Source organism: Bos indicus x Bos taurus, chromosome 14 (genome assembly GCF_003369695.1).
Source record: "Bos indicus x Bos taurus breed Angus x Brahman F1 hybrid chromosome 14, Bos_hybrid_MaternalHap_v2.0, whole genome shotgun sequence".
In the NCBI taxonomy this organism is placed as follows: Eukaryota; Metazoa; Chordata; class Mammalia; order Artiodactyla; family Bovidae; genus Bos; species Bos indicus x Bos taurus.
The window spans coordinates 30275762-30397657 of NC_040089.1; the positions used below are offsets into that span (position 1 = coordinate 30275762).

Below are 121896 nucleotides of genomic sequence, written 5' to 3' on the forward strand. Positions count from 1 at the left end.
TCCTGCATTGCAGGCAGATTCTTTATCTTCTGAGTTACCAGGAAAGCCCCCTTCCTGGTAAAGAGCTCCTAAAACTCTTGGAATTTCCTGAGTGATCAGTGTGACTTTTGTTACATTAATGAGATGACTTTGGGGCTGCACCTAAGGATGGGGGCTGGTTGCCAAGGGAACCAACCGGGTAAGGGACTGGTGGTTGAATCTGTTGCCAATGGCCAGTGATTTCATCAATGACATATTCAATGACCTATATAGTGAAGCTTCCATAAAAACCCAGAAGGACAGGGTTTGGAGAGCTTCCATGTTGGTAAACACGTGGAGATGCTGGGACAGACACATGAAGGTCGCACCCTCTCCCCACACCTGGAGCTGTGCACCTCTGCCATCTGACTGCTCCTGAGCTGTATATTCTTTTTCACTTATTTATTTATTTGTATTTTTGGCCACACTGGGTCTTTGTTGCTGCACGTGAGCTTTTCTCTGGTTGTAGCCAGTGGAGGCTACTCTAGTTGTGGGTCCTAGGCATCTCACTGCAGTGGCTTGTCTTGTTGTGAAGCAGGGGCTCTAGGGCATGCAGGCTTCAGTAGCTTCGGCTCTGGAACACAGGCTCAGCAACTGTGGTACACAGGCTTAGTTGCCTCACAGCTTGTGGGATCTTCCCAGACCAGGAATCTGTGTCCCCTGCCTTGGCAGGCAGATTCTTAACCACTGGACCACCTGGGAAGCCCCTGTATATTAATTTATATTAATATTAAATATTTGTATTTCTACACTCACTGCCAGAAGAGCACCTTTCAGCAAGTTGGGGCTCTGTGCACAATAACGATAGTAAAAAGAGGGGAAGTAGGATAGTAATATCTGCTCTTAGTTGGGTATCTGTTTACCTTTGGTAGACGGTTGTGTGAGAAGAAAAGGGTGTTGACTGATAGATCATAGCTTCTGAGTCAGGCCCTGGCCTCTGATATGCTATTTCTCCTTTAGGTTCTCTAGAATCTTCTTTTGGGCCTTCAAGATATAAAGTTAGATTGACCAGAAGGAGAGCCTGGGGTTACTAAATTAAGCAGAGAAAAAAAAGACACCCTATTAAATTAAAATTTCAGATTATCAAAACAAGCAATTGGGGATGAAGTAAGTCAGACAAAGAAGGAGAAATATATGACATCCCTTATATGTGGAATCTAAAAAGCAGTGATACAAATGAACTTACTTACAAAACAGAAAGAGATTCACAAACTTAGAAAATGAACTCATGGTTGCCAGGGGGAAGAGGTAGTTAAGGACTCTGGGAAAGTCATGTACACACTGCTGTATTCAAAATGGAGAACCAAGGCCCTATTGCACAACACATGGAACTCTACCCAGTGTTATGTGCCAGCCCAGATGGGAGGGGGCTTTGGGGGAGAATAGACACAGGTGTGTGTATGGCTGAGTCCCTTCGCTGTTCACCTGAAACTACCACAACATTGTTAACTGACTATATTCCAATACAAAATAAAAAGTTGGAAGTTGGAAGAAAAAAAAAAAAAAAACAAGCAATTGGGACATACCAGTATTACAAATATATCCATTGTTTATCTGAAATTCAAATTTCTAATGGGCATCAGGAATTGTATACAGCAACCCTAATCTTTCCCTTCCCCAAGGCGAAAAAAAATTGACATCTCCACTAGAGAGAAAGGAAACTGGTAATTCCTTTTCAACATAAAGCTAATATTTCTAAATTATTAATATAAAATAGCATAGGAAATACACTGAGTAACAAGCTTTCCAAATATTATGGGGAGAAAAAGTAAGGCAAATTACATTACGGTTGTAATTACAGAGAAAATTGAACGTCAGGGAGAATGATTCAGTTCAGTAGTCTGGATACTTAGTAAGCACCACTGCATACAGGCACCACGCCTGCCACCAGGAAGACAGAGAACAGGCTCATCGTCTAGGCCTGGGGCCTCCAACCTCCAAAACCTAACGCCTGATTATCTGAGGTGGAGCTGGTGGAATAATAATAACATGCACAATAAATGTAGTGCATTTGAATCATCCTGAAATCATCTCCCTGCAAAGGTCCATGAAAAATTGTCTTCCACGAAGCCAAAAAGATTGGGGACCACTGGTGTAGAGGGAGGAGGTGGTACACAGGTGGTGTAGGCAGGAATCCAGAGGACGCACAGACCTCATGCCTCTCTTCTGCCTCCCACAGAACCTGGTCTCATCCCTCAGCAGGTGTGTGTATCAGGTGAAGAGATTTATTTTAAACAAACAGACCAGAACTGTCTGCACTAGCTCTTGGTTAACTTTAAAACCTACACAATATCTGTTAAATGTGTTAGTTGCTCAGTCATGTCTGACTCTTTGCAACCCCTCGGACTGTAGCCCGCCAGGCTCCTCTGTCCATGGGATTCTCCAGGCAAGAATACTGGAGTGGATTGCCACACCCTCCTCCAGGGGATCTTCCCGACCCAGGAATTGAACCTGAGACTCTTGTGTCTTCTGCATTGGCAGGCAGGTTATTTACCGCTAGAGCCACCTGGGAAGCCACAGATAGAGGGTAGAAATTGACATAAATTACTGAAGCTAGTTATTTACTGCCAAGAATCCTTCTTTCCTTTACTTGTTACTTTAAAAGAATAAGCAGGGAGAGGGAGAGAGAATCAAGCAGAGATTCAGTCTCTGGGAGAAAAGGGTAAAATTACATCAAAGTAATGGAGTACTTGTTCATGTTCCTCTCACTTCCCTTTCTTCAGATCCTCCTTTACTTAGGACATCCTCCTCTCAAGACGTCCTTGATGTCACGTTGGGAAAATCCTGCCTTGTCTCCCCAGTAACCATCCATGTTCCTCTATATACGTAAGTATGGGCTGATCCCATCTAGAAATAGGAAAACTGGACAATTTATGGATTAGGACAGTAGATTAGGACAATTCCACTAAAATGTAAATGATTAATAGTTTTTAATCTTCTGAACCCACCCAGCAACATTTTTCTGTTTTAACAAAATTGATGACATTTTAGGCATCAATACAGAGATATTTTTTGTCATTAAGAACTTCTTTCTCTGCTCCCCGCCATCAGCTCTAATAACAAATTCTTTATTTTATTTTTTTGACCACAGCATGAGGGATCTTAGACCCCCAACCAGGGATCGCACCCATGCCCCCTGCACTGGGAGCAGGAAGTCTTAACTACTGGACCAGGAGGTAAGTTCCAGGATGGACAATTTTTATAATACATACAGGCCAGTCCCTAATTCATTACTCTTTGTTTTTATAAAATACTCATCTGCCTTTTGCCCCTTCGTATTCAAAACTTCCCAACTTTTCTAAACTATATGATTGCAGAAAATATTTATGTTTTATGCCTAAGACTCCTCATCTTTGGCTTAACCTATTTTGTTCTGTTGAGCTGAATCATATAAGCTCCCATATCAAAATAATCTACATCTAAAGTAAGCCTATCACTGAACTTTCTAGTTTTGTGAGCAGTATGTTATTAATACCTCTATCCTTATTCAGTTTAAATCTATCATTTTCAATAAAAGAACGTGATACAATTAGTATACTTAGGAATATCTGAGACAATAACTGAGGCATGATGCTCTGAAAAGGGGACAGAGAACCAGAAGGATTCTTAAAACTCAAAACTATGATTTAAATAAAAATTTTACAGAGACCTAGAAGAGAAAGTTGAAAAAAATTGCAGTGTAAACCAAAAAGGTGAAGCAGTGGAAAATATGAGAAAAAAGTTGGAGAATGCAAACTAAACTAAGTCCGATGGTAGCCAAAGAGGAATTCAGGGAGCAAGGGAGAAAGAGCCAACTAAAGTAAGAAAAATTTTAGAGTTAAAAAGACATAAGTCATGGGAATTCCCTGGGAGTCCAGTGGTTAGGACACTGCATGGCGCCCAGGTTCAATTCCCAGTCAGGGAACTAAGACCCCACACATAGCCAAAAAAAAAAAAAAGAGAGAGAGAGAGACATAAGTCTTCAGGCTGAAAGCCATGCTATGATAAATAAAAAGAAATTTATACCAGGATATATCCTTATCGAGTTGCAAAATTCTAAGGAAAAAGTGAAGATCCTAAAGATTCTAGTGGGTAAAAACAGGTTCCCTACAAAAGAATAGAATTCAAAGTAATACTAGATTTCTCAACAGGGTACCTGAATAAGGTAAGACAATATCTTAAAAATTGAAAGGAAAAAAATGGTATGGATCTGTATTATTCAGTACTGGGCATCCAGACCAAGGCAGTAAGATTTTTTAAAGATAAGAAGTAGAAGGAAAAAGATAAGGCTGATTATTCACAGGTGATTTAATCTTCAAATCAGTCAACTCTTAAAAATAATAAGAGAATTGAGCACAGCTCTTAGATAAAAGATAAATTTATCAATAGTGTTATTCTACACTCACCGGGTGACTCAGCGGTAAAGAATCCATCTGCAATACAGGGAAGTCGGGCGAGAGACCCAGGTTTGATCCCTGGGTCAGGAAAATTCCCTGGAGAAAGGAAATAGCAACCAATTCCAGTATTCTTGCCTAGAAAATCCCAATCCATGGGATCAAAAAAGAGTCAGACACGACTGAGGGACTCCAGAACAACAACAACACTCACCAATTAGAAAATATAATTGAAAGTAAGATACCATTCAGAGCAGCAGAATCAAGCATAAGAAAAAATTTAAAGTTTTATATAGAGATGCAATGACTCCTTTGACACACACCCTTATGAAAAAAACAAAAACCAAACCATAGAATCTGAAAACAATGAGACTAGCCCAGAGTACAGTGAAAAGAAATTTCAAACAGGGAGGGAGCTCAGCTCAGTGCTCTGGGACCTAGGGAGGTGGGGTGAGAGGGAGGAGATATAGGTATACTTACTGCTGATTCACACTGTTGTACAGCAAAAGCTAACACAACACTGTACAGCAATTATCTTCCAATTAAAATGTTTAGAAATAGCAGCCATGTGGCTAGACCAAGACATTAAAATGGGTTAAGAAGTTGATCACAAAGAGTCAGACACGAGCGATTGAGCACACCCGCAGATGCAACAGAGAAGCAGAAGCCAAAGCAACAAGACAGAAGCTTTCCCAAGATCAGAGTTGTCTGAAGACCAAAAGGGCAACCTAGGAAGAGCTACACTGATGAACACAGAAGCAACTGGGTGACAGAAGGAACTATATTAAAAGAAAAAAAAACAACCTTCAACTCTGAGACTGTAATCAATGTAATGTTTCTCTTTTTTTAGTATCTATTTATTTGGCTGTGCCGGGTCTTTAGTTGCAGCACATGGGATCTGAACTCTTGCAGCATGTGGGATCTAGTTCCCTGACCTGGGATGGAACTTGGACCCCCTTCATTGGGAGCTCAGTCTTAGGCAGTTGACCACCAAGGAAGTCCCTCAATGAGATGTTACACATTGAGAGGATGTTGCCTCCAAAGTTTATGCTGGGAAAGCAGACACTCAGGGGATGTTTTTGATCCAATATTTGACCCACTGTGGACAGTGGATATGATCCAAGCTGCCACATAGTGTCAGACAAAACAGAAGAGGACTGAGTTAGCCTAGTGAGTCTTTCAGGGCCCTCAGATCAACCTGGTGCCAAGGCCCAAATAGAGTTAACTATCTAGAGAATGATGTTTTTACTCCAGCTTCTTTATGGATTGTAAGCCTGTCACATTTCACTTGTTTCATGAGCACCATCTACAAGCCACACTAAAAATTAATTAGTGAAACAGGACGGTCACTGTGATTACAGGACACAGAATCTAGAATCAGGAATGTAATGTTCACCACAGAACTGTCTGGTGAGGCCACAGAGACAGGAGGAGTGCCTGACCATGAGAGGATGATGAATCAGTTTCCTGAGCCACTCTTCCGTGGTGAGCCCACAGGAAGAGAGGACTGTGATGCAAGGCCCCATCACAGTCAGCACAGCTCTAGTCCACGTGATCAAACTGTAGAATCAGGGGTGGAGGCCAAGCTGATACATCAATCAGAAATGAAGCAGCTGCAGCTTCCCTGGCAGTCCAGTGATTAGGACTGTCAATGCCAGGGCCCAGGGTTCAATCCCTGCTCGGGGAACTAAGGGATCATCATTATTAGGTTCTGCTCTAAACTGAATCCCACCACAATAAACTGTACTATATGATGATAACACAAAAGAAAGCTGGTCTCAAATTTAAGGGAAAATTCTCAAGAGAAATTTAGAATACACTCCAACATATTAGACAGAAAAGACACCTTCATCAATTGAAAAACAAATATCTTCTTACTAGAAGTATAAAACTACTTTCTGACTCAACAGAGTACTCACAGTTATTTCAGTGCTCAAATCACTTTACTGTATTGTACAGCAGGGCTACCACCACCAAAAACATCTTCTTGGCGTAGTTTTAGGTTTCACCTTAAGGATCTAGATCTTTATATATATATAAAATCTTGCCTGGCCCCATCTCTTTGAGAAAGATAAGCTTCATCTAAATTATTTCATCTGATTGATGATTATCATTTATAACTTTAATGCTACTTCTACCTCGGGTATTCCTTTGGAAAAGGTGTATGGATTCATTACATATTCTAATGTATTATCTATAGATTATAAGATCAAGTCAAGCATTTTATCTGCTGATACTTTTTAAGTTGACCTGTCTTTATACTTAGAAATGTCTCTTAATAGTAGGCTTCCCTGGTGGTTCAGATGGTAAAGAATCTGCCTGTAATGCAGGAGACTCAGGTTCAATCCCTGGACTGGGACGATCCCCCTGGAGAAGGAAAATGGCAACCCACTCCAATATTCTTGCCTGAAGAATTCCATGAACAAAGGAGCCTACCAGGCTATATTCCATGGGGTTGCAGAGTCGAACACGACTGAGGGATTATCACTCCCTCACATGTACAATTTTATTTATTTTTGGCTGTGCAGGCTTTCTTAGCTGTGGCGAGCGAGGGCTCCTCTCTAGTTGCCGTGCACAGGCTTCTCATTGCAGTGGCGTCTCTTGTTCTCCATTCTCTAGGTGCACAGGCTTCAGCAGTTGTGGTGCATGGGCTTAGTTGCTTCACAGCACGTGGGAGCTTCCCACACCAGGGATCCAACCTGTGTCCCCCAAGCAGATTGTTAACCACTGGACCACCAGGGAGGTCCCAGGAGTCTAGATCTTTAGAGCTGTGATTCTCAAACTTCAGTGTGCATGTGTCAGACCTCTTGGAGAACTGGTTAAAACCCTCATTGCTGGACCTCAGCCTTAGCTTCTAACTCAGTAGCTATGACTGAGGGAGGAGGGGGTCTAAGAATTTGCACTGCTAACAGTTTGCACTGATGTCAGGGCTGCTGATATGGGAATCACATATGAGAAACACTGCCTTGGGCATCATTTTCTAGCTCAGAGAATCCAGTGCACCCAATCTAGCCTGTCATTTCTTTGTAAAAATAGTCTTATGGTGACGCAGCCTCATTCATTTTCTTGTGGTCTGTAGCTGCTTTCTTGGTACAACTGCAGGATCAAGTAGTTGCAACAGACTTTAAGGCCTTCAAAGCCTTTTTTGGTCTCTTACAAAAAATTTACTATTCGGTGCTTTATAGAAAAAAAAAAAAAAAAAAAGCTCTGGTGTAATGTATCGTCGTCTAACCCTAGTCAACCACCACATCATGTACTGGACCGGACAAAGGACAATCCTATCAAGATGTTGCCATGACTGGGACTGATTTCACTAAAGATGCAATTTGATAAAATTGTATAATAATCTCAACTTTGTGTGGGTCATTTACAACTCCATATAAACCAAAGAAAGGGCTTTCCCAGGTGGCTCAGTGGTAAAGAATCCACCTGCCAGTACAAAAGACACAGGGGACCCAGGTTTGAACCCTGGGTTGGGTATATCCCTTAGAGGAGGAAATGGCAACTCACCCCAGTATTCTTGCCTGGGAAATCCCATGGACAGAGGAGCCTGGCAGGCTACAGTCCGTGGGGTTGCAAAAGAGTCGAACACAACTGAGCATGCGTGCACACATAAACTAAAGATATTTGCTCAAAACCCTGCTTTATATTCAGGTCATTATTTTAATTCCTTGAATGAAAAGACTTTTTAAAAAGGTCTCCATATACGTTGGAAGATAAAGAACTGTTGCAAATATGTTATCCAGTAACAGGAAAATTGGAAAGATAACAGCATTTATGATGGAGTTGTATCTCGTGCACAGATATATACACAAGAAAAAAAACTTCATGGAGTCAGAATTTTGCTTGGAAATCAAAGTCACCTTTAAAAGATACAGTACACAACATTTACAGACCGTGTTGGAGGCAGACTCAATGTGTCCAACACAGCCAATTTTCCCTTCAGTGTTCAAACAGATGGCTCATTCTTTGGGTGAGCACCAGATGAAGTAGTTGGCTTGCATATGAGGCCATCTTGTGTAAAAAATACTTATCTTTAAACACTAGAATCACACTCTGCACCATGAGAAGCTCACACTACAAGACACAAAGAATCTATGACCAATTTAGGGAGTTGTGGATTACTGTCTCCCGTTGAACCCTTAGTCTCGGGAGTATGAAGAGAAATGGTAGGCACAAGCGACTGCATGACTTCAGTTCTCAACCTGTCTCTCTCTCTGGCCCAGTACATACAGTTGGATGTATAAAACTTGAATGTGCCTCTGATGGGACTCCCCTGTGTTCGTGAAGACACTGATGCTATAATAAAGGGCTCACAGTGGTGCTTCATATCCCATTCTTGGGACCAGATTCTGGTATTGCTCTGCTCAGATTACAAGTAAGAAATATGCCCAGGTAAACCTAAAGGAAAATGGATTATTTTTAAGCTCTATCAGCATTACTAATGGTACTAGTATGCTGACACATTGTCACCTGTTATGTCAGGGCTTTTTAGCTTTGAATAACCCAAGCTGAAAGCTGACTGGGTCATTTCATCACCATCAACCACCTCTGATCCCTGAAGTTATTGTTGTTGTTCAGTCACTAAGTCGTGTCTGACTCTTCACGACCCCATGGACTGCAACACGCCAGGCTTCCCTTCCTTTACCATCTTCTGGCGTTTGCTCCAACTCACGTCCATTGAGTTGGTGATACTATCTAACCATCTCATCTTCTGTCACCCTCTCCTCTTCTTGCCCTCAATCTTTCCCAGCATCAGGGTCTTTTCCAATGAGTTGGCTCTTCGCATCAGGTGGCCAAAGTTTTGGAGCTTCAGCTTCAGCATCAGTCCTTCCAGTGAATACTCAGGGTTGCATTGATGGTTCTCACCTCGGGACTTTGCTGAGCAGTAGAAGATGTTTAGCATCCCTGGCTCCAGCACACTAAGTGCCAGCGTGTGCATGCTTAGTCGTGTCTGACTCTGCAAACCCATGGACTGTAGCCCACCAGTCTCCTCTGTCCATAGGATTCTCCAGGCAAGAATACTGGAGTGGGTTGCCAGGTTCTCCTCCAGGGGATCGTCCCAACCCATGGATCAAACGCCCGTCTCCTATGTCTCCTTGCATCGGCAAGCAGATTCTTTACCACTGAGCCACCTGGGAAGCCCCTAAGTGGCAACAGTTCATTCCATTACTAAGACCACAACAAAGTGTGGGCATTAATCACGAACATGCCCCCAAGTATTCTGAAAACCCTAAACCACTCTGCTCTTTCCCTCCCAAGAACCACTATGATGGATGTTACAGCAGCCCTGGACCAAGCTGGCAAAGTAGCCAGTTCTTTGGAAGAGGTTTTTAGAAGACTAGATGTATTCAAGGTAAGATATAGCTAAGAAATTTTTCTATAACTCATAATTTGACTTGCTGACTTCTTCACTATTGAGCTGGCTTAATTTTGGAGTAATACATCCCTGTGATACTGAATAGGCATAACGAGTATTTTTTATTCCTGTAGATAATTGTGTTCATTTAAGTTAAAGAAGGGTTCTGAGTCAGAACTCAAAATTCAGGAATTATACCTTTCTCTCTTCCTGTGCCCCCCATACCACCCCCAATCACCACACAAGACTTGGACTTCTTCTTAACTTGAAAGAATAAAAATATAATGGAAAATCAGGGTACCTCTATTTATAAACTTCATGTATCATATGAAATTTTTTAAAAAAAAGAAAATCAGATTTACTAAACCGTTAAATTAATTCCTCATAGCTCAGGTGGTAAAGAAACTGCCTGCAATACAGGAAACCCAGGTTCAATTCCTGGGTTGGGAAGATCCCCTAGAGAAGGAAATGGCAACCCACTCCAGTATTCTTGCCTGGAGAGCCTCATGGACAGAGGAGCCTGGCAGGCTACATTCCATGGGGTCACAAGAGTCGGACACGGCTTAGCGACTAAACCACCACCATTGATTTTAGAGAGCACATTTATATGTTAGTTTTAGATGCCCTTTTGGAAAATTGTTATGCATGCACATCTCACAAATATATTACACTGCAGAGCCCTGGTACAATAATTAAGAACTACAAACCAGAAAATCTTAACTGAATAAGACTGCATGGAGGCAACTATTAAAACACAGGTGAATCTGAAACCTAAAAAGTAGGTGGAGAATCAATCTGCTTTCATCCTTTCTCTTGAATAGTTCATCTGCCAAAAAAGAGGGAGGTAAAAGTTTATAAGAAAACTTTCAAATCTTCAGTTGAAACTGAAACCACCCCTTAGCACACAGGCATAGAATCTTTGTTTTATACAAAACTGTATTGAAAATAATCCAGAATATCCATTACATTTGTGTACTTGATAGTTACAAGTTATAATGTACATTATAGACCCCTGAATCTACAATATGCACATAAACTGGCAATATTTACTTTAATAATGAGATTGCTTCTGTAGAGCAAATGACACAATAAATGTTCAACTATTTCGAATGGGGGCTATTTCTATTTTATAGTCTTCATATGTCTTCATTGTTTTGAAAATGTAGACAACTGAAATTAAACAGTCAATACCATTCCTCTGCAGTAAGTACTAATAGATGTTACACATGAACCCACTTATAAAAACACACTATGCTTTCCTTAGAAACAGGTAAAGAAAAATAACAGCCATAGCTTGCTAAAAAGTCATGTAAAATAGCTGCCTTTATATTGATGACATTTTTGCTTCTAGAGCTGTGAATTAATATTTTTAATTTGCAGAATTTATAAACATACAGGAAGTGTGTGACACCCATTAACCAAGACTCACAAACCAACATAATAGAAGTTTATATAATTATAGAAGCTGTGATTTATAACATGTACCAAATAACAATTCAAGCTTATTACAACTATCAAAAGCTTTTTTCATCCTAAAACATTTATGCTTTTGAATAGGTGCTAGCTCTAAAATGTTTATGTCCATTTTAAATATTCAACTGATTAATTATAAACCTTCTCCCCAGCAGAACCTTGAGAAAATTTTGAATTATATTCTTACCCTTTTAATATCTTTTTACTTGGATCATGCCCTAGATTCTAGCTATCTGGAGAATCCAAACATTTGAGGGTATATGTGTTGTCGAAATACTTCAAAAGAGGTAATGTTATTGGGGGCTCAAATAAAAAAGAATTTTAAGGTTAAAAAACTTGAAGTCTATAAAGAATATTAAAAAAAAAAACATTAAAAATAAGCCCAAGGGCAAAATGAGTACACTAAAACCATACAAAACTAATTAATAAAACTGCAAAGATACTCAACAATCAAGTTTTGTATTGGACTGGCCAAAAAGTTCATTCAGGCTTTTCCATTGCATCTTCCGGAGAAACCCAAACAAAGTTTTTGGCCAAGCCTATATATAAGCTTTTGCTCAGAACTTCAATTTAAGCAGTTTCTAAACCAGTTGGTTGGAGGAAAGGGGTTTTCCTGAACTGAGAAGTAACAGTTCTCACAAGACCTTTAGATCTTGAAAGTACAAGAATTAAGTCATGGTCTTCAATCTTGGCTGTATATTATTAGCATCAGCCTAAAGTTGTTAAAAAACACCCACGCCCTTACCCCATCCCCAGAGACTGGTTCAAGTGTCTCAGGTGGGGACAGACAGGGTTGAGACTCACTGAACTAGATGCAAGGATCAAATGAAAGGATCAGAGAAAGCAGATGGTAATCTGGGAGTCTGATGATCTTCCACGGAAATAAACTCATCCATGCTAACATAAGAAACATGAGTGACTAGAAGATTGAGACTGAGCACAGTCTCATTCTGGTTAATTTTTTACTATTGTATTTTTTATTGGTATATGTGTGTGTGCATGCGCTCAGTTGTGTCTGACTCTTTGCAACCCCGTGGACTGTAGTCTGCCAGGCTCCTCTGTCCATGGGATAACTGGCGTGTAACTGCCTTCATTCTGGTTAATCTTAAATATCTTAAATATCCTTAAGATAAAACTAATTCAACTTGCCACCTTAGTCCACTAGGAATTTAAGCATAGGAATGTACGAAATTTCCTAACAGGCCAACCTAGCAAGTCTCTGTTCAGCCTTAGAGACTTTAGTTCATCTCTCAGAGGCCAGTCCTTCCACTCCACTCTGGATTACTACTCACTTCTCATTCTACATTAAATGTCTCTTTTCTCTATCTTCTCTCTCAAATCCATCCCACTAACATTTAAACATCTCAGTTTCTCCTATCCTAAAACACATATCCCTAGATCCTTCATCAACATCTTCACCCACAACCCTATTCTTCCAGCATCTCCTTGCTCAGTGTCCGACAAGCCCATCAGTGCAGCTACTAAGGGTGCTGGAAGTCTCCCCTCAAAAGGAATCACCAAGTCCTTCTGTGATAATGCATTAAAGAACCTCTCTGTGTCACCTCTCTCCATGCCCACTGCTACTTACCCGAGTGCAAGCCACCATCTTCCCTCACTGCAACTGTAATAATACCCTTAAAATCTGGTCTCCTTGGAGCCATTCTTCTCCCAGGCCCATTCTCCACATTGTGGCCTAGGTAACCTCACCTTAGGCAAATTATCAAACTTGTGCTTCAGTTCTTTTCACATGTAAAGTCCACTTTTAACAGACCTCATAGAATTGTTAAGATTGAATGAATACCAAACAAAAGCAATTATTAATACCAACGGTGAAGCTTAATAAATGGTAGCTATCTTAAATTTGTGTGTTTAGTCAGTCATGACTCTTTGCGACCCCATGGACTGTAACCCACCAGGCTCCTCTGTCCATGGGATTTTCCAGGCAAGAAGACTGGAGTAGGTTGCCATTTCCGGCTCCAGGGGATCTTCCCGACCCAAGTATCAAACCCGAGACTCTTCTGTCTCCTGCATTGGCAGGTGGATTCTTTACCACTGTACCATGTGGGAAGCCATTTTTAGTTTATTAATGTACAAATACTTAAAAGCAACTAAACTACTTGCATTATGAGAGGAAAGGATACTCAGAAACTAAATCAAAGGGCCTGCAAAGTCTTGTTTTATCTGGCCTCCACCAATAACATTTCAGTCTCAATTTAAGATTCAACATCTCCACTGAGTTTCACCAACCAGAAACACTACACATAAAGAGGAAAGTATCTTTTTGTCCCCCCTAATATTAAGGTTATATTTCTAACATAACTTATGGAGGTGACAAACCATCTGTTTTGCTCTGACAACACTAGGGAATGGTATGTATGCTTAGTCACTCAGTCGTGTCCAACTCTTTGCAACCCCCTGGACTGTAGCCTGCCAGGCTCCTCTGTCCATAGGGATTCTCCAGGCAAGAATACTGGAGTGGGTTGCCATGCCCTCCTCCAGGGGATCTTGCCCAATCCAGGGATCAAAGCCAGGTCTCCTGCATTTCAAGCAGACTCTTTACTGAGTGAGGGAGCAGTATACTGAAGGGAAAAAGCTGGTCTATCTCTTCCTGTATCATAACTTGGTGATCAGGATCTTATTTTGTGAATTAAGGTGAAAACACTACTTTCAAGTACACTTGCTACTTACTACCCAATCACAGAGCAAGAAAAAATTCCTGTGTGTGTGTGTGTGTGTGTGTATACATGCGCGTGCTTAGTTGCTCAGTCATGTCTGACTCTCTGCAACCCCATGGACTGTAGCCCTCCAGGCTCCTATGCCAGTGGGGATTTTCCAGGCAAGAATATTGATTGGAGTGGGTTGCCATGCCCTCCTCCAAGGGATCTTCCCAACCCATGGATCAAACCCAGGTCTCCCACATTGCAGGCAGATTATTTACCATCTGAGCCACCAGGGAAGACCCCTCCTAAGTACATCTTGCTTTAATTCCATGTGTTAAGAGAATCTAATTTGAAAAATAAACAAACCAACCTATGACTAGAGGAACTTGATACATTAAAAAATAGGAAATTTTGTTTTACAAAGCTTTATTTTTACATACAAATTTCCTTAAAGCAGTACACTTTTCCTCTGAGTTTCTGTACTGCTGCTGCTTCTGTAGTGAGAGGTAATAATTCTTTTTCCCATAAAATGTATCTCCTAAAAATGAATCCTGCCTTCTAGATCAACTCTTTCAGTCTGCCGTAGGGGTTTCACTCTATTTTTTATTCATTGGTGATGTCAGGATGACTGAGTTTCCATGTATCGCCTCTTCTTCCATCTTCTTTCATTTCCTACTGTCATTTTAAATTCATTATATGCCACTTTCTTACCTACCAGTCTTCTATTGTCTTTATCTTAAGCTAAAATTTTCCTTTTTCCACCAATTACAAGATTCCTTTTTCTACTGAAAGTATAACTGGAATATTAGTTTGCAGACTACACATTGAGAATTATTTTTAATGTGCCCTAATAAACTATCGTCCCACCTGGAATATTGAAACATGAGAAAATGGGTACTTATACCACTTACATTTTCACATTGGAAGTCCTTGTCAGAAGAGAATCAATTAGAAAAGAACCTCAGGAAACAGGCTGGCACAGAAGCCAGTGGTAATGAGGAGGCACAGAGCTAAGCGTCAGTGTGGGCTTGGTTTAAGAAGGCGGCAGAGCAAGAGGAAGCATGAGCTTTGACAGTGATCTGTGCTAAGAGACACTCAAGTCACTGGGCTTGAGGCTGGAGAAGGGTATGGATTCGAACAGCGGGAGAAGAGAGGGCTCAGCAGGGGCCCCAATATACAGACTGCCCATGAGAGGCGGAGCCCGGGAGCCAGGCCACCCGGTCTAGTCCCGGCTTCACTGATTACAAGTTCTGTGACCCGGGACTAATGAGTTATTAGTTTACAACTAAAACTAAGACTCAGTTTCTGTCTCATTTTCACCCATCTATAACATGGAGACATAACTACCTGCCTCATACATGTTAAGGATTAAATGAGCAAATATCTGTAAAGCACCGAGTGCAATGTCTGGCACAGGACTAGTTTCTGTGAAACTGACTGCATGCCTACCGTGAACTCAGTTCTAAGAGGGATAAAAATTCTCAGACTGTACATTAGATAGAGACAGCAAAGGAGAGGGGAGTCTCAGGTGATGATAAAGGGAGACTGAGAAGGTATCCACACAAAGGGACATGGAGACAAGAGGTGAGTTCTTCAAGGGACAACATTTAGACAAAAACAGCTGAGGATTTAGCCTCAAAAAAAAAAAAAAAAAAAAAGTCACATAAAGTGTGATCAGAAAGGTATAGTGTTGAGAGGAGAATCAAAAGGAAGGGAATATATGTATACTTATAGCTGATTCACTTTGTTGAAACACAACATTGAAAAGCAATTATCCTCCAATTTTTAAAAAGCTAGAAATGTTTAAAAAATTTTTTAAATGTATGATGTTTCACTTGAGAATCAAGGACAAGAAAAGAATCATGTTAACCTGGTGCCTCAGCAATAAAGAATCTGCCTGCAATGCAGGAGACACAGGTTCAATCCCTGGGTTGGGAAGATCCGCTGGGGAAGGAAATAGCTACCCACTCCAGTTTTTTGTCTGAGAAATCCCACAGACAGAGGAGCCTGGTGGGCTATAGTCCATGGGGTAGCAAAGAGTTGGACATGACTTACTGACTAAACAACAAGAATTTCATCTTATACTTGTATCACTATTATATTTAACATTCTTCTAGAATAATTCTGTAAGAATACGAAAATCAAGATACGTTAATTTTAACTTCATTCAACAAAGCATTATACTCCTCTCCCGATTAAAAATTAAAAACCAAATAACTAAAATGAAGAAATGTGCCTAACATTAATCTGTCAGAAGCAACAGCCAGAAAAGAAAAAAAATACAGCCTGACATTTTTCCTGTTTGCCCAATGAGTTAAACAGTACCTTCCATTTAGTTTTACTGATTTGAAAAGTTCTTTGTTCATTCTTAAATGAATATTTGAGCACTAAATACTAGCTAGGTACCGCTATGGACGTTCTTGGTTCTCAAAGGGGAGAGACACTGGTACACACCATTTTAATCTAATGTGACACACGCTACAATGCATATATGACAGGAGCACTGATCCAAATGCAGGAAAAGGCAGGTGTGCTGCTGAAAAGGAGATGAATGGAAGATGCCCGGGAATTAGTCAGGTAACACACCTGCAGAGTGCTAGGAGAAGGTGCCAGGCATTGTGAATACAAACAGGCTTTGGAGTAATCAGTAATGCTTATACCACACGAATGCAACATCCATTCAATTTTAATTGTATCACCTTTTATTATTTTACAATATATTTCCAAAAAATGCCATTACAGTTGCCTTAACTGCTCTATAAGACCTGGAATCAAAGAACACTGGGAATTAGAACACACACATCAAGCTGTAATACCTACTTGTGCTGAACCATTACTACCGAAGGGATGTTATTTCTTAAATAAGCAGATGTGTGGCAATGCAAAATAAAATACAAACTGGTTAGAACAGTAAACTTTGTTTCAATGGCTATAGAAAGGAGGTGGTTTTGTTGTTTTGTTTTGTTTTGAACACATCTGGTCTGGCAGCAAGATGTAATATGCATTTAGAGCAACACATGCCCTGAAAGCTTATATGTTGTGTGCGTCACCTGAACTCAGAACCCAGATGAAAAGAGTAATCACTCTCCACACCCTCAGCACCGCTCCCTCCATAAGGTCACAATATCCCTAAACTCAAGATTCTTGTTGGTGAACTCTTTTACAATTTTTTCTCCAGTGACACTGGATGCTTTTAATTTTTTCTCTGAAAGAGAAGCAATGAAAATGCAAGGACACCCTCCAGGGTCCAATTTTCACATCACATTCTCCAAGTAATAAAATAGCAGCTCTATAACGTGGACGAAAAAAAGTTTCAGTTTCCTCCTATTCCTCCTTCAGTTTTTAATCATTTAGCATTAAAATTTATCTGGAGTCAGTGGGTTTTCCCAAAGAAAATTTTTAGTTGCCAAGTATTTTCAGAAATTTATTAAAGCGTTACATATATGTAATTAGCTCTTATCTACCAAAAATATATATATGTATATATATTTGTATTTATTTATCTTATCTTCACTGAAGTGCTGTTTTTTTTTTTTTTCCTGGCTGAACATAAGAACCTAGTGGACAGACAAATGCTGGCTTTATTTCTTTATAAGCAGTAACTGGAGTCTTCTTTTCATTCAATAGAAACTACGTGTTCATAATAAGCTCACAAAAGGCAATATAAGGACACACCTACTGAACAGGCATCTGCCAAACAAGTTTTAAGTTGGACTCTACCAAGTAGCACTATGGCATTATAGGCATTCCATTTTTCTTTTTTCAAGTCTGTCAGTTCTTCGCTAATTTTTTCCCCCTAGGAGGGGATAGTGTGTAATCACAAAGTAAGGCCTAGAAACCATTCAGTCACTCCCAATATTAGGGTGGACATCATTCTCAAGAGCTGATATAAACCAGACTGAACAGGAAGTACTCAACTAGAACCACATTTGGTCCCAAATAGTCTCCACGAACACTTTGCTGATACACATGTTCCCTTCTTGACTGATTTTGTGTTAACCTTTAAAAACTGCTAACAAGTAAGACTGCAAAGTTTTCAGAGTTGTAGTCTTAGGGGGACTGCTACGTTCCAAAGAATACGTTTTGATTCACAAAATGTCATTGGTAACGTCTTGTCCATAAACATGGTTGGCAAAATTAAAAAAAGGCACAAAAGGGGAGTAACGAGAAATGCTTTCCACTTTCAGTGAAGAGTACCAAAGCAAGTATCTTTCAAGAGAAAAGGCAGAGAAAAGTGTTCAGTACTTCATGCACAACTTGAGCTAAAAAGAAAAAAAAATTCTCTTCTAGGTCCTGAAGCTTGAGAAAACGAGTTTTCCTAATCACGTGCTTCGTGTCAAATAAAATGTAAAGCTGCACAAATACATGTTTGGTTTAACAGTGGACCCTTTTTTTTTTTTTTAAAGAAGTGAGGCAATTAAACAAAAGACAATAAAACCAAAATACCTTCATCAACAAAGCAACTCCACCTGTCGCCTCTGTCCCTTTTACCACTTAGTGGGGTAAAATGTCCGGTAGAATGTAAAATGCAGCATTCTCAATCATGGGATCTAGAAACTTTTCATGATAACTTATTGCAAATTGCACTTGACAGTTCACCACGACAATGGAAAACTGGCCCCTTGTTCGCTTATACAGTCCTTGAGCCCCAAAGGGAAGTCACCAGTAGAATGACCTGGATAAAAAGTTTGCAGCTGTGCTCAGCCAGCTAGCTCCACCCTCCGGGTGGGAGCCCACCCGGGACACCGCCTTGTCCTGCTCTTTCGTGGGACTCTCATCCTCAGGCAGGTAGTCAGGCAGCTCCGTGTTCTGTTCTACCTCCACAGGCGTGTCCTGGAATGGGACCAGCATCTGATACAGAGAACACATGAAGAGTTATTACAAAATTGACCTAACTGATGGAAGTGCATGTCACACACTGTAAGTCAACTTTACTTCTTGCTCTCATCACCATATTCTCAGAGGCTACATTCCTTTAAAAAGTATCTTCTTGTTGTCTGAAGGTAAGTCCAGTTAAAGAGCACTATGTAGGCACAGAAGGAAGAACTGCAAATGATAATTCTCAGGCTTTTCTCCTGAGGCTCCAGGAATAAATATTCAACTTCTGTGGTGTCTCAGATGGTAAAGAATCTGCCTGCAGTGCAGGAGATGCAGGAGACTCGGGTTCGATCCCTGGGTTGGGAAAATCCCCTGGAAAAGGGAATGCCTACCCACCCCAGTATTCCTTCCTGGAGAATCCCATGGACAAAGGAGCCGGGGAAGCTATACAGTTCATGGGGTTGCAAAGAGTCAGACACGACTGAGTGATTAACACTTCTGTCAATTTCAAGATGACAAAAACAAGTATCTGGCTGCAGTGGGCCCCTAAAGGGTCAATGACCCTCCTTTTTTTGGGAACTCAAGTGAACTAAAGAATCTTTTCCCTTATCACAAAGCTAGTGAAAAGTAGCAAGAGGCAAAGATTTTCACTGTATATACTTGCCCAATGATGGGACTGGATCTTAATTGTTTTAGATTGGCAAAATCAATTAAGTTTAGAAAGTATTTAAAAACCAATGCAAAAAAATAAATACAAAATAAAAACCAATGCAAAGAAACCACACATCCTTTCCTTCCACATACAATCATCAAGACACCTCCACTGACATCAAGAATAGTCCGAAATCTACAAAATATTTCTCCATATTTCTAGAAGTATTAACTGTTAACCAAGAAACACCAAGATAATCTGACTCTGCCACATTCCTACATGCTCAGCAGCTATTTGTCTAGAAATACTAGCCATCTGCCAGCCCCAAGGAATAGTCGAGAAAGAGTCAAGCAGAAAGCAAACTAAACAGCGCTTTTACCTCTTCTCCACTTTCACTCTTCACAACTTGCTGAGCCTTCATAACCTTGGTTGATGCTATTGCTGATGCCAAAGCCTAGGCCAGGATAAAAAGACAACACTTTTGAACATGGATGTGTTTACCATAACCTCAAGCGTATTTAGCCATTTGAGATACCAACCTCTGCTTTAAGATCTGAACGGATTCGCACCACACATCTCTGAACAGCCATTTGAAAAGTAAAGCTAATAACGCCTTTAATTTTTAACAAGGCCTCTTCACACAGGTTTCTCCGGGACTGAAAAAGTAAAGGCAAACTGTTATTAAAATGTGCAAAATAATGAATGGCAATAAACCAAACAATGAACTATTAACTCTGGGGGGAAAGGAGGGAACAGGGAAAGTAAACATCCCTATTTCAATTCTACAGTCACATATTTGAAGGCACATATAGGGTGGTATTTTAGTTAAGTTTAGGAAAACTTGAGGGTCTTTGCAGAAGGGGTAGATATGGGCCTTAACAGAAGGAAATTTGAAAAATTCAGAAATATATGGAAATTAAACTCCTAAATAACCAATGGGTCAAACAAGTAATCACCAAATAAATTAGGAAATACTTTCAGATGAATAATATGAAACACCACATACCAAATCTGACGGGATGCAGAGACAGTAGTAGTGCCTAGAGGGAAATTTATAGCTATAATAATGACATTAAAATAAAACAAAATCGCAAACCAATTACTTAATATTCCATTCTAGGAAACAAGAGAAGAGCAAATTAAACCCAAAGCAAACAGAGGAAAGAAATATAAAGATTAGAGTAGGGGAAAAAAGAGAGAATGGGAGGGGAGAGAGAGAAAAATCAATGAAATCACAAGTTGGTTCTTCAGAAAGAGTAACAAAGCTTGATAAAACTTTAGCTAGACTGACCAAGAAAAGAAAGAAGACTCAAATTACTAAAAACAGGAATAAAAGAGGATAAATTATGACCAAGTTTACCAAAAAAAGGATATGTAAACACTATGAACTGTATGCCTAACACATTAGATAACCTCAACAAAACGATAGATTCCTTAAAAATCTAAAAAAAAAACTGTAAAGTGACAAGAAAATATGAATGGACTACAGAACAATTAAAGAGACTGAATTTATAATCAGAACATTTTCCACAAAGAAAAGCCCAGAACCACATGGCTTTACTGGTGAATTCTACCAAATGTTTAAAGATCAACACCAACCCTTCACAACCAGACATTTCCCAACTCATTTTATGAAGCCAGGATAACACTGATACCAAAACCAGACAAAGACAGCACATAGGAAAAAAAAAGACTACAAACCAATATCCTCTATGAATACAGATGCAAAATACCTCAACAAAACACCAGCAAACTGATTCTAGAACCATATTAAAGATTTTGCACCATGACCAATTAGGAACTTCATTCAATTAGGAATGAAGAGTGTTGGTCAATATACAAAAATAAACCTGATATAATAATACATGATATTAACAGAACTCAAAAATAGACAAATTTTTTTTAAAAATTGGGCAGAGAATGAACATTTTTCCAAAAGAGAAAATCTATGATAAAGATGCACACAATAAACACTAAACACTACTTAGTGGTATAGTCAACCACTAAAAACAGCGAATAGGCACACGAAAAGATAGCAGCATTGTTATTAGGGAAATGCAAATCAAAAGCACAATAAAATACCACTTCACACCCTTTGGAATAGCTTTTTTTTAACAATGGAAAATAAATGTTGGCAAGGATGTGGAGAAACTGGATTCCTCATACATTGCTGATGAGAGAGTGTAAAATGGAGCAGCCATCGTGGAAAAGTCTGGCAGTTGCTCAAAAAGCTAAACATAAAGCTCCCATATTATCCAGCAATTCTACCCTTAGGAACATACCCAAGAGAATTGAAAACATTTATTGACACAAAAACTCGTACATGAACGTTCACAGCAGAATTATTCACAAAGACAAAAGGTGGAAATAAGCCAAATTTCCATCAATTGATGAATTAATAAAATGCCATATACCCTTACAATGCAATATTATAAAGAGGAATGATGCACTGACACGATACAACAGGGATGAACCCTGACAACATCACGCTAACAGAAAGCGTGACATGAAAGGCCACATCCTGTATCATTCCACTTACATGAAATGTCCAGGAGAGGAAAATCCATAGACACAGAAGTAGATCAGTGGTTACCAGGGGCCAGGAGGAGTGAGTGCTAACGGCAATAATCAGGCTTCCTAGGTGGCACTAGTGGTAAAGAACCTGCCTGCCAATGCAGGAGACCGAAGAGACATCGGTTCAATCCCTGGGTCGGGAAGATCCCCTGGAGGAGGGCATGGCAACTCACTCCAGTATTCTTGTCTGGAGAATCCCACGGACAGAGGAGCTGGCAGGCTACAGTCCAAAGGGGTGCAAACAGTTGGATACGACTGAGGTGACTGAAGCGATTAACACACACACAAACACACATCAATAATCATATGAATGGTGAATGACCCCAGCACTCCTGATCAAAGGTAGAAATTTTTAGAATTAAAATTTAAAAAGCAAGGTCCAACTACAGAGTGCCTGTCCATGTGAAAAATAGACACAAATAGAAGATACACACTACAATTCAACCTTGAGCACCTAATATTAAAAGCCGACAAGGTAGAAAGAGTTGAGAAAAATCAACAGTGTACAACTACTATACAGTACTTTAAAAAACTGTATAACTAGTATTACTTTTTCCTTAAATGTCTGGTATTAATAGAATTCACCAATGAAACATTGAGACCAGAATGTCTTTATAGGAAGGTTTTTAACTGCAAAGTCAATTTCTTTGATAGACACAGAGCTATTCATTTAGGTTATCCATCTCTTTTTAAGTGAGCTTTGGCAATCCATCTTTCAAGAAATCTTCCTGTTTCATCTGTATTATCAAATTTATTGACAAAGTTATTCAAAATATTCACTTATTTTCCTTTCAATGTCTATATTAAAGGATCTATAGCAATGTTCCTTCACTTCTGACATTGATAAATTTGTGACCTCTCTTATTCATGATAAGAAATGAGGTTTATCAATTTAATTGATCATGTCTAAGATCAGCTTTTGGTTTCACCAATTTTTCTCTATGGTTTTCCATTTCACTGATTTCTGCTTTTTTTGTTTCTTCTGCTTACTTTGGATTTACTTTGCTCTTTTTCTAGCTTCTTAAGGTAGAAGCTTCAGTCACTGAGGCCTTTTCCTTTTTGTATATAATATTCATCTGGTGCTAATGATTTCCTTTCTAAACTCTGCTTTAGCTGCTTCCCTCAAATTCTGACACTGCATTTCCATTTTTATTTAGTTCAAAATACTTCCAAGTTTCTCCTTTCATTTATTCACTGATCCATGGATTATTTTAGAAACATGTTAAATTTCTAAAATATTTGGGGGATTTTCCAGATATCTTCCTGTGATTGATTTCTAACTTGCTTTTCATTGTGAGCAAGGAATATACTTTGCTTGGTTCTAATTCTTTTAAGACTTGTTTTAGGGGACACAATTTGGACTGTTTTCATCATTGTTTCATGTGCACATGAGAAGAAGAAATACTATCTTGCTGCTGAGTAGGGTTTTCTATAAATATCAATTAGGTTAAGTTGGTTGTTAGAGCTGAGTCTTCTATGTTCCTAAATGCATTCATCTCACACACTAGTAAAGTAATGCTCAAAATTCTCCAAGCCAGGCTCCAGCAATACGTGAACTGTGAACTTCCAGATGTTCAAGCTGGTTTTAGAAAAGGCAGAGGAACCAGAGATCAAATTGCCAACATCCACTGGATCATGGAAAAACCAAGAGTTCCAGAAAAACATCTATTTCTGCTTTATTGACTATGCCAAAGACTTTCACTGTGTGGATCACAATAAACTGTAGAAAATTCTGAAAGAGATGGGAATACCAGACCACCTGACCTGCCTCTTGAGAAACCTATATGCAGGTCAGGAAGCAACAGTTAGAACTGGACATGGAACAGACTGGTTCCAAATAGGAAAAGGAGAACATCAAGGTTGTATACTGTCACCCTGCTTATTTAACTTATATGCAGAGTACATCATGAGAAACACTGGGCTGGATGAAGCACAAGCTGGAATCAAGGTTGCCGGGAGAAATATCAATAACCTCAGATATGCAGATGACACCACCCTTATGGCAGAAAGTGAAGAGGAACTCAAAAGCCTCTTGATGAAAGTGAAAGAGGAGACTGAAAAAGTTGGCTTAAAGCTCAACATTCAGAAAACTAAGATCACGGCATCTGGTCCCATCACTTCATGGCAAATAGATGGGGAAACAGGGCAAACAGTGGAAACAGTGTCAGACTTTATTTTTTGGGGCTCCAAAATCACTGCAGATGGTGACTGCAGCCATGAAATTAAAAGACGTTTACTCCTTGGAAGGAAGGTTATGTCCAACCTAGATAGCATATTGAAAAACAGAAACATTACTTTGCCAACAAAGGTCCGTCTAGTCAAGGCTATGGTTTTTCCAGTGGTCATGTATGGATATGAGAGTTGGACTGTGAAGAAAGCTGAGCGCCGAAGAATTGATGCTTTTGAACTGTGGTGTTGGAGAAGACTCTTGAGAGTCCCTTGGACTGCAAGCAGATCCAACCAGTCCATTCTAAAGGAGATCAGCCCTAGGTGTTATTTGGAAGGAAATGATGCTACAGCTGAAACGCCAGCACTTTGGCCACCTCATGCGAAGAGCTGACTCACTGGAAAAGACTCTGATACTGGGAGGGATTGGGGGCAGGAGGAGAAGGGGACGACAGAGGATGAGATGGCTGGATGGCATCACCGACTCGATGGACATGAGTTTGAGTGAACTCTGCGAGTTGGTGATGGACAGGGAGGCCTGGCATGCTGTCACGGGGTCACAAAGAGTCACACACGACTGAGCAACTGAACTGAATGTTCCTAATGATTCTCTGTATACTTGTTTTATTCATTGGGGGAGTAGTATTCAAATCTCCAGCTCTAGTTGGAGCTTGGTTATTTCTCCTTGCATTTTTGTCAGTTTTTGCTTCACGTATTTTGAAGTCATATTCTTAGGGTATACATATTTGATTAATTGACCCCTTAAGCATAAAATGCCCCTCATTTTCAGAATAAAATACTGGTATTGGGACTTATTCTTGAAGATTGTTAGCAGGTGATACTGAGGTAACCAGTTAACATGAGTTCTCTCTCCCATGTTATGAATCATGTGTTTATACAATTCTTACCGTATCATCAAGACCATCTATATGCAAAACCACTGTTTTGGCACGTTTGTTTGTAGTTCCCAGAAAAAACTGAGCTTTCCTTCGACGTGAATTCATTTCATTGAAACTATCCCCATCTGCCATATTGGAAGATTGAAGAATGTCATAGATTTCAGAGGCTAGCAGTTTTGTTTCCCCTGGAGTTGTAGACCTTGAAAAGAAACATGTAAATTGGCAAAGTAGTCTTGTCACTTCTACTGATTCTGTAATTTTATTCCTTAACTTTGCAAAACCTTGTTTTCTTCATTCTGATGCTTTGTTCAATCTGAAAGAAATACTGGTGAATCCCAGAATAATCAGTAATGCAGAAAAAGCATCTAGTCTATAATAGTCTTCTAGTTTCAATTTAAACCCATGGTTCATCAATATTTAAAACTCATCACTACAGTGGTATAAAAGCACATTTAAAGAAATCATTAATTAAATAGGAAATCAACTAAAAAAAATCAGGATATAACATGTCCCTGGATTAACACTAACATTCAACACTCAGTTTAACTTCCAAAAAAATATAACACATAAAAATCCAAAAGGAAAAAGCAAAATAGGAGAGGATCATTTATATTAGTTATTTCAATACAGGGATTGTGAGTAAAAACAAACACCATTTCTCAATTTACGTTTTTATGTACCTTTTACAAAGCAAGTACGTATCGTTAAACCACAACTCAGGCAATAGTTTTCATAAAATTTTCAATCCTACTATGGTTCCTCACATAAATGCCTAGTGCCGTTCTGTCCAACAAAACTTTTGACATTGATAGAAATGTCCACTCACCACTTGTGGTTACTGAGGACTTGAAATGTGGCAAGCAAAACTAAACAATTTTATTTACTTTTAATTAAATAGCCACACATTGCAAGTGGTTACCGTAACTGGAAGCACAGGTTTAATGGTTCTTATTAGTTTAATTGAATAAACAATAAGGACACATAACTAAGAAAATAATCCTCATTTCACCTATACCTGGGCAATTACGGGGTCTTCCCTTGTGGCTCAGCTGGTGAAGAATCCACCTGTAATGCAGGAGACCTGGGTTCGATCCCTGGGTTGGGAAGATCCCCTGGAGAAGGGAAAGGCTACCCACTTCAGTATTATGGCTTGGAGAATTCCATGGACTATATATAGACCATGGGGTCACAAAGACTCGGACACAACTGAGCAACTTTCATTTCACTTGACTTCAAACCCTGTAACATGCATCCCAAGGATTTTACAATCTGTCCCCTTTCAGCTTTACCAACATCAGCCAGAAAAGCTTCACCTTGACTGTATCCTTGAAGGCTCAGCTCAACCACAGTCTTCTTTGTGAAGCCTCTTCACCCCAACACCCATATTCATTCCTCTGCATTCAAAGTACTATGCATGTACTTAACACTACTGATCAAAATTTTCCATTTCTCTTCAAGAATAGGGATATATTCTCTCCATCCCTTCCACAGAGCCTAACAAAATTCTGCGTAATCTATTTGTTTACTGGATGAGCGGGAATACTTCATCCCTGATATTCAGACTGTACACACTCCAGCTACACAGACCATCAACTCCTGGGGTGCTTCTCTGGCAGTTTTCTGGGCCCCCAACTTACCATACCAAGGGTTTTTCTGGGCTACTGTTGACCACAGAGATCAATTACCTTGAATGATTTTGGCTTTGTATTCCAGGAAACTATCAAAAGGACTATTTTTTTAGGACATGTCTCAGGACTATTTTTTTAGGAGATGTCTCAGCACTTTTCTGATAGCTGTTTCACAGGTCACTGCAGTTGTGAGGTATTTTGAATACCAGCCAACCAGAAGTTGTAAAAAGTACAAGGACATGGGTAAGAAGCACCATGAATTAAAAAATTTTTTTAAAAAGTCTTTCCTCTCTACTATGAATACTGTTTTTAACACATTTACATCAAATAAAAGAATCATCATGACATGTAATAGATTATCTAATGATGTTTCTCATAAAACTTTTTAAACACACACTATTCTAGAACTTTTTTATGTGCTTCCTAACCAACCAATAGTGACCAAACCTTTAAAAGACTAATATCAAATTATTATCTTTCTGTTCTGCAGAACAGGAACTAGAACTAGATAGCACTAGTTCTTAAACAAATGGGTCTACTAACCCCTTTGAGAAGCTGATATAAAATAAATACTCCCACCACCACTATTTTTAACTTCCTTTATTTCACAGTTCCAAGTTTCATCATTTTCATACAGTAATAAATTCCTTTCTGGAAGATTTTTCAATTCCTATCTACTTAAAAGCAAAAGATTTTAAAAGAATAATATAGTAAAATCCACATGATGGTCTCACTTTGTTTCAAAGCATGTTAAAAGTATACCTCATAGGACTAATTTTATTGCTGCGCTTCCTATAAAACAGTTATATAGACTGTTTCTTCAGACACAGTCTCAAGAGACACAGTTTAAGAGACACTCTTAAAACAGAGTAAAATTTTGTCTTAGGCAAAATGAACTCTGCAAAAGTATATAAGCAAAAATGAAGTAAAAATTAAAGTTACTTCTTGATCTGGGCAGTATATAAAGTATCACAATAAATTATAAATAATTTCCTTTTTTCCCCTTATTTTTAAAAAATGCTTTTAAAACCAGAAAGAAGTCAAGATCATCTACAGATTTGGAAGTAAGTAATTTAGTCTTTAAAAAAAAAATTACTATTCAAATACTATGATTTAAAACATTCAAGTACAAGAAGTCTAGATTTATGTGGTACATTTGGCCATAAATGTAAGAAAGACTGTATAATTAAACAAGTATTAATTGCCATAATCTTTTAGACAAGTGAAAACTGAAAGAGCTGATTAATGCTCTAAGGTTTAGTTCTTCAGTCTTTAAAATCTGACATCCAAGAAAAAGACCATCTTGAAAAACTCTTCAAATAATTGGAATTCTGCTCTCAGTAATCTACTATTCCATAATGAAATACACTGATCCTTCACCACTTTTTCTAAACAGTTATATATATTGAAAACACTCAAAATGTTACTCATAAAACACTGAAAGGTGAACTCTGATCTTTATTATATATCAAAAATAATGTTCATTTTGGATATATCTCCTTATTGATCATAAACAGCAATTCAGATGATTTGATGCTGCAAATAACATTTTATATTACCTATAAAAGCCAGATAAGACTTTCATACACTTCATGAAAGCAATGAAAATACTATTTCAGTATTAGAAGGCTTGCTATCATCTTTGGAAAAACTTCACAACTTTTCCTTTAGGAGTTGCTTTTACTGTTTTTTTCCTGTGTTGCTCACTAAGAAAAAGTGTTCTTGTAATATTCATGCAACTCAGAAAACCATCCTCTATCTTATTTCGATGCAGAAACAATCCTAAATTAAGGCTTCTAAGAAGAAAGTCAACAGCTCTGTTTATTAACAATGGAGTCCAAAGGCAGGAAAACTACGACCCTAAGGCAACAGCCCATCATTTATGTATCATCTCTGGCTGTTTTGACTCACAAGGGCAGAGGTGAGTACCTCAACACAGACTGTGAGCCCAACGAAGCCTAAAATAACCACTATCTGGTTTGTTTTTCTTTTTTTAGGAAAAATTTGCCAACCTCTGTTCTATACAAGTAACATAAAAATCAAGGCAAAATGCAGTAGCATTTTCAAAAATCACAAGAAAACAAAAAGTGAACCATGAATCTCGTTCAACTGTCCTGTTCAATTTTTTTTAATTGATTTTTTTAATCATATTAAAAAAAGAAAGAAAACAAAAGAAAAAGCATAAAGAAATGAAGCATATATTTTTCATCCAAGATTTTAGCAAGGACAGTCCACCATTACTATGGCACTGTTTCAAAATCTAGAATTTTAGGAAGTTCTCCAGATGAAATGAGATACTATGAAGTTGAAATGCCACATTTTATTAAAGTGACTTACTTATAGCATATTTCATGTGAGATATTCACACATGCTTTTATAAAATGCATCTTCTATCAGAAGAAGTATTACTCCTGAAATACTAATTAACAAATGTTTTAAACGGAATTTAGATGTTCCCCTAAACTGATATTCTGAAAATTTTCTTCACAGAGATTCAGGGTTAAAAATAAAATGTAAAAATGATTTTTTAATTAAAAAAATAAAAATAAAATGTAAACAAGTTCTAACCACTAACAATTGAGCTTTCATTTATGGAGAATTAAAATTAGAACACAATACCAGATTCATTTTGAGTGACAGAGAACTTAAAATTCTCTTCACAACTGAAGAACTGAACACAACAATGACTGAAGTCAATCCAACTGCTGATCTCTAAGCACCAAAGTGACCTAAACACAAGTCAAACCTGCTTTTGAGTAACATGTTAAAATCACAAAATTCTGTAGCAAAATATAATTTGGTGATTAAAGGACAGAAATTATAAGATGCATAATTTTCTCTATTTTATAAAACATTCCTCCCTGATTCTCATGGTAAGAACAACCTCTACTCTCCCCACCTTCTTCTGATTTCTGGTTTTTACTTTGATCACTTAAGAGAGGATTCCTCTTCAGTCAATTATGAAGTAGCAGCTTGCCACAAAAGATCTCTATTCTGCAGGGTCTTACTGGGATATGAGGAGATCCTTCTGCCGCTTCCTGAGTTGCACAGATTCACAGAATCACAGCTCAATCTCCTCCTAACTCAGTATTGCTCAACAGAGAGAAACTGATCTGAATTCCACCCTGACTGCCTGGATGTCACAGAGCAGCCACATCACTGAAAACAATTAGGATATCTATATTATATGTGTTCCTGTGCTATGGCTCACCAAGATGATCTATGTAAGAATGGGAGAGTGAGCTTCCCTGGTGGTCCAGTGGTTAAGAATCCACCTGCCAATGTAAGGGACAGAGTTTCAATCCCTGCTCTGAATAGATTCCACATGCCTCGGAGCAACCAGCCCCACAAGCCCATGACTGCAACTACTGAGGCTCCGATGCCTAGAGCTGGTGCTCCACAGTGAGAAGCCTGCACACACCACAACTAGGGAAAGCCTGGGACAGAAATAATTATGTATATATAAAACTTACCCTGCTCTATATGATAAAACCTTTTCATTTTGATTTCTTAAGAATATTTAACATAAGTACCCAAAAGAAAAAAGTAAATGAGAAAATAAAAAGCCAGAGCAATTCAATTTCTTTAAAAAAAGAGAAAATCATGTCCAAGCCATGAGATAGTTTACAACACAGTGAAACATGCTGAACCAAAACCTGATTCTAATACTTCACAGCCTTACATGCTGACAGGCCAAAACACACAGTTTTATCAGCCTTCTGATAACATTCACTGATAAACTTCTAAAATGATTATTTCAGTAAACAGAGGTGACTTTTAAAAAGCTTTAAAGTGAAGTGAAGTCGCTCAGTCGTGTCCGACTCTTTGCGACTCCATGGACTGTAGCCCACCAGGCTCCTCCATCCATGGAATTTTCTAGGCAAGAGTACTAGAGTGGGTTGCCATTTCCTTCTCCAAAAGGCAACCTTCAAATCTGTGATCTCCACTGGCCAAAGGAGCTGAAAAACATATATAAAAATTATTACATTGTATTTCCACTTTTGAGGGGAAGAGGACCAAATTATAATGGAGTATGCAATGAATGTGCCTTCGTTTTACTACTGAAGGAGCCAGCAAGGATCACCACCCTGTCCAAAAAAGTATACTTTATTTGTATTAAAAATAGAAGCTTTTTGAAAGCTTGTAGCAACCATGAAGACACACCTTGGATCTCCCTTTAAGGAACCTGCCCTTCGGCTGTACGAAGCAGAGTGGTAGAGCCGCCAGTAACAGTGGCCCTGAGATCTGGCACACCACACAATCCAAGGCCTGATCCCTCCTGGGGAGACCCAAGCAATGGGCGCACTAGGGCCTGGCCAGTTCTGCCCAGTGCAAGACTCATCTACAGGGTGACCCTGGCTTTGCACCTCCCTCCAGAGTTTTCTGTCAGATCTGCACTGCAGTCTGACACTCTCCTTGTCCCATTCAGTTTCCTCTTCATTTTCCTTTAACAGAGGTCAGGTCTGTGTTGTAGTCTAAAGAAAACAGTCCGATCCTTCTTCATTCCCTTCTATCTTTACAGACCCTATCTCATAGTAAGCTCTTCCAGTTCTAACTCCATCTCAAGATCTCCCTCCCAGATGATTTGTTGTTGTTTAGTCGCTCAATCATATCTGACTCTGCCACCCCATGGACTGCAGCACACTTCCCTGTCCTTCATCAGCTCCCAAAGTTTGCGCAAACTCACATCCATTCAGTTGATGATGCCATCCAACCATCTCATTCTCTGTCGCCCCCTTCTCCTCCCAGAAGATACTGCAAGGTAACGACCTGAGCTGACACAACTCTTCTCCTATAAAGACACTAGTAGGGACTTCCCTGGTGGTCCAGCGGCTAAGACTCAGCACTCCCAGACACTGATCCCCGGCCAGGGAGCTAGATCCCATTTTTCTGCAAGTAAGAGTTCATTAAAGATCCTGCAGGTCTCGATGAAGCCAAATAAATGTTTATAAAAAATATATACACTAATAGTCTCCCTACTATGTTACAGATGGATCTCTCATTTACATATACACACATACATATATGTATCACAACCTTAGCCAACCAAGCTAAGAAACTGTTATAGGTTAAATCTATGGTACCTCTAAAATTTGCTCTAAAATTCAAATTTGAAGTATATTTTAATAAACAGAAATTTTCATTTCTTACATTTTTAAAATTTGTACCATGTATTTTCAGCTTCAATAAACAAACCTGTTAAAAGAATACACAATCTTAAGTTCATTATGTGAATAAAATAATCGTACAGAAGCATTCATATTACACTTAATCCTTTCACTGTTTCACAAAGAGTATGCCAGTTAAAAATAATTAATTATATGGCATTAAAGCCCACTAGGAACAAGAATAATGCAACCTCGTATTTTATATAACACTTTAGAATTTACAGAGCATTTCTACACAGATATCCCACTGAATCCTCAAGCACTCTGACCTCAAATCAAGGGCAATGATTAATAAAATTAATCCCAGTCAATATTTTCTAATATTTATTCCTAACTGATCACCTGGATTAAAAAAAAAAAAACCCTTCAGGTTCTAACTTGTCATTATCAAAGATCAAGGGGCCTATCAGTGTAGCTCGATTAAAAACAAAACTATTAATAAAATAAAATTTATCTACAAGCCAAGAACACTAAGAAAAAAAATAGTTTCTTGGAAGTCAGTTTGGAAGATTCGCCACAGATATAATTTAATAGTGTTTGGGAATTACAGATATTTTGTGAGCATTACAGAAATTTTGTGAACGCTCAAGCCAAAGAAATTGCAAATTTTCAAAGCCAGTAAATTAAATGGTTACCTACTATATCTTAAAGACAATCATGTCTTAGGTAAGATCAAGATACAAACTAAACTAAGATAAAGCCTCAGAAAACATAGTTTTTTTGCTTTCAGACACAGTAGAAGTATCAAAACACTTCAATTTCTATCCTTTTACAAGGAAATCGGTGAGGCCTGAGAACCGGACATCCCCAGAGGCAACACAGCTGAAGGCCTACAGATAGAAAACTTGACCTCTCTGTAATTTTCTTACCCATAAAATTTATCTAACACACTTCAAATAGCAAAATAAGATGATGAATATGAAAATCTTTTTAAGATGAAAGGTATACTTAAAAAAACACCCATTTGCTAAAATTCAAATTAAATGGCTCTGAGAATTCTCTGGAGGTCCAGTGGCTAAGACTCCACACCCCAGTGCAGGGGGCTGGGGTTCAATCCCTAGTCAGGAAACTAGATCTCATATGCTGCAAACAAGAGCGTTCACATTATCACAACTCAAGAGTTTACATGCTACAACTAAGACCTGGTACAGCTAATTAAGTTAAAAAAAAGATTTAATGGTTCTCAATCTCTAAGAGACCTCTCAATGATGCTAAGGAAAATCTCACCTAAAGCCCCTTCAGTCATGATACAGATCAAGGTTCTTTTGAGTAAGACTTAAATGGAGTAACAGAAGAATTATGTACTATAACACTGCGTATTTTCAAATGTCACTGTGTTGCTCTACTAGCAAATCAATAAATACTTCACAAAACCTCATACAAGGTATGATTTTCTCTTCTTAGAAGAAATAACATTCATAAGCACAATGTGTTATCAACATTTTAAATAAAATCTAAGCATTTTCATAAGGACTACTGTTAATATCCATGTTTAAGAATAAACAGAACACTGCCCATCAGAACAGTTTTTGACATATAATCCACATAACCTACAAAGCTATGCCTTCATTTTAGAATACCAATTTCAGTAAAATAACACGATCCACTTCTCTACCCCCCTAGGAGACACTACCTACTGTACTTACTTCTGTATAACATTTTGCAAGCTTAACATCATTCCCAGCTCTCCTTTCATCTTTTCTCGGTTGGCACGGCACTCTGCCAAGTATCGAAGAGCCTACAGCAAAAACAGGAATAAGTTAATTCACATGTCCGGACAATTTAAAGTGAAACCCTGTGCTCACTGACTGCAAAAGGAAAGAAAGTGAAAAATAGGTTTCTGTTTTTAGAAGCAATTGGTTTTGAAGTGTTTGGAAACTCTTCTTTAAATGTGATCATCAGAGCAGTCCTCTAGGGGAAAAAAAATAATTCTGAGCTGACGGAGCTGAATCTGCTCTTAGAAACAAAAGTTCCCAACTTATCTTTAAGGTCAAAATCAGGATGTTCCGGTTTTATTTTCACTTCATCCTAACAAAGATACAAGGAACTAAATTCCATTAATTAATTTCAGAAAGCAGTCCCAGTAGCCATCATTTCTCTAGGTGCTTTTTACATATTAATTAAAAGAAACTACCAAGAGGGACAAAACATACAACCCCCTTTATGGAATGGGTGGTTTCTAGCTTTATAATTCACTTTTAAAATGTCTTTTTTTTTTTCCTGCTTTTAACTGAAAAGCCAAACATGAACTCACTCTCACAGATTTCTATTTTGTGAATTTCACTTTTCTAGGATGCTTCTCTCTTAAGATTTGAAGTACATTTTTGCACATTTCCTTCAAGTGCTGATTCTTGGGGGACTGGGCTGTTCTACAGACCTCCTCCTCTCTCATCATGTGCTGCAGAGTTCAGTACCTGAGTCGCAGGGGAATACCTCTGTGGACTACACCATCCAAAAGGGCCCTGTCACTCCACTGACCTTCACATTTCCTACCGGTCCTCTCCACAACATCTCCAAAGTGCCTGGTCATCACCAGGAATGGTACCATCCGTGAAATCACAAGCCCAGCAACCTGGCTCTGACTGCAATCTCCTACCTTTCCTATAACTCCTTTTACCTGGATTTTTACTTGCACTAGGGGAGGGGAGCCCAGTGAAAGCCGGTGGTCTTGCCCAGTTAGGCAGGCAGAGAGCAGAGTTGGGGAGGTTAGGGTAGAACAATATAATTTAAAAATATACCTTTGGTCTTTATCTAGTTCCTGGCACAGAGCTCCTAAAAGCCTTGGAATTTTCCAACAGGAGTTTGAGGAGATCCTTAGACCACACTTGGTTGAGTTTATGTGGAAGAAGTAAGGGAAGCTGGGGCCCCTTGATGGCCTCAGGCTGGGACTAGTCACTAGAAAGACCAAATGACTAGAGGGTGGCAGCTTTCAGCCCCACCCACCAACCTGGGCTTCCCAGGTGGTACTAGTGGTAAAGAACCTGCCTGCCAATGCAGGAGGCATAAGAGACACGGGATTGATCCCTAGATCAGGAAGATCTCCTGGAGAAGGGCATGGCAACCCATTCCAGTATTCTTGCCTGGAGAATCCCATGGACAGAGGAGCCTGGTGGGCTATAGTCTATAGTTGTGTCACACAACTGAGGCGACTTAGCACACACACAATGATCTGGGAGGTAGGGGGAGGATGGAAATTGAGCTCTATAAAAAGTCCTGAAAAAGGAGATTCAGAGTTTCTGATTTGGTAAATACATCCACCTGGCAAGGTGGTGTGCCCGACTCTACAGGGACAGCAGTTCTGGCACTCCCCTCCAGACCCTGCTACTGGAGAGGAGCCCCCACCTGCTGCAACTAGAGAAAGTCCATGCTCAGCAAAGAAAGACCAGTGCAGCCAAAAGCTGATTTTAAAAAATGGGAAAACTTGAAAAAAAAAAAAAAAGAATGAAGTATTGACACATAGTACAATGTGGATGAACCCTGAAAACATTATGCTCAGTGAAAGAAACAAGTCACAAAGACCACATATTATATGATTCTATTTATATAGAAAATATATACACACTTTTGCCAGAGACATCTGCAAATAGAAAACAACAGAAAGTCGTGGCTGTTTAGGGAAAGGGCGTAGGGGCTGAGGAACAATAGAGAAAGAGTAGAGCTTCTTTCCAACAAGATGAAAACATTCTAGAATTAATTGTGGGGATGGCTGCAACTATGAATACACTAAAACTCACCACACTGTACACTCTAAGTAGGTAAATTGCAAGGTCTGTGATTTAATCTTAAAGTTGTTACAAAACAAAAACAAAACATAAGTGCCTCTTTGAGTGTCTTTCTGTATTGATACAATCCTTAAGATTTCTTCCTCTTCCTTGAAAAAAGGAAGTTGCAGAACATTCCATGCAGGTACTATGCTACCATTTGTGCCCAGAGTAAAACCAATATTGTATCTTACCATTTGTATAAGAGGACTATACACATTCATGTTTGCACATACAGAAATATAGTCACACTAGTATCTGCTCTACACTTTTAACTTCTTACCATGTCATCTGCTATTTTTCCAAATTTTCTTTAACTGCAAAATTATATACTGAGAGTAAAATTACTGTAGGCAACTTACGAGCAAAGCTGAATGGACAACAGGGGGGTTGGGATGGTCCATAAATAAAATAAGGCCGGGCAGACATCCCTGATCCTGGACAATGGCTCGTCGGTTTAAAGGATCTGCGGCTAGGTCTCGGAGCTGGTTAACTACAGAGAGAGCATCAGGTTCCTCATTCATGGTGGAGGACGACGAATTCATCTTCTATGCCATACACGTGGACAAAAATCTTCTGAAGTTCTGTAGAAATGGTTGGAAAAATCATTTCCAGGCTACTGAGCTGTTTTACAGCATTTATTAAACCATCAGAATCACAACACCTTCAGAAAGAAATAGATGTATCTAAACCATACAAAAAACTTACGAACTAGAAATTCCACAGTCTGGGAACAGTCAAATGAACATAAGACAGGCTAACTTTAAAAAAGTTATTTATATGTGCACAATGTTTGAAGAACATATATCATCTTCATGATTCCAATAAATTCTTTTTTAGCAATATATATTTTAACATCAAAGTCACAATAAAATCTTTACAGTTCAAGTTTATAACCCTTGCTAACTTCTCAAGGAGCACCGAAGAACTGATGCTTTCAAACTCTGGTGCTGGAGAAGACTCTTGAGAGTCCCTTGGCCTGCAAGGAGATCAAACCAGTCAACCCTAAAGAAAATCAACCTGAATATTCACTGCAAGGACAGCTGCTGATGCTAAAGCTCCAATACTTTGGCCACCTGATGTGAAGAGCCGATTCATTGGAAAAGACCCTGATGCTGGCAAAGACTGAGAGCAAGAGGAGAAGGGGACAGCAGATGACCCAGTTGGATGGCATCACCAACTCAATGGACATGAATTTCAGCAAACTCAGAGAGATGGTTGCAGACAGAGGAACCTGCTGCTGCTGCTGCTAAGTCACTTCAGTCGTGTCCGACTCTGTGCAACCTCATAGACGGCAGCCCACCAGGCTCCCCCGTCCCTGGGATTCTCCAGGCAAGAACACTGGAGTGGGTTGCCATTTCCTTCTCCAATGCATGAAAGTGAAAAGTGAAAGTCAAGTCGCTAAGTCATGTCCAACTATTCGGGACCCCACGGACTGCAGCCTACAAGGCTCCTCCGCCCATGGGATTTTCCACGCCCTGGCATGCTGCAGTCCATGGGGTCACAAAGAGTCAGACAAAACAGCAACTGAAAACACTTCGCAAAGTGTAACACTGCCAGTGTTTTCTTCCTCTAGGATACTACTGGAGCCTAAGTGTCTCAGGGAAAAGCTGCTAGCTGACAGCTTGTTTTCTAATTCATCTGTGAACAAAACCAAGCTTACTAAGATTACAGCAGATAAAATCCTCTAAGGAAAGAAGAGAGTCAAAGAAGGTCATAAACACAGAAACCAAGAAGGGTACCTTGCCCTGTGCCTCACAACAGTGCCATTTGGGAGATCAGAGTCAAAGTGAAAGTCGCTCAGTCGTGTCCAACTCTTTTCGACCCCATAGACTGTAGCCTGCCAGGCTCCTCCATCCATGGGATTCTCCAGGCAAGAATACTGGAATGGGTTGCCATTTCCTTCTCCAGGGGATCTTCCCAGCCCAAGTTTTGAACCCTGGGCTCCTGCATTGCAGGCAGATTCTTTACCAGCTGAGCCCCAAGGGAAGCCCTGGGAGATTAGGGTGAATCTGAACCAAATCCAAGCACAACTGTCCATCCCTGGGTGGACCATACTAAGAAAAATGAAACAGAATCTGAGGTGAGGTCATTCATTTGATAGATAAGGAAATAGTCTCCGAGAATTTAAATAATTTGCCCCAGGTGACAAAAGCTACTTACAGAACTGAGCTAAAATCTTATCTCGGCTTGATGAAAACCAAGCTGGAATCAGGACTGCCTGGAGAAATATCAATAACCTCAGATATGCAGATGGTACCATATTAATGGCAGACAGCAAAGAGGAACTAAAAGAGCTTCTTGATGAAGGTGAAAGAAGAGAGTGAAAAAGCTGGCTTAAAACATTCAAAAACTAAGATCATGCCATCCAGTCCCAACATTTCATGGCAAACAGATAGGGAAACAATGGAAACAGAGACACACTTTATTTTCTTGGGCTCCAAATTCACTGTGGACAGTGACTGCAGCCATGAAATTAAGACTCTTGCTCCTTGGGAGAAAATCTATAACAAATCAAGACAGTGTATTAAAAAACAGAGACATCACTTGGTCAACAAAGGCACATCTAGTCAAAGCTATCGTTTTTCCAGTAGTCATGTACGGATGTGAAAACTGAACCATAAAGTAGGCTAAGCGCCAAAGAATTGATGCTTTCGAACTATGGCACTAGAGAAGACTCTCAAGAGTCCCTTGGACAACATGGAGATCAAACCAGTCAATCCTAAAGAAAATCAATCCTGAATGTTCAATGGAAGCACTGTTGCTGAAGCTGAAACTCCTATAGTTTGGCCACCAAGAGCCAAATCACTGCAAAAGTCCCTGATGCTGGGAAAGACTGAAGAGAGGAAGAGAAGGGGGTGACAGAGGATGAGATGGTTGGATAGTATCACTGACTCAAAGGACACGAGTTTGAGCAAACTCTGGGAGATAGTGAAGGACAGGCAAGCCTGGTGTGCTGCAGTCCATGGGGTCAGAGTCGGACATGACTGAGCAACTGAACAATAACTATCTCCTAAACTGGTCAGGTCTTTCCACTTCCCATACCTTCCTTTGAAACCCAGCATACCTTTTTTTCCCACAAAAGTAAACAAGATTTCTAGGTAACGTAACACGATAAACATACAAGCCAAAATACAATATATCAAGGAATAATCTTCACAGATCCAGAAAGTTAAAAATAGGAACTTCCATTAACCAAATTACACAGTATATTTCTTATTAGGAGGAATATAAAGGTGTAAATACTTACCACAAATTAATGAGTTAGTTTAATGCTAATTCCAAAAACAATGCCAGTGGAGGAGGTGGGCTGGGAACAAAATTATTCTATAACTCCAGAAAGCCTACTAAAGTTATTTGGGGACCGCCGAGGGTGGGAAGAGGGAAAGTAATAAACAGCCATAGCCTTCGAAAGTATTGAAATACACAAAGATATAGAGTAAAGCCATAGCAGGGGCTGGAGGGGCGGTGGTCAAGAGATATTGCTCCCAAGAAAGCTGTTTATACACCCAATTGAAGGTTCTATGTGAGTCAATACCCAGGCTCCACCCATTGTTAAATGTGATTTTAGGCTGATCACTTAAACTCTTTGTCTCAGTTTCTTCATATGTAAAATGAAAATTAATCACAACAGCTCTTAAATGCTATATTGTCCAAGTGAAATAACAGTACACACTAAAAGGCTCAGAGTACTCAAGCACACTCTAAATGCTCAACAAAAATAATGGTTTTAAGTTACAATGAGTCAAAAATCAATTTTAAAAAATACAGTTATTCAAAAAACAGTACTGGCATAACTTCTAAGCAACTTTAAACCAGTGCTAAGGATCTTTAACTCTTAACATATTTTAAAATATCATACCCCAGAAAAAAATTTGAGAAGGTAAATTTCTGAAGCTTGCAAGCAGATGCAAAATATAAGACTCGGAGAAAACAAGGCCTTAAAGGGATAGTACTTGGCAGATAGTTTTCTCAAAATGAAAATACAGTTGCTTCAACAATTTAAAAAATGATTTCTTTTTTTTTTTTAAAGCTATAGACTGAATACACATAAGATTAAAGAGTTTGCCTCTTAGGTGCTTCTATTATCAACAGCATGAACATCCCTGTTTACAAATCAGCTTAGGAATGAGCTTTATGTGCTGTCACCAGCACAAACCGCATCCAAAAACCAAAACTGCAGAACCAACCATTGGACCAAAGGTCCAGGAACCACATTTAAGAACCAAATATGCTGGGTGATGGCCTTTGGTGTACAACACTGGCCTTGGAACCTGAACCCTCCATTCTCATCTAAAGAGTACTTAGAGAACCACTCGGTGGGAATGATTCAGTTTCAGTGAGCCTCCCCTGTTCCTTTGAGATGAACAAAAAAATCAGAAGAGTTAAGACTTTCAACCATATCAGTCCACTGATAAAGAGATGGCAAAAATTAGGATCTGCCCAGGAAAAGGTAGGAAATGGCACAAGGCATACCTTTTCCTTTCTCTCATTTTGTTCAATTAGGACAAACAAATCATCATAAGACAATGAATGCACCCCAAACTTTAACAAGCACTCTGATCCCCATGTTTAAAAAAGCCAATTCAGTAGGTGGGGTGAGGCCTGAGATCCGTATTTCTCCCAGGTCAGTTCTATCCTTCTAGTCAGGGAACCACAAAAAAAAAAAAAAAAAAAACAGGAATTAGGTGATAATGTGAAGCACCTGTAGCTAGGCAGCTGCCTGAAAGATTGTCTTTTCTTTCAGCCAAGGTGTACCACTCAACTCGACGATGTATTTGACTCTCATATGCAAAGTTAAATATAAATACACAGAACTGTGGAAGAAACACACCCACACCCTAAATCCACATTCAGCTAAGTTGTTTGTTTTTTAATAACCTAGACATTGACATCAGATCTGGCTTTGCCTGTTACCACCTAACTAACTATTCGAGAGGCTGGGTTACTACCTTTGAGCCTCAGCTTCCTCTCATAATAATCCTGAGTGGTCGTCAGGTTCAAAGAGAATAAGAACTTCGCATGGTGATGAGTACCAGCAATTACCAAACAAGAATAATATTTGATTCTGTGGGGATTCTATAAGGTCAAGTGTTAGGGTACACACACGAAAGGAGCTGCTTGTATGCACAAGTGCCCCCAAGAACAGCTTTTAAAATACAGAGAAATGAACACTGGGCTTGCCTGAATGAAGCCGAACACAACCACTTCCTTCTTTCTGCCCCTAATAGACGAGCGTGGGCACAAAACTAATGCAAAGTTCCCAAAGAATTACCTGGAGAGATGAAGTGACGAAGACACCCATTAATGCTGCTACGGTCAAATAGTCATAATAATTAAACTAGGGTTTGTAAAAATTGGCATGCAAACGGAGAGGAACTGAACAAAGCTATCATTTTCACTGGGAAAGTGTCGTGGGAGCACGACACTTTACAGAACCTGAAGGGACGCACTGCTGGGTCCTGACTGACGTGAAGGTGGGCAGAGCACCCCCGCCCCGGAAGATTCGCCGCCTGGGTGCAGGGGCCCGCATTCTGCGGCCTTCCCGGCCCCACCGCTTTGTCTGCCTTCCCCAGACACTACATACCACTCCAGCGCTCTAGGAATCCACGGCCTGCCGCACCATTAGGGCCACATCGACGATGAGGTAGGGGAACCCAGAGGCGCGTGACAGGGTCAGCGACGACAAACGACCAAGCTGACTTCTGAAGCCTAAAAGCGAGGACGCTGGCGGGGAAAGGCTCTACGGGCTCTCCCTCATGACCCAACCACCTCCGCCAGCTCTGCCTTCCCATTGGCTGAGGCCATTCCAAAGCGAGGATAAAATATCCAATCAGAAACTGTCTTCTTAGACTAAAGCGTTCATTGGTGACCAAGGGAAATACCCAAAGTGTTAAACCGGAGGATCCAATGAGAACCCGGAAAGAGTGAATTGGCCCAAACGACTCTCCGTCTATTAAGCGCTAAGCCAAGAAACATTCCCCAGGAGAAACCCTCGCCGTTTCCTGACTACAATCCCCAGAGTTCCGGCGCTTGAGGAACCTCTCCGCCCCTTCCTTCAGCAATTCAAATTGAGCTTTACTTCTCAAACTATTCATTCATTTCCAATAAAGCAGTTTTGTAATACTTCATTCGCTTCTGTGGGTCTTAATTCGAATCTTTTCAAATGTTTTTGTTTTTGCCTAAGAACATTTGCACTATCTTCTTAGCGCGAGGGTTGCAAAGGACAGGGTTTTTTTGTTTTAAATGGAAGCTTCTTTTTGGAACGATTTTTTTTGGGGGGGAGGGGGGTGGGCGGTGGCGGTGGTAAGGAAAAAGAGACAAATGATGAGATAATTTTCTCCAATTCTTGAGGAAGTATTTTTCTAAACTTTTTCCTATTTAGTTTATCAAAGTAACGATTTAAATACTTGTTTAATTCATGGAGATCACTGACATTTTTGTCTAGATATAGATTTTATATTTTTAAATATTTCTCTAAGCATAATTTAAATTCCACAGGCCAGTCTGAATATAATGATTGCATTGCACTCAATAACTTCATTGAATAAATTCTGAATTCTCATTCACAGTTTCATTCTGCCACGTACTAAATATATTAAAGTTCAAAGGAATTTGACAGGCTGCTAATGGAGAAAGGATGAGTGAAAATAAATATCCCAAGCTGTAGTCTCTGCTAACGCCTCCAAAATTTAATTCGTGTATACGTAAATTTAAAAGCAAAATAGATACTTCTGCTCAAATTTTTTTGCCTTCTCTTATCTTTGGTTAGGGCCTCCCAGATGGCACTAGTGGTAAAGAACCTGCCTGCCAATGCAGGAGACATAAAAGATGCAAGTTCGATCCCTGGGTGGGAAAGATCTCCTGGAGGAGGGCATGGCAATCCACCCCAGTAGTCCTGCCTGGAGAATCCAATAGACAAAGGAGCCCGGTGGGCTACAGTCCATAGGATTCCAAAGAGTCAGATACAACTGAAGCAACTAACACACATGCACGTGTCCTTGGTTATTCTTTTCTTCCTCCTAATTAATTTGAGCAAAAGGAGCAAGGTTGAGTAGAAAAGGTCTCTTTCACACCATTTTACCTATATCAAAAATACAAAAACATGTTTGGCTGGTTTCTGCTTCCCAAAGTCACAAGAGGGAGTGGTTGCTGCTGCTGCTGCTGCTGCTAAGTCGCTTCAGTCGTGTCCGACTCTGTGCGACCCCATAGACAGCAGCCCACCAAGCTCCCCCGTCCCTGGGATTCTCCAGGCAAGAACACTGGAGTGGCTTGCCATTTCCTTCTGCAATGCATGAAAGTGAAAAGTGAAAGTGAAGTCGCTCAGTCGTGTCCGACTCTTAGCGACCCCATGGACTGCAGCCTACCAGGCTCCTCCGTCCGTGGGATTTTCCAGGCAAGAGTACTGGAGTGGGATGGTAGTAAGTAAATGTTATGTTGTTGTGCTCAGTGGTGTCTGACTCTTTGCGGCCCCATGGATCGTAATCTGCCAGGCATCTCTACCCACAGAATTTTCCAGGCAAGAATATTGGAATGGGTTGCCATTTCCTAGTCCAGGGGATCTTCCCAACCAGGGATTGAACCCAAGTCTCTTATGTCTCCTGCACTGGCAGCAGGCTCTTTACCACTAGCGCCACCTGGGAAGCCCCAGTAAGTGAATACTGAGTCTAAAATTAAAAGGAAACAAAAAATGATGTATAATGTCAGGTGGTGGAAGCACCAGCCTCATTTGTAACAATCAGCCAGACCAATTAACAGCTAGAACGGAAAAAGAAATAGGGGGGAAAGGAATTGTAAATGTAGAAAGATGTGAGAAACATATGTCCAAACAGCAGTCAGATTAAACATAGCCCACTGATTGAGTAGATGAAATTTCATTCGGTATTGTTATTAAAAACAATAACCCATGAAACTAAACTTGCTATTTTTGCTAGATTAATTTGCATATTTGAAAGGGAAAAGACATCTGGGGTATTCCCAATTAGTAATTGATAACAGGTGTTTAGCACCATCCAGAATAAAATGTTTAATAGAGTCTTTAACTGAATTTAAATCATACTTCTGATTTCATAGTATCGAAAAGACCAATTCTTCCTAGCAAACTGCCATTACGGAGAGTAGGTGACTGACGTTAAAAGGCAGGGAATGTATTCACAAAAAACGATTACTAGTTTCATAAGCACCTATAATCCTATAAGCCACAGGAATGTCTTTTGAGATTTTAAGAATTTATGTCCCCATGCTAAAAACGAACTCAACACCAGTGAAGTTATAATACCTGCCATTGTGAGTCATAGCTTGTGTTTAACTTCAGATGTCTTGCCACAGGACACAGCCGGAATGTCAGGTTTCTCAATGGCTGTGTTGCCTAAGACATGAATCACACAATGGCAGTTTTATTCATTCGATTCATTAACAACCATTTTGGAACACATACAACATGCCGGAGACAATCTAAGCAATGGATTCAAAGATGAGGACAATCACTCCTCTCAAAGAGCTCAAGGTCGAATGCAGTGGTTTCCAAAACGTTTTGATCAAGCACTATTTTTTTTTTTTTAAGCACATAGCTCTGATATATGTATATGACTTATTTATAAATTCTATATACACACTATCAAACTACTATATAAGACTTAAAAACATGTCAAAATAGAAAAGTTTAAAGGATGATAAATAAATAGAAGCACTGAAATATAAATTGTATGAACATAAAAGAGTTAGCCATATATTATTTACCAAAGAATTAAATTCCAGATGGATTTAAAACTCAAATGTAAAAAATGAAATATTAAAAATCCTTTAGGAAAATCTTGGAGACTACAATGAACAAGTAGGGGGAGACCTTAAACAAGAATGGAAATCAAGAAGTTTACAAGAAGAATAAAAAATGGACATATTTGACTTGTTTTTAAAAACTTTTTTGTATGGAAAAAAGATATATAAGCAAGGTCAATAGGTAAGAGATTTGGGAGTAACTTGGTGAGCAAATAGAGAGTAATATTCAAAAACTGATTACCAATTGTCAAGAAGGGCATTAACAACCCTACTGAAATTGGGTGTCAGGGAAGGATAAATTGGAAGATTGGGACTGACACATAAACACTACTATATATAAAATAGATAACTAATAATGACATAACGTACAGCACAGGAAACCACTCAATACTCTGTAACGACCTACATGGGCAAAGAATCTGAAAAAGAAGGGATTATGTATAACTGATTCGTTCTGCTGCACACCTAAAACCAACACAACATTGTAAATCAACTATCCTCCAATAAAAAAATGTTTTAAATAAACTGGGTAAAGAATGTAAATTAGTATTTAATCAGAAAATCCATGTGGCCAATAAACATAAAAAGTCATTGAAATCCACTTTTAATAAGGGAAAGGAAATTAATTTAACAATGATAATAATCACTTGATGCTGATCAGACTAGCAAAAATCAAAATGACACAAAGTTGCTGATGGAGATAATGGATAAGAAGAGGACTCTCCGATATTGTTGTGAAAATGTAAGTTATCACAGCCTTTTAGAACTCAATCTAGAAAAATCTGTTATAAAAAATAATACATATTTTCAGAATTCCCTGGCAGTCCAGGGGTAAGGACTCTGCACTTACACTGCAGCGGGGCCTGGTCAGGAAACTTGCGTCCCACAAACCGCATGGTACAGCCAAAAATAATAATATAGTTGGCTTAAAGCTCAACATTCAGAAAACGAAGATCATGGCATCCGGTCCCATCACTTCATGGGAAATAGATGGGGAAACAGTGGAAACAGTGTCAGACTTTATTTTTGGGGGCTCCAAAATCACTGCAGATGGTGACTGCAGCCATGAAATTAAAAGACACCTACTCCTTGGAAGGAAAGTTATGACCAACCTAGATAGCATATTCAAAAGCAGAGACATTACTTTGCCAACAAAGGTCCATCTAGTCAAGGCTATGGTTTTTCCTGTGGTCATGTATGGATGTGAGAGTTGGACTGTGAAGAAGGCTGAGCGCCGAAGAATTGATGCTTTTGAACTGTGGTGTTGGAGAAGACTTTTGAGAGTCCCTTGGACTGCAAGGAGATCCAACCAGTCCATTCTGAAGGAGATCAGCCCTGGGATTTCTTTGGAGGGAATGATGCTGAAGCTGAAACTCCAGTACTTTGGCCACCTCATGGGAAGAGTTGACTCATTGGAAAAGACTCTGATACTGGGAGGGATTGGGGGCAGGAGGAGAAGGGGATGACAGAGGATGAGATGGTTGGATGGCATCACTGACTCGATGGACATGGATTTGGGTGAACTCCGGGAGTTGGTGATGGACAGGAAGGCCTGGCGTGCTGCGATTCATGGGGTCGCAAAGAGTCGGACACGACTGAGCGACTGAACTGAACTGAAATGAACTTTACTGGGGGCAGGTGTTAAGTATAGTTTTATATATAACGTGACAAATTTGCAGTAAGTAAAATCATATTGTAATAAAGTGGAGGAGAAGGGAGCAAAAGAGCATGAGATGGTTGAATGGCATCACCAACTCAATGGACATGAGTTTGAGCAAACTTCAGGAGATGGTGAAGGACAGGGAAGCCTGGCATGCTGCAGTCCTTGGGGTCGTAAAGAGTCAGACACGACCGAGCAACTGAACAACCACAAAGAAAAATCTATGTGTTGGACTGCACATGTGAACATAATACAACATTGTAAATCAACTATACTCCAATAAAAATTTTTAAAAACTAAAAATCAGTTTAAGTTCCTAGAAAAAAAATGTATATGTTTTAGGTTAAAAGGCACAGGGGTATTTAGCAGTTCCAAGGAACTACTTTCTTAAGTATGAGAGCAACAAACTGGAGGTCACCAAACTCTCTGAGGACATATAAGAGGCTGGAGGCTGGTGGGGCAACCAGTGAGCCCCACTGAGTGGCTCAGTGTCTGTACAACCTCATTCAAAAAAGCTACAGGATGCTAAGTGGTTCAGACAAATCTGAGTTTGACCACTTGCTGGCTGTATGATTTTGTACTCCTCACCTTGCTGCTGAGAGCCTCAGTCTCTTCTAAAAAACAGAGGTCATGGCACCTGCTTTCCAAAATTGCTATTGTAATCAGATAAAATAGTGTAAGTGAATGCATCAGTGCATCTAGACCAGTATCTAGAAGACATTCCATAAACGTACATTTAGTCCCATGTCTCTCTTAAAAAATATACTATATAGAAAAGATCTAATAAAAGCTAATTTATGGTCAAAAAATTCAGGAGTGCTTGTTTTGAGGGGGAGGTTGGTTTGTTGTTTTTGTTTTGTTTTGGCTATGGCCTGTGGCATGCAGATTCCCCATTGGATCAAGGATCAAATCCACGTCCCCAGCACTGGAAGCACAGAGTAAGCCACTGTACCACCTGAGAAGTCCCAGGAGTACTCGAATACTGGGGGGAAAAAACAAAAAGAAACATCATCAGTCACTTTTGGAGAATTTGAAAAAACCAAATCATTTTTCTGAAAACTACATTATATAGAGAATTAAAACAAGCATTAAATCAAGCCAAGCATTAAACCTGCCTTTCTGAAACGTGCTACACTTCAGGGTAACAAAATAGCTGAAGCGCGATAATTAGTCTGAAAACTGGTAGATATTAAGAAACAAGCATCAATCTGCCTTTCTTTATAAACATGCCTTAAGGTAACCAATTAGTTAATAAATGAAATGGGATAATAACACATCATCATTGTTGTTTAGTCGCTAAGTTGTGTCCAACTCTTTTACAACCCCGTAGACTCTCACCTCGGAGAAGGCAATGGCACCCCACTCCAGTACTCTTGCCTGGAAAATCCCATGGATGGAGGAGCCTGGTAGGCTGCAGTCCAGGGGGTCCCTAAGAGTCGGACACGACTGAGCGACTTCACTTTCACTTTTCACTTTCATGCATTGCAGAAGGAAATGGCAAGCCACTCCAGTGTTCTTGCCTGGAGAATCCCAGGGACAGGGGAGCCTGGTGGGCTGCCGTCTATGGGGTCGAACAGAGTCGGACACAACTGAAGTGACTTAGCAGTAGCAGTAGCAGCAGACTCTCACCTGTCAGGCTTTTCTGTCCACCGGATTTCCCAGGCAAGAATACTGCAGTGAGTTGACATTTTCTTCTCCAGGTGATCTTCACGACCCGGGAATCAAACCCATGGCTCCTAGGCTCCTATATTACAGGTGGATTCTTTACCACTGAGCCATGTGGGAAGCAGTCATCACCCTTTGGCAAAGAATAATGACATCACGGATCCAGGCAGTGATAATCAATAGCTGTTAATGTTTCAAAAAAGAAGCACATGAACATTATGTAGCTTCTGATGCAAGTGTACATGGCCACAAATGAAGTATTCTGGCCAAAAAAATGAACCTGAATCAAATCAAGCCTTTGTATCTAATCAGCAGTTTACAGAAAATAAAAGGAGATAGATGTGTGTGTTAGTCGCCTAGTCATGTCCAACTCTTTTTGACTGCATGGACTGTAGCTGTCCAGACTCCTCTGCCCACAGGATTTTCCAGGCAAGAATACTAGAGTGGGTTGCCATTTCCTTCTCCAGGGCTTCTTCCTGATCCAGTCATTGAACCCATGTCTTCTCCATTGCAGGCAGATTCTTTACCATTGAGCCACTTGGGAAGCCTCGATAATAGTATAGATATGTTTTTAAAAAGACACTTGCTCAGTGCTTTCAATGCCAGGGGCCTGGCTCTATCCCTTTTCGGGGTACTAAGATTCCATAAGCCACATGGTGTGACCAAAAATATAAATAAATAACAAAAATAAATAAAAATAAAATAAAGACTCCTTATCATTTAGTGATATTCACAGAAATATTTATGGTTAAAATGACATGGCTGAGATTAGCTTCAAAAGAATCAAAGAGTTTGCTTGTATCAGGCCTTGTGATTCATTCTCTGGCATCACCTCCAAAAAAGAAAAAAGAATCAAAGAGGCCAGGAAAGAGTATAAATGAAACCAATAGGAGTGGGAAGCTGTGTGGTAAATATTTGAGGATTCATTGTACTATGCTTTTTACTTTTGTGCACGTTCAACATTTTCCATAATTACAATTTTTAAAACAAAGCATGATTTAAATACATAAAAAAAGAGCTCTGTGGGTCAGTGTCTATCCCAAATCTGGTTTAGAGAAAGGAATATCACAATCACAGTCTCTGGAAGGCAGTGACTTTTTGATCTATTTGGATACACATCTTTTAGAACATACCATATATCAGATGGGTTTGTACACTGATCTGAGAAAAATAAAATAGTTTCAAGGCTCAGAACAACCAAATATATCCAAAAATATATGATTAAATCAGAATAGCTCAGTAATTCTTCCTTGGGCACCATGGTAAAATACATTTGTTTGTACTGAGATTTACATGATGGAAGCTGTTTTAAACATTATTCTCCATTAACAATATCTGCCTTTTATGGTAACCAGAGCCTTGAAGCTAAGAGTACTGAACTATCTGGCATTAATCTGCAACTTTCAACTCCTCCCTCTTGTGAGATAATGCTATCCCATCAATTATCCTTAGGCAGCTGTCCTGTAGCTGCACTTCTCCTAAGCACATCCAGCTGCCCTTTATAAGTGTTCCTATCATGGGTACTTCACTGCCTTACCCAGTGGTCTTTTACCAGCTAGGTTTTCTTCGATTCTAAAGTCAGGAACTCTTGAGGCCCATTTCAATGTGATATATTTTTTATAGACAGGCAATCAGAGCTGTCAAAAAGGAAAACTAGAGAAAGGGTCTTGTTTATTTATGTATGTATTTTTGGCTGCACAGGGTCTTCGTTGCTGCATGAAGGCTTGCTCTAATTGCAGTAAGTGAGGGCTACTCTTTAGCTGCAGCACGTGGGCTTCTCATGTCGGTGGCTTATTTAGTCGCAGAGTGAGGGCTCCAGGCATGCAGGCTCTGTAGTTGTGACACATGGGTTTAGTTGCTCCACGGCAAGTGAGATCTTCCCAGATCAGTGATCCAACTGGTGTTTCTGGCATTGCAAGGTGGATTCTTCATCCCTAGACCACCAGAGAAGCCCTGCCCTTAGTATTTTACAAACGTTACACAATTAGTCCTCAGGACTACCCTTTGAAGGTGACTCTTTTCCCCACTGTCAAGAAATTGAGACCCACTGAGGCTGGCTGGCTTGTCCAACGCTGCATAGCTGGTAGTGGCAGGAGCATATTTGAATATAGGTCTGTCTGACTTAGAAGCCCATAGTCTTTCTATCAATACAACAGAATTCTGCCTTACCATCAACCAATATGAATGCATAGGAACCTAACTTGTTGTTAAATCTCTACATGGAAACTGGCCCACAACTGGCCTTGGTCATCTTTTTATTCCCTAACATACACTTAATAAGGATAAATCTCCTTGCCTTAATAATGGCATTATAATCCTTTAATTTCCTGTTAAGAATCTGGAGGCATGTAAAGGTCAAGGTATTTTTTCAAGGCTGCACATTGGGTAAGAATGAACTCTTTTTTTTTTTCTCCTCTATTCAATAAATATTTCAACTAGCAGATGAAATTTCAGTTATTCTGGATTCTGCCAAGAAAGCAAAGCCATTTGTTTGAGTCAAGAATTCCAGGATTAGATAGACTAAAAAGAGAAGTCTATTTTCTTCTAAAATCCCCAAATGGATTGCCCTGTAACCTTCTACAGTTTTAAACTTAGTTATACAGAGCAATCACATAAGAATCTGGAAAGGAGCTTGGGTATATGCATTTTTAAACAAATTCCTGGGAATTCCCTGGCAGTCCGGTATTATTAACTGTCCAAACTTCCACAGCGGGTGGCATGGGTTTGATCTCTGGTCTGAGAACTAAAATCCCATGCACCAAAAAAAAAAAAGAAAAAAAATTCCACAGTGAAATTTAAGAACCACTGATCTTATGGACTGGAAGAAACACAAGCTGGAATCAAGATTGGCGGGAGAAATATCAATAACCTCAGATATGCAGATGATACCACCCTTATGGCAGAAAGTGAAGAGGAACTCAAAAGCCTCTTGATGAAAGTGAAAGTGGAGAGTGAAAAAGTTGGCTTAAAGCTCAACATTCAGAAAACGAAGATCATGGCATCCGGTCCCATCACTTCATGGGAAATAGATGGGGAAACAGTGGAAACAGTGTCAGACTTTATTTTTCTGGGCTCCAAAATCACTGCAGATGGTGACTGCAGCCATGAAATTAAAAGACGCCTACTCCTTGGAAGGAAAGTTATGACCAACCTAGATAGCATATTGAAAAGCAGAGATATTACTTTGCCAACAAAGGTCCATCTAATCAAGGCTATGGTTTTTCCTGTGGTCATGTATGGATGTGAGAGTTGGACTGTGAAGAAGGCTGAGCACCGAAGAATTGATGCTTTTGAACTGTGGTGTTGGAGATGACTCCTGAGAGTCCCTTGGACTGCAAGGAGATCCAACCAATCCATTCTGAAGGAGACCAGCCCTGGGATTTCTTTGGAGGGAATGATGCTGAAGCTGAAACTCCAGTACTTTGGCCACCTCATGGGAAGAGTTGACTCATTGGAAAAGACTCTGATGCTGGGAGGGATTGGGTACAAGAGGTGAAGGGGCCGACAGAGGATGAGATGGCTGGATGGCAACACCGACTTGATGGATGTGAGTTTAAGTGAACTCCGGGATATGGTGATAGACAGGGAGGCCTGGCGTGCTGCGATTCATGGGGTCGCAAAGAGTCAGACACGACTGAGCGACTGAACTGAACTGAACTGATCTTATGAAGAGTCAGAAATTGTATTAGTTATCTATTGCTTTCTAACAAATTACTCAAAACATAGCAACTTAACACAATAATCATTTATCTTGTAGTTTCTATGCATGAAGAACCCATGTGTGGCTGAGCTGGATATTTCTGGCTCAGGGTTTCTCATGAAGCTGCAATCAAGGTGTCAGTGGGGCTGCAGTCATATCAAGGCTCAAGGTGGAGAGGATCTTTTTCCAAGATCTCTCATGTGGCTGTTAGAGGATTCAGTTTCTTACAGGCTGATGTACAGGTGGTCAGAGGCCTTCCTCAGTTACTTGCCACGTGGACCTCTTCATAGAGCAGCTCACATTATGGCAGCTGGTTTCTCAGAGTGACCAAAGGAGAGATCAAGAGAGAGCAAGCAAGTCACAGTCCTTTTGTAACCTAATCTTGGAAGGGATATCATATCACTCTTGCTATAGTCCATTCATTAGAAGGAAGTCACTAGGTCCAACCCCACACTCAAGGAGAGGAAATGACACAACAGCATGAATACCAGACAGGAATCTATGGGGGCCAACTTAGAGGTTGCCTATCACAGAGAGGTAAACAAAGAATTAAAAAATAAGGCAGTAATATATGTCCACTAAGAGAAGCCAGTATCAGTGATACCTCGGGGCAACAAGTACATCCAGTATCTAGATTTTGGTTCCTAAATACCATTCCAGGACTCCTTGAAGAAAGGGAGAAATGGCAACTCTAATGCTGGGGTGGGAAAAATACAAGATCAGCCTGGAGCTTCTTGTAGTTCAAGAAAGAAGATGATGAAAAAAAAAAAAAAAGAAAAAAGATGATGATCAAAAAACAAAAAGGACATATGAGCCAACCCCAAAGGTTCCAATGGTCAAGATGGAAAAATTTGAACAACAAAATTTGCCGAGGTCCAGCCCTGGCTGATCCAGGGTATTCGAAGCGGGGACGGCGTCAGCGAGGATCAGGATACGATAGCTTCAATTAGATATTAATTAGAGATGTAAAGAGTAATAGAATGAGGATAGCTCAGTAGGAAAATTCAGTGGAGAAAAGAGGCCGAGTAGCCTGGTTTACGCGGGAAACCAATAAAACTTCAAGACAAGAAGCTTGCACCACTTACGTAGGCTGCAGGCGTCCTTCTGTTCTCCCGAAGGAGAGGAGACACTGAGGCCTCCCCGGTCGGATCTTAGAAGCCCAGGCATAATTAGTAAGCATGGCGGGTTCCGCGCTCCAAATGGAGACTCAGCCAGAGTGAGAGAGAGAGCGACACGGGGAGACCAAGTTTCGGTGAACAAGGCCCGCACTTTATTTTCCAAAGTAGTTTTTATACCTTAAGTTGTGCATAGAGGATAATGGGGGAAGGGGTAGAGTCATGCAAGGACAGCAGTTCCTGATCCTAATCGAAGCCAGACTTTCAAACTTATCATATGCAAAAGTTCAGGTGATTTACATCATCTTCTGGCCAGGAGGCCTGTTAACATTTTAAGAAACTTATTTTTCTCTAAAGGTGATTATTCCAAAGTCAGGAGCCACCCTCCAAAAGCATTAGATAAAGTTGCATTCCTATAGGGCAAAGGTGTGGTGGGCTCAATCAAGAAAAGAATTAACTCAAGGGTCCAAGGTTACAAACATTAAAGCTACTACTTACACCAATTATATTAATCAATACACTGCCAGGGACACAGCAGGTAAGGGATATGGAGACTTAGCAGCAAATATTGGCCCAACAAGTGAAAAACCCTTCACCAATACAATTTCTAATCAATCTTTTAACTGCTCAAAGGAATCTGTATTTAGACAGTTTAGAACATCTCATGCCTCTCACAGTTCGGAGGCTCTGAGCAATCACATGTGGCCAGAAGAACCTATTCAGGCAGGCTAGAGGACTTCCAAAGGAGTTTGTAGGTTGAAACACTGTCACACCCAGGAACTTTATTAACTGGAGCTATAAGTTAACTCTTTTTTCAGAGAGAGGTAGTGGGGGACAGGCCCCCCCCCCCCACGTAAAGTCAGAGGTGTAGGTGAGAGCACAAAGCAGAAAGTAGGCAGACTCTGGTTTTGGGGGTAGATGCTTGAGGATTTCCAGGGGGACTCCTGAGGCTCGATCCCGCCTTTGCATATATCAAGCCTCCTTCCTCATGACCTTTGCCACGGGCGGAGTACCTCACTCTGGCCCCCAACAAAAATTAAAATCATAATATAAAATATAAACTGAAGTATAAAATAAATATATATATGCATATTTATAATAAATGATTGGATATAAATAAGTGGGGGAAGGAGGAAGAGATGAATCTTCTTTACAGAAAAATTTCCGATAACATAATTCCCGATAATATTCTACTCCAGGAGGTGGAGCTTAATCTCCTGCTCTCCTTCAGTGTGGGTTGGATTTTGTGACTTACTTCCAGACAATACGGGAAGGTGGCGGGGGTGGGGGGGGGGTGTGGAATGCTACTTTACAGTGTTGACACTAGCAAATACTACTGCGGTCTAGGTGGTCAGGGTTAATTTAACATCAGCATAATTAAGTCATCATGGACCCCTCATATGATATGATGTGAAGAGCATCTAATCCATATGATATTTTTCCCAAAGCTTATAATCCCAGTCTAATCACGAGGTTAAAAAAAAAAAAAGAAACAATCAACAAATTCAAATTGAGGAACATTTTTAAAAATATCTGACCAGATTCCTCAAAACTGTCATGGTCATAGCAAGGTTATGAAAAACAAGGAAAGATTGAGAAACAGACCGGGGAGCCTAAAAAGACATGACGACTAAATGTAATGTGGCACTTTGGATTGAATTCTGGGACAGAAAAAGAGTTAGTAAAATCTGAAATAAGTCTGGAATTTGTACCAGTGTTGGCTCCTCAGTTTTATAAATATTTTATGATAATGTAAGATGTTAGCCTTAGGAAAAACTGGGTGAGGAGCACACAGAAACTTTTTGTACTATCTTTGTAACCTTTCTGTAAATCTAAAGTTATTCCAAAATAAAGTTGATTAAAAACAAAAAATAAAGCACTCTGCTTATAATTTTGAAAATGTGATGACTGCAGCATTTCCCCCTAGAATTAGCTTCTGGCTGAGCACACTTCAAACCCTCTTTGTCTTCCATCAGCTACATACTTCTAATGGCAGGTCCCACTGGACACATCCATTTATGAGACGGAATAAAGAATGGTTAGGAGCTTTCCTGGAAGCCATTCCAACAAAGTGACTCAAATTCATCTTTTCCCCTCACCCAGATTCCCTAAATGCCCAGAGCCACTGCACTGCATCCAGGATGAAGCCAAGTGTGAATGAAAGGAAATTGGAATGGAAAAAAGTCTTAACCAATCCCCGCTGAGGAGGTCTTTAAGACATCTTCCTTTGAAAGAGTTGAAAGTACATATGATCATGTGAACTCAGTGCTAGATGCCCTCCTTGCGCCTTGGAAAGAGCCAAGTCACGGGGTTTTGGCAGAAGCTTCATTTGTCGTCGTTGTTTAGTCGCTAAGTCATGTCCAACTCTTTTGCAACCCCGTGGACTGTATGTAGCCCGTCAGGCTCCTCTGTCTTTAGGATTTTCCAGGTAAGAATACTGGAGTGGGTTCCCATTCCGATCTCCAGGGGAACTTCCCCACTCAGGAATCAAACCCGCATCTCCTGCATTGGCAGGTGGACGCTTTACAACTAGGCCACCAAGGAAACCCTCAAAATTTATTAGCTTAGCACTAAATTCACCCTGGAAAGATCTTAGAGGAAACAGGTGAACGCTGTCTGAAATGGTGCAAAGCTTGCCCCCTGCCCCTTTAGCTCAGGTGCTCCTGCTCTTTCAAGCATTCAGTCCTCTCTGTTGGTCTCCCCGAGAACCCAGGGCAGGTTTAGGTAGGTCTTCCAGGCCCCCTCCATGCCTCCATTATAACATCTGGTTACATAAGTTAAGTGTGTAGTTAGCCTGTAGGTTCACTGAGGGTGTGGTTCAAAGCTTTTAAAAATCTTTGTACTGTCACAGTGGGCCCCCAACAATCCCTTGTTGAGTAAGTGAATTGATGCTCTTGTTGAAGGAGGGAAGCCCTCGCCAGGGAGAGACTCTGGCACCCGTGATAAGAACATCAAAGCTCTGATGACTGACCTCTGGGGTCAATTACAATGGGAGGGTAAGAGAAACAGCTAATCACCAACAGCCTCTTGAAAGCTCACACAGAAATAGACAGCTTTCTCATTCTACAAATGAATCTTTTATCAGTCCTACACAGGTTACCAAGCTTAATATATTGTTAGCTATAAACATAATGCTATTTTCATAACAATGATTTGAAATCCAGTGTCCTAGGATATTCAACTATTGAAAACACACCTGTCCCAATGAATCAGACTAAGATGCTGGAACTGAAGACAGTAAAATCCTCATCCATCAGGCACTTTGTATAACCCCACACCCTCACTTCCCCTAAAGACAAACACACCCAAGATACGAAGGCACAACATAGGCTGGGTGAGGACACGTCCCCACAGCGCGATAAGAAAGAGCTCAACATCTGTTAGCTTAATATGGGCTTAAGATTCACAGCTTCTTTCAAGGTCATCCACATTTGTGGCCACAATCAGAATGTGGGTCTTCCTACACACCTAGAGCTTGAAGTTTACAAAGCACTTCGCAGCGCAAGAAGTGAAGACAAAAAGCCAGGTTCACGAGAAAGCGCACTCGCTGGTCGAGCCCCGCGCGTGCGCACACTGAGAAAGGCCGTCCCAGTCGCGTCCCGCCGTCACCTCGCCTTCCGCTCCGGGCTCTCAGTGCCCGCCTTCGGGTTAGGCGCTGATTGGTCAGGCTGGCCGGTGCTCGGGGCGGAGACTGGGTGATTGTCAGCAACGCCCCGGGACAGCCTAGCTTCAAGCCTGAGTTGCCGGAGCAGGCTCCTGGCTTCCGCGCGGCCGAGGTAAAGTGGGGCTGGCGGCTCTGTAGAGCGGTTGGCTTGGGGATCGAGGAGGTGCCCCCGGGCCCGATGGTGGTGGGGAGCCCTGGTGACAGTCAGCGTGGGAGCTGAAGGAGCGCGGTTCGGAGTTGCCGGGATGAGGGCGGGTTCCGCCGGCCGGTTGGGTGCCTGCGCCGCGGCTGATGGGAGAGGTTCTGGGGCCGCCGGGTGGCTGAGGGCTTGGGTGGGGCTGGGGCTTCGGTGGAGCGGAGGGACTTCGGCCGACTAGCCCCGAGGGCTGGGGCTCCCCCACCCGCCCAGTCACCCCCACGGCTGCCCCCTGCCTTCATCCGTCTTCGGTCCGGTGTCCGGAAGGCCCTTGGCGGCGGTTCCCGTGGGTGTTGCGCGTCCCCCGGGATCGGCGGGCGCACCTCCCCACCAGGCCTCGGGCGTCCGGAGAGGGCAGCACACCTCCCGAGCGGCTCGGTGGCTTAACCAGCTCAGCTGACCGGCTTTTTACTGTTTTCACTTTTCGCCTCCTTGGACTTTCCCACTGTGTGTTCTTGACCAGGACTTACATTAGTCCCAAAGGTAGGGGTGGAAGGGAAAGAATCGACCTTTTAACATTTAAAAGCACGTTATATTATGGAAACCTGGTCGAGAGACTAGCGTAAAGAACTCGGTGTACCCATCACCCAGTTTCAACAAGTATCAATAAATGGCTAGGCTTGTCCCTCTCCACAGATTATTTTGACGTGTATCTGAGACATATCACTGTATCTCTCTTACTTATTTCTTAGGATCAATAGTCATCCTTTTCCAATCATGTGCTTCCCAGAGAGATTGAGTAAAATAAGGCACGCTTTAAGGCGTAGACGGCGCTAATGCATTTTGCGTTAGGAGAATGTGGGCAATTTTCCAACGGTGCTGTCTCATTACCTGGTGCTCAGGCTTTCGAAATCACTGAAAACAAAAGGTGCCAAATAATCTAGTTTTGTCTGTAGCTTTACTGCATTTGAGTGGTAGTAATATTTGATTTTTATTCAATAAATTTTTAGTATTGATAATTTTTACCGAGTCCTTGATGTGTATGAAGCATTGTGAAAGTGTTTTCAGCTGTTAGTTCATTAACTTTTACAACAGCTGTATGAAGTATTGATGGGTATTATCCCATTTTACAGGTGAGCAGGAAAAGAGGTTTAGAGAGGTTAAGCAGTTTGCCTGAGGTCAGGCTGATGTAAGAAGCTTGTCGTTGATGTTTAGTCCCTAAGTTGTGTCCAACTCTTTTGCGACCCTATGGACTGTATGTAGCCCGCCAGACTCCTCTGTAAGTTTTCACAGGTAAGGATACTGGAGTGGGTTGCCATTTCCTTCTCCAGGGATGGAACCCAGGAGGATTCTTGATTGCTGAGCCACTTGGGAAGCTCTATGTATGAAGCAGGGGGCTGTAATTTAGCTTGCTGATCCAGGTCACTGCAAAATTCTTGCTCTTTTAACCATAATTGAATGTCCCAAGAAATTGTGGAGTAAACCTAACTGCTGTGGAAATTTCTGTTGGGCTACAAATCCATAATGGGAAAAAAACCACACCTGGATATTTTGAATACAATAGTAAGATAGGTATTTTTTGTCCCTTTGAAACAATAAAAGGTTAACACAATTGGTTTTGAGAGTCCCTTGGACTGCAAGGAGATCCAACCAGTCCATTCTAAAGGAGATCAGTCCTGGGTGTTCATTGGAAGGACTGATGCTGAAGCTGAAACTCCAATACTTTGGCCACCTCATGCGAAGAGTTTACTCATTGGAAAAGACTCTGATGCTGGGAGGGATTGGGGGCAGGAGGAGAAAGGGACAACAGAGGATGAGATGGCTGGATGGCATCACCGACCCGATGGACATGAGTTTGAGTGAACTCCGGGAGTTGGTGATGTACAGGGAGGCCTGGCGTGCTGCGGTTCATGGGGTCGCAAAGAGTCGGACATGACTGAGCGACTGAACTGAACAGTTGGTTTTAAAGTTATGAGCAAAGTATGCAAGTGTAGTTCAATAAATAAAATTAAAAATTTTTTCTCTAGATATGGCCAGTTAAAGGGGAAATGAAAAGGGAAAAAAATATATCAAGGAATAGTCTCTATCTCTTTTGGCAGTTAACATATACTTGCTATATATACTGGCTACTTTAATATGTATCCCTCATCTTCTCAGTTTTACACTGTTTCTTATCTTCATCCAAGTATTGAGTTGGCTGAAAACTTTGTTCTGGGTTTTTCTGTAACAGCCTTTGGAAAAACCCAAACGAACTTTTTGGCCAACCCGATAGTTTTAGAGTAAGGACTAGAGACAGAGAGAGACAGCTGGGCTTATTCAGAGGACAGTAGAGAAGACCTGCTGAGTTGGAGTTTAGGATTCCTACTGTAGGGGAGTAATTCAAAAGTCTAAAAGTAAGGTTAAATTCACACATGAAGGAACTTGAGTGCCAAATTTAAGAAACTTGAATTTTGAGCAAAGAAGTGACATGATCACAGTCTCCTAGGAATATAATGAGCTGGCTCTGTCAAAAATGGCTTCACCTGAGACGTGGAAACAATTAGTGATTTGACCTGGTGAATATAAAAGAAATGGACTTTCCAGATCTCCCTAGCGGCAAAGAATCCACCTGACAATGAAAGAGATGTGGGTTCAATGTCTGGGTTGGGAGGATCCCCTGGAGTAGGAAGTGGTAACCCGCTTCAGTATTCTTGCCTGGAAAACTGAAGGACAAAGGAGATTGGTGGGCTACAGATCCTGGGGCTGCAAAGAGTTGGACACGACTTAAAGCAACTCAACAACAAGAAATATCCATGAGCCCTGTTCAATTTGAGGAAGAAGGAACTCAAGGCAATACAAAATGGCACAGGGAAGGCTGATACACATTCTGTCTAGTGCTGTGCAGGGAGGGGGAGTTCATGCTCTAAGTGAGTCTGGCAATGAAGCAAGACTCACAGTGTATTAATTTTCCGGGGCTGCCGTAATATGCTGAATGACTAAGCACACACATATAAAGGAAATAGATTTTGGTTTAACTGGTGAATTTATGGACATAAGGAAAGAAATGGAGGAAAAAAATAGTCTGTAAAATAGTAAGAGACAGTGTGGTGCAGTAGGTTCCAAAGTCCAGGTAAACTTCAGTTTCTACTCCTTTGTTTTCTTGGGTAATCTTGGTGATGAGTATTATTAGTGTATGGCTACTTTTTGAATCGTTGACAACTCAACTGTTCATCTTTTCTTTTATATGTTTATTGTATACTGTTGATACAAATTTCACCACTTAGTTTAAGCAACAAAATGTGGCACTATAATCTCACTATGTAATGATACAGAAGAAAGATGGAGAACTCCATCACCTCACCTCAGACACAGACAATATTAAGCTTTGGTATCTTTTCAGATCTTTTCTTCTGTATATGCGTGTGCATAAAATATTTCACCACCATTTCTATGCTTTATTTTTTAAAACAGAATCACATATATGTTAGTCATTTAGATGTTTATCAGATATCCTTTCTTTTGTTTTAATGGCCATAAACTTAGAATGGGTATGTTGAATTTAACTATTTCCTTATTGATGGACATTTAGTTTGCTTCTAGAGTTTCTCTTCTACAACTAGTACTTCAGTAACTAGGCTTCCCTCATAGCGCAGTGGTAAAGAACCTGTCTGCAAGGCAGGAGACTTGGGTTTAATCCCTAGATTGGGAAGATCCCCTGGAGAAGGGAATGGCAACCCACTCCAATATTCTTGCCTAGAGATTTCCATAGACAGAGGAGCCTGGTGAGCTACAGTCTATGGGGTCGCAACTACCCTTACTAGCTTTTAAAAATGCAGCGTCTTTTTTGAAACTGACACAACATTGTAAATTAACTATATTTCAATAAAAAGTAAAAAATACTGTTAATTTAAAAAAAACAACTAAACACCTTTAATTTAAAAAGTATGATTTATTGATTTTTTCCATAAGGCAGTTTTATATATACATAATATGTAGAGGACAGTAATTATTACACAGCTTATCAAAATCACCTTTATAATGAATTCTCATCAATTTGCTTGGCCCAAGGAAGCAATTTTAATTAGTGAAAAATAGTATTGACTTCCAAGTAATGTGAGTGTTTGTTTCTACTGGTGTCCAGGACCACTTAAGATACTTGGGCAGTCTTTCAAAAGATTGTTTTAAAACTGATGCCAGAATACTTAATTCGTTTGCATGGGAATGCTTAAAATAACACTTTAAGGAAATTCCTGTGTCATTCACAATAGGGTTATATCTCAGAGTTACATGAAAATGACACATCTTTAATTCAAATGGAAACATACAATTAACCTCTTTTATAACATAAGGAGAGAAAGTCATCCTCTAAAAATGTAGTGAAAATGTCCCTCAAAAGTTTAGTTTCTTATCTAAAGCTCTTTTAATTTGAAAGAACTTTCATCGAGTTTTAATTAGGTAATGTTCTTAGGCTTCTTATCTAAATAGATTGTTGTTGAGAGATGTAGTACAGGTCATGAGATTTATTGTGGACTGAAAAAAGTTACACTTATGTCAGATTCTGTGTTGGGTACTGGGAATGTAGCAGTATATTTAATGTTGTATGACTAGTATAGAATATTAGTTCTAAAATACTGCCAGTAAATTCCATATGCATAGGTCGAATACTATGTCATTACTTAATAGTGTGGTAAAGTGTTCTGATTTAAAGTCTCAGCCCAGACTGATGTGAAATCTATAGCTGTGGTCACTAGACTTGAATTTCAAGTTTAATTTCTAGAAAGTAGGGTAGGTTGTTGACATATGGTAGACAACTTTTTATTATGGTAAATAAACATTGTTTTTTTTGGGGGGGGTGGGGCTTCCCAGGTGGCTCTAGTGGTAAAGAACCCTCCTGCAAATGCAGGAGACAAAAGATACAGGTTTGATCCCGAGTTGGGAATATCCCCTGGAAGAGGGCATGGTAACCCACTCCAGTGTTCTTGCCTGGAGAATTCGTGGACAGGGGAGCCTGGTGGGCTGCAGTCCATAGGATTGCAAAGAGTCAGATATGACTGAAGTGAATTAACATGCACACACAAGCATTTTATATATTTTTTAATTTAACAATATTTATTTAATTTTGGCTGTGCTGGGTTGCTGGGCGTGCTTTTCTGTCATTGCAGCAAGTGGAAGAGGGCTCCTCTTCATTGTGGTACTCGGGCTTCTCATTGCAGTGGCTTCTGTCCTTGTGGAGCGCAGGCTCTAGGGCACAGAGGCTTCAGTTGTGGCAAGTGGGCTCAGTAGTTGTGGCTCCTGGGCGCCCAAGTGCTGGCTTAGTAGTTGTGGTGCACAGGCTTAGTTGCTCTGCGGTATGTGGGATCTTCCCAAACCAGGGATCGAACCTTTGTCTTCTGCACTGGCAGGTGATTCTTTACCTCTGAGCCACCAGGGAAGCTCAATACGCATTAAAAAAAAAAAAAAAGCAAATAACATTCATCTACTGTCCCCGTGTCCTAAAAGAAAAAACATTTTCACACTAGAAACATAAGGATATGTTCTCAAAGGACAGTAACTTTTTTTGGGGGCGTGGTGCCCTGCATAACTTGCGGGATCCTAGTTCCCCAACCAGGGATTGAACTGAGGGCACGACAGTGAAAACAGAGTTCTAACCTTTGGACTGCAAGGAATTCCCATCAAAATAAAGGACAGTAATTTTAAGTTGATTAAGTTTTTGTTTTTTACTTCATGGCCCTTGTTTTTCTTTTGCATCATTGTTTGTACCCAGAATGTAGATTGCCCTTTGGGGTACACTGATTTGGTTTACCTGACTTCTTAGTAAGTTTTCTGAAAAAAAAGGAAACATTATTCCAGTAATTTGGCCAATCCAGTAACTAAGAATGTTCTGTTAATCTTTTTAGACTCCCAGTATAAAGTGGTCACACTCTTCTGTTACATTGTAAAGATAATTAAGTGGCCATTTCTGTGAATAGTTCACAAAGATCTTATAAAAATAAACTCCATGTACTCTTGTAATTTTTAAAGTTTGTAGCATTTTAAATTTACTGACAACTTTGTTATCCCTGCTAGCAGGTTTCTTGTGAAGCTATTGCTAATAACTTTTTTAAAAGTCATAACTATCTCAAAAACATACACTGCATTAGTTGAAACAATTTTATTTGATTTGATTGTGGGCTTCCCTAATAGCTTAGTTGGTAAAGAATTCCCCTGTATTGCAGGAGACCCTGGTTCCATTCCTGGGTCGGGAAGATCCGCTAGAGAAGAGATAGGTTACCCACTCCAGTATTCTTGGGCTTCCCTTGTGGCTCAGCTGGTAAAGAATCTGCCTGCAATGTGGGAGACCTGGTTTGATCCCTGGGTTGGGAAGATCCCCTGGATAAGGGAAAGGCTACCCACTCCAGTATTCTGGCCTGGAGAATTCCATCACTTCATGGGAAATAGATGGGGAAACAGTGGCTGACTTTATTTTTCCGGGCTCCAAAATCACTGCAGATGGTGATTGCAGCCATGAAATTAAAAGATGCTTACTCCTTGGAAGGAAAGTTATGACCAACCTAGGCAGCATATTAAAAAGAAGAGACATTACTTTGACAACAAAGGTCCGTCTAGTCAAGCCTATGGTTTTTCCAGTGGTCATGTATGGATGTGAGAGTTGGACTATAAAGAAAGCTGAGTGCCGAAGAATTGATGTTTTTAAACTGTGGTGTTGGAGAAGACTTGAGAGTCCCTTGGACTGTGAGGAGATCCAACCCATCCTAAAGGAGATCAGTCCTGGGTGTTCATTGGAAGGACTGATGTTGAAGCTGAAACTCCAATACTTTGGCCACCTGATGTGAAGAGCTGACTCTTTTGAAAAGACCCTGATGCTGGGAAAGATTGAGGGCAGGAGGAGAAGGGGATGACAGAGGATGAGATGGTTGGATGGCATCACCGACTCAATGGACATGGGTTTGGGTGAACTCCAGGAGTTGGTGATGGACAGGGAGGCCAGGCATGCTGCGGTTCATGGGGTCGCAAATAGTTGGACACGACTGAGCAACTAAACTGTACAGTCCATGGGAGTTGCAAAGAGTTGGACAAGACTGAGTGATTTTTCACTTTCACTTCACTTTTAATTGGTCTACCTGTGTGCTACTATATATTTTTGTAGTATTTGTGGAGGGAAAAGAAAGCCTGTTTTCAGTGTTTATCTATTTCTCATTCAGTTTTGATTTTCTCTTCTACTAGCTCTCATCCTCCCCCCAACCCCGCTGTAGTACTGCATTGTATTTCTATGTCTAGTCTAGCCAGAGTAGATTCTAAGCCTATACTATCATCATATAATTCTAGAAGTCAAATTTTACCCACACACACAGAACCAAACGAAACAAACCAATCAAAACAAAGTGCAGCCTGATTCTTAGCCATCTTTTTTAAACCTTTTTTATTGTGAAGTGTAACACACAGTGTAACACAGGAAGATGGATAAACATAAATAATACAGCTCAATATATGATCACAAAGCAAACATCCATGCAGTGACCACCCAGCTTAAGAACTAGAAAGTTGCCCACCCTCTGGAAAACTCCTTTTGCTGCCTTGCTCCTGTTACCCATCCCATGCAAAGGTAACCACCATGGTAACACCCTACACTACGGGTTTGTTTTGCCTTTTATGATTTTCTGCATGCCTTTAAGAGCTATAGTGATGTCCCCTTTTTCATTCCTGTTACTAGTAACATGTGCCTTTTCTCTCCTCAGTAAATCTCATTTAGAGGTCAATTCTTTTTACTACTTTTATCAAAGCACCAACTGTTGGCTTGGTGATATTTCTCTGCCTTGATAGTTCTCTAATGCTTTCAAATAGTTAATTTAAAAAAAAATTTTTTTTTTTTTTTTTTTGTTCCACTAGTTTACTTGTTCTCAGCAGGAGGAGAATTTGTCTGAAATTAGCCTAGTTCACATATAAATAGAAGTAAAATTCCTCTTAAATCTGTTTACAATTGAGACAGTATAGAAGAGGCACCGGCTTGGGGCTTAGATGCCTTTTGTTTAATATTCAAGTATTAACTGAGCAACTGTTGTATTCCATATAGTTTGCTGAGTGCTGGGGTCTTATGATGAGTAAGCTAGTCTTTGCACTTGAGGTGATTAAAGTGCTGTGGAGGAGATAGGCAGTTTAGATACATTGTTTTAATGTGCTGTGTAGGAGAATACACACAGGAGGGCCCTAATACTGGTTGATCAGGAAAACCCTTTTGGAGGAGGTGAGAGCTAAACTGAAACAAAAGATTGGTAGAAGCTAGCAGTAGTCCAGGAAGCATGTTGAATTTCTAAGATTATCTATGAGACTGGATCAAAGATTAGATTATGAAAAATGCAGAGGATAGGGAAACAGCTCAAGTCATAAGTACTTTGTATTGAGAATGGATAGAAAGGGATAGCAGAATCAGGGGAAAGGGTGACGCACGTAATCTTGTTAGATTTTTTACAGTATACAGACTCAGAAGAGCAGGAGGAGCAGCAGAAATGGAATTTGATATATTTAGAAGGGAAATAGAACTGCTTGTAGGAAATGAAACAGAAAGAACAACTGGGGTGCCATTGTCTGAGGCAGGGGACACATTGAGGAGGAAAATTAACATGTTCAGTTTTTGCTTTCTTTGGTTTGAAAGAAAATGGGAGAAACAGGAAGGTAGCATGTGATTGCCGTTAACAGGGAAAAGAATCCACGTAATACAGGGTATAGCTGATGTCATGAGACCTGTGAGTGGAGGGGTGGGTATGATCTTGAGCACTTGGTTGGAAGGAGGGACAGGAGAGAGTGGGCAAACAGGTTTAGGGGGACAGAACAGGTGTGGATACAGAGATGCTGCGCTTGCGGCATGTGGAGTGTGAGGTCATTGAGGGATTTCCTGTCAGATGACTTTTCTTATTTGAATAGTAAGTTTGGTCATCTGAGAAATGACGGAGCTAGAATTAGATTTGGGGAGCATGGAGAATGCTAGAAATAGCTGCCCTGGAGAATGGAGGAGGGGAAGAGCAGGAAAGTAAGACTGCCCTGACTGCGTCCCTGAGTCATGTCCGACTCTTTGTGACCCCGTGAACTGTAGCCCGCCAGGCTCCTCTGTTCATGGAATTCTCCAGGCAAGATTACTGGCATGTGTAGCCATGCCCTCCTCCAGGGGACCTTCCCGACCCAGGGATCGAACCCAGGTCTCCCACATTGCCGGCGAATTCTTTACTGTCTGAGCCACCAGGGAAGCCTGTGAATACTGGAGTGGATAGCCTATCCCTTCTCCAGGGGATCTTCCTCAACCAGGAATTGAACCAGAGTCTCCTGCATTGCAGGCGGATTCTTTACCAGCCAAGCTACCAGGGAAGGCCTAGTTGAAACTAGAGGTAGTACATTTGTAGCAACTTCAAGATGTGAGATTTAGTCATTTTCCTACAGCCCAATTTCGTAAGTGTAGGCTGGTGTACTTACCAAGTTCTGGCTTGCTGAAGAAACAAAACAGTAGAAAAAGGGACTGAAAATACTAGAAAGCAGTGGTTCAGATGTGGGGCTGCATGAGGCGGAAGATAGTGAAGGTGGGAAGGGATTGACTAGGATGACCACAAGTTCAGGGGAGGGAGACTGAAGGTCTCCATATGGTGCAAGGAGTGTCTGAGTGATATTTGGATTTTGTAACTTCTAGATTTTGTTTTTAAATGAAAAGTAAAACATGCTTTGTAGCATTGTTCTAAGCAGCACAAACCATACAAAGAAAAAATTCTCCCTGCTTTAGCCAATTTTAATAGCCTGATGTAAAGCTGGTTGGGTGGTGCTGAATTCTCTTAACATTTGCTTGTGTGTGAAGCTTTTGATTTCTGCGTCAAATCTGAATGAGTCTTGCTGGATAGAGTATTCTTGGTTGTAGTTTCTTCCCTTTCATCATTTTGAATATACTGTGCCATTCCCTTCCGGCTTGTAGAGTTTTTGTTGACAAATCAGCTGATAACCTTAAGGGAGTTCCCTTGTATTAATATGTTATTTGTCATTTTTTCCTTGTTCCTTCTATCTTTGTCTTTAGTTTTTGTCAGTTTAATTACTGTGTCTTGGTGTGTTCCTCCTTGGTGATTATCCTGCCTGGGACTCTCAATAAAACTTGAATCCAATTGTCGGCTGAGAGGCGGGGCTGCACTCCCTCCCTGTTAGTTTGGCCTGAAGCAACCCAGCCCTAGTCTATAGGCTCTGTGATAGGGCTAATGGCGACCACAAGAGGGCTCATGCCAATGGGCACGTCCCAGAACTGCTCCTGCCAGTGCCTCTGTCCCTGCTGTGGGCCGCTGCCACCTCACATTTCTGCAGGAGACCCTTCAGCACAGTAGGTGGGTCTGGTTCGGTCTCCTGTGGGTCACTGCTCCTTTCCCCTGGGTCCTGGTACACACAAGATTTTGTGTGTGCCCTCCAAGAGTGGAGTCTGTTTCCCCCAGTCTTGTAGAAGTCCCACAGTCAAATCCTGCTGGCCTTCAAGGTCAGGTACCCCTGGGATTTCCAATCCCTTTGTCAGATCTCCTGGCAGGGAAGCCTGATGTGAGGCTCAGAACCTTCACGTCAGGGGGAGAACTTCTTTGGTGTTATGGTTCCCTCGTTTTGTGAGTCACTCACCTGGTGGGTATGGGATTTGATTTTATCATGATTGTGCCCCTGCTCCTGTCTTGTTGCAGCTTCTCCTTTGTCTTTGAACGTGGGGTATCCTTTTTTTGGTTGGTTCCAGCTCCTCTGTCGATAGTTGTTCAACAGCTATATCTGTGCTCTTGCAGGAGATGAGGGCACGTCCTTCTACTCTGCCATCTCGAATCAATCTCTCTCAATAGTTTGATGTACATCTTTCTATAAATGAAAAGGTTGAAGATTTTTGTCTTTTACAGAAATTAAATCATAGTATATTACTCTCCTGTATCATACTATCAAGTCATTACATAGACTGTAACTCGCTTTTTATAGATGCATAAAGCTTTGTAATATGCATATACTGTAATTAACAGGTGTTTTATTGATGAACATTTAAAATTGATCCTAGTTTTGTGAATAGAAGAAGCACTGCAGAAAATACCTTTATGTTCTCTATGTGTAATGCTTTTATTTCTGCAAAAAATTCCTGAAAGTTAAGTAATTTAATCAAAAGCTATATGTGTTTTTAAAACTTTTATTTGAGGCGTAACTTACATTATGAAAAGTATGTAAGTGTGCAGCATCTTGATAAGCATTCCCAGAGTAAGCACATCCAACTGTCTGTCTGTCGAGAAACACAGCTTGGCCAGCATCCACTGAAATCCTGCAGTCAGGCCTACTATCAGTCACTACCTCTGTCTCCACAACAGTTAGAAAAAAAACTTTGAAAAAGAATTCACAATGTGTGATTAGCTTTTAGTTTTACCTGTCTTAGATCTTTATGTAAATAGACTCAAACAGTGGTGTATTGGATGCATTATTGTAAATATTATAACCACTCAGCAGTGGCAAGAATATGTGTTTATGATGTACTAGTGCTGATGAGTCCAGAGTGCAGAGTTCCATTTAGGGAAGGGCTTGGAGAAGAGAGGACTCAGGACTCATAGTTGAGTGATGGGGAATGCTCGAGCGCCCTTAAGTCAGTCCTCATGAGGAACAGAGGGTGGTCAAGCAGTGCTTCCTAAGGAGAGCTGCTTTTGCTTGTTTCTTAAATGAAGGCACAATTTGCATACAGCAAAATTCACTCCTTTTGGTAGATTTCTTTGAACACAGTCATGTAACCACCACCACAATCAAGATATAGACTATGTGCATTTTTCCAAAGCTTGCCTTGTGCCCTATTGTAGTTGTTACAGTGGAGTTGTTCCTCCACTGACAGTCCCTGGTGACCCCTGATCTGTTCTGTTGTCTCTTTAGTGCCTTTGAGGGAGAGTTTTGAAAAGAACTTAACAGCAGTAATTCAGAGATGGTTGGATAGCATCACCGACTCAATGGACATAAGTTTGAACAAACTCTGGGAGATGGTGAAGGACAGGGAAGCCTGGCGTGCTGCAGTCCTTGGGGTCGCAAAGAGTTGGACATGACTGAGCAACTAAACCACTACCACCACCACCACAAAGAGCAGTGACTGATTGGAAACAGCCTGGATGTAAAGTGAGCGAGAATAAGCAAGTACTGGACCCTTTGACACAGCATGCTACAGGGAGAGCCGAGTTTCAGTTCGGTGAGGGAGGAAACACTTACCTTCATTCAAACAGGCTTCCAGAGAGCACAGTGGAGGGGTCTGGAGTAAACGGTAGCTGGAGGAGGCCCCCAGCTATGTGACCTCTTTTCCATGTTTTCTGATTAACATCCTTGTTGAACATTCCCCTTATTGAAAATTCCTTTTATTTTTTTGGTGACAATATCTCTTACATTTTTCGTTACCTCTTTTGCATATTTTTTCCCACTGACCTTTGCTTGATCTTCAGGTATTTCCTGAGATTTCTATCCTGGCTTCATTTCTTACTCTGTATGAGTTAGCCCATTCACTCTTAGGTTGCATTTTCTAAGCCATGCTTCTTAATCTTCATCTGTAGTGCAGACTCTCTTCCTCACAAGAATAATTTTTTAAAAACTTTTCACTTAAAAAATGAGCAAAAAAACTTCTCAATGGAAGGTATCAAAATATGCCCCCAAACCTGTGAAGAACCCCCTACTAAAATTAAAAAGACTGACAGTACCAAGTATTGACCATTGACAATACGAGGGATTGTTGAACAGCTAGAGCTCGTTTATTTATCTGCTTTGGAGAGTGTAACTGGTATAACAACCTCAGAAAACTTAGTTTCTATTAAAGATTTAGCTATGTATCTGTATATATTATGAACTAGCAATCTTACTCCTGGGTATAAACTCAAGAGAAATTAGTTCTTATGTGTACCTTGCTATGTTATGTGCATGAATTGTTTCAGCAACTTTATTTGTAACAGCTAAAAATGGAAACAACCCAAATGTTCACAAACAGTAAATCATGTAACACAACATTGTAAATTGACTATATACTTCAAAAAAATAAAACAAACAAAAACCCCTAGTAAATTGGGTAAGTAAATTGTGGTAGAGTATCATAGCAAAATACTGCACATCAGTGAAAAAGAGCTGTGATTCCCAAATCATGGGAATGAATCTCACAGGCAACGTTGAGTGAAAGAAGTCAGACCCAAAAAAGTATGTACAGCCTGCAGATGTGATAGACTGCAAAAGTTAGAGTACTATTTAGATGGATGAAGCGTGGATATTGACTGGGTGGAGGCTCACAGGAGCTCTTGGCATTCTTTAAGTGTTTTATATTTTAGTTTGGATGGAGGTTCTACAGGTTTATACCTGGACACACTGAAAATTTGTGCACTTTTCTGTGTAAGGTATAGCTCAGTTTCTAAAAAAGCGGTAAGGGGAATTCCCTGGCCATCCAGTGGTTAGGACTTGGCGCTTTACTGCTGAGGACTCAAGTTCAATCCCTGGTTAGGGAACTAAGATCCCACAAGCCTTGAGGCATGGCCAAAAAAAAAAAAAACCAGAAAACGGTGATAGGTTTTCAAATCCTACATAAAACCATCCTTTTTCTCTGATCAGTTTTTTTTTTGGCCAGTCATCTCCATTGTTTTTGGCCCTCTGTACTTTTTATTCCCATTACCTCTCAGAGTATTCATTCTTATAAGCAATTATAGATGCTGGTAATATTAAAATATATTAATATCTCACCACTGTTGTAGTTGTGACCGCTCCTTAGTTACCAGTAAATTGTATGTTCCTGTTAGTGCTTTCTCTTTCATTACATACTTTGATCTGTCATCAGAGCTGGTCTCCTTCTAGTTCATGTTTCACCCAGCGTCTGGCATATTTATGGCATCTTTATTCTACCCCACCCCCCTCCATTCTTTATAATTGTTCATCAAGTTCTTCTCAAAGTGTAGGCCACAAACTTTATTTCTGGTCCACAAGAGGATAAACTTCTATCAGAATGTGAATCAAATATATCACAAAGTACAGTTTTTTTGAAGGCTTCCTTGAGAAGAAAGCAGCACATTGCTTTATAGTCTGGTGTACAGTCCTTGTCACTTTGGAGACCAGCCCTTCCAGTAAACTGGTTTATGCCACATAAGTTCATAATTGTGTCAGTTACACAGTATATTGATGAGGAAGGGAGGAGGATGAGTAGCAGGGTCATAGTGCCAGTGAGTGTGGAAGAACTTTGTCTTTTTTTTTTTTTACCTTCTGGCATCTGAAGTCCTGCCTTATATTTATGGAATTCTTTATGATTTTGGTGGAAGGTAGAATCTGCTTCTCACTATAGCCAGGTGCGTGCTCAGTCTCTCAGTCATGTCCGACTCTGTGACCTCATGGATTCTAGCCTGCCAGGCTCCTCTGTCCATGGAATTTCCCAGGCAAGAAAGAATACTGGAGCGGGTTGCCATTTCTGACTCCAGGGGATCTTCCTGACCCAGGGATCAAACCCACGTCTCCTGCCAGGCAGATTCTTTACCACTGCACCACCTGGGAAACCCTGTAGCCAGGTAGATTTGACCAAATGCCACTAGTAGGAGAGCAACTCAGGAGCCAGTGAGACAGAGAAGGGGGACCTGGGAGCTTCTGTTCCGTCAGTAGTCACAGTAGCAACTGCAGAGGTGTCTCCCAAGACACTTTTGCTGTGATTTTGGATGTCTTTGCTGGTTATGTAGCCTCTCAGTTTCTTCTAAGATTGTTATCTACTGGGTGTCTTTCCATAAATATATTTTCTGCTTAAGTCAGCCACAATAGGTTTTCATCACTTTCAACATAGAATCCTGAATGGAAAAGTTAAAAAACAGTTAGAAAAACAATTGTAATACTAGTTTATATAAAGCTGATCTCAAGCAAAAAATTTTTTTAATTACACACACACACACAAAGATTTAAGATGTTGTAGACTAGACTGACTTTGTGAGACATGTTGTAGACAGTAAAGATTCTAAATAATAATAATTTCACTTTAGTATTTTCATTTTCAAATTTCAGCATGCTTTATGGACCATGTGCTGCTATGTATGCCTGAAGTACTTGAAATGCAAATTTGGAGAGATTTTGCCATCTAAATGCTTGGCTGGATTAAACGCCTAATTAGGATGATTTTTCAACAGGTTGGAAGCATGCAATCGGTGAGTGCTCAAAATTCATTTTTAAAATCCGGATGTTGATAATTTTTTTCTGGGAAAAATGAATCTATGTATGGCCAACATATGTACTGTTTAATTTGCTTGCTATATAGATCATGGAAGTGAATCTTTATCCAGCATCCTATGGGATGGGTTACATCGAAAATTTACCCAATATTCATGTAACTGTTAAAAGCAATGAATTTGTTATTAGTGAGGAAAAGGCTTTAATACATATATATATAAAAATCACTGAATAAAATGTTTGACTAATGCTTGACAACTCAGTGTTGTAGAACTGTTAACATTGAAATATTGAATGCTTTTATAACGTGGTTTATATATATATATATGGTTTATATATATATATATATATATATATATATATTGGTGGTTTATATATATATATATATATTGAATGCTTTTATAACGTGTTTACAATAAAAGTCATGTCTGCTAAAATACAACTACAGATACAAAGAAAAAATTAGTGTAATATGGTTATTCTATGCCAAAGATGCTCTAATCTTAACATTTAAAAAATATATTCTACTGATACATAATTTTTTTTCAGACCCAGTGTAAAATTATTAGAACAATAGTTGTACCAAGCATATTTTGTGGAATACATATCATTTTCAAATGCGGTGTTATTGGTGACATGGAATTAAGCTGTTTTCTTAAAAGATATAGGCAAGTTACATAATTTGAGTATACTTATAATTGCATTGCTTTTATGTTTTGGTTTTATTTTGTGTCTCTTTATGTTGAGAAGGTTGAACTTTTATTCCCCCAAGCTCCCAAAGTTAAATGTTTTCTATGGAGATAAAAAGCAAAGAACCAAATAAAATTACCCTTTTTTATAGTTGCATAATTTTGAGATTATCATCTTGAGGATAAGCAATGGGAAAATGGTTTGTAAAGTTAATACTTTCATCTTTTTCAGTTACATCTTCTCACATTTCCTATTTCACTTAGGGCCGCTATACCACCTTTCTTGTTTGCCGCTTACCACTATTTGGCTACCTGGGGCAGATGAACATTTCAGTACTGACAGCAAGAGAATTTCTTTTCCATTCGAAAAGTCAGGAAGCTTTTGTTGCTAATGAGTCCCCCAACATGAAGCTTTACAGTTTGTGATTCCTTTTCCTTTGCAGTTTTAGTAAGAAGTGTAGTTTAGTGGAAAGATCATATAGGTCTTGGACGCACACACACCTCAGTCTGAAATGTATTTCTGCCAGTTACTTTCTTCATCTGCAGAGTACAGATGGGAAGAACTGCTGCTGCACAGTGAGCCTGTGGGTTAAATGGCAGGGTATGTACAATGCCTGCCAGTGGCTTGTATGGAGCGTAGGTATAGTCAGTGATAGTGAACTTCCTACCATTTTGCTCTGTCATCCTCCTGCCCCCGCCCAAAGTCGGGCAATGTGACCAGGGCTGATTGAGGCCAAAGTGCAGAATTTTGTTTCAGGAACAGATAACATGCTTTACTTGGTTTAATTTGCTTATTTAGCTTTATTCATTTTGAACTCTAAAACGGGTGCCTTTCATCAAAGAATGGACCAGGTAAGAGAGCATTCATTTGCTCCCAATATTGTAATAAAAACTGACAGCCCTTTTTACTAATGGCAGATGGAAATACCATTTTTTTTTTAATGTAACATATGATCATCACTTTTAACCAGTTAACTGAGTCTATATAAAAATAAATTTTCTCCTAACATGAAGCAGTGTGAACCTTTGGAGTTATTTTCTATCTTTGTTTCCTGGATCTCTCAGCCTGCTACCTAGGAGTAGTCTGAAAAGCAAAAAAAAAAAAAAAAAAAAATCAACCAGTTTTTAGTTCCATTTTTCAATGATAAAATATGTATTTCTCACTGGTTAGATATACAAATGAACTCAGTACTGTGTTTGAATGTATTCAAGAACAAAAACTGCTTTCATCCTTTACGTATTTTTATCTGCCTAAAAAAAAGTGCAAGTGAGATCAGGATTTTATTTTTGGTGATGATAACCTATTTGTATTTTATCACACAAATCAGCGCCATCATAATAGCTATCATTCATTGGCTTAGTATACCCAGTTCTTTTAGGCATATTATCTGTGTTCACTAGGACAATGATTTGTTTTTTAAACAGATGAGGAACCTGAAATTCAAGAGTGTTTAACTGAGTTGTCTAAAGTTACCTGACTAATAAGTGGCCGAGCTATAAAATGAATCCAATTCTGATTCCAAAATCCTTTTTTTAGTGTACTTTACTACCTCTTATAATAGGGGAAATGACAGTATTTATTAAATAATACAAATTTAAATCTTTTATCTCATTTAATGCTCATAGGCATGAGGTCCCCATTTTATAGATGAGGAAAGGGAAATATAGAGGGATCAATGACTTGCCAGCTTTAAACAGACAATAAGTGGTAGTGCCTACTTTTATTTTTTTATTTATTTTAATCTTGGCTTTTAAAGCCAGTCCTACATGTTGCTGAGGCCTCTCTGTTTTCTCTTCATTGCCTTCCATTTGGCCTCAACATTTGTTTGACTTTAAAACTATATACAGCTGACCCTTGAACAATGTGTATTTAAACTGCTCACATCCATTGATATGCAGATGTTTTTCAGTAGTCAGTACTACAGTACTCCAGGATCCATGGTTGGTTGAATCCGGGGATGTGAAACTGTGGATATGGGGGCAACTGTAAAGTTACTTGTGGATTTTGTCGGGAAAGTGGGGCAGTGCTTGGTGCCCCCAACCTCAGTGTTGTTCAGGGGTCTGCTGTACTCACATTTGTCCACACTTTCTTCTCAGTGTATTATTACTATATTTTTGCCCTTAAGTAAAAGTGTTTTTAAACTAGAGAAAGCAAGCTATGAATCTAATGTGATTCTGGTTAATCTCAGTATTTTACGTTGAAAAGTTATAGCAAATATCTAATTTGAATTAGTAATGTATTTCCAGTAATACTTGAGAATTGTACCCTTGTTTTCCTCTTGTGCTTTGGAGGAAGCGTGTGAATGTGGCTAGGAGTTTAGATAAGGAGGAAGAGAACTGAGGCAAAGGTTATCTTCAGTTGGGGAGTTCAAAATTGTTACCGAATTTCATCTTCATATCTTTACTTCTTTCTCCCCAACACACACTCTGGTTCCTGTGGAATTAAGAATTTATACCTTGTTGGGTCCTAGACTCCCTAAAAATTTGATTAATAGTATGGCCCTTCTTCCCAGAAAAATGTTGTGTATGCACACAATTTTGCATATAATTTCAGAGATATGGGAACCTCAGAATAAGAACCTTGGGTTAGTATTACATAGTTTTTCTAGAGAAAAAAAAATTTATTTAGAATTAGGTTTATACTTTCTCTTGCTAAGTGGTGACTCTCAAATAGAAATACAGATTAAACTAGTCTATAACAAACGAGTTAACATATAAAGCTTGAGAGCAGTCGTCATAATGAGATAGATGACAGCTTCGGATTCCAGCCTCACGCTTCAGCACTGTGACAATAGCATGGCACACTGAAAAAAGAACAGATAGCTTTCCTGTTGTCATCCTCCTGCCTTGCTGTCATCACTTTCAAACTCTGTTGCTACATGTTATGGACTGTCATTACTAGACTCAGATACGCAAGCACCCCCCTCCCGATTCATTATTACATTATTTATCAGTAGTTCTTATGAATAAAGCAAAACATTTTATTTAATAATTCCATTCATTTAATTATTCCTTAATGGAATTGAATTCTTGTTTCTTAATGAAATGGAATTGTCTAGTAATGACAGTTTTCTCCCTGACCTCTCTCTAACATCTGAAAATATTAACGACAGTTTATCTTTAGAGGAAGCCTTTCCTTCTGCAAACAAGTATCCTGACAAGCCAGTTCAGCAACCGGTTAGGACAGGAGATGCGCTTGGGCCGTGCAGCCTCCCATCATGCACAGATGGTGACTTTCCATACCATCTGTTCATTATTTCTTCACAGCCATTTACGACTTTGCCCCCTCCATGAGGACTGAATAGAAAAAAATAGTCAGACCTAGTTTTAGAGTTCCTGGAAGTTAGCTGCTCCTTCTTCTAACTTTTTCTTCAATCCAGTAAAGTTTACGGCTCCTCCTCTTTCTGAATATCCCAGTCACTAGCTCATTTAGACCCTTGCTTCATATTTTTTGGTGCTAAATGCTATGCAGTTCACAAGTAACTGAAGAACCACATTATGTTAGTCCACTATGTATACTTAAAGAAATAATCATGTAAAGCAGTCTGTTCTTTTACTTTCCTTAACTTTGTACAAAAATCCTAAATAGTCTACTCATTCCTTACAAGTAAATACTGAGTCTTTGGCCACCTTCTTTTGTGGAAGGCACCTGCTAAGTCTTTCCTTCTGATATTAAGCAAATGGGAAGATAGTAGTTGAAACGTAGTCCTGAAGCATGCATACCAAGGAAAGCTAAAAGCTGGCAGAAATCTTAGTTCCTGACCTTGGCAAGTCCTTTCTGAACTTTTCTTTGTGAGCTTTTTTGTCCTCTCCATCTGCAGGTAAGATCTTTGCTTACTGGAGGGACGAAAGGTTTCACATTAGGCTGTGTAACTGTCACATTATGATGCATAAATAGTGTTCTACTTGTACATCATAGAGTTTTCACTTGTGGCTAAATAGAAGACATCAGAAATGGTTGACTGGTGTAGTTACTATTGCCCTATGGATTTTTTTTTTCTTTAAAGATCTATGTCTATTAACGTGTATAAGGTAAAGAGTTTGCTTGAATACTGTCCATTTTAGAATTACTTGTCCTTATTTTTTCTTGGCCTCTTATTCTTCCCTTTTTCCTCTGGTCAGGTGATCTTCCTGCTGTTAGTTCTCATGTGTTATTAATACTATTCATGTGATGATCCTCTGTATGATCATTGGTGTGGATAATTTCCTTTCCTCAACTCCACGTAATTCTCTTCTAAGCTTCACATAGCTTCCTCTCTTGTATCCTTTGTTTAATGTTCTTATTTCAGTATTGATGTCTTTCCACTGACCAATTTTCCAATCTATATCATCCTTTTCTATTTCTTAAAAAATATTTGTGTCTCTAAAGCAGGAGTTAATATAATTTTTGTTGGTTGAAGTGTTAGGCTATTAGTACTTTCCAGAACTCTCCCAGGTAAAATCATCAGTGTAACGTTGAACATTGTTTTAATGCATTAAAAAAAACAATTGAAGTATAGTTAATCTGCAGTGTTGTGTGAGCTTCACATGTACAGCAGGGTGTTTCAGTTAAACATATATAGGAAAATATCTGTTCTTTTTCAGATTCTTTTTCATTATAGGTTATTGCAAGATGTTGAATATAGTTCCCTGTGCTGCACACAGGGTCCTTGTTATTTTTCTGAAACTTTGAACATATTGATGATGACAGTTACATGGGCTGGGGCAGAGGTATATATACCCCATGATACTCGCATTGACTCATACTGTTAACCTTAAATTGGATTTGATTGCTAAAATATGAGATCAGACTGCTTCTCTGTTTGTTTTACAAGTTATACATGCTTTTAAAATGGTCTAGAGGTCTGGTTAGGATTATGGGCGGAAGCCATAGCTCTTTACACGAACACTGCTTGATCAAACTAATTCCATTCTTCAGATTAGAATGGGCATGGAGTAACTTTAAAAAGGGGTCAATGTTCATGGCCCAGAATACATTATTTATGCTAGGATATAATTGAATATTTAAGTTGAATGAATTAAGTAAATAGTCACATCATTCTCCCTCTTGTCTTTTAAAATTGCTTTTTAATAGCATACTACCTCTCTTTACCTCTTCTGTCCAGGCTTTCAGGTATAGCACTGAAAACAGATGGATAGTTTTTCTCTTTAAGGAAAGAGCATATACTTGGGGCGAAGTTTCAAGGTACATGTTGTAATGATTTAACATTTAACATGCATTTTTTGTTTGCTTTTTGCTTTGGAGGTTTATGTTTGTTTTTGCTTTAAGCATAGCATAATGTCCTCTGTATTATGATTTCATCTGAAAAGTTCTGCTCATTAGGGTTATCACAACCCATTTAGTACCTTTGTATAAATTAGGAAAAGGTACCTTTCCCCCTAGACAGGGCCTCATGAGAAAATGTAGTACAACTGGATTTTGGCCCCCACTCACCCTTGGCCAGGCCTTCTTGTATAAGCGAACAAAATGAAGCATCGTGCATGGTACAAATTCAGATTCTGAACTTTGTACTGATTTGCATTTGTTTTGAAAGCCTATTGTAACAAAAGCAGCTTGTAGTTTTGAGAGACTTATACATATATAAAATTCTAAAAATAAAGCAGAGGAGATAAAATAGCTTCCTTTGCAGAATAGTATGGAAGCGTAATGAAAATAGATGAGTTTTTATTCCAAATATGATATTTTACAATTACTCGTAGTTCTTTTTTTGGGGTGGGGGCATGCCAGCTTGTGGGATCAGATCTCTGACCAGGGGTTGAACCTCTAAGCAACTCCCACTAATTGTTCTTTACATTTTTATATGATGCCTCACATTAAGCTTTACTGCATTAATAATAGCCTGCTATATATATTATTACATTTTTAATTGAAAAATATCAGCTCATTTCCTGTAACATAGAGCATTCTGATTCCATAATTAATGTGTCAGCTTGTCATGCAATTAATTGTCCAATGCTTTTGTATGAACAGTTCTGTAAGTCTTGTCATTGAACTTTTGGTCTTTCCTTCTTCCTTAGGTTCTTTGGTCTGGGAAGCCATATGGGTCATCTCGGAGTATTGTAAGGAAAATTGGTACCAATTTATCTCTGATCCAGTGTCCAAGAGTTCAGTTTCAGGTACTGTATTTTATATATTTCAGATTTTATATTAATATGTTCATTGGTAATATAAATAGGCAAGGCAGCTTTAAAAGTACTTTTTGAACCTCTCCTCCCATTGATGCCACTATCAATAAAATAAGAGGATAAAAACCACAGTAAAGTCTTTCTAATTTTAGTTCCTCTGTGAAGTGATTATTTAAGCTCTTTAAGACATTTATCCTTAAGAATACATATTTGAAGACTTAGAAGCATATAGTAAGCCAAGCAGTTAATTCCCAGGTGACCTTGAACATTGTCTTCTAGCACCAAATCAGGAACCACTCACCTCTTTGCTTGGATATAAAGGTTATATTTTTTTGATCTGGGCTTTTGTTCCTTACTGTTGTTTTAGTGTTAGACATGTATCACATAGCTTTGTTCTTGTTTTTCAGTAATTCTCTACAACAGTAATAAGACAAAACCTTTCAGTTCAACATTTAAGTATAATATAAAGTTCAGCAGATATTTATACCAATTTTAAATAATAGATTAGCATGTGAAATGTGGAAGATATATATTTAATTCATAATTCAGAAGTGCTCTTGTGAGCTTACTAGATATGATGTCTTACTTAAAAATTACTTCTCCTTGTAGAGACAGTTAACAGTCTGTTCCTCAGTAAGTGGTAGAAATTATCATTTGTTCAGATTGACTAGCAAGGTTGGTCATTATTGTGCCCACTAGCAGATTGACTGGCAAAACCTTTGTGCATCAGTCTAGACATTGACAAGTTGGAACTTCCAGAAGTAATTTTTATCAAATGATACAAAATGATAAATTTTAGCAAGTTAAAAAAAATTAAAATGGAGAAACCTATGGTAGTAATTCTGTCAAGCACAATATCTGAGAATTCAGTTCAGTTAGACACCAATTGTTGATTGCTTTATTTGCCAGTTTCCTTCAAATAACTATTGTGTTAACCAAGACTTACTTTCTTCTGATTGCACTATTCATTTAATTCTATTTATCAATCTGCTTAACCTAGTTGCAGGAGAACTTGATTCAGCATTTGTGTTCGCTGCCATCTATGGGGTCGCACAGAGTCGGACACAACTGAAGCGACTTAGCAGTAGCAGCAGCAGCTAGATGTGAATGAAAGCAATGAAGATAATCTAGCATTTTCTGGTAGCAGCCCAAATCTGCCTTGACAGTCAGTGGACTGAGGTACTAGGGCCAAGTTCATTTTCTTGGAAGGAGCCTCTTTCTCAATGTTATTAGTTACTTAGAAGGGTCTGAGCAGAAAAAGAATTTTAGGTTTAGTACAGGAGCTACATTTGAAAAGAGATTAACATAAGGAGAGAGGAATAAGGTATGAGAAATACTGGTGACCTACTTGAGAGTGTAGTAGAAAACAAGACATTTGTTTAAAGTGAGATTTTTGCTTCTAGGCAGCTTTGTAGCGCTGCTGCTTTTCAGATTCAAAGTCAATCTTAAAGTGTTTTATCTGCTAGTTAGATAATTTGTCTGGTATTTTTCCTCTGTATCCTCTGGTATTTTTGTTTTGTTTTTACTAAGTCTATCAGAAATTTTAAAAAATGGAGAATCTTTGAAAAATATAAGGGATGCAGTTCAGAGTAATAACATTGACAACATTTTTGCTATTCTTCTGGCTAAGTGGGGGTTTGATTGATATGGAATATGTTTGGACTGTCTAGGACTCCAACATGACTATAGGAAGTCTGAAACTGGGAAGCCACCATTAGACCCAAGGAGAGCAGACCCCATTATGGGGCCCTGTTTAGGAGACAAAAGTTGAAATAGATTAAACATGAGAATGAAGCATTCATGGGTCAATTCAGGAGGAGTAGTCAAAGCCAGTTCTTTGTTGTCCTGGGTGATTTCAGTGTCTTTGGAAACACAGTTTCATATTTTCTTTACTTCCTCTGCTCTTGTTGGCTTTCACTTCTATTCCTTCCCTTGTACCCACACTCACAGGCAGCACCTCAACCGTGTCACCCTCACAGCAGTTTTCACCTCTGAACTCTTAGGTCTCAGTATGTTCCTTCTAGATCATACCATCTCTTCACTGTTGTCAGATGACCCATTATCTGGACAAGTAAGACTCTCACATAAACGAGGGGCAAGCCAGGAATGTTACTTTGTGATGTGAGGGTTAGGATATCTAACTCTGAGTATCATAACTGGTACATAATTAGTGCACAGTAAAAGTATGCCAGTGGTGGGATTTTATCGTTATTGCCACCTTACAGCAGAATAGCAAATTAAACTTATTTGGCTCACTAAATGAACTCTGTGATTTTACAAATTTGATTTCTGTATATTTATAGGGTCACAGATCAGAACATAGATCAACATGTTTATTTACACCTGAATCCAGTTAATGGTCACAGGGAATATTGTGCTGGTAATAAAAATGAGATAATGAATGTAAAAAAGCATGTAAAAGCACTCAATATATTTTTGCTATATTGTTTGTTGGAATGGGGTTCAGAGGTTTTGGTTTACAGTGGTTCTCAATACTAGGTGCATATTTAAATCACCAGGAGCTTTAAAAAATAAGCATGCTTGGGCTCCACCCTCAAGGCTCCACCCCCACCCCCAACAAAAACACTTAACAGGGCTTATAAAGAATATAGATGTCATCCAAAGCTTACTAAATCTGAATTTCATATATTTGACTTTCATACATTTGTTTTTTAAAAACCTCTTCAGGAGCTTTTGCAGTGGGGTTGAGGACTTCATTTACAGGTTGTGTTTTCATACTTTGCTGAAGAAAGTTTAAAGCAGTAACATGCCTATCTGTTGGCAAATATGAAAGTAATCACTAAAGCACCTTTAGGGTCATTTTTATAAATTTAAAATTTTCTGAGTTTAACACATGGAATTTAAGTGTGGCTTATTGGGGGTAATAAATAAATACTACACTTAAAAAACCTAAGGCAACAAAAAAGTGATCTTGCATGCTCTCAGATAAAGGGATGGGTGGGAACTTGGCCCTGTGCTATAGGAGTTTGAATCCCTGCTCTGCAACCTGCAGACCTCTGGGTAATTTTACCTGGACTACCTCTTTTTTTTCCTGTGGAAACCCTGCCCCAGGCTAGTTTCTGGGATGGCTAAGAGTGATTGTTGGAATTGGTGGAGAAGGGAATGTTCTGTAACTAAACAAGTGTAAGATTCTCACTACAATTCTCACACTAAGTCTGGAAGGAAAACAACCACCTGCCACATGGCGTTTAGCAGATAAACGTGAGATCCATGTATTATGTTAGGTATTGTTGGTCAGTGATGAACCAAACAGTCATGATCTTCACCCTTACTGGGATATAGTTCAGGGGAGAGATATTAAACAAGGAAGTAAGCTGATAAATGTTCCAAGGAATATAATCAATCTGATTTCAGTATTGACTATCTGGTGATGTCCATGTATAGAGTCATCTCCTGTGTTGTTGGAAGAGGGTGTTCGTTATGACCATTGGATTCTCTTGGCAAAACTCTGTTAGCCTATGCCCTGTTTAATTTTGTATCTAAGGCCAAACTTTCCTGTTACTCCAGGTATCTCTTGATTTCCTACTTTTGCATTCCAATCTCCTGTGATGAAAAGGACATCTTTTTTTGGTGTTTGCTCTAGGAAGCTTTGTAGATCTTCATAGAATCATTCAACTTCAACTTCCTCGTCTTTATTGGTTGGGGCATAGACTTGGATTATTGTGATGTTGAATAGTTTGCCTTGGGAAATGAACCAAGATCATTCTGTCATTTTCAGATTGCACCCAAGTACTACATTTTGGACTCTTGTTGACTTTGAGGGCTATTCCATTGCCTCTAAGGGATTCTTGCCCACAGTAGTACATATAATGGTCATCTGTATTAAATTTGCTGATTTCTGTCCATTTTACCTTGATTCATGAACCTAACAGTCCAGGTTCCTATGCAATGTTGTTCTTTACAGCACTGGACTTTACTTTCAGCACCAGACACATCCACAACTGGGCATCATTCTGCTTTGGCTCAGCCTCTTCATTCTTTCTGGAACTATTTCTCTGTTCTTCCCCAGTAGCATATTGGACACCTGCCGACCTGGGGGGCTCATCTTTCAGTGTCCTATCTTTTGCCTTTTCATACTGTTGATGGGGTTCTCAAGGCAAGAATACTAAAGTGGTTTGCCATTCCCTTCTCCAGTGGACCACTTTTTATCAGGCCATGACTAGCAGGGACCTGCCCTTCAGCATTATCCATTACTTTCTGATAATCCGCAGTATGCTAGCATGAAATGTCATACTGTGTGCGATGTCCATTTCTTGATATTAATATTTTTGCTATAAGATGGCCGTTAAGGATAACCAAATCAAGATTACATGTGTTATGTGTATAAATTTGGTAGCCTGGCATAGTAATTTGGAGCCCAGCTCTGTAAATAACGTTTATGATATTTTATTCTTTCTCAGTAATTGACTTCTTAGAGACTTGTTTCTCCACTGGGGATACTGTTACTTACCTTCTTGGGTTATTTTGAGAGATACACATTTCTCTCGCTCTTGACTCTCAGGTCTTTTTTCCTTCTCCCTATTTTCCCTCACCTTCCTCCCTCCCCCATTCTAGGTGTGTCATGAATAGAAAGTGTTAATAAATGCTCAGTTGTTTTTTTTTTTAAGTGACCACATCATTCAGCAGTATTAGTGCCTACATTTCAGCTAGAGTATTTGTTGTTCTTTACACAGGCATGCCCTGTGACCTATTGGTGTCACTATATTAAAATGTAGAAATTCTGCTTTTAATATTTTAACTATGACAGGAATTGGTAGAAAAAGAGAAATAATTAAATCTACAAATAAAAAAGCTAGATGTTGTTATCAATATTTTACAGTATTGCTTTGAAGAATACATGTTTTGCATTTAGCTATAAACAACTGGTGGTAAAATAGACTGAGTATATTTACTGTTACACCGTTTTTGGCAAGAAACAGAGAATCCTGGTTCCTGGGACCAGTGTGTTTATTTTATGAAAAGTCCCATGAGGACATGCTGAGTTCTTCTAATATTTTAAGCATTTCAATACTTTATATTTTTCTTTTATGTATTTTATTTAATAAATCAGTTTCTTTAGTATAGTTTTACATTATCAGGATGTTTTAAATCACCTAAAGTTACTTTGGTAAAATTCTTGAAATATAATTGAATCTTGGATAATTTAAATTGTATCAAATGTTGATTTGAATTTCTTAAGATTAGTAAAAAATACAGTGCTACTAAATCTTGCTCTGAATGAAATGCTTTTCATACTTCCTGAAAAGACTTTGGATACTGATAACACTAATTTTAAATTGTATAATTCCCTTGATTTTGAAAAAGAACACTTTTCTATCTCTTCACTGTTGTTGTTTTGTTTTTCCCCCTACTAACAATAGCTGTGATAGGACAGGACCTTGCTGGAACCGTCAGTAAGTTGACCTTTACTTTTCAAACTTCCCATCAGTCATCCATGCATGTCAGTAGTGGCGTCTACATCACACTTGCTAGAAGTCCGTGCCCTCAGACCCGGTGCCTATGCAGACCTCACCTGCACTAGCACTTTACTGAGTGAATTGCCCTCGTCATTTCACGCTTATGCTACTGAATGCACATTTCAGCAACAGTGGAAGAGGCCTTTTAAAAAAAGATTAGTATTACTGTTTTTTCAGTTTTATTTTTTAGTATGAGTTTGGTTTCCCCAGGGACTTTGTTAGGCTTTTTTGGTGGCATAAATCACTGTTATAATCTAGATATGTAACTTAAATACTTAAACTGCTTTATTTTGTGGGGCAGGATGTCAACTAGAAATGATACAGATATTAATTCTGGAGTTGGTGCTTGACAGTGTCATTAACATTTTCATTTCATTGAGTACATGTTGTAGACATATTAATTCAGTGATTACATTTAATCAATGTTTAATAAGATTACAAACTAAGTCCATGGAATAATCTTTTTTTAAAAAGTTTGTGCAAAAAGCATCATTTCATGTTTAATATATGAAGTATTACAGATGTAAAATTGAGAAGTATTGTATAATCTTTACATTATAAAATGACAAGCTGTCACAAAACTTATATTTTTGAGTATTCTTAGAAAAGTATCATTTTGCTTCCTTTTATGAACAAAACTATCTGAGACGAAAACAGCAATTTTTTTAACCTTTATGGGGAGGGAAGAAGTCTTCAGGTCAAAACTCAATTTATCATAAATATACCTTTCTTCCTACCAACTAGTAACTGTATTAGAACAAAATTTATTTTCTAAACAAAGAATTACGTAACCAAACTGATCTTCATAAACTAGCACCTAAAGGTATTTAAAATTTTTAACCATATTAGTATTATGTGTGTGTATGGTATATTTTACAGTTGAGGAAGAAGTATTAATTCAGTGTAGCTTCCAAAAGCTTCATCTGCAATGATAGTAAGAAGGTTCAAACTAAGAATGGGTTACAGTAGAGACTTTCTGATAAACATGTAAATATGTAAATCTCTCTCTCTGGCTTTTTAAGCTTTTTACTTCAATTAAGTCTGCATATTCTTTTTTATTTAAACCCTATAGGAAGTATCATATTAATCTGATAACTATTTTTAAATTATTCATTGGCCTTTTGGCTTTGAGGCATTATTCCATAACAAAAATTAAATTTAATTCTTTTTCCAGTTTTTTCAAGGTAAATTAAAAAGTCTGCATTTTCTTTCTTTAAAGCCTATAGGAAATACTATGTTAATTTGATAACTATTCTAAAATTATTATTCATTGGCCTTCTGGCTTTGAGGCTATTCATATTACAAAACTTTAAGTTCTTTTTCCATGTTTTGAAGGTAAATTTCAGAACTTGCATGCTTTTTCTTTGTTATATTTATTTCAGAATATTCTGTTCCTTCATCTCTGTGTTTAAGGTTCGGTAGGGAAGTCTACTGCTATTTGTATTTTCAGTTCTTTAGTTAATACTTTTATTTAAAAATCAAGAGATTTAATGACATTTAAAAATGTATTTTCATTGTTATAACAGCAATATCAATTAAAAAATATTGCCAGATTTAGCACAAAGCAAGGTCGCTTGTTTATTCTTGTTGCTATACTTTTTACTACATCTCTTCAGAAAAGAATTGATTCTAAAAATTTTCTTAGTGTTTGAAGATGAACAGAGGTATTTGTTTTTTTAGTTTCATTTGACCTATAAAATAAAAATTGAATAAGTTAAATTCTAATTCAGAGATTGCATATATTATTAAACAACAGTATGACATAAATAAAGGTCCCTTTTGTGGAGACCTTCAGTGGAAATGTGAGAAACTGCCTGTGTGTTTGTAATGCTAGAGCTGAAGCTTTTCCTTTAGGTAATTAAATGTTTCATGCTACCATTTTGGTGCCAGATGAAGAATTTTCCATATTTGTAACTTACAGCTGACCAGCCCTACGACAGAATGGAGCTCTAGCCCCTCGGGAGAGGATGCAGTGGTGTCTTTTGCTGATGTGGGATGGGTAGCTGAAGAAGAAGGAGAGTGTTCAACAAGACAAAGGTTAGTTTGGGTGGCTAATAAGCCTGAGATGCAGTATTCATTATTTTAAGATGATACGTTTGCAGTATTTCCTTATTTTTAAACTTAAAACTTTTTTAAAACTTGTTTTAGTTGCAGCATACGGATCTTTTATTTGTGGTATTTGAACACTTATTTGCGGCATGTGGAGTCTATTCATAGTTCCCTCTTGTTGTTGTTCAGTCCCTAACTCATGTCCAGCTCTTTGTGACAGAGCACGCCAGGCTCCTCTGTCCTTCACTGTCTCCCAGAGTTTGCTCAGATTCATGTCCGCTGAGTCAGTGATGCTGTCTAACCATCTCATTCTCTGCTGCCCCCTTCTCCTTTTGCCTTTAATCTTTACCAGCATCAGGGTCTTTTCCAGTGAGTCCGCTCTTCGCATCAGGGCAAAGTATTGGAGCTTCAACCTCAGCACCAGTCTTCCCAATGAATATTCAGGGTTGATTTCCTTTAGGATTCACTGGTTTAATCTCCTTGATCTCCAAGGGACTCTGATGAGTCTTCTCCAGCACCACAGTTTGAAAGTATCAGTTCTTCAGTGCTCAGCCATCTTTATGGTCCAATTCTCGCATCCATACATGACTACTGGAAAAACCATAGCTTTGACTAAGACAGACCATTGTCCGCAAAGTGATGTCTCTGCTTTTTAGTGTGCTGTCTAGGTTTGTCATAACTGTCCTCCCAAGGAGCAAAAGTCTTCTAATTTCATGGCTGCAGTCACCATCCATAGTGATTTTGGAGCCCAAGAGGATAAAATCTATGACTTCTTCCACTTTTTCCCCTTTTATTTGCCATGAAGTGATAGAACTGGATCCCATGATCTTAGGTTTTTTAATGTTGAATTTCAAGCCAGCTTTTTCACTCTCCTCTTTCACCCTCAAGAGGTTCTTTAGTTCCTCTTTACTTTCTGCCATTAAGAGTGGTATTATCTGCATTCCTTGCCCAGCGATCAAACCCAGGTCCCCTACAGTGGAAGCACAGAGTCCCAGCCACTGGACCACCGGGGAAGTCCCTGCAGTATTTCCTTTTATTAGCCTAATATGATCTCTAGTAATTCAGTTCTCTTTTTGGTCCTTTTTTTTCGGGGGGTGGAGGGGGCGGTGGGTTGTCATCTTTTCTGTTCAAGGACTCAGCTAGTATTTGTAAAGTTCTTAGAGACATAAAACTGTTCTAGGTCCTTAAGAATTAGAGAATTCCTTGCCCTTCAGAAGTTTACATTCTAAAATGAAACCAGAGAGACCTTATCATAAATGTGTTTAGATAAGTAGAGTAAATATAATGGTCTTATTAGAGCAAAGGCATCACTGTGGATCATATTCGGAGAAGGCAATGGTACCCCGCTCCAGTACTCTTGCCTGGAAAATCCCGTGGGCGGAGGAGCCTGGTAGGCTGCAGTCCATGGGGTCACGAAGAGTCGGACACGACTGAGCGACTTCATTTTCACTTTTCACATTCATGCATTGGAGAAGGAAATGGCAACCCACTCCAGTGTTCTTGCCTGGAGAATCCCAGGGACGGGGGAGCCTGGTGGGCTGCCGTCTATGGGGTCGCACAGAGTCAGACACGCTGAAGTGACTTAGCAGGTAGCAGGTAGATCATATTAGAAGATTTGTATGTATAGTCAGGATGAGTTTTGATTCAAAGGAGATAGTGTAAGAGAAATGCTTTCATTGATTTCATAGAGCCTGAATCAATTATTGACTTCTGTTCAATCTAATAAACACTTATTCAACTCTTCATTCTTATTAGATATCAAGGATACAGAGATAAAGTAAGACACAGTCGTGGCTTTCCAGGAATACTTGGAAATATCTGCTAGAGGAGATTACAAAAAGAAATCAATAATGGCAATACTGGAAAGACTACTAAATAAATACAGTAGGCCACTGGGGATGGGAGGTTCAGGGGGACTTCTCAGGGAGGGGATGCCAGAGCTGAGTGCTGAGGTGCAATAGGAGCCATCCAACTGGGAAGGCTGTATTACAGGGAAAGGAAACATGAATAAAGGTACTCATCAGGAGCCCACGTGGCATGTTCAGGAAACTCCAAATGGCTCTGTGAGGCTAGAGAGTAGCAGAGAAGGGTAAGCTGTAGGAGATGAATATGGAAAGTAGGTTGAAGTTTAAAGGTCATACATATTAGGGTAAGAAATTTATACTTTTTCTTGAAAGCAGTGTGGAGGCTTGGAAGAAGTTGAAGCACCATTGTAATATTACCAAATTTGTATTTTAGTTAAAATTTCCTGTAAACAGTATAAACAGTGGAGGGGAGCCAGGCCAGGAAATAGGCTAAATAAGAGATGATAAGTTTGACTAAATAAGAAACTGACAGAACACATGAGAGAAAGGACCAAAAGGATGCTCAGAAGAATTTAAAAGACTCAAACTTTTTAGGTATTGGGGTTGAGAAAGGAAGAGTCTAGGAAAAGTCCTAGGTTTCTGAGTAGGATATTATGAGAATGGAGTAACAGTTAATAAGAATATAAGAAAACAGATTTCTTTTTGGTGGACAGGAATAGGAGGTAGTCCAGTGTGGACGACACTGTGCTTGAGTGTCCTGTGGGACACTTGCTCTGGAGGTTGTTGATATAGTTAGATATTGATAAGGACATGTGGATGGAATGGCTGATACCCAGAATACTCAAGGAGCATATATAAGACAAGAAATGCTTGGAAGTAAATAAGGGAAAAAGAAAGAGGGGACTTCCCTACCCCCTAGAGGCAGCTCAAAAGGCAGGAGGAAAACCAACAGAGAGTGTTGTCATGGAAGGAGAGGTAGGAGAGCTTCAGAGAAGTGGAGTAAGCTGCCATCAGTGTCAAATACTTAGAGGCGAGTAAACCAGAACACTAGCAGGTTTCCATTTTGTTTTGTAGTTGAAAGATGACTTTAGCAAGAGTAATTTTATTTGAATGATATTTGCTGAGTAAAATAAGGACCAAATAATCCAATAGCAAAGAAGGAATTTGATTTGAATGATAGGTAGGGGAGGGGCCACAACATTACATGAACAGACCAGGTTATTACAGGATTAGCAGGTAAAGAGGCTTTCTTTTTTAAGATGTTTGTTTTTTGACTAAACTTTTAATTTTGAGATAATTATAGATTCTTCTGGAGAAGGAAATGGCAACCGACTCCAGTATTCTTGCCTAGAGAATCCCATGGACAGAGGGGTCTGGTGGGCTGCTGTCCATAGGGTCGTACAGAGTTGGACACGACTGAAGCGACTTCGCATCCGTGCATGCATTGGAGAAGGAAATGGCAACCCACTCCGGTATTCTTGCCTGGAGAATCCCATGGACAGAAGAGCCTGGTGGGATGCTGTCTATGGGGTCGCACAGAGTCGGGCACGACTGAAGCAACTTAGCAGCAGCAGCAGCACAGATTCTTCACATGCAGTTATAAGAAGTACAGAAGCACAGACGTTATAAGGGTACAGAAGCATTCTCCATACCCGTTAATCTCCAGTGGTAACGTCCTACAAAACATGGTGCATTATCATAGCCAGGATACTGACACTGCTATAGTCAAGATGCAGAATATTTCTGTAATACAAGAATCCCTCATGTTGGCTCCCTGTTATAGCCACAGTCACTTCCCTCACATCTCCAACCCCTCCTTAATTAATGGCAACCATGTACCTATTTTCCATTTTCACAGTTTTGTCATGTCAAGATAATTGTATAAATCAAGTCATACAATATGCAGTCTTTTGGGACTGGCTTTTCTCACTAAGCATAATCTCTAGTGATGCATCCAGATTGCTGTGTGTAACAGCAGTTCTTTTTTTTTTTTTTTTTTAAGTGCTTAATAGCATTCCTTGGTATGGAGGGACCACAGTTTGTTTAACCATGCACTGGCTGATGGACATCTGGATTGATTCCAGTTCTTGGCTTCTCTAAGTAAAGTTAATATAAATGTACAGGATTTTGAACCAGCATGATTTTTCCTTTTTCTGGGATAAATGCCCGTGAGTGGAGTTGTTGCTTCATGTGAGTCACAAGGTGGTTGCGTGTTTATTTTTTTAAGAAACTGGCTGAATCATTACATTCTCACCAGCCAGTTTCTGTGCTTTCTCACCATTTGATGTTTTCACTTTTTTCCTTTTTTATTTTTTGCCATTCTAATAGGTGTATATTGTGCATCTCAGGATTTTAATTTATATTTCCTTAATGGCTAATGATAAACATTTTTCATGTGTTTGCTCTCTTCATATTCTTTTGAATAGAATGTCTCTTCATGTCTTTTTCCCAGTTTCTAATTGGGTTTTCTTTTGAGAGTTCTTTGTATATGCTAGATATGAGTCATTTTTCAGGTATGTGGTTTATAAACATTTTCTCCCAAATGTAGGGCAAGTAGCACAAGTAAAGTGGGACAGGTTAAAGCTTGTCTTTTCCTCTGTTAACAGTCTTTAACAGAGCAAAACTTTAAAATTTTAATTTGTTCCTTTTTCCTTTTATGGATCATACTTTTGGTGTCAGTATAAGAAATCTGTACCTAGTGTTAAGATCCTTCAGATTTTCTCCTGTTTTTTGTTTTTTCAAGCTTATAGTTTTATGTTTTACAGTTAAGTCTCTGATCCTTTGGTTTTGGTATCAGGATAATAACAAGCTTCAAAAAATGAAGCTTATCTATTTTCTGAAGAGATTGTGTAGAACTGGCATTAATTCTTTAAGCATTTAGAAGAGTTATTCTGTGAGCCATCTGGATCTGGAGATTTCTTTTTGGTGACATTGATTGATTGATTTTTTTCATGGAAAGGCATTTTAGATTGTGCACATAAGCGATATCTGTGATATATGTCTTTCTCTGACTGACTGAGTCTGATAATCTCCAGGTCCATCTGTGTTGCTGCAGATGGCATTATTTCATTCTTTCTGAGTAATATTCCATTTTATATATTTACCATATCTTCTTTATCCATTCATCTGTGGATGGACATTTAGGTTTTCCATGTCTTGGCTTATTGTAAACAGTGGTGCAGTGAACACTGGGTGGATGTATCCTTTCAAACCATGTTTTTCTCCAGATCAAAAGGGGGACTGCTGGATCATATGGTAGTTCCAGTTTTAGGTTTTAAGGAACCTCCATACTGTTCTCTATAGTGACTGTGCCAGTTTACATTCCCACCAACAGTGTAGGAGGGACCCCTTTTCTCCACACTTTCTCTAGCATTTTATGTTTTGTGTATTTTTTGATGAGGACCATTTTGACTGGTGTGAGGTCTTTATTGTAGTTTGATTTGCATTTCTCTAATAATTAGTGGTGTTGATCATCTTTCATATGCTCCTTGGCTATCTGTATGTCTTCTTTGGAGAAATGTCTTCTGTGCATTTTTAAATTTTTTAATATTGAGCTGTATGAGTTGTATGTAAATTTTGGTGACTAATCCCATGTTGGTTGCATCATTTGCAAATATTTTATACCGTTCTGTGGTTTGTTTTTCTCATTTTGTTTATGGTGTACTTTGTTGTGCAAATGCTTTTGAGTTTAATTTGTTTAGGTCCCATTTGTTTATTTTTGTTTTTATTTCCATTACTCTGGGAGACAAATTGAAAAAGATACTGCTGTGATTTATGTCAAAGGGTCTTCTGCCTATCTGGTCTTAAAGTTAGGTTTTTAATCCATTTTGAGTTTATTTCTGTGTGTATGATGTTAAAGAATGTTTGATTTCATTCTTCTACATGTGGCTGTCCGCTTTCCCAGCAGCATTTACTGAAGAGACTTGTCTTTCCTCCATTTTATAGTCTTGCCTCTTTTGACATCGATTAATTGGCCATAGGTGTAGTTAAGTTTTGGTGAGTTTTAAAATTATGAGTTCAAGTTCCTTAATAAAGTTATGTGACTATTTTATGAATTTCATATTGGAAGAGATATAGTAGATTGTATTTTTACCTCTGAGGTCTCTAGAAATCTGTCCCCTGTTTCATTCCTGATATTAGTAATTTATGTCTTCTCTTTTTAAAATATTTGTCCATGTATTAATCTTTTCAAAGAACAAGACTTCACTTTTATTGATTTTTCTTTTTTTTTCAATTTTACTGATTTCTGCTCCTATCTATTATTTTCTTCCTTCTGCTTGCTTTAAGTTTATTTTGCCTTTTTTCCCTAGGTTTTTTAGGTGAGAGTTGATATTATTGAAACTTTCTTTTTTCTAATTAAGCATTTAGTGCTGTAAACTTCTCAACACTGCTTTTATCTGCATCCCACAAGTTTTGGTATGTTGTAATTATATTGTAATCCAGTTCATTGTATTTTTTGATTTCCCTTGAGACAACCTCTTTTAACTGTTGAAGTTAGAAGTTTGTTGTTCAGTTTCCAACTGTTGGAAATTTTGCTATTTTTCAGTTACTGAGTTCTGGTTTGATTCTGTTGTGATCAGAGGACACAACTGTATTCAGTTGTCCCTTGAATAACACAGGTTTGGACTGTGGGGGGCTATTTGTGTACAGATATTTTCCATTGTAAGTAGTATAGTCCTGTACAATCCAAGGGTGGTTGTCTACAGAATCTGAGGCACTGTGTATGCGACTTTGGTGAGGGTTGGAGCCCCTAAATCCTGTGTTGTTCAAGGGTCATTTGTATTTTCATCCCTTTAAAAATTTGTTGAGATTTTTTTAATGGTCCAAGATATAGGTCATTTTGGTTTATGTTGCATGAGTAATAGAAAAGAATGTGTACTGTTGTTAATGGAATGTGCTATAAATGTCAAATAGATCCTGTTGGTTGATAGTGTTGCTAAATTCTTCTGTATGCTTCTTGATTCCCTGTTTATTCTAACAGTTATTGTGGAGGAGGTGTTGAAGTCTCTAACGGTATTTGTGGATTTCTCCTTTCTGTTCTATCAGCTTTTGGTTTCCATATTTTGGAATTTTATTGTTTGGTGCATACATATTTAGGATTGCTGTGTCTTTTATCTTCTTACTCTTATGTAATGTTACTCTCTGCCCCTGGTAATTTTCTTTGCTCTTAAGTCCATGTAATGAAATATAATTGTCACAACTGGCTTTTTTTGGTTGATGTTTGCATAATCTTTTTCTTTTGACTTTCATCCTGCCTATATAATTACCTTTGAAGTGAGTTTCTTATAGACTATTGTTGGGTCATATTTTTAAATTTATTCTGCCAATCTGTCTTTTAATTTTTGTATATAAACTATTTACATTTATGTAATTATTATTTTGGCGCAGTGGCAAAGAATCCACCTGCAATGCAGGAAACTCAAGAAACACAGGGTCAATCCCTGGGTGAGGAAGATACCATAGAGTGGGAAATGGCAACCTGCTCCAGAATTCTTGCCTGGAAAACTCCATGGACAAAGAAGCCGGGAGGGCTACAGTTCATGGGGTAGCATGACAGAGCGACTGAGCACACATAAAATTATTATGTTAGGTCTTATAATTTCTTAAAAAACTTCTCTGCAGACACATTGAATGACATAGGACAATATAATATAATATTTGAAATTAATAGTTTATTTTCTCAAGAGGAGAATTTAAATTATCATTGTGTTTTTCTTTCTGTCTGATGCAGAGTTCTTTTTTTATTGCTTTGTTTCTGTTTAGAGAATTTCTTTGAGCCATTCTTTTTGGATAGATTCTGCTTGCAATAAATTCTTTGAGTTTTTATTAATTTGAGAATTATTGATTGTCCCAGTCTTGAAGTATATGCTTTTGCTGGATATAAGGTTAGAATTTCATAGAATTTTCTTTTAGTACTTGAAAAATGTGCCATTTTCTTCAAGCCTCCATGGTTTCAGTTGAGAAAACCTCTGTCCTTCAAATAGGACCTCTTTCCTATTAGGGAAAAACTTTCTCTAGTTGCTTTACAATTTTCTTTTATTTATCTTGGTTTAAAAAGTTAACACAAATTAAATTAAAAAAAATTTTGTCTTACACTTTTGAGAATACTTTCTGACAAAGGCCTTAAACAATGTCTGAGGGCATGTTCATGAAACAACCTCCTCTAAAATGGACAGTTTTATTTAACTGATAAACTGATTTTTTTCAAGAGCTCCTAATAGCATTTGGGGAGCTGGCAAACCAAACTGTATCCTAATTTAAATAAAGCATGTAAGTTATCAAGACTGAGAAATAGTTCTAATTTATCTGTGTTTAGTGGTGGGGAAATACTATGTAAAGATATCCTTATTCTTTTTACTAAAGTTGCACAATTCAAATTCACGTATAAAATAGTGAGATGTGCCTTACTATAAGGCATGTCACCTCTCTTCCCCTTCTCCAGAAAAGGAATATTAGGTCATTTACAATTCTTTTGCCATTATTACTTTTAATGGGGCTTCCCTGGTAGCTCAGCTGGTAAAGAATCCGCCTGTAACGCAGGAGACCCTGGTTTTATTCCTGGGTCAGGAAGATCCACTGGAGAAGGGACAGGCTACCCACTCCAGTATTCTTGGGCTTCCCTGGTGTTTCAGTTAGTAAAGAATCCCCCTGCAATGTGGGAAACCTGGATTCGATCCCTGGGTTAGGAAGATCCCTTGAAAAAGGGAATGGTTACCCATTATAGTATTCTGGCTTGGAGAATTCCACGGACTCTACAGTCCATGGGGTCACAAAGAGTCAGACACAACTAAGAAACTTTCACTTTCAGTATATACTTTTTGCTGTGCTTTGTGTTCATTGCTTTGTGTGGTCTTTCTCTAGTTGTGGCCGTGGGGGCTACTCTTCATTGTGGTGCATGGGCTCCTCTCATCGCGGTGGTTTCTCTTGTTGCGGCTCTAGAGCACAGGCTCTGTAGCTGTGGTGTGTGGGCTGTAAACATGCAGGCGTCCGTAGCTGCAGCATACAGGCTCGGTAGTTGCGGCTCACGGGCTCGAGTGAGGGCTCAGTGGTTGTGGTGCACAGGCTTTAGTTGCCCTGCAGCATGTGGAGTCTTCCCAGACCAGGGATCAACCCTGTGTCCCCTGCGTTGGCAGGCAGATTCTTTCCCACTGCACCACCAGGGAAGTCCTGCCATTATTTTTTTGAGTACTTTTTCAGCCTTGCCTTTTTACTCCTCTCCTCTTAGGACAGATGACACAAATGTTAGATCTTCTGTTGTTGCAGGTCACTGAGACTGCTCCATGTTTTTTTCCTAGTTGGTTCATTTTTTGTTTTCCTGATTAGATAATTTCTATTGTTCTGTCTCTAAATTCACTGTCAATTCCCTCTGTCGTCGTCATTCTGCTTTTGATTCTATGCATTGTGGTTTTTAGCTTTAAAATTTTTATTTGCCCCCCCCCCCTTTTTTTGCTGAGACTTTTTTTTTTTTCCATTTGTTTCAAGAGTGGTGGTGAACGCTCACTGAAGCATTTTTATTGTAGCTGCTTTAAAATCAGTCAGATAGTTCTCACATCTCCTGTCATCTCAGAGTTGGCATCTGTCATTTGTCTTTTTTCATTCAATTTGTGTTCTTTCTGGTTATTGTCATGAGAAGTGATTTTATTGAAATCCAGGTATTTTGAGTATCTGAGACCTTGGATCATTTAAACTTTTTCTTTTACTAATAGCTTTCACTAATAGCAAGGGAAGCGTGGGTGCCACTTTGTTACTCCCAAGTGGGAGCAGAATCCAGGTTTCCCACTCAGCCTCCATTCACCCCGAGGGCAGTGGTCCTTATTTTCACCTGGCAAGCAGTGGGTGCTCCAGCTCTTCAGGAAGCCATCTGGAACACAATCCTTGCAGATGGGAGGATGCCTCATTACTGCTGGATGAGGTGTAATTCTGGGCTCCCCAAATTGTCTCCACTACCCTACAGGGCTTCCCAGGTGGCGCTCGCAGTGAAGAATCTGCCTGCCAGTGCAGGAGACCTAAGAGACACGGGTTCAGTCCCTGGGTCGGGAAGATCCTCTGGAGAAGGGCATGGCAACCCACTCCAGTGTTCTTGCCTGGAGAATCCCATAGACAGAGAAGCCTGGAAGGTTATAGCTCATAGGGCTGCACAGAGTTGGACGTGACTGAAGCAACTTAGCACACACCCACACATTGCTTGTTCACCCTTGGAGGTAAATGGAAATGGCCCTCTGGATAATGTGTACACAGAAGGATTGTCTGATAGAGGAAATGCCTTTCACTATACAAAAAGGCTTCCCAGGTGGCACTAGTGGTAAAGAACCTGCCTGCTAGTGCAGGAGACATAAGAGACAAGGGTTTGATCCCTGGTCGGGAAGATCCCCTGGAGAAGGGCATGGCAACCCACTCCAGTGTTCTTGCCTGGAGAATCCCATGGACAGAGGGTCCTGGAGGGCTACAGTCCATGGGGTTGCAAAGAGACTGAAGCGACTTAGTACACATGCACCCACAGGGAGGTGGGGTAAGTCCTGGCTTTCTCCAACACTCCCTTGTAGGGATTCAGGCACCTCATTGCAGCCTGAAAAGGAGGGAAGTTAAGTCTTTGTAGCATGGTGGAGGTAGAGCTACAGTGTTTCCTGTGATGTTTGCCTTGAGCAGAGCCACTGTTTTATTTATAAGTTATCTATCATGGGAGGCTGCCCCTTTCTTGGTGCTTTGGCTAAAGAGTAGGCTTTTGTTGGGGCTTTTTTTTCTTCCCTGCATCTCTTGGCATGTCTGGGTTACTCAAGCACCCAGTCTACCATATATAAGGCAGAAGGAAAACTCAGGGAACTCCTATGATTTTTTTTTTCTTGATTTCAGGTCCCACCCCATATGCCTTCTCTCCACCTGAGAGTCAGCTTACATTTGTTGTATATATGATATCCAGAGATTTTAGTTGTAGTGAGGATGAAGAATAGTGAAAGGTTCATTTGCTCCATCTTCCTCAAGATAAGTCTCTAAAGGGCTTTTAACACAAATGTCATGTTTGTACTTGATGTGACATTATAGGGTAGCTATTATGGGGATTGTGGTTGTAGAGTAATTGAGTTGGTATAATGGATCTGGATAATGGATTCTGTCTGTGATGTTGAGAGTAACTGGCTAAAGGATCTTTGAAAAGGTGCCTGGCAGTATTCTAGGCAAAGATCATCTGATTGTGAACAAAGTGAGAAGGAAACAGAGAAGATCCAGTTGGATCTGCCTGGAGGAGGAAGTAGACACATAGGTGGGAAGTGGTCCCAGACTTCCAAGGTTAGCGACGTGGCCCACATGAGTAGGAAAAGTGGGTGGACTTTCTTTTGCAGTGTGGTGCTGTATCACTTTTTGCATCAGTTGTGATTAACTATCGTTGTTACTGTTTTCAGTCTCTCAGTCGTGTCCGACTCTTTGCAACCCCATGGACTGTAGCACGCCAAGTTTCCCTGTCCTTCACCATCTCCCAGAGCTTCTTCAAACTCATGTCCTTTGAGTTGGTGATGCCATCCAACCATCTCATCCTCTGTTGTCCCCTTTTCCTGCCTTCAATCTTTCCTAGCATCAGGGTCTTTTCTAGAGTCAGCTCTTTGTATCAGGTGGCCAAAGTATTGGCGCTTCATGTGTATAAATCTGGATGTCTGGGGGAAGGTACTGTTATTTTCCTGTGGCTGAAAAGAAACTCACTCAGTTGTGTCCAGATCTTTGCAACCCCATGGACTATAGAGTCCATGGAATTCTCCAGGCCAGAATACTGGAGTGGGTAGCTTATCCCGTCTCCAGGGGCTCTTCCTGACCCAGTAATCGAACCAGGGTTTCCTGCATTGCAGGTGGATTCTTTACCAACTGAGCTATCAGGAAGCTGATATCCTAATAAATAGGCTGACAAAGTCTCACCATCTTCCCACAGAAGGGAGCTTTGAGGAAGCTCTATTTGGTCAGTTTCATATACCAGATCAAGTGTTTTTTACAGATTGATGAAATAGCAAATTTACCATAGAATGTATTTTAATCAGTAGGATAAAATAGAAGGATGAGAGCTGATGGAATTTTACTTTGTCTTGACAATTACTTAATGCTGATCCTTTTACCAGGCCGTTTGAGTTTTTTTTCATCTGTCACTTTGATATTAACTGCATTTCTATGGGAGCTTTATAGCTTAAACTTATAACTTAACTTAAAAACATGAAATAGAGTACCTCTAAGATTCATATATAGCCATTTGAGTGTTTCTCTGCCTCTCACATTTATATGAAAGTCAAAGCTGTTCAGTATATAATTATTTCTCCCTTGAAATTTATGTTGATGGCATTTCTTTAACAGTTGGTTACAGTGTTAGGGTATTCTCTCTCTGGGAAAATGGCATAAGCGTGAGTTATTGCATAATTGAATTTTTTTTCCTAAATAATTTGAACTTGAGTCTTTCACCTCTAAATTGAAAGTGCTAATACCTACATTGAGAGAATTTTGAAAGACAACATGAGAAAACTTATAGCACAGTGACACGTACTATGCAAATCTTTTTTCTCTCTTTACACATTTTCATTTCCCTTTGAATTAAAAGACTAGCCTCATAATTGAAAAGAAATCTTCATTTTTATAAGAAGCATTGAGATTCTTAGAAAGAGTCAATATAACTGATCATCTTTCTCAGATAATTAAGTTGTTCTCTTTGATACTAATACTTTCTGGAGACTGTGTGGTCTTTGGACATAGACACACAGCATAACATTTGTTCTCTGTGTGATGAAATTAAAGACTATAATCTCTGTGGCTTCTCGCAGACATCATAGGCATTGTTATCAAGTTTCTGATTGCTTTTGGAGTACAGCAGTTGTAAATTTTATTTTTTAATTGTTGTTCATTCAGAGTCATGTTCAACTCTTTGTAATTGCATTGACTGCAGCACACCAGGCTTCCCTGTCGTGCTCAAACTAAGTCCATTGAGTTGGTGATGCTATCTAACCATCTCATCCTCTGCCACCCTCTTCTCCTTTTGCCTTCAGTGTTTCCCAGCATCAGGGTCTTTTCCAGTGAATCAGCTCTTTCCATCAGGTGGCCAAAGTATTGGAGTTTGAACTTCAGCAGTCAGTCCTTCCAGTGAATATTCAGGGTTGATTTCCTTTAGGATTGACTGGTTTGATCTCTTTGCTGTCCAACTTCTGCTATACAGTGAAGTGATTCAGTTATACATATAAATACATTGTTTTTTATATTCTTTTTCATTATGGTTAGTACCAGGATATTGAATACAGTTCCCTGTGGTATACAGTAGGACCTTGTTGTTTATTCATCCTAGGTATGAAGTGAAGTGAAATCACTGTTGTGTCTGACTCTTAGCGACCCCATGGACTGTAGCCTACCAGGCTCCTCCACCCATGGGATTTTTCCAGGCAAGAGTACTGGAGTGGGTTGCCATCTCCTTCTCCAGGGGATCTTCCTGACCCAGGGATCCAACCCGGGTCTCCCACATTGTAGGCAGACGCTTTTACTGTCTGAGCCACCAGGGAAGTCATCCTATAATGTATAATGGTTGCCATCTGCTAATTCCAAATTCTCACTCCATTCATTCCTTAATCCCTCTCCCACCTGACAACTGCAGGTCTGTTCTCTGTTTCTGTTTCATAGATAAGTTCATTTGTGTTATCTTTCAGATTCAGTGTTTAAGTGGTATCATGTATTTGTCTTTCTCTTTCTGACTTACCTCACTTAGTATGATAATCTCCAGGTCCATTCACATCGCTGCAAGTGGCATTATATCATTTTTTTTGATGGCTGAGTAGGATTCCATTGTATATATGTACCATATGTTCTTTATCCATTTGTCTGTTGGCATTTACATTGTTTTCATGTAGCTATTGTAAATAGTGCTGCTATGAACATTGAGGTGCATGTATCTTTTTGGATTATAGTTTTGTCTGGATATATGCCCGTGAGTAGGATTGCTGGATTATATGGTAACTATTTTTAGTTTTTTAAGGAACCTTCCATATCCTTTTCCATAGTAGCTGCACCAATTGACATTTCCAACAACAGTGCAGGAGGGTTCCCTTTTCTCCACACCCTTGCCAGCATTTGGTATTTGTACTTTTTTTAATGATGGCCATTTTGACCCAAGTGAGATGGTATCTCATTGTAGTTTTGGTTTGCATTTCTCCGATGATAATAAGCAATGTTGAACACTTTCCATGTGCCTGTTTGCCATCTGTCTGTCCTCTTTGAAGAAATGTCTATGTAGGTCTTCTGCTCCCCACCCCCCCTTTTTAAAATTTTATATAATAGCCAGGGATTAGTTGCAGCACGTGGGATTTAGTTCCTTGACCAGGGATCAAACCCAGGTCCCCTGAGTTGGGAGCATGGGGTCTTAGCCAGGGACCACCAGGAAGTCCCTTCTGCCTGTTTTTTAATTGCCTTGTGTTTTTGTTGTTGAGTTGTATGAGCTGTTTGCACATTTTGGAAATTAAGCCCTTGTTGGTCCCATCGTTTGCATGTTTTCTCCCTGGGCTAAATGTTTCAAGGTTAATTTCAGTTTGTTCATTCTTTATTAATGTTAATTTCCAGTTGTATCTGATTGCCCACATTTGTATCAAACTAAGTATGTATTAAACAAAAAAATTATAGATTCACATGATTTGAAAGTATTTGAGGTAGCTCTTCTTAATACATTACCAGAATGTTTTTAATCCAATGACTGAGAGGAACATATTTACAAAAACCTGACATAAAAATAGTGAATAAAGTGAGACTGAAGACTTTGGCTAATGATATCAAGTATAAAATGGAATGTGCTGTTCTTTTTAAAGCAGTATTGGGGAAGAATCCTGACCTCAGAGGACGATAGTGGGGTAACAAGACTCCAAAGGCAGGCAAGCAGGCTGGCTTGCTCTGAAGCTCCATAGTGAGAATGTAGGCCAGGGGACATAATGGTTCAGAGCAAGGTAGTTTCCCACTCACAGCACAACGGACAGCAGATGTTATTCATTCCCATCTTAATCTTAATTATTTGGTTGGTGTTCGGTTGCTAAGCGTGTCCAACTCTTTGTGACCCCATGAGCTGAGGCAGGGCCAGTCTTCCCTGTCCTTCACTATTCCCCAGCGTTTGCTCAAACTCAGGTTCATCGAGTTGGTGATGCCATCCAACCATCTTGTCCTCTGTCGTCCCCTTCTCCTCCTGCCTTCAATCTTTCCCAGCATTAGAGTCTTTTCTAATGAGTTGGCTCTTTGCATCAGGTGACCAGAGTATTGGAGCTTCAGCATCAGTCTTTCCAGTGAATATTCAAGGTTTATTTTCTTTAGGATTGACTGGTTTGATCTGCTTGCTGTTCAACAGACTCTCTAGAGTGCAGCACCATGATTCGAAAGCATCAATTCTTTGGCGCTCCGCCTTTATGGTCCAACTCTCACATCGGTACATGACTACTGGAAAAACCACAGCTTTGACTAGATGGACCTTTGTTGGCAAAGTGATAGCTCTGCTTTTTTAATATGCTGTCTAGGTTTGTCATAGCTTTTCTTTGAAGGAGCAAGCATCTTTTAATTTTGTGGCTGCAGTCACCATCTGCAGTGATTTTGGAGCCCAAGAAAGTAGTCTGTCACTGTTACCACATTTTCCCCATCTATTTGCCATGAAGTGATGAGATTGGATGCCATGATCTTCATTTTTTGAATGTTGAGTTTTAAGCCAACTTTTTCACTCTCCTCTTTCAACTTCATCAAGAAGCTCTTAGTTACTCTTCACTGAAGCTCTTAGTTTCTCTTCGCTTTCTCCCATTAGAGTGGTGTCATCTGCATATCTGAGGTCGTTATATTTCTCCCGGCAATCTCAACTCCAGCTTGTGCTTCATCCAGCACTGCATTTCACATGATGTACTCTGTATATAAGTTTAAAAAGCAGGGTGACAATATACAGCCTTGACATAGTCCTTTCCTAATTTTGAACCAGTCCGTTGTTTCATGTTGGGTTCTAACTGTTGCTTCTAGACATGCATACAGGTTTCTCAGGAGGCAGGAAAGGTGGTCTCGTATTCCCATCTCTTTAAGAATTTTCCTGTTTGTTGTGGTCTACACAGTCAAAGACTTTAGCATAGTCAATGAAACAGTAGTAGGTCTCTTTTTGGAATTCCGTTGCTTTTTCTACGATACAATGGATGTTGGCAATTTGATCTCTGGTTCCTCTGCCTTTTCTAAAACCAGCTTACACATCTGGAAGTTCTAGGTTCACATACTTTTGGAGCCTGACCAGGAAGATTTTGAGCATTACTTTGCTAGCATGTGAAATGAGTACAGTTGTGCAATAGTTTCAACATTCTTTGGCATTGCCTTTCTTTGGGATTAGAATGAAAACTGACCTTTTCCAGTCCTGTGGCCACTGCTGAATTTCCCAAATTTACTGTATTGAGTGCAGCACTTCAACAGCATCGTTTTATAGAATTTTAAATAGCTCAGCTGAAATTCCATCACCTTTACTAGCTTTGTTTTTAGTAATGCTTCCTCAGGCCCACTTGACTTCACATTCCAGGATATTTGGCTCTAGGTGAGTGACCACACCGTTATGGTTATCTGGGTCATTAAGATATTCATTGTATAGTTCTTCTGTGTATTCTTGCCACCTCTTCTTGATATCTTCTGCTTCTGTTCCATCCATCCCATTTCTGTCCTTTATTGTGCCCATCTTTGCATGAAATGTTCCCTTGGTATCTCTAATTTTCTTGAAGAGATCGCTAGTCTTTCCCATTCTATTGTTTTCCTCTATTTCTTTGCATTGTTAAGAAGAAGGCTTTCTTATCTCCCCTTGCTATTCTCTGGAATTCTGCATTCAGTTGGGTGTATCTTTCCCTTTCTCTTTTGGCTTTTGCTTCTTTTCTCAGCTATTTTTAAGGCCCCCTCAGACAACCACTTGGCCTTTGTGCATTTCTTTCTTGGGAATGGTTTTGGCCACCACCTCCTGTAGAGTGTTACAAACATCCGTCCATAGTTCTTCAGGCACTCTATGAGATCTCATCCCTTGAATCTGTATATCTATAATCTCATCCCTTGAATCTGTAATCTGTATAATCTATACACCTCCATTGTATAATCATAAGGGATTTGATTTAGGTCACACCTGAATAGCCTCGTAGTTTTACTTACTTACTTCAATATAAGCCTGAATTTTTCAATAAGGAGCTGATGATCTGAGTCACAGTCAGCTCCACGTCTTGTTTTTGCTAACTGGATAGTGCTTCTCCATCTTCCACTGCAAAAAATATGATCAGATTTTGGTGTTGACTATCCAGTGATGTCTGTATGTAGAATCATCTCTTGTGTTGTTGGAAAAGGGTGTTTGCTATGACCAGTGCATATCTCTTGGCAAAACTGTTAACCTTTGCACTGCTTAAATTTATACTTTAAGACCAAACTTGCCTGTTACTCCAGGTATTCCTTGACTTACTACTTTTGCATTCCAATCCCCTGTGATGAAAAGGACATCTTTTTTGATGTTCTAGACGGTCTTGTACCAGGGCTTCCCTGGTGGCTCAGATGGTAAAGAATCTGCCTGCAAAGTGGGAGACCCAGGTTTCCCTGGGTTGAGAAAATCTACTGAAGAAGGGAATGGCAAACCACTCCACTATACTTGCCTCAAGAATCCCATGGAGGGGAGCCCGGTGGGCTACAGTCATTGGGTCACAAAGAGTTGAACGTGACTGAGTGACCAACACTTCCATTTTTCTAGAAGGTCTTGTAGATCTTCATAGATCTACATACTTCAACTTCTTCAACATTAGTGGTTGGGGCATAGACTTGGATTACTGTGATGTTGGATGATTTGCCTTGGAAACGAACTGAGATCATTCTATTGTTTTTGAGATTGTGCCTAAGTACTGCATTTCAGACTCTCTTGTTGACTTTAGGGGTACTGTGTTTCTTCTAAGGGATTCTTGCCCCCACAGTAGTAGATACAATGGTCATCTGAATTAAATTCACTCATTCCTGTCCATTTTTGTTCACTGATTCCTAAAAGGTCGATGTTCACTCTTGCTATCTCCTGCTTGACCACGTCCAATTTACCTTGATTCGTGGACCTAACATTCCAGATTTCTATGCAGTATTATTCTTTATAGCATAGGACTTGACTTTTATACCACCAGACACATCCACACCTGAGTGTTGTTTCTGCTTTGGGCCTGCCACTTCCTTCTTTCTGGAACTATTTCTCTGCTCTTTCCCAGTAGAATATTGGCCATCTACCTACCTGGAGGGTTCATCTTCTAGTGTCATCTTTTTGTCTTTTCATACTGTTCATGAACAATATGAAATTATTTGGTACTAGTCATTAACAATTAATTAATATATATCAATAAAGTACTGTGGTCAAGGGTAATTTCTGCTAAATATCACTTATAGGAAGATCTAGCTTTTAAAATACAAAACAAGAGGATTTTGTTGAACAGAATCAAGAATAGGTGTTAAATCCCACTAGTCATCTGTCTAGTGAGAAGTCATCTGTCTAGTAAGAACAGAAGCAAAAAGCAAAAGAGAAAAGGAAAGATATACACATCTGAATGCAGACTTCCAAAGAATAGCAAGGAGAGATAAGAAGGCCTTCCTCAGCAATCAATGCAAAGAAATAGAGGAAAACAATAGAATGGGAAAGACTAGCGATCTCTTCAAGAAAATTAGAGATAGCAAGGGAACTTTTCATGCAAAGATGGGCACAATAAAGGACAGAAATGGTATGGACCGAACAGAAGCAGAAGATAACAAGAAGAGGTGGCAAGAATACACAGAAGAACTGTACAAAAAAGATCTTTATGACCCAGATAATCACGATGGTGTGATCACTCACCTAGAGCCAGATATCCTGGAATGTGAAGTCAAGTGGGCCTTAGGAAGCATCACTATGAACAAAGCTAGTGGAGGTGATGGAATTCCAGTTGAGCTATTTTAGATCCTAAAAGATGATGCTGTGAAAGTGCTGCACTCAGTATGTCAGCAAATTTGGAAAACTCAGCAGTGGCCACAGGACTGGAAAAGGTCAGTTTTCATTCCAATCCCAAAAAAGGCAATGCCAAAGAATGCTCAAACTACCGCACAATTGCATGCATCTCACACGCTAGTAAAGTAATGCTCATAATTCTCCAAGCCAGGCTTCAGCAATATGTGAACCATGAACTTCCAGATGTTTAAGCTGGTTTTAGAAAAGGCAGAGGAACCAGAGATCAAATTGCCAACATCTGCTGGATCATGGAAAAAAGGAAAAGAGTTCCAGAAAAACATCTATTTCTGCTTTATTGACTATGCCAGAGCTTTTGACTGTGTGGATCACCACAAACTATGGAAAATTCTGAATGAGATGGGAATACCAGACCACCTGACCTGCCTTTTGAGAAACCTGTATTCAGGTCAGGAAGCAAGTTAGAACTGGACATGGAACAACAGACTGGTTCCAAATAGGAAAAGGAGTACGTCAGGGCTGTATATTGTCACCCTGCTTATTTAACTTATATGCAGAGTACATCATGAGAAACGCTGGGCTGGAAGAAGCACAAGCGGGAATCAAGATTGCTGGGAGAAACAGTAACCTCAGATATGCAGATGGTACCATCCGTATGGCAGAAAGTGAAGAACTAAAGAGCCTCTTGATGAAAGTGAAAGAGGAAAGTGAAAAAGTTGGCTTAAAGCTCAACATTCAGAAAACCAAGATCATGGTATCTGGTCCCATTACTTCATGGCAAACAGATGGGGAAACAGTGGCTGACTTTATTTTTCTGGGCTCCAAAATCACTGCAGATGGTGATTGCGGTCATGAAATTCAAAGACGCTTACTCCTTGGAAGGAAAGTTGTGACCAACCTAGATAGCATATTGAAAAGCAGAGACATTACTTTGCCAACAAAGGTCCGTCTAGTCAAGGCTATGGTTTTTCCAGTAGTCATGTATGAATGTGAGAGCTGGACTATAAAGCAAGCTGAGAGCTGAAGAATTGATGCTTTTGAACTGTGGTGTTGGAGAAGACTCTTGAGAGTCCCTAGGACTGCAAGGAGATCCAACCAGTCCATCCTAGAGGAGATCAGTCCTGGGTGTTCATAGGAAGGACTGATGTTGAAGCTGAAACTCCAATACTTTGGCCACCTGATGCGAAGAGCTGACTTATTGGAAAAGACCCCAATGCTGGGAAAGATTGAGGGCAGGAGGAGATGGGGACGACAGAGGATGAGATGGTTGGGTGCCATCACCAACTCAATGGACATGGGTTTGGGTGAACTCGGGGAGTTGGTGATGAACAGGGAGGCCTGGAGAGCTGTGGTTCACGGTTTCAAAAAGAGTCAGACACGACTGAGTGACTGAACTAAACTGAGTCATCTGTCTGTAGCCCCACAGTAGTCATGCCTGTCCTCCACTGTAAGTCCTTTCATGGATTACTTCCTTTGAAATAATTTCCCTGGTCCAGTTGCTTTTTTTTTAGATAGATCTAGTTGTCTTCCAACTATATGCTCACTTGGAAAATACTGTTTTCTTTCTACCCAACTGTGTGTTTTCAGTGAACTAAAATGTCAGCTTCCCCACCCTACCCCCTGTATCCTGTTGACAGAAGAGTATGTTTTTGTACTTTTCTATACTGTTCTCTCAAAATAGTGAGGGAGGCTCAGTAAAGTCACCTGGGGAATACCACTGGGTTAATTTGAAAAAATCTCAGATTCTGAGCTTTCACTGCTAGATAAGGGGAAAGGATCCTAGAGGTACATTATATTTAATTGAGAATTTTCTTTGATTAGTAGAGCTTAAAAAACCCTTAGTTTCTTAGTTTGAATTACTTTTTCCTCGGTATTTCTTAATAGCCTTCTCCTCTGAAGGATGGCAAAACAGATTGGTTCTGAGAATGAGTTATTTGTCGACTGTCTTATAAAACATATCTGTAGGAAAAAGGTGTGTGTGTTTATAATTTTAAAGTCAGGGACTTGTCAGAATTTTCATAAAACCTAAGGTTTTTCATACACAAGAATATTACAGAGTAACTTTTTATTTTTTATGTCTTTGGTTTTCAGGCTTCTCTGTATGTCGAATCTTCCTGTGTCTTCAAGAGGATATGATCATTTCAGGATTATTTACTTTTTTTAGCGTCTAAAAATCCACACTTAAACTTCCACATTTCCTAGAATTATTTTGTCTGAATCTATAGCTGTTGACAGTATTTCACAATATAAATGTAGAGAGTATACCAAAGTTATAAAAATAGTATAGACACATAAAATATAGATGATCTGACACTGTTACTTAAATATTCTTCCTAAAGGTCCTAAACTTTTTTTCTTTCAGCCTGCCACACTAGTTTTCAAGATTAATAAGTGCTTACCCTTAGTTCTAGTAGATGGAGAAACAGAAGGATTAAATTCATCTGTAGAAATTTTACTGGGAGAGGTAGATGCTTGTTTTTCTTAAACACTGTCCTTTGCTTTTCAGTATTTAATTCTCTCTGATTGTATCTTGCCCAGAAGACATCGTAAAGGAAACTGTTTTGCCTTGTAGTTGCTCTCTTAATCCAAATTGTCATGTTATCTGGTTCCAGTTCTGGGTATTGAAATGTTCGTGGGATTTGACGATTGGCTTACTTGAATGGTAACATTTTCAAACAAACTGAAAAGCATGTAATACTTTTGGGTCCTGTGATCTAGGAGAGTATATTCACTACTAAAGTGACTACTAGTTCCTGAAAAAAGCTATTACAACATTTTTTTGCTTAATGTAGTACTCAAGATTCTGGCATTCAAAATTTATCTCTGTTTGCTATTATGATACAGACTTTATGAAATCTCTGCACTCATACATAATGTGAAAACAAACCATCATCCTCACTTCCACTCCCAATAAAATGTTCATTCATTTAGGTAAGTTTTAATAAACAAAGCAGAATATAACTTTCATGGGAGATGGTCAAGGGTAGACTTGAGTCTTCCCCTGCAGGCGCGCTCTGTCTCCTGTTCACTTTCATCCACTTGCACCCCTTCGGGTATGCCGCCCCGATGCCTGTGGCAGGGCTGGCTGTCCTCTGTTCTGAGAACACTCTGCTTCTGATTTCCTGCTTTAAACTCACAGTCTCTATTCCTACTAGTCTTCCCTATTTCTCCACTGTTGTTTTGAACAAGTATGATACTTTTGTATTTGAGATTTCCATGTTTTACTCACATCTGTTCTGAAGACTAAAATTATATCTTTGCCAATATCCTATCTATCAATGGTTTCCTTAGTTATTTCAAGAAGTAGTATTTTTAAAATAGTATTTTAAAAGTTTTAAAATGTTTTATTAAAAACATTAACGAGTTGTCAAGAATATAGTTGAAGTATATTAGAGTATTTGACATTGTACTGATTAAATGAAATTACTCTAAGTATCCTCCCCCTAAAAAACTTCACTCAGTAGACAGAATAATTTGTATCTTCTTGTAATTTACTGTATAGAGATGGTTAACAAAATCTGACCTTCTTTATGAAAGGTAGGTAGAAATCAGAATTTTCGGGTCAACAAAAAGCCACAATGATTTTTTAAAAATTTAATGTCAAATTATTTTCTTAATGCAGGTTGATTAGAATGCTTGCATCTAATCTCTATAATCTTTCAAAGAACCTATTAATGTATTTAATCAGAGCATTGGTATTGTTTCTTTTAAATTTTTTATGTTTGTTTATGGCACCCCACTCCAGTACTCTTGCCTGGAGAATCCCATGGACAGAGGAGCCTGGTGGGCTGCGGTCCATGGGGTCGCTAGGAGTTGGACACGACTGAGCGACTTCACTTTCACTTTTCGCTTTCATGCATTGGAGAAGGAAATGGCAACCCACTCCAGTTTTCTTGCCTGGAGAGTCCCGGGGACGGCGGAGCCAGGTGGGCTGCGGTCTCTGGGGTCGCACAGAGTCGGACACGACTGAAGTGACTTAGCAATCATTACTTTTTTAAACATTTTATCACCTGTTTCTTCCCAGTGTAGGGCTTAGAAAGGAAATGGTAATTAAAGCTTTTTGCAAGCCAAATATATTTCCCTACCCCAAAAATATGCCAAATGAAAGTGAACAAGGTTAGTATTATTAAAGTTGATTACCAGGTAAGCTAAAGTAGGGCTAGGTAGTAACTAGGACATTTATTCTCCAAATATTTTTAATAATATTGTAAAAAATACTATAAAAAACAATTTGCAACCATCCTGTATATGTGATAGTTTAACAGGGTATAATCAAGATTAGGTATGAAGAAAACCACCTGAATTTAGTGCAAAATACCAAATGCTAAAGGTCCAAGAATTTACTTATTCAAACACAAGGAAGAATGAATTGTTTCATTTCTCAAGCAAAAAATAGCAATATACAGTTAAAGGAACTATTTTAAAATAGGATATAACGTTGGTGAATGTTACAAGAGGATTTTGACTACATTTAACAGAGAAGTCCAAAATAATGGTGATGGAAGTTTATTTTCCTCTCAAGTCAGAAACCCCCGAGTAGACAGTCTGAAGCTGCCAGTGGCTCCACTGTGTGCCCAGGAACCACCCGCCAGGCTCTTGGGCATCCTCAGCTGTGGCTCTCCCATCAGCATTAGCTTCTGGGCTTGGTGACTCACGGCTCTCAGGAGAGGAGGAATAACGGGTGGGGCTAGAGATGAAAGGCCTTCTTTTCTTGTGGAACCAAGTCATTGCCCTCCAAGCAGCTTTCCCAGGTGGCTTACAGTCCGGTTAGCCAAAACTCACAGTCACATGGCCACATGAGACTGTGAGGGAAATTGGGATGTACTTGGGTGTGGCGATTATTTCAGAGTGTATACACATGATCAGATTATCATGCTGTACAGTATTTATATACATACAGTATTTGTCAGTGATTCCTCAGTAAAGCCAGAGGAAGAAAAAAGAGAAAAGGGCTTAGAGGCCAGAAAAACCTAATTGTAGAAAATAGTAGGAAATGGATAAATACACAAATTGACAGTTGAAAAGAAATCTGAATGTTGTTCTCAACCCCAGAAGACTTCCATATGGAGCTTCAGTGCAGTGCATATTAGAATACCTTTAAGTGAAAATCAGACCATCTATATAATTACTGCATGAGTTCAATTATCCCCCCCCCACCCCCTACCACTCCTTTTTAGTGTCTAATGCTGTAGTTTGGCTCATATTGTTACAGTATGTCTTATAGTTTGGTATATTTTATCACATATGGAAAACACTGACATGGAAATGTGGAAAAAAAAGACCTTGAGGAAGAGTTAATGGACTACTGCTTTGGTTGTCATTTATAACCAATTAGTTTACCATCTTTAAGAGCATTAAAAGTTGCATCATCTTAGTTCAGGCCACCAAAACAAGAGTTAGCAAAGACACTGCTGGAACCTGTGATGCCTCCTGATAGTATGGGCTTGAATATAAAATGTAGAGATAAAAATTAAGAATGATGGCAACAAGAAAGCTGGCCTGGTGTGGATCTGCTTCAGGTTGACAAGTGCTTTGTTGTCTTGAAACTTACAGCAGGGGTTTTATGTAAGGTCAGCCTGAAAAGTGGCTCTCAGATGTTCTCTTCTGCTATGTTCTGATTAACTTTGAAGTGACAATTTTTCATAGCCCTCTCAAAGCCTGTGACAGCCAACTTCTGTCCTTGCAGGATAGAGGTCCGGTCAAGGCCAACCCTTCAGGATGATCTTCCTTTCTTTGAGAAGCCCCACAGCAGGCAGCCATCCTTACCCACCCTGTCTCCAGAAGAGCCTCCGCTGCAGACCTCGACGCTGGCCAATGAGGAAGCGCTGCAGAAGATCTGTGCCCTTGAAAGTGAGCTTGCTGCCCTCAAAGCTCAGATTGCCAAGATCGTGACCCTCCAGGAACAGCAGAACCTCAGTGCAGGTCTGTGAGTCCTCCAGTTGTCAGCCAGCAAATGCGGGCGGGGGGCGGGGGGAATACCACTCACTTGGGAAAAAAATTATATATATATATAATATATATATTTGTGGGCTCTGTCTCTCTAGTCGTGTCCAACTCTCTGCAACCCCATGGACTGTAGCCCTCTAGGTTCCTCTCTGTCCATGGGATTCTCCAGGCAGGAATACTGGAGTGGGTTACCATGTCCTCTTCCAGGGGATCTTCTCAACCCAGGAATCGAACCTGTGTCTCCTGCACTGCAGGCGGATTCTTTACCTACTGAGCCACCTGCAAAGCCCCAGTATGCATACATATATATAACTCAATCAGTATGCTACACACGTGAAACTAACACATTATAAATAAACTATAGTACAATTAAAAATTTAAAAAGAAGTGAATTAATAACAGCTGTTGGGCTTGCTAGAAAACTAGGGGCCTGTCCCCTGCATGGTCCGGTACAGGACCCAGGCAAGTTTAAGAGGTTTTCGTTTGTTTTGAACAATCTTAATACTGTCAGAGGATGATGAGTGTATTTTTGGAAACACAAAATATACATCCACTGATAAAGGTGAACACTGCTCATGTGTCTGCTGTGGGAGCTTCACTGTCTGTGATAATGGCACCATTCACATCAGACTGGAGGAGGTAACTGCAAAACAGCCCGGAGAGAGTTGAGTGTGTTTAGTTACCTATGTGTCCTGAGGCAAGCATAAAGCTCTGTAACTGGGATAGTAGTTACTTATGTTGTGGAGTTACTGTGGGAGTAAATGTGGAAACTATATATAGTATCTTTAGTGCAAAGTAGCTGTTCAATATTCATTTCTCTCCCTCTTGCCCAGAGTGGAAACTGAATTCAGGGCCTCTGACTCTGGTCTAATAGTGTTGCTTTTATTTTTGTTGCGTTGTCACTGGAGAAAAAACCATAGCCTTGAAATCCTAGTTTATTAATCTGCTGGCAAGCAGTGGTGGTTTTCCTAGTGTTCCTGAGTCTTGACGAGATTCAGTATAAGACAGCTCTGAAGGGTAAAGGATAGTTATTCCACCTCTGAGTCACTTAGCTTGTGGTCCTATAGTTTAATGTAACCTACACGGAAACCTCCTCAAACCTGGGTCAGGCCACGATGGGCAGGGTGAATGTACTCCAGGCACCTGGTGTTACTTCAGTGAAATCTACAGGTGACTTTTGAAAACCCAAAGTCCTGCCCTTTTCTGTTTAACCTATAAGTTACTGATAAATTTCTCTTTGGCTTTACCTCCCTCTTCTGGCAGACTAGGAAAGTCTGTTAGATGTTCTATCTACAACCCAACTCCCTTGAATAAACTAATCAATATAGTTCGCACCCAAACAACTCTCTAATCTCTAGTTATTGCAGAAAGATGGATTTTTAGGTCCTTATTTTAGAACCACTGTAACTCTTAGTTACTTATTCTTTTGGGGAATTAACTGTAATTTTTTTTTTTCTCTCAATTTTTTTCAATAAATCTAAAACTTCTTTTAACTCATTCTGGTCAGTTTACATTCTCTAGTTCATGCTTTGGAGAAGGCAATGGCACCCCACTCCAGTACTCTTGCCTGGAAAATCCCATGGACGGAGGAGCCTGTTAGGCTGAAGTCCATGGGGTTGCTAAGAGTCGGACATGACTGAGCGACTTCACTTTCACTTTTCACTTTCATGCACTGGAGAAGGAAATGGCAACCCACTCCAGTGTTCTTGCCTGGAGAATCCCAGGGACAGGGGAGCCTGGTGGGCTGCCGTCTAAGGGGTCGCACAGAGTCGGACACGACTGAAGTGACTTAGCATAGCATAGCATAGTTCATGCTTACCTTCTATGTAAATACACTTAAAATGAACCACAGAGGTATCCGACAGCTATTTACTCTAGTACTAAACTGTCAGACTACCTACTGGAGGCAGTTCTGTGTGCAGTCCAGATGCTGTTTCAGCTAGAAGTAGCTGCACAGCGTGAAGCAGTCAGACCTGAACATTTGATATCACAAAAGCACCCTGTTAAGTTAAATGGAACATTTCCATCTGGAGACGGATTAAATGATACCGTTGACTGAAATTCAGGCATTTAGATTCCAAGCAAGTAACTGAAACTTCCTTTTTACTTATGACTGAGATTCTTTTTAAGGTTACTGCTTTCAGGTATAAAGTCCTTAACATAACTCTACTTTTAAAATATTTTATTTGCCTCTTACCACCAGGATTAAACTGATTGCCCCTCATTTCTGTAGGTGACGTAGAATCCACCAGGCCTGCCGCCGCAGCAGCACCCTCCGTCCCGCCAGCGCCCCCACTGCCACCCCCTCCGCCTCCCCTCCCCTCCCCGGGGCTCCAGCAGAGCACTTCTGCTATTGATCTGATAAAAGAGCGAAGACGGAGAAACGCCTCTGCTGGGAAGACCCCGGTCAAGAACAGTCCAAAGAAAACAGACCTGCCCAACATGCTGGAGATCCTGAAAGACATGAACAGCGTGAAACTGCGATCGGTAAAAAGGTGAGGAGACATCTGCCTTCTCGCCCACTTCCCTTGGTTTCCTATGCCTTTTATAAGCAACTGCTAAGCTGCTTTGGAGGAGGAAGTGGCAACCCACTCCAGTATTCTTCCCTGGAGAATCCCATGGACAGAGGAGCCTGGCAGGCTACAGACCATAGGGTCACATAGAGTCAATCAGACACGACTGAGCACACACATACACCAAGCTTCTTGAGAACTTTGTTTTATAGCATGACTACTGGAATAGCTCTTGGGTTTTTAATTTAAAAAAGATAAGCCTCCAGGAGCTCTTGTATGCAGTTAACTGAGAGCAGGACAAACACCCGCAGGCCACTCTCATTTCTCCCCCATTGCCTCTGAAGCCTTGTTACTGTGCAGTCATTCTCCCCTCAGGCTGTGCTGTGTGCCTGCTAGGGTAGGGCCCAGGCTTGTGGAGGAGGGAACCCTGACTGCCCTGAAGGAGCCTGCAGTCTCTGCTCCTTACAGGAGCTATTCCCTGGGTACCTCTGTGCTGTTTTGTGAGGCCATAAATCTAGGGCTCCCACCTCACTGCGTCAGTGTCTCTATTGGGTGTCTTTGCTGCTAGAGCCATGCTGTCAGCACCACAATGCCCCCTTGATTTCTCGTCACTTCTCTAAGGTCAGAACAAGACACAAAGCCCAAGCCGGCAGATGCTGCTGACCCTGCTGCCCTCATAGCAGAGGCGCTGAAAAAGAAGTTTGCTTATCGGTATCGAAGCGATAGTCAAGGTGAAGCTGAGAAAGGAATCCAAAAGTCTGAATCAGAGGCCACCTCCGAGAGAGTGTTGGTGAGTACTGGGCAGACCTCTCTCCTTAGTGCAGCCTGTGGTCCAGGCCACTGCTGCACAAGACACTCAGCTGGTCGTCTGCAAGATGCAAAAGGACGCGCTGTAGGAATTAGTCCTTAACGCCAGCTAGACTGCTTCCCTCTTGATGCTCTTCTGTAAGTAAAAGCTAACCCTGGGTATCTCCTATGTTAAATTTCCCATGCTGTTTGTTTATATTGAAGCACAATGAAGTGAAAATCATGACAATAAAATTTACATCTAAGGATAGTGTAAATGTTGTGATGTAGAAAGGAAAGGTCATTCTCTTAGGGCACCTATGAAATTCTTATAAAGGGGAAATAAATCTGACCAGGGCCTTGCAGGCTGTGGGCCCTGCAGCGGTGGAGACTGAGCAGACTTAATGAAAGCTCTTAAATATTAATTTAGACCTTCCCTTTCCTCAGGTAGCTCAGATGGTAAAGCGCCTGACTGCAATGCGGGAGACCCGGGTTCAGTCCCTGGGTTGGGAAGATCCTCTGGAGAAGGAAATGGCAGCCCACTCCAGTATTCTTGCCTGGAAAATTCCATGGAAGTCGCAAAGAGTCGGACACGACTGAGCGACTTCACTTTAACTTTCCTCAGGTTACTGTCACTGGGGAGATGAGTTTATCTATGCCAGAGAAGTAGATATCCTAGAAATTCTAGCATCTTTGAAACCCTAGACACTGAAGAGGAAACTCTGTATCTTCCTTCTTTTATTAAAAGAAGTAAAATTGGACTAAGCTAGGGTCTTGCAATGATGACTACAGTTTGATAGGGAGTAATTTTGCTATCTTTCTCACTGTTGATGTGAATTGACAGGTTGTTATAAACATAATGATTTTAATACTATCGGGCTGCTTGGCTTTTCATGAACATACCTTGTGGTCCATGGTTGGGAGGGGGCTATCATTGCTGTTACATGAACCTGTATCTTTTTTGTTTCTTTTCTAGTTTGGTCCACACATGTTGAAGTCTACTGGAAAAATGAAGGCTTTAATTGAAAATGCTTCAACTTCCTAATAGACAAAGAGCTGAGAAAGACTATCTGAAGTTCAGCTGTTCGTTTATTAGGGCTGTTCAGCTAGTAGATATCAACACTGTTTGTTTGGTAAATACCTGAATTTAGAACTTAGTGGTCTCCTTTTAGGTCTCATTAGAGGATGATGCTGTAACAAAAGCACTCTAGGTTTGTTTGCTTTTAAGAGAAGGTCAGTTCTGAAGTTTCCATAGCGTATGTACATTCCAGCATGTTTTTAATGTGTAGCCAAGATGTTTAGGTTTCCAGTCTGGAAAACAGTACATAGATTTCAGAACAAAGGAAGGACATTTTATAGATGTGAGTTTTTAATGAACACTAATTTATCTGTACACATTTTATGTGCATGTATTTGGATATACAACAGGATATAAGATTTAGCGATGGCAGTGACAAGGCTGCTGATAATCATTCCTACCCAGCAATGGAGCAGCTGGTATATCCAAATTGTTGGAGTAAAATGTTTGCGTTTGGATTTCTTCTTGCCTTGAACAGAACTTTTAGATTTTCTCTCACGTTTTCTTGGAGGTGGGGTTTGAGTAGAAACCAGATGATGTTCGCTGCTGAAATTCCGTAATACTTTCCTTTAAGGGGAAGTCAAGGATCATGAAAACTGTTTCCACCTCAGTGCCGCCCAGTTCTGAGGAAGAAAATGTAGTTTTCAATAGTGAGCAATCAAACTATTGAATTAAATGTCTTTTAAAGTAAAAGTAGAATGTACCATCTTTTTCTTTCAGTTTAATAAAGATGACTTGTTGCTAAGTTAACACTTATGGAAATGTCAGCATGATGGAGTTAAAAAAATTTTTTTAATAAATACTTGTCTATTAAACACTGAATAGGCGACAGAATTTCCTGTAAGTTGCTTATCATGGGTCAGTCAGACCGCTGTTCTGCTGAGTTCCACCATGTAGCAGCATAACCCGTAGGTGCTGTCAGGAAGTGGAGGCCCTCCTTTCTCATCTAGGACTTCAAAGGAAGTCGTCATTTCTAAATGCTTCATGTATCTTCATGATTTTCTATATTATTTCTGTTAAACTCAGCTATAGTTATCCAGAATCTCCTACCATGAGTAAATAGTTGGACTTATTATTTAAATCTAGTCGGGGAAAAAGTTCCACTTCCCAGGGCGATTAGGAGATATGAAGAAGATACATTCACTTTTAAGTTATTGAAATGATGTGCAATGTTCTAAACGATAGCAGCTAATACTAGTTGAGGTAATTTTCATGGTTTGGCTGTTTAGCTTAAATTTGAACTGTGGCTTAATTTTACACATGTTGTTGACATACATTGTTTCTAATTGTTTTCTATGGTTTAAAAATTCTGCCTTTAAAATAAATTCAGGAAATTCACCTGATATACTTATTTTGACCTAAGAAATATTTATATTTGTATCAGTAATTGAATTTTTAGCCAGTGCTCCAAAATCAGGAATTTACTGTTTTGAAATAAAGCAACTTTTCTTTTCCTTGGACCATCATGCCTATATAAATGCTTTTGCTTTTTCTTCCACAGTAGGTAAACTTCTTCTGTGTTGTACATGCAACTTTAAAATAATTTGCTTTCTGCATTTTCCAAGTGGAAATACACTGCTTAAAATGTCACCTTTTTCATTCATCTTCAGCATTAAAACAGAAAGAGGTGTGTGAGTTTCTTCAGGGTTCTCGAGCCTAGAACCCACCTCTGGGACTCTCTCTCCACCTACCCTAGACCATACTGCTATTTCTGCCTCAACAGCAAAAGAACTGACAACTCACCCAAGCGTGGGTAGGAACCTGGAACAGCTGGGAAAGACTCAAGGCTCAAACCTTTAGTTTCTGAGACCACACTTTGTGACCTCTGGTCAAATGCAAGCTTCCCTCCGTACTTAAAATCTATAAATGTAAATACAGGTACTGTGTTAATACTGAAAGAAGTCCACGTATATGTGGACCCGTGTTCAGGAGTCACCTGTATATATAATGTGAGTCAAAGAGCCCTGGACTTGGGAGTTAAAACACGATATGTATATGTGATCCTGGCCCAGGCACATCTGTTTTTAAAATGGGAATAATGCTCAGTTCAGGAAATTATGAGGATTAAAAGCAGCATTCTGAACACATTCTATGAATAGCAGAGTACTAAGTAAGTTCTTACATTATTTTACACAAGGTTCCCAGCAGACAGTTTTCTCCTAGGAGACAAGGTCCGTGTGTGCGGGCCAGGGTGGAGGGGTAGGTCTCAGTCTTCAGTCCTGGTTGTCTGCCCAGTCGCAGGCCCTTCTGCAGAAGCATCCCATCCTCTTGCTGTGTGAATTCCTGCGAGTCTGCATCTTGGTGGGGAAGGAAGGAAACACGAGGTAACAACTACTGGAAACACACAGCTGGAAAAACCATCGTCTAGTAACTCCTCTGAAAACGTAAGTTCTTTCTGTGGGCTAGATCTGGCAGATAAAAGTTTAAACTTTCAGGCGTGAACCCAGCAGCAACAGCTCTGGGATTGCCAGGCAGGAGGAGGCACTTAGTTTTAGCCAGCATTATTGTCACTGCCTGTTACCGTCAGTCTTCCCCACGATCTTCAGCCTCTCCTGAGTCCTGTCTCCTCTTCTCATCCTGGAGTCAGTATTCTGTGCTACTCCACTGAGCCTGTTTCTTAACATTCGTTTTAGTTTTTCCTTATCAATCTTGTAAGCAGGGTAGTTCTTCATTGATACCAGAGCAATCACTTGAGGATAAGAAATAAAAACAGCATACCTAAGGAAGGATCCAGAAATCTTAGATATTTCCCTGAGACTGCTGTCCTTAGTCTGCTTTGTAAGGACTGAACACCTTACTGTTCCTCTGGCTGGAGCTTCTCAGACTTCTTTTCCCTGGGAGGTTCTCCAGCCTCTTTGACAGGTCAGAGAGCTCCTTCCCGCAAAGCTGAGAGAGTAACATGGGTGGAATTTAGACATGATCAAGAAGGTAATTAAGATGATCCATATAGTGCCTCCCATTCCATCCCAAACAGCTGTGGCTGCTACAGGGCAGTCCCGCGCTTCCCAACTGTTCTCTTCCATGCTGGCAAAAGCCTTAATCTGGGGGAGAAAGACACGCTTCACAACAGCGATTTTACTAGAGGTATGAACAGCTTTCCACTCACGTGGCTTAAGAGCCGTCCCTCTTCATTGGCCAGCCACGCCTGCTATCAGAAGACGAGAGACGGTGAGAAGCAGGTGCAGCGGCAAGCTGCTATGTAACCTGGTGTTCAATGAGGGTGGACAGCACGCGAGACCGTCGCATCTCTAACCTCGACCTAGAGCAGACGGCCCTCTGCAAGGGGAGCCCCTGCTAAGGCAGAGGCTGGTCGGGGGCCCAGGATCAGCCTTCCTGAGTTGGTCCAGGTTGTCCCTCGGGAATTTGAACAAGAAACCTGGAGAGAGAGGGGTGCATTCAGTACTCAGAGCTCAAGTAAGCAGGTCACAAGGAACAGCTGTACCCATGAGCAGTTATACAAAATACGATGAGGAAATGAATAAGGACAATGACTCGGCCTGAACTATGTGTCAGTACATTTTTGAGACACATTTTACAGGTTAGAAAGCCACTCAAAAGATGAGGTGACAGAAGACTAAACCTAGTCTGTCTAGCCATAAAGACAATGCTTTAAAAATGTTTACTGCCTTTCCAAGCAGACACTCCAAGGTAGAGAAGAGGCTGCAAGAGAAGCAGGAGTGGCAAGAAGCAGGTGCAGCAAAAAGCTACACTTAAGTGATTAGTCTGTCTCATGAACACGAATCCTCACTCAATATAAAGCTCCAGTTAACTCGCAGTGACCTGAGACCATTCCCTACTGTGGAAAAAGTTAACCCCTGTACTGTGAGGATTCTTAGATGGAAATTTTAAAACTCTGCAAATGTTCAGCTAGTTATTTTATCATATTCCTTTATGATACTTTCTTCAAAAGATAAAAAGCACCTTGGGATATCATGCACCCTCCTGATTCTTTACAGTAGGGGTCCCCAACCTCCGGGGTCTAATACCTGATGATCTGAGGTGGAGCTGATGTAGTAATAATAAAGTGCATGGTAAATGTTATGCACTTGAATCATCCTGAAACCCCACCACCACCAACCTCAGTCCGTGGAAAAACTGTCTTCCATGAAACAGGTTCCTGGTGCCAAAAAGGTTGGGGACACTGCTTTATGGCTCAACAATAAAGAAACACTTCAAATTTATGCTAAAAAATCTCAAATAATACACGGCTTAAACATAATAGAAGATGCACTTTCTTCACAAGACTATTGATGGGACTGGTAAAACTTGCAATAGCCTAGTAAGTTTGCTGTGCTTCACTTTTAAATTAGAACTAAAAAAGAATCTAATATTAAAAATGGGTGTTCTCTTTCTCGTACAACCTACCAGACTTTAAAATAGGTTCAGGACAATTTAACACCGCTATGAAAGTAAAAAAAAAAAGATACTGTGATAAAAGCTAGAATTCTACTAAAAGTATCATACTGAACATCTAAAACATATTTTAGAATCAAATTTGAAAACTAATTTTACCAGTCATGGATGTTAATAACATTCAGTAATTACTAGAAATGGTATCATTTTCATTATTACCCAATGAAACCATTCATTTTGTACAAGACAGAAACCCACCATGTCATACAACAGATGCTTTCCACACACTGCCACCCAAACATTCTGAGGTTGGGGGCCATGCTCTGTCAATTTGAACACTGTACCAAATCCAGTGCAGCGCCCAGCACACAGCAGGAGCTCGGGTGCTGTAGGCACAGATGCAGCATAGACTAGTATCAACAAAACTGCATAGTGATAGACTGACAGCTAAAAAGGAAACACGATACCAGGTTATTCATAATAATTTGTTCAACATTCACTGATGGCACAGTTTATGCCAGTCTGTCCTATGCTGAGCACATGACTGACTCATCAGAAAAGGCTGATGCTGGGAAAGACTGAGGGCAGGAGGAGAAGGGGATGATAGAGGATGAGGTGGTTGGATGGCATCACCAATGGACATGAGTTTGAGGAAGCTCTGGGAGTTGGTGAAGGACAGGGAAGCCTGGAGTGCTGCAGTCCATGGGGTTGCAGAGCCAGACACGACTGAGCCACTGCACTAATGCTGAGCACAAGAGACAAGAAGGTGGAGGAGACAGCTGTTTGCACCCGTGGCCACTCCCAGTAGTGGCCACCCCCCACTGGAGACCAGGGACCACCGGGGGGCCTTCCAGAAGACACAGGTTGCCTGCAAATCCTCAGCCAACAAGGAATGGCTCAGGCTAAGTCCTGCACGCATCTGGACAACTATGTGTTTCAAATATATGCTGATAGCATGGTGATTAATATCACGTTTATTTAAAAACAGTACTGAATGCGTATTAGCCATCGGTCACTGGCCCAAGAAGGAGACATTAACTGGGAAAAGATTTAAACAAAATATTTACACGTTAAAAAAACAGTACACGTGAAAACACTGTGAACCTCCGATGTGAAAATTAAAGTTGAAACCTTTAAGAGTTAAGAATGCTTTTTGGAAAGAGAGGCCATTACAGGAATCTTCAGAGTTACTAGCACCTCTAACCTGTACCTAAAGTACAAATATATTCCCCAGGCAACATATGGCAAAGACCACTACAGTGCTGTGATTAGCCTCCAATTAAATAAATTTAAAAACACATTTTTTACTTTTATATTAAGAAGATCATTATAAAGCACCGCATTGACAGAATACAAGTACTGACCAGGAACCAGCTTGTTTGGTTTTGTTAAGCTAAGGCTTACCAAAATGTTCTGAGGACCTTGAGCCTATAGCAGAGGTGCTGCCCCCAGCACTAAAGGTTGCCCCAGGGCCCCGGCAATCTGCTACAGTGCTCGACAATTCCTTTGAAGTCTCCCATTTTATCTTAAAAATTCATATGAACTTTGCATTCCCTTCCATAATACTTATTTAAAAATGTGATCTTCTAAATTCCTATTTCCTCAAGTTTTCTGAATTATTGTACTGTTTCCTCAAATTTTTCTAGAAAAATCAATGTTCAAGAATACACAGGTGCTATGAAGCAGGGCTGTCGACGCTCGTCCCACATATATGTAACAACACATATCTTTGCCGTGGGTTTACTTACCCGTAGGCAGGGAACGGGAGCACACTCAGGTGTCTCTCCCTCGAGAATGGAAATAGGATATTCCTCTGAACATCAAACACAAGTCAGATAAGCAGCAGCAAGCATAGCCTGGCAGGCGGAGCCCAGGCCGCCTGCGGCTGAGGGTCTGACATACCTACTAGACATGCCAGTCAAGCGGACGTGCAGATGCAGCTCCTGGGACTCAGTCTCTAGCCTCGTCCAGGGAACCACGGTCCACCCGAGCACGAGCATCAGTCGGCGCCTCCTTATAGGATGCGTGAGGGACCTTGCTTCCCTGGCTCGGAATCCATGCGCAAGTAACCAGCTGATTGTAATTTAGCTTCCCAAGGAGATCTGCCTAAAATGAAAGAATGATTGATAGTTACCTTTCTCATTGTAAATTAAACTACTAACGGGAAAAAAGCAATTAGTTTCTGTGAGTTTGGTTGCAGTTGAGTTTGCTGTGAGACAGTTCTGCTCTCCACATGCTGTCATACTAGGTCTGTGAGTCGCAAGTTTCCTCACCACACAGAGTGTGTCAGATTCGCCTCCATCAGACTTCAGCACCCAGCAGTCCAGCGTGGTGGCCACGAGCCACACGTGGAGACCGGGCACCTGAGACACAGCTGGCCCAAACTGAGATGTGCTGTAAGCGTCAAGGACACACCAGATTGCAGAGACTTGGTAACAGAGAAAAGAATGCAAAACATCTCAATAGTCGCTTTTTAATAATGGCTACCTATTTTTTTTTCTCTTGTTTTGTGGCTACATATCTAAATGATAGAATATTCTAGACATGCTGGAATAAATTTCATCTTTTTTTAAAACATGTGATTACTCCAGAATCGACAATCACCTACTTGGCTCACGCTGTACTTCTACTGGTCCTCACTCTTCTATGCAAATGATGACAGTAGATGACAGTATGTTTGCGTTCAGAGTTTACACTTACCCCTTCCAATGAAACGGGCTT

The 121896-nt window shown here is 39.9% G+C and overlaps 2 protein-coding genes and 1 long non-coding RNA gene across 4 annotated transcripts; 1 reads left to right on the top strand and 2 right to left on the bottom strand.

Moving 5' to 3' along the window:
• Nucleotides 1-16562: 16562 nt before the first annotated feature.
• On the bottom strand, nucleotides 16563-41333 carry ARMC1 (armadillo repeat containing 1). Of its 2 annotated transcripts, XM_027561078.1 has the most exons (7): nucleotides 41137-41333; nucleotides 35912-36133; nucleotides 33435-33526; nucleotides 25002-25191; nucleotides 19893-20009; nucleotides 19733-19807; nucleotides 16563-18734 (listed from the first exon to the last, which is right to left on the bottom strand). In XM_027561078.1, the coding sequence occupies exons 2-7, from the start codon at nucleotides 36092-36094 to the stop codon at nucleotides 18543-18545; spliced, it is 849 nt and encodes a 282-aa protein (XP_027416879.1). In that variant the 5' UTR covers nucleotides 36095-36133; nucleotides 41137-41333; the 3' UTR covers nucleotides 16563-18542. The 2 variants fall into 2 exon arrangements, with proteins under 2 accessions (XP_027416879.1, XP_027416880.1); XM_027561079.1 differs by lacking the exons at nucleotides 25002-25191; nucleotides 41137-41333 and having other exon boundaries at nucleotides 35912-35978.
• Nucleotides 41334-56140: 14807 nt separating this feature from the next.
• On the top strand, nucleotides 56141-116283 carry MTFR1 (mitochondrial fission regulator 1). Its single transcript, XM_027561083.1, has 8 exons — nucleotides 56141-56243; nucleotides 71256-71395; nucleotides 78125-78223; nucleotides 85631-85746; nucleotides 110186-110421; nucleotides 112679-112940; nucleotides 113580-113748; nucleotides 114721-116283. Exons 2-8 carry the CDS (start codon nucleotides 71333-71335, stop codon nucleotides 114787-114789), a joined length of 1014 nt encoding a protein of 337 aa, XP_027416884.1. The 5' UTR covers nucleotides 56141-56243; nucleotides 71256-71332; the 3' UTR covers nucleotides 114790-116283.
• Nucleotides 115092-119791, bottom strand: LOC113904218. Its single transcript, XR_003514448.1, has 2 exons — nucleotides 116945-119791; nucleotides 115092-115445 (listed from the first exon to the last, which is right to left on the bottom strand). It is a non-coding gene; the product is annotated as an uncharacterized LOC113904218 (long non-coding RNA).
• Between the last annotated feature and the right edge of the window lie 2105 nt (nucleotides 119792-121896).

Bases quoted from the DNA above. Each gene is read 5' to 3' on its own strand.
- ARMC1 (XM_027561078.1), bottom strand. From the start codon at position 36,094: ATGAATTCGTCGTCCTCCACCATGAATGAGGAACCTGATGCTCTCTCT. The intron at 19,808-19,892 runs GTTGGTATCTCA...ATCCTGGCCTAG, and splicing joins GTTCAGATCTTAAAGCAGAG to GCTTTGGCATCAGCAATAGC. The intron at 18,735-19,732 runs GTAAAAGCGCTG...TCTCTGTATCAG, and splicing joins AGAGTGAAAGTGGAGAAGAG to ATGCTGGTCCCATTCCAGGA.
- MTFR1 (XM_027561083.1), top strand. From the start codon at position 71,333: ATGCTTGGCTGGATTAAACGCCTAATTAGGATGATTTTTCAACAGGTT. The intron at 85,747-110,185 runs GTTAGTTTGGGT...CTGTCCTTGCAG, and splicing joins GAGTGTTCAACAAGACAAAG to GATAGAGGTCCGGTCAAGGC. The intron at 113,749-114,720 runs GTGAGTACTGGG...TTTCTTTTCTAG, and splicing joins CCACCTCCGAGAGAGTGTTG to TTTGGTCCACACATGTTGAA.